This window comes from Misgurnus anguillicaudatus, chromosome 25 (assembly GCF_027580225.2).
Source record: "Misgurnus anguillicaudatus chromosome 25, ASM2758022v2, whole genome shotgun sequence".
NCBI classification, from domain to species: Eukaryota; Metazoa; Chordata; class Actinopteri; order Cypriniformes; family Cobitidae; genus Misgurnus; species Misgurnus anguillicaudatus.
In genome coordinates this window covers 8,324,602-8,468,780 of record NC_073361.2, presented here as the reverse complement: position 1 = coordinate 8,468,780, position 144,179 = coordinate 8,324,602, and the positions used below count along the sequence as shown (strand labels likewise).

The 144,179-nt window shown below is 36.0% G+C and overlaps 3 protein-coding genes and 1 long non-coding RNA gene across 7 annotated transcripts; 2 read left to right on the top strand and 2 right to left on the bottom strand.

Moving 5' to 3' along the window:
- Positions 1 to 15,776: 15,776 nt before the first annotated feature.
- LOC141362063 (uncharacterized) lies at positions 15,777 to 16,973 on the bottom strand. The gene is made up of 2 exons (XR_012368038.1): positions 16,440 to 16,973; positions 15,777 to 15,958 (listed from the first exon to the last, which is right to left on the bottom strand). It is a non-coding gene; the product is annotated as an uncharacterized lncRNA (long non-coding RNA).
- Positions 16,974 to 37,197: 20,224 nt separating this feature from the next.
- On the top strand, positions 37,198 to 111,295 carry ccny (cyclin Y). 4 transcript variants are annotated; one of them, XM_055181819.2, is made up of 12 exons: positions 37,198 to 37,781; positions 79,494 to 79,568; positions 79,993 to 80,013; positions 83,751 to 83,785; positions 85,812 to 85,835; positions 86,156 to 86,259; positions 86,482 to 86,517; positions 90,251 to 90,308; positions 90,399 to 90,518; positions 103,791 to 103,957; positions 105,953 to 106,115; positions 106,883 to 111,295. In XM_055181819.2, exons 1-12 carry the CDS (start codon positions 37,628 to 37,630, stop codon positions 106,997 to 106,999), a joined length of 1,074 nt encoding a protein of 357 aa, XP_055037794.1. In that variant the 5' UTR covers positions 37,198 to 37,627; the 3' UTR covers positions 107,000 to 111,295. The 4 variants fall into 4 exon arrangements, with proteins under 4 accessions (XP_055037794.1, XP_055037795.1, XP_055037796.1 ...); XM_055181820.2 differs by lacking the exon at positions 79,993 to 80,013; XM_055181821.2 differs by lacking the exon at positions 85,812 to 85,835 and having other exon boundaries at positions 37,200 to 37,781.
- Positions 111,296 to 118,014: 6,719 nt separating this feature from the next.
- gjd4 (gap junction protein delta 4) lies at positions 118,015 to 123,592 on the top strand. Its single transcript, XM_055182316.2, has 2 exons — positions 118,015 to 118,939; positions 121,024 to 123,592. Exons 1-2 carry the CDS (start codon positions 118,780 to 118,782, stop codon positions 122,217 to 122,219), a joined length of 1,356 nt encoding a protein of 451 aa, XP_055038291.2. The 5' UTR covers positions 118,015 to 118,779; the 3' UTR covers positions 122,220 to 123,592.
- Positions 123,593 to 126,683: 3,091 nt separating this feature from the next.
- fzd8a (frizzled class receptor 8a) lies at positions 126,684 to 129,309 on the bottom strand. Its single transcript, XM_055182314.2, has one exon. The coding sequence runs from the start codon at positions 128,943 to 128,945 to the stop codon at positions 127,206 to 127,208; it is 1,740 nt and encodes a 579-aa protein (XP_055038289.1). The 5' UTR covers positions 128,946 to 129,309; the 3' UTR covers positions 126,684 to 127,205.
- Between the last annotated feature and the right edge of the window lie 14,870 nt (positions 129,310 to 144,179).

The following is a 144,179-nucleotide window of genomic DNA, read 5'->3' as shown; positions in this document are numbered from 1 at the left end:
AATAAATGTCTTCTTACGCTTATGCTACTAGCATCGAGTGACATAGAGTTCTCAACGGGCCTGAAAATTACAACCCGACCTGACCCGGCCCGTGGCTTTTAAAGCCCGCACCCGATGTAACCCGACACATCAACATGAATTATCTGGCCGAACCCGGCCCGACGCCGTCATACACGTATTATCATAACCAGCAGACGGGAATTCAAATCAACCTTTAATGTTCACGCCTTTTAGAAATACAAACAACTGAAACAATACACTTTAAATATATAAATAGGCTATAGACGGTTGCATTGGACGCACGTGCGATGAAGCGATACACATCTGGATCCGAACTTTACTTCCGGATTCATTTTTTTAAATGGTCTGATCTATTAAACAAATGTCTTGTCAGAAATAACAAATGTTTTGGTTTCCTAGTTAATCTATGTGGTTTTTTTTGCTTGTTATATAAAAAAAAACTACGTTTAAAGAACTTTGTTGTCTTAGCGGAGTTTACCGGAAGTTGCGTGCGGACCACGACAGCCGCTTGTTTATGTTGTTACTGCTGAAACCGTCTTTATAAGTATGCCTTAAATAAAAAGAACTCAACATTTTTGCTGTCATATTTCATCAGCACCTTGCATTTTGAACATTGCACATAACCTGCAGAAATTCCATCAGAATCCAGCACCACTCCAAACACTTTCCAGACCTCTGATTTTCACAGTCCTGTAGTAGCGACGATGAAACAGTAATATTTTTTTTCATTGAGCGGAAAAGATTAAGCACGAGGTCCGACCCGAGTCATTTGCTTATATTTTTGACCCGAACCCATGGGTCTCGTTGGGCCGATCCGATCAGATCTCTTGAGTGCCATTATAAAAAAGTTGCATAAGCAGAAAGTCTTAAAAAACATTACCACACTGAGTATGAAATACTAATAGCGATAGTTGGCTAAGCAAGGACCAATAATTTGTTCTCATTTTGATATATTTTAACTTAATTAATTTAAAATCAGGCTTTTGATGTATTTTTAATGAGTTATGGAAATTTTGTTTTTAAAGTCAATTAGTGTTTTTAAAAATATTACATATTTTAACAAAAAAGTTTACAGTCTTTTTGTTGGAAAAGTGTGGTATGTATTTAGCTAAATTTGCTAAGCACATAGGCTGAAGGTCTCGCTCTGCTCCGCGCCAGTGGGTCTGCTGGGACTGATGCGTGTGCACTGACGTGAAGCGAATAACTATGAAAGGTATATCACGCTCGTGAGTGCGGGGCACCCATGAAATCTGAATACGTGACCGGGTTTTTACCGCTCATTTTGCACGACATGTCAATCGTTTTTGTCACCACGGGCTTAATTAATATGTCTACTCAGCCAACACAACACATCTCACTCAGAACCTCAAGAAGGCACAGGGTCATGAGACATTACAGATGAGAGATAGTGAGAAATAAGAATAGACATCATGTGCCCAGGTCAGACTTAAAGGGGACCTTTCACAAGACTTTTTTAAAATGTTAAATAAAGCAATAAACCCCAAGAAGCAGTGGGTTACCAGTGCATTTTATAACAGCTAAGGGGCGTTGTTAGGCACGACGCGAAGCGGAGTGCCTAAACCCCCTTAGCTGTTATAAAATGCACTGGTAAGCCAACGCTTCGAGGGGTTTATTGCGTTTATAAAACGGTTACTTCATATGCATAACGTTAGCGGGATTTTATCAAATAAAACACAAACACATAAGTTGTAATTACTAATTATATTAGTATAAATATTACTCTTCCGCCAAACAAAGTAGTTCCTCAGAATCAAGTGTGGCTGCAACAGAGCGCAGTTCACAAACAACAGAGACGCAGCAAAGACACAATGAAAATATGATTAAAGACTGTGGTGTTTATTTTATAAATCAGCATTCATCTAATTTATACATTAACATTTATATCGTGCAACTGTTGAAGTGATGATCAAATATGTTTGTAAGCATGCTTAACTTTTTCCCCGTCAGCGTTTTTTTTTAAGTTGCCACCCAGTTTTAGTTGAATGCCTTACAGAAAAATGATCTTCTTTAAATAAACATAAGATATCAAATGAAAGAACAGTCCATCCGCTTTCCAACAACATCAAAAAACGTTTCATCCTACCTTCATTTGTTGTCTTATCAGTTATCACCTCTCAAATTTTCAGCTAAATGCGGAGATAATTCCATTTTTGTGAGGAACTTAGAGATCAGATTCAGAGCCTGATCAAAACACACGTCCACCACAACGCTGTTGTGTCGAGTGAATGCCTCAGTGTTTAAGTTGGGTAAGATTGCCCTCTTGTGGATAATAGCGGAAATATCAATAAGACAAAAAAACTTCAGAGAACGTTTTCTCTTTATTGATGAAATGTTTTATTTATTGACATTTATCTGGATATCGCCATAATTGTGCAAAGGTAGAAAAATTAAAAAATGATTAAAGACTGTGGTGTTTATTTTCATAAATCAATACGCAGCAACAGTGGCGCAGTGATACTTGTGATGCGGTCTGAACCGTGAGGTTACCGGTGTATTTTATCACGGCTTAGAACGCGTTTCAACCAATCAGAATGAAGAACCAGAACGAGCCGTTTTATAATTAATCTTTTGAGTCCCAAGAATGTGTATGTGAAGTTTTAGCTCAAAATATCATATAGATAATTTATTATAGGATGTTAAAATTGCCACCTTGTAGGTGTGTGCAAAAATGTGCCGTTGTTGGGTGTGTCCTTAAAATGATAGTTTACCCAAAAATGAAAATTCTTTCATCGTTTACTCACTCTCATGTTGTTACAAACCTGTATAAATTTCCTTGTTCTATTGAACACAAAGGAAGATATTTTGAGAAATGTTTGTAACCAAACCGTTCATGGACCCCATTTACTTCCATAGTATTCTTTTTTCGGTTTGGTTACAAAATATCTTCCTTTGTGTTCATCAGAACAAAGAAATTCAATGAGTAAATGATGACAGAATTTTCATTTTTGGGTGAACTATCCCTTTATAAATGCAAAAAATCTCTACACTAAATGGTGTCGTGGTTGGATAGTGCAGATTAAGGGGCGGTATTATCCCAATCTGACATCACAAGGGGAGCAAAATTTCAATTACCTATTTTTTCCCATGCTTAGAGAGAATGGTTTACAAAAACTAAGTTACTGGGTTGTTTTTTTGTCACATTTTCTATGTTGATAGAAGCACTGGGGACCCAATTATAGCACTTAAACATGGAAAAAGTCAAAATTTCATGATATGTCCCATTTAGTAGAAGACTTGAAACGTGTAAAGGGATTAAAGTATAGCCATGTCACTCATATCCTTACAATATGCTATTTGAAAAACAATGAAAATAACTTATTGTATATACTTTAATTAAAAAAAAAATCTACAAATCAATTACAACTATAGTAGCCTAATTGTGTTTATTAGTTGGTATTATACCACGGGTCTGTTGAATGCTGCATTCTGATTGGCTGAGAAATGTTCTATGGGTGTTGATTATTTTTCTGTAAACCGCACACCTAACTTGTTAAATGTCTTAAAAATAGGCACCAGAGCAATGTTTGTGGTAACCGTGGTATAAGCGGAATAATTGACTCCGGTCCTTTGAATTATTTGAAAATAATGCACACCTGCGGTGTAACGGCACTCCGCTTCGCGTCGTGCCGCATTACCACCTTGGTGTGCATTATTTTCTTATAATTCAATGGCCCGTCGTCAATTATTCCTTACGTAAATTTGGAATCACTATTATAGATGGTTTCATCGGACGCACATGCGGTGATGTGATACGTGTCTGGTCCAAACTTTACTTCCGGTTTCAGTTTTTAATGGTCTGACTATTTGCTAAACTGAACTCTTGGACAAATACATTGTCGAAAATAACAAATGTTTTGGTTTCCTATATGTAATCTACGTTAGAGCTGAAGATCTTTGCCCGAACCCGACTCAGGGCTTCATTTCTAACATTTTACACGGGCTCGGGCCGGGCTCGGGCTTGAGCTCCGGCTTTGCGAGGTAAATGAGCAGTCAATGCTGTTGGATGCACTAACTTATCAAGCGCAGGACCGCGCTAAAGCCATACAGTGGATTTAATAATTTTCCTCAACAAAAACATGTAGCCTAATCTTGGTGAGTAGGTTTTTCAATGTATAACTAAATATTAATTGAGTCTTAAATACATAATTTAGACAGAGAATATAGTCTAATGTTGGCATTAATGGAGGGAAGTGCCGAAGCAAATCCCGCGGAGCCTTTATCTTAATTTCATTATTGCCAAATACCCATCTTAATTAAGAATGTGTTATCTTTATTTAATTCGTTAAGAAATAATAATTTTTATTAGCATGTTGGCCTATTTATAGTGCATTGCATAGGCCTATTTTGTGAGGAATTTATCCGAAAGGAGAGAGAAAGAGAACCCAGGCGCAGGCGTAGATGAACTCAAAAAACTTTTAATAAAAGACCTCCAAACAAAAGACCCACGAGGGGGTAAAACAAGACAATGACAAGGACTAAAACTTACAATGACAATAACTAACAGGACATGACTAAACAAAAACAGGAACAAGACTAGGATATGAACAATAGAACAATAAACTTGACAAAATACTCTTGACTATAATCACACAGGTAAGTACAGGTATTAACAAAACGAATCTGCACAAGACAACAAACACAAGGGAGCAAATCAAGAGGGGAACAGGTGACATGAATCCAACAATAATGGGATAATTAATGAGGAAACAGGGGGGCGGGGTCAAGAGACGAGACAGAAAGCACATGGCTAAAATAATCAATGCTAGTGCTTTCACACAAAACATGGGCCTGTCATGATTCTGCCTCATGACTAATACTAAAACAAGGACAAGAGGGCAGAATCATGACATATTTAGAGTGAGATGTTACGATGTTACAGATTACTTATTTTATTTCTTTGTTTTAACTTCCAAGTTGCGTAGCCTAGTTAGTCATAAATAAATAATGTTGAAACCTGTGTAAATTACTCATTCTTGACAAAAGCTGTGTACGTGCGCACATTTAAATAATGTCGGGCTGTAAACGGGTTCGGGCTTTTAAAAAGCTGTCAATCAAAATGTACTTTCGGGCTCCAGTCATTTCGGGCCTAACCTTTAAGGCCCGATTACAGCTATAATCTACGTGTTGTTTATTTTGCTTGTTATATAAATAAACTACGTTTAAAGTACTTCATTGTTATTTATTCTTAGCGGAGTTTACCGGAAGTTACGTGTTGACCACGAAAGCCGCTTGTTTATGTTATTTAGGGGTGTCCTCGACTAAGGATTTACATATTCGAATCAGAATTGTCGAATCTTTCCATAGTCGACCGATAGTCGAATCATATGTGTGCATGGGTTGGGAGGGGGTCAGACCAGGTACAAATGGGTAACTTTAATTTTCTTTCACAAGCAGCACACACAAACAACTTTCTGATAAAGTGACCAAAACTGTCTTTCAAGTGATGACCGAAGACAAAACTGATGATGCATTTATATATATATTTTTAAGGTTAAATGTAAGGCAACATTTGTTTAATTATTCCTCATAACATTTTAAAGCCACGATCTACAGAACATCACACGAAAAAACATTTTGAAAACTAAACCTAAAAAACCCAACAAAGGTGATCCTGCCTTGGAAACCTCGGCTACAATTCAGTGTTTTTATTTTATTTGGAGATTTAGCGCGTCAAAGCAGTCATGACATAAAAACGACAAATGAGAAATGAAAATAATTTGTGATTGTTTCTGTAAATGATAAAAACTAAGCTTTATATACAATTCGTTAAACGTTAATTTATAACAAGAAAAACACTGAAATTAATGATTTTATAGACACTACGCGTTATTATTTAGCACAGAAATACCTGCTTGCTTGCTTTGACTTTGATCATCTCTGTATTCACATTAGATACAGAAAGACCTGATGATTCTTATATTATTTATTTCAGTAATCTCTTTGCTATCATTTTAAAGTGAACAGCTACCATAATATTAAATCACAAGAAAGACAGACGTGTCAGGCATAAATATAGGTTCGGTGCAGATATTTTCCGTTTCATCACCGAAATTTAAAGAAATGGCTTACCTGTTTTGTAGTTTAACTTTTGACAAGATAATCATTCTGCTTTAAATACATTTTAAAACTTATACCCGTCGAAAAACATCCGTTTTTTAATGTTTAGTTTGATGAACTCCTAAATATGAGAGATCACCTAGCCCATTTGGCTAAATTGCATGCGGAAACATGGGTAGCACGCAATAGCGCAACATCGATACAACGAAAAGCAATCCAAAATGTACAGACTTAAATTAGATCAGAATTTACGTTTGTAATAAATACTTTTTTTTATATAAAATAAGGTCAGAAGTAACAAAGTGCAGAACAAATATGTGCAAAATGCCTGAAGAGCACGGAAACAAAACACAAGCCAAATAGATAAATCAGATAACCCTGAGTGATTTATAAATAAAATAAAATAAAGAAATTATTAAAAGAACGAAAGTATTGCCAGATTTGCCAGCTTTGTCTTTTAAATGTAGAAACAAAGAGGCAATGGCTTATTAACATAAAAACCTCTTATGGACGTGTAGCCCCGTCATAAAAAATATTTATTAAAAGCTGCTACTTTACATATTATTTGCAGCAATATAATTATATGCTGTATAATATTAATATATTGGTTGAAAGCTATTATATGTGAAATCAGATAATGTGTGCACCCATATACGGACAAAATTGAATGATCCTGATTTCATAACACATCTGCGACGATTCGACTGTGAGATTGGTAGTCAAATCAGGCTTCTCCTATCGATGCATCGAATCTTCGACCATTCGGGGTCACCCCTAATGTTATTACTGCTAAAACTGTCTATAAGACATGTTAATTGAGTCTTTTTTGCCTATAATTAGTCAAGGAGGTTTTATAACTTTTCTGAAAGTTTGATCAATTGTGCATTATGACATGTGCAACAAATGTATATAGTGTATCAGACTTATAGATTTGCAACATTTAAAGGAACAGTATGTAAGAAATTTATAGTAATTAATCATAAAATGGCCCTGATATGTCACTAGACATTTCAAATACTTATATCACTGACAACAGTGGTCTGGCCAGGATATTGTCATTTAAAAAGTGGAGCTGCAGCCCTCAACTGATGTTTATGTTGTCATTTTGTGTATTGACCACCAGTTGTGTGATTGCAGTACCGGTTTTAGCCACAAGGTTTGTGATTGCAATACCAGTTTTGGCCACAATCCTACATACTGTTCCTTTAATGCAAGTTCAGGTGCTATTTTGGGTCAACCTCTGGCACTGCCTTAAAGCTGAAACTTATCAAAACCTATCAGAGGTCCAGGATGTAAAACACACCAATTGCTTTTCTGTAATCATTATTAATGATGACAGTCCCCCCCCACACACACAGTTCACAATAATTTAACTAAACTTTGTAAGGTTACTTGAAATAAATAGTGGTAAGTAAATATAACTGAGTCAAAGCAAAAAAAAAGCAAAAAGTTGAGTTAAAAAAAGTTTTTACAGTGTACAGTGATGAAACATTTAGTGCTTATCAGGTTTAGTGTGTTCTTTTCTAATAAAATATATTTATAATTTGGTATATCTGTGATGCATGACATGCATGAGTGGCCAGACAAGATGTGCACTGAATGGATTTCATGAAAAAATATTAATAGGTAAAGTTCAGATTTGAGGTAGTCAGCAAACCTAACTCTTTCCTGGTCTTTCTCAATGATAAATAAGCAGGACATTTCTAATTCAAATGCCACGAGTTGGCATAACTGCTGGGTGTACGGTAAGGATCGAGAACTTGCAGATTTAAAGTACATTAAACAGGCACAGTAAGTGGATACAGTAACTACACTAAGAAGCATTTCCACATGATTCAGATTGCTTCCTGAAGATCGAAACGTCCCCCGTGTGATGGGTTCCATCGGAGCTAAAATGATCACGCTTCATTCTGTAATATTTCACCTCTGTGTGAGTGGCCCATGTAACGTGGCCTTGTTATATCTACGTCCATCTGAAAGCTTAACCTCCTAATAAAGTGTTAATCGTAAACTGTGCTTGCCTGTCAAAACGGAGTGATTAATCCTGGTTTCAAATTCCCAGTCGAGGCCAAATTAAAATCATAGTTATGCTTTAAACAGAAGGGAATTGGAAATACTGCTGCTTAAACGATTCCTTAAATAGACGGCAGTCACGCAGCAGGCGAATATACGTGCAGTGAGAACAATGGCTGGTAGACAGCGGCATATGTGTGCTTCAGATTTATGTAGTGATAGAGGAACTTGGCTCACTGCCTCTGGATTGTCAGCTCATTGTCTATGGCCAATGATATAGCATATGGGAATTGGGAAGCAATTCGGTACCAATGAGGCAAATTGCATGGGACAGATGTGTTTCCCTGTTGACAAATATAACACTCCTGCTAAATGCTTATCTGTATTTTTTTTTATTTTTTTTTAAGAAGAGGTCTGATGTTAAGGAGGTGCACTGTCACTATGAAATTTAGTTCTGGATTCAGGGAATGAGAGAGACTTCATGATGTTAAGCTCAGATTGTAAGGCTTTATGTCACATTTCAATAGATACTGAGCTAAGGCACAGCTCACTTTTTTTTCTGAGTAAAAAAGCTATGACCTGTGAATCAGTCATTTTAAGTGTTATCAAATACCAAACCAAAACTGGTTAAAAAAATATAAATAAAATTTAGATTAAAAAATAGGTAAAAAATAATAGATCAAAAATATAGATGGAAATTTATAAATAAAAAAATTAAAATTAAACATAAAATGTGACCATTAACTGCATAGATACAAATACAGCGGGGAAAATAAGTATTTGATCAGCATTTTTATCAGTAAAGGGATTTCTAAGTGGACTATTGACACAAAATTTCCACCAGATGTGGCCGTCGGGCCAAGTGTTGAATTCATACAAGGAAATCGGAACATTTAAGTATACAAGTTGAGTCATAATAAATAAAGTGAAATGACACGGGGAACAAGTATTGAACACACTTTATTTAATACTTTGTAGAAAAGCCTTGATGATTACAGCTTCTAGACGCCTCTTGTATAGAGAGACCAGTCGTCTGCATTGCTCAGGAGTGTTTCTGGCCCATTCTTTCACACAAATGGTATTTAAATCTTGAAGGTTCCTTGGGCCTTTTCTATGGGATTTAGGTCAGGTGATTGACTCTCCACTTAATTGTTTCCTTGGCCTTGTGTTTGCGATCACTGTCTTGCTGAAATGTTCACCCTCTTTTCATTTTCAGCTTTCTGGTAGATGGTAGCAGATTTGTATCCATAATGTCCCGGTACATTTCTCCATTCATCCTGCCTTCAATAATATGAAGTTTGCCAGTTCCCCTTGCTGAAAAGCAGCCCCAAGCCATGATGCCTCCACCCCCAAACTTAACTTTTGGTATGGTGTTCTTGGGGTGGTGGGCAGTGCCATTTCTTCTCCAAACATGGTGTGTAGAATGACTGCCAAAAAGTTCAATTTTGCTTTCATATGACTATATTCAGCAATGGAGTCTTGCGTGGTGAGCGTGCATGGACGCCATGGCGGTTCAGTGCATTGCTTATAATTTTCTTTGAAACAACAGTACCTGCTGATGCAAGGTCTTCTTTAAGTTCTGCCCGAGTGGTTCTTTGAGAACTCTCCTGATTATTCTTTGGACTCTTCAGACAGGGTCTTACGTGGAGCACCTGATCGTGGCCGGTTTATGGTGAAGTGATGATCTTTCTATTTCAGAATAATGGGCCCCACAGTGCTCACAGGAACATTCAGCATTCAACAACAAGATTATGAAGATCTTGAGAAAGTTCTTTGCTTTAACCCATCATGAAGTCTTTCCTGTGTGCCTCCTGGGTAATGAGAAGCCTTCATAGGCCATCAATAAGGAAAAAAGCAGCTGATATCAATTAGTACTGATAGGGGGCAGGGTTTCTCTCTTCTCAATACTGACAGATTTCAGGTGATCTTTTGGCTTTCTATGCCATTTTGCACCTTGTTCTCTTCGTGTGTTGAATACTTATTCCATGTGTCATTTCACTTTATTTATTATGACTCAACTTGTATACTTAAATGTTCCGATTTCTGAATTTAATATTTGGCTTAATGGCTACATCTGGTGGAAAGTTTGTGTCAATAGCCCACTTTGAAATCCCCTAACAGCTCTGTTTTATAAATAATCTTTGAGAAATTATGTAAAAATGTATGTAAAAAAATCATATTACACTAAACTAGATGATTATATTTTATTTAACGTTTTTTATGAATATATTTATATTTTCATTTAAAAAATACTAGTCACACCAATTGACACAGACCGGTTACACCACATTGACATTTTTGCAATTATCCCCCAAATATTCTTTCAAAATAAAAAATAAAACCAGAAATGTTAGACGTGGTGCTCAAAAAAGAGAATGTATGAATTTATTTTGAAATTTTACATTTAATTGAACCATACAGACATAAAATTATTAACATCACGTCATTGACCCTTTTGCAATTATGAATTAGCCAACTCATAAAATACATACGAATTGCCATGAGATAGCGTTGGAAAATGACCTGACCAGGGTCTGATTTATGATATTTTTCAGGCCGCACTTTCATTGAATGATAAAAGGTCAGCATAAATATTCCCCACAATGTTTGTATAACCAGCCATTGCAATTGAATAGACATGAAATGGCATGGGGATGAGTAAATCATTTTCATTTTTGGGAAAACCTGTCCTTTAAATCCCGCCCACTTTATCTCTGAACACTTTCTGGTAATAAAGGACATGCACTCTTGTTGTTTTCAAAGTGTCCCCCAGTGTATGTGACATGAGATACAAGCAGAAAGCAAAGCATTATAATTAGATTGGATTATTGTGTGAAACTCTGACTCGCCCTATTGTGGCATATTGACATTGACAGCTGCCAATACAATGAGCGATGTTACGATCATCTCTGAAATAGGAATATACAGCTCTGTCAGATTTCCCGGTGAGGTGAGGTCATCGAGGCCAGAGGAAAACTCGAGTGCGGCAGAAGAAAAATGGGGTTTGAAAATCAAATACGTACATTACTCTACACTATGATATTCATGAGATCACCATCTGGTGCGTTTAGAGATGACATGCAATAAACACAGGCAACGTCTCCCTCGAAGATAATGTAATTTTATTGACTGGTGACCTACAGCAAAGGTTTGACTCATATAGTTTAACCCCAGAGAAACAGATCAGGGGTCTAGTTTTACATAGCACATCTGTCCATCTGACTGGCTCTTATGCTCTCGGGAACGGGCCACGGAAAGAGGGCTTAGTCGAATTTCCCAGTGGTAGGTCTTGAGCGATAGCACGATGGCTTTTTCCAGGTAATGTGTTGAGATTTTTTCTCCCAGGTGAATTAGAGGGCTTAAACTGCTGTTTAAAATTCACCGGGGTGCCTGGATGAGGACAATCAGTGCTTCTTTCTGTGCTGATTATATAGAGGTGAGGTGCATTCATATTCATTTATGCAGGCAGAAATGTTGGGTCCCAGTTCTTTTCGATGCTGCTCTTTTCGAAGAGCTGGAAATCTCACATCTCAAGCTATTTATCAGTGAATCAATGTACGTAAATGACCTACATTTAACTATTAGGAGAAAAAGGCAACCCTTTCATATGGGTCATTGTAAAACCAGGCATTACATTAAATCATAAAATGTGATCCGAAGAGCTGGAGGGTGTTAAGATGACTTTTTTAAATGATAAGCAATTTGATTTGAATGGTAAAATACTGCCCAGTAACATTTTGTCATCAGGGTTGTTAGTGTAAAATCTCCCTTATATATAATGTCAAGTACAAATGCGAAATACGAAGAGATCTATTTGCGGGAAAAGCAAAAGCAGTGATTTTAGACCACACATATCAGACCGGGTGGCTGATTAAAAAAAGAATAACAACTTCTCTGAACCCGAAGGTCCATCTTATACCGGATTGTGGTGAAGACAATAAAATGGGTGCTTTGGAGGTCAAAAGTTAATGAAACAGTCAGTTCAGCGAAGCAGTAATATACCACAGCGATCCAAACCGGCCATTAATCATCCTAATTTAATAAATGTAAGAATAATGATGGGACATTAGTTGAGGACGTTTACTTTCAGACCTCATCACATTTTAATAGTTGTAGATTTAAACAGGAAATGTCAGCTCTCGTTCGGAAAGCAGCACATCAGTAAATGAAATAACAAGCTAGAGAAACATTGCAAGGATTCAGACCAACAACAATCAGAATTCATTTTAAAATCCGGACTGTATATAATATACATTGAAAAAAAAGTAATTCATTGAATTTGCTCAATTTCTTTAAGGTAAGTGGTTGCACGCAATTAAATTATTTAAATTTAGATATGTTTTTAGTTGAACTTATTTGTTTAAAACAATTGAGTTTGTCTAATCATGTTGCTGTTAGTTCTACTTAAATTACACATTAGGAAGCTAACCATAACTAACGCATAATTAAAACCGAAGCTGATTATGGCATAAACATGTCTAATAAATGCTTTCAAATCAATGCATTTACACTTACAATGTAATGCTTTCTGACCAAAACAACACTAAATAGTTCTCATCCTAAGCAAATGCTCTACTCATCTGCAAAACAGAAACTCTTTCGGATACTAACATACATAACAACATACTAAACATTAATAAGTTGTTAAAGGAATATTCCATTTTCTTAAAAGAAAAATCCAGATAATTTACTCACCACAATGTCATCCAAAATGTTGATGTCTTTCTTTGTTTAGTCGAGAAGAAATTATGTTTTTTGAGGAAAACATTCCAAGATTTTTCTCATTTTAATGGACTTTAATAGAGCCCAACATGTAATACTTAACTCAACACTTAACAGTTTTTTTTAACGGAGTTTCAAATGACTATAAACGATCCCAAACGAGGCATAAGGGTCTTATCTAGCGAAACGATTGTCATTTTTGACAAGAAAAATAAAAATGTGCTCTTTTAAACCACAACTTTTCATCTAGATCCGGTCCAACGCGAACTAACATAAATGCGTAGTGACGTAGGGAGGTCACGTGTTAGATATATAAAACGCACATTTGCGGACCATTTTAAACAATAAACTGCCACAAAGACATTAATTAGTATCAGTTGACATACAACAACGTAGGAACGGTCCTCTTTCTCAACACTTGTAAACACTGGGGCGGAGTTTCGCGTTCGTCCTCTGTGACCTCTTGACATCATGACGTATTGCGTGGGGTCACGCTGACACATCACGACTGGATTTAGACGAGAAGTTGTGCTTTAAAAGTGGATATTTTTTATTTTTCTTGTCAAAAATGACAATCGTTTCGCTAGATAAGACCCTTATGCCTCGTTTGGGATCGTTTATAGTGCTTTGAAACTTCGTTGAAAAAACTGTTAAGTGTTCAGTTAATGTTGGGCTCTATTAAAGTCCATTAAAATAAGAAAAATCCTGCAATGTTTTCCTCAAAAAACATCATTTCTTCTCGACTGAACAAAGAAAGACATCAACATTTTGAATGACATGGTGGTGAATAAATTATCTGGATTTTTCTTTTAAGAAAATGGAATATCCTTTAAAGGATAAGTCAATTTAAAAAAAAAAAATACAGATAATTTACTAACCAGCATGTCATCCAAAATTTGGATGTCTTTCTTTGTTCAGTCGAAAAGAAATTATGTTTTTTGAGAAAAACATTCCAGGATTTTTCTCATTTTAATGGACTTTACTGGAGACCAACACGTAACAGTTTTAATGCAGTTTAAAATTGCAGTTTCAAAGGACTCTAAACGATCTCAAACGAGTCATAAGGGTCTTATCTAGCGAAACGATTGTCATTTTTGACAATAAAAATATGCACTTTTAAACCTCAACTTCTTGTCTCCCTCCGGTCATATGATGCGCCAGCACGACCTCACGTAATATGTCATCACGTCAAGAGGTCACAGATGACGTATGCGAAAGAGAGAGGACCGTTCAGACGTTGTTGTATGTGGAATGATACTAATTAATGTCTTTGTGTTAGTTTATTGTTTAAAATGGTCCGCAAATGTGCGTTTCATATATGTAACACATGACCTTTCCACGTCATTACGCAACTACGTGAGGTCGCGCTGGTGCGTAACAGGACCGGAGATAGACGAGAAGTAGTGGTTTAAAAGTGCATATTTTTATTTTAATGGTCAAAAATTACAATTTTTTGCCAGATAAGACCCTTATGCCTCGTTTGAGATCGTTTAGAGTCCTTTGAAACTCCGTTGAAACTGCAATTTTAAACTGCATTAAAACTGTTAAAGGAACAGTAAGTAAGAAATTTATATCAATTAATTATAAAATGGCCCTGATATTTCACTAAACATTAAGAAATAATTTTCATTTCAAATACTTATATCACTGACAACAGTGGTCTTGCCAGGATTTTGTCATTTAAAAAGAGTGGAGTTGCAGCCCTCAACTGATGTTTATGTTGTCATTTTGTGTATTGGCCACCAGTTGTGTTATTGCAGTACCTGTTTTAGCCACAAGTTTTGTGATTGCAATACCAGTTTTGGCCACAATCCTACATACTGTTCCTTTAAGTGTTGGGGTCCATTAAAGTCCATTAAAATGAGAAAACTCCTGGAATGCTTTCCTCAAAAAACACAAAGAAAGACATCAACATTTTGGATGACACGGTGGTGAGTAAATTGTCTGAGAAAATGGACTATTCCTTTAATTAAAAATGGATATATAACCATTTATTTTGATATTTACTCTCATTATTCTCATGCAAAGCTTTAAAGTAATTGCTTTAATGCAACACAAATGAGTCAATTTTATATAGGTTGATTTAAAACACATGTGAAATGCCTAGAAACCACTTGTTTTTCATTAAAACCAAAATTTATATTGTAATAAATTAAATGAGCAAATGTTAAAGGGGACATTTCACAAGACTTTTTAAGATTTAAACTAAATCTTTGGTGTCCCCAGAGTTCATATGTAAAGTTTTAGTTAAAAATACTATATAGATCATTTATTATAGCATGTTAAAATTGCCACTTTGTAGGTGTGAACAAAATGTGTTGTTTTGGTGTCCTTTAAAATGCAAATGAGCTGATCTCTGCACTAAATAGCAGTGCCGTGGTTGGATAGTGCAGATTAAGGGGCGGTGTTATTCCCTTCTGACATCATAAGGGGAGCCAAATTTGAATTACCTATTTATTTTGTTTAAAGAGAATGGTTCTTGAAAACTTGAAAAGTTACTGGGTTGATCTTTTACACATTTTCTATGTTGATAGAAGCACTGGCGACCCAATTATAGCACTTAAGCATGCACTGTAAAAAATAAATTGTTGGCTCAATGAATTATTTTTTAGTAACTAGTTCCACAGAAATTTTACGTTCACTCAATTTCTGACTCCAAAGTGTTACCTGGATTGATGTTTTTTAGTTGGCCCAAACTTGACTCAAATATAAAAAAGTATGTTTGCTCAACTAGCTTTATAGTTCATTCAACTAAAATGTTTTAATCAGTTGAATCTTTAAAAACTTACAGCAAAGACTCTGTCAATTAAAATTTAAGTATTTACTCAATGTTGTATGTGTTATTTCAATTAATATTTATTATTTGGGAATTTTTAAGAAACTTTTTTAAATTATTTATCAAATAATTTATGCTGGTGTTGTTAACAAATAATTAACTTCAGTCACATAAAAACAAAAGCTTTATTCACTTATCATACAGACTGAACATACAGAATTAAGTCTTCTCTAAATAGAGGGCATAAAACAGTCCAAAAGGCACTCCAAAGTCCGTCAGAACATCTGCAGGGCCATTTAGGAGACTTTCTTCAGCCCTCTGGTCTGCCTCTTCCACATCATCACCGCTCTGGTTTAATAAACAGAGGAATATAAACACACACACATACATAAATAACATGTTTAATATAATAAAGCTTGACGGTGAAAGATTTTATACCCTAAAATTGCCAAATTTCCCTCAGACATCACACGTAATTGAATTAAACACTATTGGGCGTTTTTCTCGGACAGGACTTATCACTGACTAAAATACTGACATCTCTTAACATATGAGTGCTATTGTTTTGTCTCAAAATTCACGCCAGTATTGTATTTTATAAGGTTTGTTTGTAGAAATGTCCCAATTATAATTAAGACGGAGTCCTAAACCCTGTCCGGTATTATCTTAACTAAAATAGCTCCACTTTAACTCGGACACATAACATAACACACACTTTAACTCGGACACATAACATAACACACCTTTATATAACTTATATGTTTACAAAAACGTCGAGTATTTGCGTCTTAATATAGTCTAAAATTAGCATTTATTTACAAACACTTACCTGACGTGAACTTGAGGAAACGGCTGATGACTTGTGCCGTTGTGGGAAACAGTGAGTGATGCAGCTGTTACATGCGGAATGATCTCAAATGAAATGACCTGTAATTCAGATCCTTCCGAGTTAAGTTAAGACATTTTAAATTAAAAACTCACGCACATACTGTACATCCACACGCGCGCGCGAGCGGGTCGCGCGCACGTGCGCGCGCACACGGGTACACACACGGGTACATTTAGAAGTTTGATTTAAGATTGTTATGATATTGGGACTATTTCTCCACCCGCTCCTTCAGCTCTGAAGTTCAAATTCGCATGCAGTCCGGTTATAACAAATGTAAAAGATATGAAACATCACTCAACAGCGATATCAATTAAGTGCAATCCTAAAATATGATTTAAAACAACCCTTTCATTGTTAAGTATGAGAAATTAAAATGAATTAAATCACGTTTAAACGCCACAGAGATACCAGAGCCAGCAGTCGATTTCTGATGCGCTTGCCGAGGCGAGGCTGCGCTGGGCGGGGTGTGAGCGCTTAAGTGTCTGTAATTTTCTGGAGCTCCTCTACGTCCGAAAGTGTCCGAGCACATTTTTAAATAGACGCTATCCTTATTAACAGACCGCATATTTAAACTTAAAGCACATACATTCACGCCTGAACAACTCTTACAATTACATTTTGTGACCAAATAACAGTAATATTATGAGCATTTTGTTGTCAGAAAACATAGCTGTCATAAGTCCACATATTTACCTGATTTGTCTTAATTAGTTCAGTCAACACTAGCCATTCTGAATGTTGACTGGATTTGAAAATAACCATTCATTTAATATTTTAAACACAGATTTATCTAGACTTAAAATAATATGTCTTCTCAACTAGCTCAAACAAAAAAATTGGTTTAACTTATATATTTTTGCCCGTCCAACATTTCATTAGTTGGATTTTTTACAGTGTGGAAAAAGTCCGATTTTCATGATATGTCTCCTTTAACTTAAAATAGGGTCAGAATAATTTTTCAGTGTACGTTGAATTTGTGTATTTTAATTCTTGCCATGAATCTCTGGTACAAATTCTTGCTAGTCAGAATTTTTTATTGAAAGCTGTGTGTTTAATGATTTGTTTATAATTCAATGACATCAGCTTCTTCTATTTAGAGAAACACACGTGAGTTAACCTTCTGTAAGGTAAAAAAATATGATGTTTCTGAAGAGACATCAACAATGTTTCGAAAGACCAGAACTCTACAATTGTCTGAGCTATATAATACTGAACTATGCTATTATTGTATGTTAAAGGGAGCTTTAGACATGGATATTAAAGGGATAGATCATTCTCATGTTGTTACAAGCTTATATACATTTCTTTGTTCTGTTAAACACAAAAGAAGATATTGCAATGTTTGTAACAAAACCGTTTTGAGCACCATTGACTTCTATAGGATTTTTTTCTACTGTGGAAGTCAATGGTGCTTTTGTTTCCTGCTTGATTACAAACTTATTTCTTTGTCTTCATCAGAACAAATACATTTATACAGGTTTGTAACAACATGAGAGTGCGTAAATGATGACGGAATTTTCTTTCTTTTTTTTGTAAACTATCCCTTTAAATGAAAATGGTCCCAAGCTGTCACCTGGGCATGCAGTACCCTTTAAACTGTCTTAATATATTACATTTAGGTACAGTTATGTATACATTTGCTACTAATATGCACTCTTTAGGTCCAAATACTGTTTAAAAGAGTACTGTCCCAGTGACAGCAGACCATTTGACAATTATTTTTATACATTTAGCATGTGATATACACAACCGTAGGCATTGTGTGAGCAACTGACCTAGAGAAACACTCTCTTCTCATCAAAGAAATCGTTATGAAAAGATTTTATATAAAGGAGAATCTGAGCAATCAGTTTATTTTCTTGGACTGCATTTGCACCAATAAAACAAAATATTGCTTATTTTATGTGTATAAACAAATTTAAAGCGTATTATGTATTCGACAAATGGCAAAATGCACAGAAACAGCATTCAAATTTTACCTGCAATCCTTAAAGTGGTGAAGCTCCAAAGCCTGACGGAGTTGCGAGTCTGAACCCACAACCTCATACTGACCCTATGTGGCTAAAAATGAGAACTACATCTGTGCAGTATAGACAACAAGAGGCTTTAAGGTGCACACTATCAGTGTCAGAACTGGAAGAAGCAGAAAGCAATCAGCTGAAGGGTTCACCACCGCTGTCCTGAAGCACAACATGAAGAACAAAAACATGAAATATCAACCAAAAGCTGTGAACAATGAAGCAACGAGCCAACAAGACAGAAGAGCCAGTGAACTCAATCAGACTCTCCATTTCAAATGCCAAGGCTGAACAGTAACCATGACCTATCACAGCACGTGACATTTTCCTGCTATTCAGTGCAGTTCACTTAGATATGGAAATGCGAAACTGCTGATTTGATTTCAATGAATGTCATTCAAGATTTAAATGAGAAGAGAAAAGACGCCGTATGTCCTTTCCACGTCGACTCAAGGTGGAGGATTCAGTGTTGCTGGAGACAGGATAGGGACAGATTGTGTGGCTGACAGGAAAGGGACACAAATCACCATGTGACATATGCCTCTGTCCTGACATTTTGTGATTGTTATGAAAAATCGTTGCTACATGAGTTTGTTACATGGCCTTCTGTTTTTAACATTTGGCACTGTGTTATGAAATAATGTTTTTACACTCTTTAATACTTTTTGGGTAACAATTGCACATCGTGACATTCTTGATCCATCTAATTACTTTTCTCGTCAGTAGAGTAATAGTCCCCCATCCCCATAAAAAAAACTAAAGACATTAAAATATTCAAATTAATTTACTCATTCTCATGTGACTTTGAACAAGTAGGCCTATGACTAATTCCAGCATTATGGATGTGAAATTTTCAAAATTTAAATGTAATTTCTCAGAGAATATATTTATTACCAATATTTATCTGTGTAATACCAAGGAGGATTAGGGCAAAGCTAAAATAAAAAATAAAACCATCGTGAAATTAAAGTCATTAAAAGGCGAGAATAAAGTCATTATTTACCAAGAAAAAAGTTTGAATAAATATAATTTCGAGAATAAAGTCATTATTTAACGAGAATAAAGTCGTTATTTAACGAGAATAAAGTCATTATTTAACGAGAATAAAGTCATTATTTAACGAGAATAAAGTCAGAATAAATATAATTTCGAGAAAAAAAGGCATTATTTAACTTGAATCAAGTCGTTATTTAACTTGAATCAAGTCGTTATTTAACGAGAATACAGTCGTTATTTAACGAGAATAAAGTCGTTATTAAACGAGAATAAAGTCATTATTTAACGAGAATACAGTCGTTATTTAACGAGAATAAAGTCGTTATTAAACGAGAATAAAGTCATTATTTAACGAGAATAAAGTCATTATTTAACGAAAAAAAGTCAGAATAAATATGATTCCGAGAATAACCCAGATAGCAATGAGTCGGCGGACCACCGGCGGTGCTCTGGAGGCAGTAAGGGCGTAATCGCAAACAGGTCTGACGGCGGACCGCCGGCGGCAGCCGCTTTTTTAAAAGTTAAGCATAAATTAAGCAGTCGGTCCGCCGGCTGCATGCTGGCGGCATCTCGCAACAAATGGGAGTGACGTATTCGGCGGCAAAAGTTTCATCCCCGCCAGAGGGACGCACCTATAGCCGACAGCTTGGGGCTGGCGGTATAAAGAAGCCATGCGGATATTTTTTGCTGTGGTTATTTAACGAGAATAAAGTCATTATTTAACGAGAATAAAGTCAGAATAAATATAATTTCGAGAAAAAAAGGCATTATTTAACTTGAATCAAGTCGTTATTTAACTTGAATCAAGTCGTTATTTAACTAGAATAAAGTCGTTATTTAACGAGAATAAAGTCGTTATTTAACAAGAATAAAGTCATTATTTAACGAGAAAAAGTCCGAATAAATATAATTTAGAGAATAAAGTCGTTATTTAATGAGAATAAAGTCATTATTTAACGAAAATAAAGTGTTTATTTAACTAGAATAAAGTCGTTATTTAACGAGAAAAAAAGTCAGAATAATAAAATTTCGAGAATAAAGTCGTTATTTAACAAGAATAAAGTCATAATTTAACGAAAATAAAGTCGTTATTTAACGAGAATAAAGTCATTATTTAACAAGAATAAAGTCATTATTTAACGAGAAAAAAGTCAGAATAAATATAATTTCGAGCATAAAGTCGTTATTTAACGAGAATAAAGTCATTATTTAACAAGAATAAAGTCATTATTTAACGAGAAAAAGTCAGAATAAATATAATTTAGAGAATAAAGTCGTTATTTAATGAGAATAAAGTCATTATTTAACGAAAATAAAGTGTTTATTTAACGAGAATAAAGTCGTTATTTAACGAGAAAAAAAGTCAGAATAATAAAATTTCGAGAATAAAGTCGTTATTTAACAAGAATAAAGTCATAATTTAACGAAAATAAAGTCGTTATTTAACGAGAATAAAGTCATTATTTAACAAGAATAAAGTCATAATTTAACGAAAATAAAGTCGTTATTTAACGAGAATAAAGTCATTATTTAACAAGAATAAAGTCATTATTTAACGAGAAAAAAGTCAGAATAAATATAATTTCGAGAATAAAGTCGTTATTTAACGAGAATAAAGTCATTATTTAACGAAAACAAAGTTGTTATTTAACGAGCATAAAGTCGTTATTTAACGAGAATAAAGTCATTATTTAACGAGAAAAAAGTCAGAATAAATATAATTTCGAGAATAAAGTCGTTATTTAACGAGAATAAAGTAATTATTTAACAAAAATAAAGTCATTATTTAACAAGAATAAAGTCGAAATTGTTATGAATGTGACAATTCTAAAAGCTGCACTGACCAAACTATGAAAAATGTTTGAAAACCTGAACAAAGACCTCACATTGGTATTGAAGCTACCAAATATTGACGTCTGTCAGTCGAGACTGGACACTCGAAGAAACAAATTATAAACTTTATAATAACAAAAGCGCATAAAGCAGACAGACACACTAAATCAGGCTGAGACAAGACAACAACAGAGTGAGTTATTTATGTAGTGGAGATAATGATGGTAATGACTGGCTGGTGAGGACATAGGGGAGGGGAGCGTGGAGGATTATGGGAAATGGAGTCCAGAGAGAGCTTCTTATTTCTTTACGCCATTCCAGGCTATATTCATGGTGAGAACCAGTTAATCCATACACAAGTTTTATTTAGACAAGTTGATCCATACTCCAGAGAGAGCTAAACATTGAAAACAGGAAATGGGCATGGCAGCTAAGAACAACATTTTAGATATCAGTATTGTTAAAAACATCATGGTAAGGTTGACAGTGGCACGAAATTGCTCCTACACTGTAAATAATGCAGCATTTTTGTCAAATCAACATATGTTTTTATGTTACTTTAAAGGGACACTCCACTTTTATGAAAATATGCTAATTTTCCAGCTCCCCTATAGAGTTAAACATTTGATTTTTACCGTTTTAGGAATCCATTCAGCTGATCTGCAGGTCTGGCGGCACCACTTTTAGAATATCTTAACATAATCCATTGAATCTGATTAGACCATTAGCATTGTGCTAAAAAATAACCAAAGAGTTTTGATATTTTAAAACTTAACTCTTCTGTAGTTACATCGTGTACTAAAACGGACGGAAAATTAAAAGTTGTGATTTTCTAGGCCGATATGGCTAGGAACTATACTCTCATTCCGGTGTAATAATCAAGTACTTTGCGGCCGTAACATGGCTGTAGCATGGCTGTTTCAGGCGCAGTGCCTGAAAATAGTCCCCTGCTATTGAAAGTTAACACAGGGACTACTTTCAGGCCCTGCATAATATCATTGCGTGGAGTGTCCCTTTAGCTCAACAAATTAAGTTAAACAATTTCAAATAGTTTTTATAAGTTATGTCTTTTTTTAGGTAAAAAGGCGGCATTTTTTACAGTGTATATTTTTCAGGCTGCACTGTTAAAAAAATGCTGTAATTATGCAGCTGGTTGCCAGTAACTTACTGTAGAAGATAAAGACTGAAAATGTTTAGTGTTCATTTAACTTTGAACAAACTGTTGCCAGTAAATAGCATAAATGTAAAATCTACAGTAAGTTACTGGCAACCAGCTGCCAGTAATACTGTCATTTCCACAGAATTTTTTTTTACAGTGTGCCCTTGACATATAATGAAAGTGAAGGCTTGGACTTTTAATCTACATATGAGAATATTTTCAGTGATTTACGTATAAAGTCATAATGGGCAGCGAATTACATTGTCGCCGGTTCTCTTTTTAATTATAAATCAAGAATTGGTGACACAGCATTCATAAATTTTGTTCCAAAAATATGGCAAACATTACCATCCGACATTTGGGAAGATAGTATATCTGGCATTTAGTTAGTTACTTTATATTTATGGTTTGTTTCTATTAAATGTGCTGTGTTTCATTTTTTATTTTTATGTTTAATGTATTTTGTTTGATTGAATATAATGTTGTTGCTTATTTAATTGTGTCTTTTTTATTCTGACTATGTAAAGCACGTTGAGTTGAATTTGATAGTTGAAAGGTGCTATACAAATAAAGTTTATTATTATTTACAAATTACATGTTATATATTCCTGTTTTATATGGCTATAGAGGACATAAAATATGGCAAATAATTTCTTTATTAAGTTTTATTGTCCTATAGGCAGCTTGGCACAACCTGGTTACCATCATTACCAATTAAAAATCTACATTCCTAAATGACATAGTCCTTTGAATAATATAGTTATATCATTTTCATTTTGATATTCCCCATTTGACTGAGAAAGGAAATCTACAACATCAATATAATGATTTCATTCAGATTCTCATTATGAGCTATGTAACTGTATGCTTTTGTTGCAATCAGTACTGCTGATCAGTTTTCCTCTTTAGCTTTATTTCACTTCCTCCTTTAGTTAAAAACAACCAACTTCCTTAAACAATTTCACTTCCTGATGAACATTAGCACTGCCATCCTTTCGACAGATGTGTGATGTCTATGTTTGCTTTCTACTGCTATTAGAAAAGTCCTTTAGCAGACAGTGTATACAGAAAAGCATCTTTCCAGCACCATGCACATAATATACAAAGCAGTGTCATTTAAAAGTATAGAAAAACACATTCTGTGGCATATTTTGACCAGTATCATTGTGGTAAAGGCTAAAATATCACAAGCCTCCTTTAATAAAGAAAATGCAGGATGCTACATATACACACTAAGACACCAGTCTCAGTATAGAGATCATAACTAAAAACAAATAATTCACACAATGGAAACACACACACATATAAGATTTATTAATATCGCCATGCAGCTCTTTTCTATACAACAACAGTATACAAACCACGTTTGTCAAACTGCAAAAGGAAGACAAAAATGCAACAGAAAAGCGTACATGTTTTAAAGTTGAGGTAAATTGATAAGAGGTATATTTATATTTATCTATTTGCTGAGCTACAGTATTTTTTTTCTAAGCCTCAGCTTTTGTTCGCATGTTTATATTTTATGTCTGCTAACCATTGCCCCTCTCAGCATTGAGTTGAGTACTGTCTCCTTGTTGATATGCAAACACAGCAATAACCTCAGTGCAATATTGTATCATGCTGACATTTCTGCTGTCAGTAAACATTGTTCATAAACTATTGTAAATTGTGAAAACTGGCTTTGAATCAGCCACACACTGTGGTAAGTCAGGACTTCTTAAAGGAGTATTCCACTTTATAGATGGGGCCCATTGACTTACCATAGTATTTTCTTCCTACTATGAAAGTCAATGGACCCCATCTTTAAAGTGGAATACTCCTTTAAGGGATTTTTTTAAATTGTGCCGTTCCTTTTGCTATGCAGAAGAGTAAATACAATAAAATCAACCTGTTAAACTTAGATTACAAGAGCATTGTCTTTAAAGTGGACATATCATGAAAATCTGACTTTTTCCATGCCGGGTGCTTCTATCAACCTAAAATGTGAAAAAGATCAACCCAGTAACTTAGCTTTGGTAAACCATTCTCTGCAAGCATACGAAAAAATAAGTCATTGAAATCTGGCTCCCTTTGTGATGTCAGAAGGGGATCTTATTATAACAATACCGCCCCTTAATCTGCACTATCCAACCACAGTACTGCCATTTAGTGCAGAGAGAGTGCACCTTAATGTTTAATTTCAACAAACCACCATCATGACCATCAGTGTTTGCATTTCTTCAGCTCACTGGCATTTAAACACAGACAAAGTGGGAATTTTAACATACTATAATAAATTATCTATGTGGTATTTTGAGCTAAAACTTCACACACTCTGGGGACAATAAAGACTTATTTAACATTTTTAAAAAGTCTCATTATATGACCCCTTTAAATAATGTTATGATTATGGATATTGTCTGAAAATATTAATCTGGACAGCATGACCCTAAGAGAAAAGTAATGTCATTACTTGCCTCAAAATGCACACAAGTAATGTTTTTAGTAAGGCATGCTTGTTGACACTGGTTTTATTTCCTAATTAAACTAAGGCCTAGGCCTGGTTTAAGCTAATCCCTGTTCGGGAGACTGCCTCTTATATTTTAAACTTTATAAACTATGCTGTGCCCAATATAGCTCACTATACCCTAAGTTCATACGGCAAAAAATATATTTCCAAATAGGATTACAAAATATATTTCAAAACAAATAAATATATGTTTTGAAATATATTTTAAAATATGTTTACAAAAATATATTTTTCACCAATATATGTTTTGGACATTTGTTGTATATTTTTGAAATATATATAAAAAAATATATATATATATATATATATATATATATATATATATATATATATATATATATATATATATATATATATATATATATATATATATATATATATAATTCAAAGCATTTATATTCACTTTGCATTGGAAGATAAACTTTGTATGTTACAAACCTGTAAACATAGGTTATAAAATATACTTAAAAATAAAAGATTTTATACATATATTTCATACATTTTAACAAACTTTTATATTTTGACTAGACAAAAAATATGTTTGCCATATGGGTTGTAAAATTAGAAATGTATAGTTGCCCCTGAAATACATTTTGAAATATATGTTAATATATAGGCTAAACTTAAGGCTATTAATATATAGGCTAAAAACTAAATAATTGTTCTAATTCAATTTAATTAAGCTTTACATTCTACAAAATGTATTTAGCATATATTTAAAACATATTTTTGGCCAAACATACATTTCTTTTTTTTTGCCGTATGTAGTGGTGTCCATTTGCAGTGGTGTCTGAAATTATAGGGGACATTATCAATTGCACTTATTTAATTCCATAATGCACAGCAATAATGAGTGTACAACCAATAACTCAATGGCTAGCTGCTACTGTGTTGCCAAGTCTGTGGTTATCATTTTAAAACTGGTGAAACTATTTTTTGTGGGTTAAATGGATTTTGATTTTGTTTATTGGCTGTCAGTATTAAGGTAAGATGATTTATTTATGAAAAATATGTGTTGGTATTTGGGCGATGGTCAAGGTTGGTTTTGTTGCGCAAATCTGGCAATCCTGACTGCAACCCCTTCACTGTGAGGCGAGTGGCAAATGAACTCCCGCGTCTCGACACAAGATGACGCTCGCAGCGCTTCCTGCGATTCGCTCAATCGTTTTCATTCACTCATTCAAGTGGACTAGGCTATGTCAGTGAACTAAATCGCCCTTAATGTGGGGAATAGGGAATGAGCGTATATGGGGTTATTTGGCTGTACGTGTGTTCACGAGAGAGCTGAGGTAAGGTGGAAGGCCTCTCACCCAACGTTAAAACCTTTGCTTCACCTCAAAAGTCATTTATCAACTGTATGGATTGACTTGCTGGAAACGCTTTTTTGAGCTTTGATGAGTAAAATTAAAACATGCACAAATTATTAGAAAGCTTTTTGAACTTTAGGTTTAACACACGGCTACAACTGTAATCTATTTGTAAAATTATCACTTGTATGACATTGTATTTCGAAACGCGAATCTCATAGACTCAATCTTGCGCATTTCCCTTAAACATGACATAAACACCTACATACATTCAGGATGGTACTGTAACTGTAGTTACTATCGATACTCTCCACATTTAAGCTGTGTTATTAATCATCACTGTCCATTTATAAATAAATAAACAAATAAATAAATGGGAGAAAGATTTTACCCTAACAATCATTAAACTTTATCTAATAGAAATAATTCTCCAGGATTTTGCACAGGAAAATCATATTATCTCCCTCCTCTATTATTATTAAATATTATCTGTGTGGGTGGATCTTGGGCTTTGTTGTAAATAATTACAAATGTTTAATAATAAAAAAAACTTCAGCTATACAAAACTATTTTACGTTAGATTGAGCAAGTGCATAATAAGTATTCTACCACTAGAGGGCGATCATGCATAGTTGCCGATCTGCTCATAGCCTACGTCAGTATTTCTCAACTCCAGTCCCCCAGAATGTTTTATATATGTCTCCCTTAATAAAACCCAATACAACTCATTAGCTTGTTGGTGTGTTAATTAAGGAGACATTAAACATTCTGAAAGAGGTTGATGAGCTAAATCAGATGTTTTATAGACGCAGACATCCAAACCTTGGAGGGGGGGCCCTGAGGACTGGAGTTGAGAAAACCAACACATTTGGTGTTAATAAGGAGTATCTCAGCTTTACTGTTGCTGTTGGTATTGCAGAAAAGACAGAAAATGACTACAGAATTTGCAAAAATGCAGAAATCATCTGAACCTAATGTGTAGAAAGCTGTAATTGATATGTGTTAATTTTTACATCAATTAAATGACATCATTTAAGTTATTTATTATTTTTAAATTTAAAATACACATTGCAATTTTGTTAACAGGGAGATATCTTACACTATAATAATAACACCAATTCCATTATCAACTTTTTATAAATTAAATTTTACGAATTCGCATTAACATGTAATCAATAGGGAATGAGATAAAGCATATTTGACGTGATGTCCAAGGAGAGAGCTCAGAGCTCGGAATATTAGCCCGAACCCAAAGTACTTCCCCCTCTTTAACTGGGATAGATCGATGTACCAGCAGAGAGTGAGGTGATGGGGTGGAGGAGGGATGCTGCAAAAACTGTCATGGGATAGAGGTGAGGGATGGCCATATATAGAGACCCCTCACGCTGATTTAAAAATAAAGGTGTTTAAAATGTAAAGAATTGCGACAAAACATCTTTCCTCATATATATATATATATATATATATATATATATATTTTTTTTTTTATGGAGTGTCCCTTTAAACTACACTCCCAGAAAAAAGTACAGAAGGTACAAAAGTTGTCATTGGGGCATTACCTTTATCAAAAAGCAGACATTTGTACATATAAGGTACAGATTGGTACCTGAGAGGTTCATACTGGTTCCTCAAAGTTACATATCTTTACCAAAATGGTAGAAATTTTGACTTTTTTAGGTACTTTTTTTAGGAAATTGGGTAATGTGCCAGTGAAACCCTTTCTTTCTGAGAGTGTATAGTTATTGAAACTTCTCATATAATGACACATACAGTAGGCTACATGACGTCAATGCCATTCAACCAAGGAAGGCTCTGATAACATAAACATAATGCACTCCAATGCAAACATAGGGACATATTTTGTACCATGCTTATAACCCCTTTAGTTGCAGCTATAAATGCCATAAAACCTGAAATTTTAATTATATTTTACATTGTTCAACAGCATCTTGTTTGCACAGATATTATGTGTGTAGGTGAAATTCTATAGGTTAATATATAATAGTATATAAAACACGCACACACGCACGCATGCGCACACACAGTAGCCTATTTGAGAACCCACTGTATGGACATTGTGTAACATAAAAATAGCACTTTCATTTGCAAATACACCCACAAAATATGAAAATAGCCATTTAAATTATATTAAAATTACATTTAAATATATTATATTTACATTTATGCATTTGGTGTCATGGTCCTGTCAGACATCCGTGCTAGATGTAGGTCTGAGTGCATCTGACAGGACCGTGGCAGTATCATGTTCTGTGTGGGGACATGTGGGATCACATTCTGTGTGTGGCTGCCACATGTTCCCGGTGTCTTGTTGCTGTCATGATCTTGCCAGACCTTAGTGTAGATCAGGTCTATGTTCTGTGGGCAAGGTCAGGGCAGCAGTGTGTGTACGTGGGAACACGTGTGTTCACATTATATCTGTGTGACACGTGTTCCTAGTGTTTTGTGGCTGTCATGGTCTTGCCTGACCTTGGTTATCATCCAGAGGGCAGGACCAGGGCAGCATTGTTTTATGTGGGAATACGTGTGTATTCACATCATATCTGTGTAACACGTATTCCCAGTGTCTTGTCACTTTCACCCTACTCCCTTATGTAATCATGTCTTAAGTGATTAATTATGTTCACCTGTTCCCCATTGATGTGGTGTCTTTATATTGCCCTTTGCTGAGTCCCAATTCGCATACTATCCGTCCTAAATAGTATTCGAAACTAGAATTAGTACGTCCCAAAACGTAGTATGTTGAAATGAGTATCCCAAAGATACCCGGATGGTCTACTATTTCCGGTTAGATTTCGAAGTGCAGATCGATCCACACTCTAACGGCTAATATTGCCCACAAGCCATTGCGTGCGGGAGGGAGGAGCTTTGTGGTTATGTAAATATGGCAGCCAGACGCAGCAGCGGAGATGCGCCCTCAGCTTTTAAGTGTAAGAATTCAAATGTTTAACCCTAATTAAAGTTATCTTTCATTGTCTCGTAATATTCGGTTGATGTTGTGAAAATAAAGTACCATGGCTGTAGTACTGTGTCATGCATGTGTCTTTTTTATGTATTTCATTTTATGTTTCTGTCTTAGATTTATACCTTACTATAAACCCTTATGAAAATAAACACCTTTTACTACACTAATCATAGTTTAACCACACTGACTTATTTGTAGTAATACTGTGGCTGTACAAATGTTAACTTTATTAAGAAATGTGGTTACTAAACTTTTACTATAGTAAAAGCATGGTTCATTTTCATCGCGGTATTTTTGATTTGCATACATAAGTATAAAATAAGCATAAAATACGTTAAACAATAGTTATACTATAAACTTTAACTATTTTGACTTTAAAATAAGTAGCTTTCGTTACACACATTGTTGCACATGAACATCATAACCAGCCGCCTCACAAACGACCTGCGTTTGGTGTGCGTAACTAGGCAACCACGTTGTCCTTCACGTTGCATGACGTCATCGAAGTACGTCCCAGAACGTGCATACTCTTTTGATACACACTCAAAAGTACGTACATTTTCCTCACAAAAACAGTACATACTTTTAGGTCGTAGTATAAGTAGGCGAATTGGGACTCAGCACTTGTGTTCTCTGTGTGGTGTGCGTGCGTTGTTTGATGTTTGTGAAATCCAAGTATTATGGTTCCCGTTTATCTGTTCCAGTTATTTGTGTTTCATCACATTGTTTTGTTCCTTTCCGTTTTACCCCCTCGTGGGTGTTTTCAGTTTCAGTTTAATAAATAGTTATATTTTTGTACGTCTTGCGTTTGGGTTCCCCTTGTGAAAAAAAAGTGTGCTTAAGTGTACTTTTATAAAGTGTACTTATTACATAAATAATACACTTTAAGTATATACACTTAAGTGTGAATTAAATGCCATCTTTTCGGCACACTGAATGCACATTAAGTGTAATTAATTTCACATATATCATATATTAAGTTGAAATAAAATGTAATAAGTTGCCATTAAGAGTGATTTTTTGGAACAACTTAATTGGTACTTTATTACAACTTTATATCTACTTTCATAATTGCTTCTAGTGTTTTTAAAATATACTTAAAGTGCACTACACAATATAATAACATGCAATTAATATGATTTAAAATGCATTTTAATGTCTCTTTACAATACTCTTAAGTGTGAATTAAATGCAATCTTTTCAGCGCACTGAATGCACATTAAATGCAATTAATTTCAAATACATGATATATTAAGTTGAAATAAAATGTAATAAGTTGCCATTAAGAGTGATTTTTTGGAACAACTTAATTGGTACTTTATTACAACTTTATATCTACTTTCATAATTGCTTCTAGTGTTATTACAATATACTTAAAGTGCACTACACAATATAATAACATGCAATTAATATGATTTAAAATGCACTTTAATGTCTCTTTACAATACTCTTAAGTGTGAATTAAATGCAATCTTTTCGGCGCACTGAATGCACATTAAGTGTAATTAATTTCACATATATCATATATTAAGTTGAAATAAAATGTAATAAGTTGCCATTAAGAGTGATTTTTTGGAACAACTTAATTGGTACTTTATTACAACTTTATATCTACTTTCATAATTACTTCTAGTGTTTTTATAATATACTTAAAGTGCACTGTTCAATCTACTGTCAAGCAATTAATGTGAAATAAAAAATAAGTTAATGTATATTAACAGTACATTTAATTACTCATTAAATGTAATGTTTCAAATACAAGTTTGCCAAATAAATTCAAATATACAAAATTAAATTCAATCAGTTGAACTGTGATTTCAGTGCAGTGAAGTGATTTCAATGCATCTCTCTACAGTATGTACTTTAACTACTTCTATTGTATGTGAAATATGGTTATGTACTTCTCAAAATACTGAAAAACAAATCAAAACAAAAAATATGTATTCATTTCAGTTTAATGCATTGCAAACAAACAAAAACCACAATGCTTACACTGACAATAAAACAGTTTGGAAGTCAGATTCTTTGTTTTGCCAAAGTACATTTAATAAATTAATTATGAGTTGTATATGTCCAAACAAAAAAAACTCATTTTAATATTGTTAAATTGGAATCAAACAACTATCAATATTGAATAATTACATCCCTTAGAAAAAAATAAACTCAAAGTTATTATTTTTTAACATTTTAACAGACAACTAAAAAAGAACTGCATGAACTTTAAATTAACAAGTCTTTGGTAGGTCACATCAGTCTAATGATCATTTATTAAATGCGTTTAGAAATATTGCCATGAAAGTGTACTTTCTTTATGTAGCGGGTATTAACTCACTTACTTATGGACCAGGCATAATAATAAGATCAGAAGGGTGCACGGTACGAAGGAGGAGGTAGCAGTGATAGTGAGCAACAAGCAGAGACAGAAGGTAAGTTGATTAATAAACTAGATATGCAATTCCCAAGGAATTACCAGTGCATGAAAATGCAAAAAAAGTTGATTGACAGAAATGTAAAAGAAATTTAGTCTAGTAGTTTACCTGGCTGTTGACATGTTTTAGTGTGAAGCTACCATGATTTAAAAAAGTTATCATGATGAAATATGAAGCTAGCATGAGTTAACATGATTTAGCATGAAGCTAGCAGGATTTAGCATGAAGCTAGCAGGATTTACCATGACATTAGTATGATTTACCATGAAGTTAAACATGATTTATCATGAAGCTAGCATGATTTAGCATGACGTTAGCATAATTTATCATGAAGCTAGCATGATTTACCATGAAGCTAACATGATTTAACATGAAGCTAACATGATTTAACATGAAGCTAACAAGATGTTAGCATGATAAGCATGACTAGCATTGAAGCTAACATGATGCTAGCATGATTAGCATGACGCTAGCATGATGCTAACATGATTAGCATGATGCTAGCATGATTAGCATGAAGTTAGCATGATTAGCATGAAGCTAGCATGATGCTAGCATGATTAGCATGCAGCTAGCATGATGCTAGCATGATTAGCATGAAGCTAGCATGATGCTAGCATGATTAGCATGAAGCTAGCATGATGCTAGCATGATTAGCATAAAGCTAGCATGATGTTAGCATGATTAGCACGAAGCTAGCATGATTAGCATGAAGCTAGCATGATTAGCATGAAGCTAGCATGATGCTAGCATGATTAACATGAAGCTAGCATGATGCTAGCATTATTAGCATGATTAGCATGAAGCTAGCATGATGCTAACATGATTAGCATGAAGCTAACATGATGTTAGCATGACTAGCATTGAAGCTAGCATGATGCTAGCATGATTAGCATGACGTTAACATGATGCTAACATGATTAGCATGATGCTAACATGATTAGCATGATGCTTACATGATTAGCATGAAGCTAGCATGATTAGCATGATGCTAGCATGATGCTAGCATGATTAGCATGAAGCTAGCATGATGCTAGCATGATTAGCATGAAGCTAGCATGATAAGCATGAAGCTAGCATGATGTTAGCATGATTAGCATGAATCTAACATGATGCTAGCATGATTAGCATGAAGTTAGCATGATGCTAGCATGATTAGCATGAAGCTAGCATGATTAGCATGAAGGTAGCATGATGCTAGCATGATTAGCATGAAGCTAGCATGATGCTAGCATGATTAGCATGAAGCTAGCATGATGCTAGCATGATTAGCATGAAGCTAGCATGATGCTAGCATGATTAGCATGAAGCTAACATGATTAGCATGATGCTAACAAGATTTAACATGAAGCTAGCATGATTTAGCATTAAGTTACCAAGATTTATTATGAAATTAGCATAAAGCTAGCATGAAACTAGCACGACGCTAGTATGACTTAGCATGAAGCTAGCATGAAGCTAATATTACCCAAAGACCCAACCCCCATGTCTCTATGATGTTCGGATCCAGAGATATAAGGCTTTGTTTATTATGTTGCTAGGCTGCTCATATTTGGTTGCTAGGGGCGTGGCTTAATACCTCAATAAGGATGGTGAGAGACTGATTGGTTGCCTGAGTAAAATGAGCCCACCCCCATGTCTCTATGACACTGTGCTGCAAAGATATCCATTTGGGCATTTTATAATGGCAGTCTATGGGAAATGTTGCTAGGGTGCCCAAAATGGTTGCTAGGGGCGTGGCTTAATAGCTCAATAAGGATCCTAAGGGACTGATTGGATGCCTGAGTAAAATGAGCCCACCCCCATGTCTCTATGACACTGCGCTGCAAAGATATCCCATCTGGGACGTTTTTATTTCCTTATATGGGCATGATTCCTGCCCCATTATAAGTCTATGGGGAAATTTGGGGGCCTCTTACACCCCAGGGGTACAACTTACACCCCATTGTGAGGTATGTTCTTACAGAGCCTGCCAGCCTCTTCAAATGTGGCAAGTCACAAGTTTCTGTGAAATTCTAGGTCTGAGCTACGACTCGTCAAAGTTTGTCTCCATGTTAAGTCAATGGGATTTTTCGGCTGCTTTTTCGCCCCTGGGGCGAAGACTGTACCTCCGATCGCTTATAAAAGTCATAGCACAGTATTCCCGAATAGTCCGCACGTTTGAGAGTTTGAATGAAGTTTCTAAGTTAAGCGGTTCGAGCCGTATTAATTGCGGACATTTGGTTGGAAGAATAATAATAATAATAATAATAATAATAAAAAGCCCAGTAACAACAGTACAGCGCATTTTCAATGCACTGTAATTATTTTACTTTGAGTATTGAGAAACCTTTCTTTTTCTTTCCTTAATCACAAAAAAATAGTAAACAGCAATGAAAATACAATTAACTATATATACCAGGGTTCCTCAAATCTTACCCTGGAGGTCCAGAGCACCACAGAGTTTAGCTCCAACCCTAATCAAACTTACCCACCTGTGATTTCCTAGTGATCATGAAGACCTTGATTAGCTTGCTCAGGTGTGTTTGATCAGGGTTGGAGCCAAACTCTGCAGCGCTCCGGACCTCCAGGGCAAGACCCGAAGAAGGGGGATATATACTATGGGTGCACCCTCTAAATTACTTCTCATTTACAGAAATCACAGTCACAATCAATGTACAAAGATGGTACAAATTATATATGTAACACACTGAAATCCGTATTCAAGTTCAAAGTTCAAAGTTCAATTGGAGTATTGATCAGTCTTAAATTATCAGATTTGTGCTTCTGAAATGTTTCAGTTCAATGAAGTAAACAAACAAAATAAGGAAACAGTTTCTGAAATGTATCCTCTTACTTGTCTGAAGAAAAATATTTAAAATAGAAATTTGTCCTTTCCTCTAGATTCGTGATCCAATCAGGTCGAAATGGGAGGCTCGCCATCAATTAGGAAAATCCAGCTCAAGGAATGTTCATACGAAAGGAAAAAACATTCAATATTGTGTATCAATAATGATGAACAATTGTACACAATACAGGAAACAAATAAAATACATACATAAGTGCCATCATCATAATAAATGACAATTTAGACAAATACCTGTCCATTCACGTGTTTCTCTCTCTTTTTGTCTTTCACAGGCACGTGCAACCAAAATGGCGTCAGCGAACAGCAGTGAACACAACGCACCATGTGGTTTTACATAATCACACTGCAATGAACAATCCAACCCATATAACATCACAATATAACACCATTTTGTCTCGTATGGATTAAACAAATAAAATGATATGACATTTAAAGTGTTGACATTCGTTTTTATGGCTAATTATAACATTGGTAATTATAAATAACTCACCAGTTCAAAATGAAAGCTCAAAAAGTGCTCAATCCACACAATCGCGCTTTATTCAATGAATATATGCAAGTTAAATTCTGATTTCTTCAGTTTATATGAACTTAGGAGTCATATTTAATCAAATTAAACACTCTCGCGTTAGAAAGAGTGTCTCTGTCGCTCTGCATCTCTCCTCTGAACTGAGACGCGATCCGAAAGCAAAAAATGGGCGGAGCTTACAATTAAACACTCCGATTGGTTTACTCATTTCAGATTTATAATTCAGATTGAATTATTCACATGTATTTCCTCATTTATAAAATAAATGTAGATGTATGAATAGTCTCTATTATTTTTAAGCACACTTTTAAAATAATAATATTTAATTATTTAAGCAGGGTTACAAGATTAAAACTAAATTAGACAAAGTGCATTTTTAAAAAGTGTACTTAAGTATGTTAAGAAATATTGTGATGAAAGTGTACTTACTATAAGTTAAGCTTAATTAGACAGTATTAAAAAGTGCATTTTTAAAAGTGCACTTAAGTGTGTTTAATATTATGTTGAAAGTGTACTTTCTTTAAGTTAAGCTTAATTAGACATTAATACAAAGTGCATTTTTAAAAGTGCACTTAAGTGTGTTTATAAATATTATGATGAAAGTGTACTTACTATAATTTAAAATATTTAGATATTATTACAAAGTGCATTTTTAAAAAGTGTCCTTAAGTGTGTTAGTGAAATATTGTGATGAAAGTGTACTTACTATAAGTTCAAACTAATTAGATATTACAAAGTGCATTTTTAAAAAGTGTCCTTAAGTGTGTTAGTGAAATATTATGATGAAAGTGTACTTACTGTAAGTTCAAATTACATAGATATTAATAAAAAGTGCCTATTAAAAGTGCACTTAATTGTGTAGATAAATATTATAATGAAAGTGTACTTACTATAAGTTCAAATTAATTAGATATTATTACAAAGTGCATTTTTAAAAAGTGTCCTTAAGTGTGTTAGTGAAATATTATGATGAAAGTGTACTTACTATAAGTTCAAATTAATTAGATATTATTACAAAGTGCATTTTTAAAAAGTGTCATTAAGTGTGTTAGTGAAATATTAAGATCAAAGTGTACTTACTGTAAGTTCAAATTAATTAGATATTATTACAAAGTGCATTTTAAAAGTGCACTTAATTGTGTTTATAAATATTATAATGAAAGTGTACTTACTATAAGTTCAAATTAATTAGATATTATTAAAAAGTGCATTTTTAAAAAGTGTCCTTAAGTGTGTTAGTGAAATATTATGATGAAAGTGTACTTACTGTAAGTTCAAATTAATTAGATATTATTACAAAGTGCATTTTAAAAGTGCACTTAATTGTGTTTATAAATATTATAATGAAAGTGTACTTACTATAAGTTCAAATTAATTAGATATTATTAAAAAGTGCATTTTTAAAAAGTGTCCTTAAGTGTGTTAGTGAAATATTATGATGAAAGTGTACTTACTATAAGTTCAAATTAATTAGATATTATTATAAAGTGCATTTTTAAAAGTGCACTTAAGTGTGATTATAAATATTATGATGAAAGTGTACTTACTATAAGTTAAAATTAAATACCTATTATTACAAAGTGCAGTTGTAAAAAGTGCACTTAAGTGTGTTAATAAATAGTGTAATTAAAGTGTATTCCATTTAAGTACGCTTAAGTGGTCTTTAATTTGTATTATATTATATTATCAGCGAGTGCACTTTTCAAAAATTATACTTTTATTATTTTAAGCACACAAAAAGTATGCTTTCAATACACTTAAGTACGCTAATTTTTCACAAGGGTCGTCTTCTGTTATTTTTTCCATTATCCGGTTTAGACCAACCGTGACATTTGGCAGCAGACACTTTTATTTAAAGCGACGTACAGTGCATTTATTGTATACTATTTGTGTTTCCTGAATCAAACCCCTGACTTTTCAACTGAGTATAAGGTATTTGTTTTTTGGTAAATGCTAAATATTATCAACAACATAATAGTAAGTAGTTAACGTATTCATATTATACTTAATGAAAGCAGTGCTAGAATCTTTCTCGCGCTATTTTGATGTCATACGCTTATCGGTCTGGGCAGCGACGTCAGGCGCTGAACCGGAAGCTGTTCCGTGCTGATCGCAGTGGTGTGTGTGTGTGTGTATGTGTGTTGGGCTCGGCGATACACTGACAGCTGAATGACACAATGTAACGGCGACGCGCGGAAATGAAATAACCTATTGATGCACGCGCACACCCACAAACATCATACAGCGCAGTTATTGCAGAGTTTTTGTTGTTTTGACGAATGGGCGTGCAATCCTGATACAAATAACTCTTATCGGTGATTTTAACGCATTGCATTTAAATGGCTCTCCGCGAGCGTTTAAATCCGCTCGGCACACTGGAATGATCTTATAGCGGATCGCGAAGCCTGTGTTTGATCTCATCATCCGCGCCCGTTACGCCCCATCTTCTGTCGGGTGGGCTCCGTCGATCGGTGGGCGGATATTTATCAGCGCTAATATCTCCAGACATCAGGAACCATGGGGAACACCACGTCGTGTTGCGTGTCGTCCAGCCCGAAGCTCCGGAGGAACGCGCACTCGAGGCTGGAACCGTACCGGCCCGAAGCGGAGCTGAGCAGAGAGGACACGGGCTGCAACCTACAGCACATCAGCGACAGAGAGAACATAGACGGTGGGTGTGATGCTGGAAATAAAGGCTGAGGGCTATAGATTCTATAGAGTTCGTTATCGGGTCAGTGTTTGCAGTATAACGGGTCGGTTTGAGCCCAAAAAGTGCCAAGGATGATGATGTTATCATTTTGAAGTACACTTACAAAAAGTAACCATAGTTTTACTACGGTAACCACGTTATTTGTAGTGGAAGCATGGCAGGCACAAATGTACAATTGTCACTGTACAGTAATCATAGTTTTACCATGATATTTGTGGTAAAACTATAGTAATACAAATTGTAATCAATCCTCCAAAAACATAGTACATAGTTTTTGTAATAAATCCTATATTTAACTTTTCTTGCATGACAATTTAAATACCATTCACGTAAATGTTCCAATCATTTGGTACTGTTGCAAGCTAGTGTGTCATAATATAATCAAAGTACCATGGTATTACCATAGTTGTTTGTGTCATGATACAACCATGTTGGTATTTTGATATTGTTTAACCTGGTGACTACAGAGTCACATGTCATACGCATGCTATTGGACCTAAAATAGAAATAAACAAAGTTTCACTGTACTACCTTGATATTTTGGGCATGTGGCATGGTACCACCATGTGTTTCTGAACACGTGCCATGATAGTACCACAAAAATACTGTGGTACATTAATTGCTTTGTTGTGCACATCAAAGTACTATGGTTATACCATCTGATAATGTCACTTTACCACAGTACAATTACAGTACTTTAGGTGTTATAAATGCAATAGTGCACCAGTATATCACCATATTATAATACTACTACCATCATATACCGTAATACGTGCATGATCCACATCCCTACTGCTGAGGTTTACAATATTCTGTCCTGAGAATTAAGGAGGTCTGATCAATGGTGAGCTTACGTGCTGGACATCTGTTGAAGTGCAAAGTGGATCCAGATATGTTCTAATGTAATTTAACATCTGAAAGGAGAGATGAAGGTGTCATGGGACTGCAGGCAGACATACTATGCGCAGGCCTCAAACATATTAGGTATCTGTGAAGCCTTAGAAGCAGCACAAAATGCATTGAAATTGTATAAATGGTACTTTTAAGTTAAGCATGCCAAGCGATTGTTTTAAATTGACCTAAATTTAAAAATATCTCGGTTTAGAACCGATACCTTTAAGTGTGCTTAATGAAACGGCAAGTTTCAGCATTTTTTTACAAACTCCCATGATGCTTTGCACTGCAGGAAGTCTAGTGTTTCATCTTTGCTAGTCCGGCCTTCATAGTTAAGTTGGATAAAGATGCTTTCCCGAATGTTGGGAAGCTCTGTGCCAGTCTCTAGAGATGGCAAAGGAACTGTACTGTGATTAACACAGCCCATTGTGATTCAGACAGCTGCTGTGTGAATCAGCTTTATCCAAGTTTTTCATTCTCGCATTGTTAAGAAGCTGCTTTGTGGTTATTGTAGTGTTTTTACCTTTAATTATAATGTATCTTTGTATGGAGCGTAAGCGTATTGCTTTAGGGGATATTTTATAATATGTGTACAGTAAGATAATGTCATACCTAGCCAATAGTGTTGGGCGATATCGATATGCCCCATAGTGAGATCGTCCTATCATCAGCCTGTGAGATTGCCGATGCGCGATAGTATCGGGGGGCGGGGCAATAATTTGCTAATTTATTTATTTGTTCATTTTTACTCATTTATGACAAGTTACTTGATTGGTGGACAAAAAAGAAGTGTTCTGTCCAATATTTACCCATTATGGGTCAAAAATAACCCAGCCATTTTTAGAGTGTACTAGCCACTTCACGTAGTATCTTTTATTGAGGGTTTGTATTTGGTAAGATGAGCTGCTTAAGGGACTAGTCTCTTGTAGCTTTACTCTTAACCTCAGACAGCATGCTCATGGACCCGTCATCCATTGCCTGATTCACACTGCCCACAAAAAACTAAAGCATTCGTTGAAATGACCCATTACAATCTCCACAATTTACGTGCATGCATTTGGCAGACGTCCTAATCCAAAGAGTTTTACAGTGCCTTTACAGCTATACATTTTGTAATCACATGCATTCCCTTAGGGTTACATTTACAAGCCTTAAGCAAATTTATACAAAGCGACTTACAGAAATGAGGAAAACAGTAAAGCGATTCGTTTCATCTTATGGATGCAATGATACTAAAAGTGCTTTACAAAGATTTAACCATTGTTAGAGATGAGTTGCCATCTCCATTCTCTACAACAGGGGTTGGGAACCCTGGGTCCTGTAGGGCTACTGTCCTGCAGAGTTTAGTTCCAACCCTTATTAAACACACCTGGAAAATCTTATTCAAGTCTTCAGGATTACTTGAAAATGAAATTCAGGTGTGTTTGGTTTAGGGCTGCAACTAAACAAAACTAAACAGTGGCCCTCCAGGACCCCACTCCTGCTCTACAAGGTGAGCAATAGGAAAGCGGGGTTTTGCATTATGCACAAATTATTACTGGATTATTTTCAACCCAGTGTTGGGTCAAAAAAGGGGACAAACCTTTAGGTTAGGTTAGGTTAAAATAACCCCCAAAATGTTTATATTTAACCCAGAAATGGGTTAACACAACCCAGCATTTTGAGCTGAAACAACCCAGCATACATTAGGTTAAATTACAACTCAACATAATTTGGGACTGTCCCTTTTAGACCCAACATTAACCTTTAACCCAGCATTTTTTGAGTGTAGTGGTGATGTAATCGGCTACAGCCTTCAAAATCCCCCTCGACACTCGGCTGAGGTGAAATGCACTTATCTGTGAGATTAGCTTTGTTTTTTATCGTTCTACAGGATGTCATTGGCTCACATGTTTTTTTTTTATTTTCAACCACTTCTTCTCTGTGTAGACAACAGCAGTGCAGTGTGACTGTAGCATGATTAGAAGTGCACTACAGTAAGCTGTTTGTTATTATGGGTGTGTGCGGTTGCCCATGCGCATCGCCTCAGGGTTGTGTTTATAACTGTGGCTCCCTCATACAAATGTGTGACTTGTGTAAAGTAAGCCATTGTGTGACGTCAGACTTTAGATCTGCTGACTGTAAACCCTGAACGCTCTTTCTTCAAATTTCAGTTTCAGTTTTGACTCCTGTCACCTTCTTGATCTCATCGACTTCATGCCTGGATTCACTCTTTCCATATTGCTGAAGTTCTCCTTCACTCAACACCTCCTTACTGCTCTCAGTGTTTCCGTAATCCTACAATTGTCCTATATTAGTAACTTATAGAGTTATCTTGCCCTCACCATATCCACACTTGGCATGTTTAAACATCAACATTAGCACAGGTTTGATATTTGCTTTTTAAAAGAAAAAGTGAATAGCCTAGTGAAATAAATTCCTATCAGCAGTAGTCCATTACCAAGTTTCAGATTTGATTTGAGTCACACGCGTGAGCTAGTTTTACTCACAACATTCAGGCCTCATGTTTGCTCTGACAAAAATCATCAGCGAGATTTGGATTAACTCCTGCTTTTGTACCAGAGTTCAGGTCAATTAGTAGTATTTTTAAATCGTCCTGGATTGACACGGCCTGGGATTTACCGTACATACAGTAAATAAGACGGTGAACTGCTTTAGTAGCGTGAACTGCACTTTTATGTTGAAATTGCAGGATTTTTCTGATGCACGCCATCAGGAGCAGTTCCAGTAATGGGCAAACATTTATTTTACTACAATTTATACATTGGTTTAAGAGTGTGTTTAAGAGTTGTAACCCTCCTTTTTCCTACAAGTTTCGGAAAGTTTTTTTTTCAAACTGGGGTATCAGTTTCGACTCGTTGCCCCATATTCCTTTAATGGTCCTTTACCCCCAGAAAAGCACGCCTGCCCTGCACATCAAGTGAAAGTGAGAACTTGCATTAGCATTGCTCCGTCAAGTAGAAGGCACAAGTATTACTGCACAGCGCGCAACAAGTTGTTTTATCAAGATGGTTCGACAAAAGTGTTTTTGGATGTAAGGAGAAGAAAACCTTATTTAGCTTTCCCTGTCTTAAGACAACAGTGGATGCAGTTTTGTTTTCCCGGATAGCAACGTAATTGCAAATGGGTTTATGTTTGTTCCATGGCTGAATTTCGTAGAGGATTGCTCTCTGAACAAACAAGGTTCAGTTTGACGCCGGATTTGCCACTTGTTTACAACTGATGGGGCAGTCGCAACTACAGGCGTAAGTAAATCAAAATCTTGCGTGTTTTGCGCATACATTAGAGCTGCACGATTCTGTATAAAATGAGAATCACCATTCTTTTGCCTAAAATTAAGATCACGATTCTCAAGAACTTTGTTAATTTTAAAGATGTACAACCCCTGAACATTAGTTTTTACAGGTGCAAAGAATGATGCTTCTGAAAGTTTCAGATAAGTGTACATAATCTTTAAATTCAGTTAATGTTAATTGTAGAGTATTATGTATTCATTTTATTTAAAGAAAAAAATTTAAATTTACATTTTAAGTAGACATAGATTAACGTTACTTTATGGTAATGAGCTATGACGCGGTTCGGCGCCAACCAATCGCAAGGCGGAAACGTTCGGCGCCAACCAATCAGAAGGTGAAAACCTCCGCTTGAGAGATTTCCAGAGAATGCATTCAAGCGTTTTTTGATGCTCTCGCTGGCAGCGTGAATCCATCGGGTGAATAAATCTACATGCACGCTTAATCTTCACGCCCACTACACTTGGGCCAAATACAAGAAAACGTAATTTAAGCAGTCAAGTGCAAGGACAGCAAGTGTGGTTATTTGGACGGACGCAGCCAATGTTTCCCCCTGTGCTAAAAACCCTTTCGGAAGGGATAAGATCCTCTTTTTGGTACTAAAACAACGTCAAGGTTCTTGTCGGACGTACCTGCGCATTGCTGTGTCTCACTCATTCTCTTTAGTTTCCGTTTCTTTCTGTCTAACTTCTTGGCGAAAGCATCCGCTGTACCAGTGGAGCGAACACGAGCACATCTGGCTTGCGCAATAATAAATGAGACATCAAGACGTCATCGCAGCCGCTGTGATTGCGTGTTGTCGAGAGAATTGATGAAACTGCGTCTTTCCTCCTTAAAAATATAATTACCTGAATCGGGATGATTTAAAAGGATCGTTTTACTGAATGAACACAAGGATGTTTTTTATTAATGTGTACCAATGTGTGACACAAGTGCACATTTCTGTGCTCTGACAAATCAGTCTGGCTCAGTGTTTTGACAATATTAACAGAAAGTTTCAATAAAAGTATTCACTTTAATGTGTCAAACTTCTCAAACTTTTCTGCATTTTTGCTACAAGCTTTAAATCCAAAATGCCAAATATCTTAAAGGGCACTTTTATCATTACTGAAAAACAACGTTATTTTGTGTATTTGGTATAATACAATGTGTTTGCGTGGTTTATGGTTAAAAACACATTATTTTTCGCGCCATCGTTACCTTTGGGGTTTGCACTTTTGCATATCGTTAACATGTACTAATACACACTTACACAACAAAGGAAGTGTAAAATCGTAGAAGATCTTTAACTTACCACTCTCATACTCATAAGCTGTGACACAAGTAACAACCATCTTTAAGAAGCCTTATAGGCAAATAAAAAGCATCATACTTTATATCCTTAAAATAAAGAGTCAGTATTCCTAATATTAACCCAGTGTCAAATTCTGTTTTATAAATGTTTGACAAGCTGTAATGTTATGGACATCTTATACTGATAAACACTTCTGACTTATTTAGTTGGCAACAGATCTCAGTGGATATTAAAGAGCATCATTTTTATGAGTCAGCTTTACATGCTGTTTAAACATCAAATCACTGTCAGTCTTAGTCATGAATGAACTGGCGTTTGGGCTTGACATTTGGCTGAGATTCTGTCTGTAATATTCTCATTGTGATTTTAGTGCCGTGAAGGAAATGACATACAGGAAGTGCATTGGTTTCCCTTCCTCCTCTGCATCCGTGTGTTGAGATTGTTTCATGTAGACTGTAGTAGCTTCAGAAATGCGTAGTTTTGTTTGGGTTTAAAAGCTAATCTCCCATGGATCTGTGCAGTAAAGCTAAAACATTTTTACTTAAAATTATTATTTTTATGTTTGCTTTAAAATGGCTTTATTCTTTAGTCAGACAAAACAACAAATACTTTTTACCAAACGAAGCGTTAAAAATTTCCTATTTATGCAAATGAGCAAATTTAGATGCATGATTTTCATTGAAAACTACATAGTTCATAGTTCAATTAAAACCATTATGTGGCAGTTTCCCGGACAGGGTTTAGATTAATCCAGGACTAGGCCTTAGTTATATTAGGACATATAAGTTGTTTTTACTAATACCTTACAAAAACCGTTATTGGTGTTCATCTTGAGACAAAACAATGGCACTGATATGTTAGGATAAGTCAGTGCAAGTTGTTTTTAAATTAAGGCAGCTCAAACATGCATGTTAGTCTAGGACTAGGATAAGTCCTGTCGGGGAAACGGCCCCAATAAGAAATATTTGTAATGTTTACCAAAATGGCACCCTAAAAATAATAGGTTGGATTTTACACATGCCTGGTAAATTGGTGTAACAATACATCAATAGGGATTAGGGATGGGCGATATGGCCTAAAAAAATTATTGCGGTAATTTCAGTTGTTTGTTGCAGTGACTAAAAAAAATGACGATAAATTATTTTCTTCTGTAAAATATCAGATTAGGTTATGTTTAAGTTGTGTTCCAGTGACTTTGCTGAAAAACATCACACAACAACAATTACACAATAATAATTCATCAATTACAAGTTTAAAATGTAAACACAGATTCTGTATTTATTTATACTCTCATGGTGCAAAAAATAGTGCAAACAGGAAAAGTAACAGTGTCTTTAGATGCGTTTCAAAATTACAACAGAGTACAACTGCAAATAAACCCTGATAAAGTAACAAACATGTTAAAGTAACCTGATACAGTAAAGAAGTTTAGTGTGGAACAGTCAATATTCCCTTTCACACATACAGTCTTCACTGGTAATTTACTGGTAAATTGCAGTTAACAGGTAATGTGTGAACAGAACCTTTCCGGTAAATCTGTACTCCCAATTTACCAGTAAGACAGGTTGTAAGATTACAAGTTATTTACCAGTAAGTGCTATTTGTGAACGAAAAATATAGGATTACCGGCATTTAGAACAGACGATGTCAGACCGTGCTGACAGCTTCGGCTTAGGACCAATCAGAACGTTTTTTGTTTTTTTTATATATATAGATGACGCGTTTACCCCCGCATGTTTCCACACACGTGCTGCTTAAAAGTCGAGCACACCTGAAGTTAACATCCACATTTCTTCACCAAAGTTGTTTCAAACAGCTTAACTTGCCAAATTGCCGACGTCCTTAGCAAACCCTCTGTGATTTGCAGACGGCCCCTAAAGCAGCCTAGGCGGATATGCAGGGAATATCAAACCTAAAACTAAACTTTACCTCGCTCCTCTGTGAAGTCTAATGTGCAAACTCAGGTTCCGTTGACGCCGCCTAACACAATGTTGTTTGGTCACGAGCAACTTTGCGACCGTCATCATTTGCCACAGACAAAATATGGACCGTGGACATTAAGTCATAACCCGCCATTGTTACAAATACAACACGAGCTCACCGGCCGCGCGCCACAGGTAACTTCTGCTTTTTCTCTGAGTTTACTGGTATTTTGATGTGTGTGAATGATGTCTTACTGGTATAAAGACGGAACGTCACTGCATGTGTGAACAGCACGTTTTTGTATTTACTGGTAAATGCATTCTGGTAAATTCATGGTCATAACAACAAGTACCTCCTCACATTTCTAAAGAATGTTTTCAGCACCTTGTTGAATCAATGCCATGTATAATTAAGGTAGTACTGAAGGGTAAAGGGGGTCGAACACAATATTAGTGTTGTGTTCCTAATAATCCTTTAGGTGAGTGTATTGTGATCATTCTTTAATGTATAACTTACTAGTTATTGAATGTAAACATTCAGTTTTCATCCAGCCCAAGGTTTGAATTGTATTTTTAATGTTTTCTCACCTTTGATGTTTGGCTATGCTTGATATGTAGTCCTCTTAAAAGCACCATCATTTCAGTAGGTTTGCCATGACTACGTTCACTGCAGAAAAGCATCCAAAACTGATTTAGTACCACTTATAAAACATCAAAGATGAGCTTGACCATTTTCTCAATGAAGGTGTCTTGAAGAAGGCCTTGGTAGATTGTTGTTGTATGAATATATTTAGGGCTTAAGTATTGTAGCCCTGGGAACCTCTCATAATTCCAGCAAGGTGCTCTCGACGCTTTAATGAAGTGGGGAATATATATTAGCCTGTCAGAATAATCCTTCCCCGCTGATGCCGATTTGTGTTCTTAAAACGAGTGGAAAATGCATAATCAGTTTAATACCAAGAGGAAGTCGGTGGAATTATTATGTCATTGACGTTCATAGATGTTAATTCCCTCCGTGTCCTCAGACACTTTCATGCATGTTATTTGGAAACTGCTTTTATTTTGTTTGCTCAGAGTAGATAAGCCTTGTACTGGACATGTTTTAACTGTTAGCAGTATATATCGTTTAGCCTAAATCCATAGTTTTTTGTCGTTTTACACCCCTTATTATGTTGTTGTTGTTGTATAAATGAATGACCTAAAAAAAAGTTTTTCGTTTTTAGATGAAAACAATGGTTTGTAAACGGCCCCTAAGTAAATTGTTTCTTAACTTCTCTTACACTTGTTTAATCATCAATATGTTACAAACACATACAAGTTTTAAATTGAAAGTGTTTTGAGGTCAGAAAGAAAAAGGCTATTTCAATAAAGCAATCAATTTTCCATTTACCTAAACAGTAACTGGACTTTAGTGGGACAGGTAGTAGAATTTGCTGTAGAATATTGCCTGCAAGAATATTGTCATTTATTTACAGACAGCATTTACAGTACATATGTTACATAATCATTAGCATATATAAACAGACCTTACATTGTACATATGCATGTATATATATAGAACTGGGATCATTTACAATTTACAGCTCTGTAGTACGTGTCTGCAAACAGTACATAGTATTGTTTTAAATACCACAGTAATAGTGTTTTCAGTACAACAGTATATTAGAAATGAAATAAGCACATGACTTGTTCTATAATGTTTTTATTAGAGGCATGACTGATAAATCAAATTACGTAGCTTGTTAAGGACAGGAGTGCCTTTATTTTTCCTTAAGAGATTGGATTTATGATTTTCACTTGGCAGACCATATAGGGGTGAACAAAATCCTGTAGACTTGCACTGAAGCTGGGATCCGAGTGATGTCTAGAGACCAGAATATCATTGAAACTTGGGGGTATATCTAAAAATTCTTAAATCAAGATGCATTATCTAGATGAGCAACATGACCTAAGAAAACAAGTCTAGTTTTTAGACAACAAAAAAAAATTTGGGCTTAAAACAAGCAAAATAATAAATAAATATCTGCCAATGGGTTAGGAACATTTTTCTTGATTTTTTTTTCTTGTGTTTAAGAAAAAGGTTAACTTATTTAAAGTTTTTTTCTTACCCCATTGGCAGATTTAATTTTTTTTTGCTTGTTTTGAGCACAAATTTACTTAAATTTATTTAGAAAATTATATTTTTGTCTAAAACTAGTCTTGTTTTCTTAGTTCAGGTTGCTTTTCAAGAAAATGCATATTAAATCAAGAATTTTTAAATATTTGTACCGGAAACGAGACAAAACTACTAAGAAAGTCTTTTTTTGCAGTGCACAGAATAAGACCAGAATATCATTGAAACTTGGGGGTATATCTAAAAATTCTTAAATCAAGATGCATTATCTAGATGAGCAACATGACCTAAGAAAACAAGTCTAGTTTTTAGACAACAAAAAAAATCAAGTGAATTTGGGCTTAAAACAAGCAAAATAATAAATAAATATCTGCTAATGGGTTAGGAACATTTTTCTTGATTTTTTTTTCTTGTGTTTAAGAAAAAGGTTAACTTATTTAAAGTTTTTTTTCTTACCCCATTGTCAGATTTTTTTTTTTTTGCTTGTTTTGAGCACAAATTTACTTACATTTATTTACAAAATTATATTTTTGTCTAAAAACTAGTCTTGTTTTCTTAGTTCATGTTGCTTTTCAAGAAAATGCATATTAAATCAAGAATTTTTAAATATTTGTACCGGAAACGAGACAAAACTACTAAGACATTTTTTTGCAGTGCACACTGCAAAAAATTATTTTCAAGAAAAAAATTCTTAGTATTTTTGCAAAAAAAGCAAAAATAAATCTGCCACTGGGGTAAGAAAAAAAATCTTGAACATTTTTCTTAAACACTTAATTCAAGAAAAATTCGAGAAAAAATTGCTTACCCCATTGGCAGATTTTTTTGCTTGTTTTATGCACAAAATCACTTAAATTTGATATTTTTGGTCTAAAAACTAGACTTTTTCTCTTGGGTCTTTTTGCTCATCAAGAAAAAGCATCTTAATTTAAGAATTTTTAGATATTTTTCCTAAAAACAAGACAAAAATACTAAGAAAATGTTTACTTTAAAAAAAAAAATTTTGCAGTGCGGAATGTCATATCAAACTCATTGCAATGAGCACAAAAAACACAGAATTGTAGTTCATTATTTACGTGTACACTAGGGTCTGGGTACAGTGTGCGCTGTGCAATTTTCGTCATCAGAGTGTACTGTACGTACACTGCCAGATTTTTAAAACCCTGCATACATTGTATGGGTAGATTGCTCATGCACCTACAGGAGAATATAATATGTAGCCCAGAAGATGTTTTGAATTTTGTTGTAATGCACATGAATCAGTATGAATCAGATAAACTTTACCTTGCAAGGCTGTGCATTCGACTGTGTGCTTATATTCGCGTACATGTAAAAAAAACTATACTATACTCTTGGCCTCAGCTGTCATGTAACAACACCCTAACAATCATCCAGAACAGCTTAAAAAAAGCTATGAGCAAACAAAGCTCACATTTTATACTCGTTTATGTTTAATATGATGTCAAACATTTCTTTGTTTAATACGTCAAACCAAAGAAATCCAGATTCAAAGATTAAAAGGAAACTAACAGGAAATACATAAAACTCCAGTAGTTGAAACTGATCGGGGGAACATATGTGGTGCGTAAAATCAACAGTCACTGTAGGAGGGAAGCCTGAGGCACAGGACGGCTCTGTTTGAACACTCGTCATCCCATAACAGTTTAAAAGGATGGCTTTCGAAAGAGTCTCCTGTAAACCAAATGTAGGTAGATCAGTGAGGATGGCATTGGTTTTAGTTTGTGCATGTGTATTTACAGCAGGGACGACTCGAGGATTTCAGTCTTGCCTGATGTGCTGATGTGGGCCTAACCGAGAGGTTTGTACGAGAGGTTGTGGGTTCAAACCAGGTTGCTTAACCGACAACTGTCATTAACTGTGGTATATTTAAGCAGTTACGTAAACTGATACATTACTGGTCAAAAGTTTAACTTAATTGAAATATTTCTCATGATCTTAAAAACTGTTGAATTGAATGTGTATGTTCAAATGTTTAAATCAGTTGTACAGACTGTTGAAAATATATAATTGCATCAATATTTGTAATCCTGGACCACAAAACCAGTCTTTATTTTTTGAGAAAAAAAAGTGATTTATACCTAAGCTGAAAGCTTTCCAATGATATATGATTTGTAAGAATAAGACAATATTTTGTGTGAAATAAAACTATTTGAAAATCTGAAATCTGAGGTTGCAAAAAATCTACATATTGAGAAAATCGCCTTTAAAGTTGTGCAGATGAAGTCCTTAGCAACACATATTAATAATGATAAATACATTTTTATATATATTTATGGCAGGACATTTTCAAAATATCTTCATCTTTGCTTAAACCTAATGATTTTTAGCATACATTTTTGACCCATACAATGTATTGTTGGATATTGCTACAAATATACCTACTTATGACTGGCTTTGTGGTCCAGGGTCACATATTACTTTAGCTAGAAAACTTACATTTTAGTAAAAAAAACTTTGTTAAATGGAAAACTTGGACTTAATAATGAAGAAAAAGCAGCTTATAAATGCCCAAACCAGGACATTTTTCAATACTGTTTAAAAATATCATTGTGAGACATCAAGGAGCTGAGTAATAAAATGACAAGAGTACATTTTTGCAAATTCTATGCTAAGAATTCTATTCTAAGTTTTAATTTATTTTGGATTTTTTTAGACACAATTTCCACAGTTTCATTACTGTTACAGTATGTTGTGAGAAGTTTATAACTACTTTAAAATGAAGCGGAAAAATATGTATAAATAATCAGTTACCATAACCTTTTCTCCGCTATATGTTGAACTTTTCTTCTGATATTTTTAGTGAAGTAATTTCCCATAGTTCACTGCCGCTACTGTTTTCAGCAAGTGTGAAGAAAAATCACACAATCATATATTTTTAGGGTGCTGACAGCTGAGTTAAACTCAGGTTTTAGCAGGGCTAAGATAAAAGACAGACTGCAGGCCCCCTAAACAGGGTCGTGCAACACCTGTGATGAACAGCAGTTTTCAAACACAGTGAAAATGAGCACAAGATATGGCCTGCAGGCTATCCTAGGCCTTTTTTGTAAGTGTGCTAACTAATCAAACATTTGTAATTTGATCCCAAGTGTTTTATCCTTTGTGTGAAATGGTGAAAGCAAATGAGAAACCTAGATCATATCAGATGGGCTACAAAATGTATGTTTCAATGTAAAGATTTTTAGCAGCATTGCAGCGAGACACTGAATTGAAACCAACGACTCAGTCCGCAGCTCGCTCCTCCTTTTCGAAACGCATAGAGAAGCTACGATAGCTGCCACAAGACAAACACGACATTGTCTGAGACAACGCAGTGACAAAACACACTCTTTATAGCAGTTTGTCCATTTAGGGCTACTGTAGAAACATTGTGGCGCTAAATGGTAGCTTATTTTAAAGTAATAATGTAAGATCTTTATACACCACTGAAAATATAGCTGTGCATACAATATTGCATTTCCGAAATCCTTCTAAAAGTTACACAATGCACATTTTAGGGTAGAATAGAATGCTCTCTTAGGGGGCGTACACACCAAAGCGTTTACGCTGGTGGCGTATGTTTTCAATTGTATCCAATGAAAGCGCTGTTTTTTTTAAAAAGCCAGCAGCTGTTTTTTTTCGTGCTGAAAGAAAGACGCCGCTCTGTGTTTTTTCTACACTTAGTGCTGAGCGCCGAGGGTTGAATATTCAACTTTGAGTGAAAAGCTCAGCTCGTCAAGGTCAGTATCAGCTGGCAGTCGGCTGAAAAAGCTGGCATTCGGCGTCCGCGTTGCATGATTTAAATGAGAATGAAATGCCATGGTTTTAATTTTCTGTATTTTTACCATTTCTTTTAAAACAGGAAGTACAGGCATATTGAAAGAATATACCAGAATTAAAATAAATTGTCATATAGAAGGTATATATTTTACACTTACATTTTAACTTGATCTCGCAGGCATGGTTGCGATGCAAGGATGGGCAACGATTAATCGTGATTAATAATGATTAATCGCATACGAAATTAAATTAATTACGAGTTTTTGCATAATATATGAGTGTTTGCTGTGTGTAATTATTATGCATATATAAATACACACACATTCATGTATGTAATTAGGAAACAATTACATATGCGAATATATTTATTTATATTTTTTAAGGGTGTAACGGTACGTGTACCGGACCGTATCGGTACAAGGCTTTCGGCACGGTGCACATGTGCACCGAATGCAGTCTTTTGTGTGCGGAACATAGGTCAATTTTCGTGTTTCCACTCGAACATATTAAGTGGCGGAAGTCTCCTGTCAAACATATAACATATACAAGGTTTGTATTTACTTAGTTGTATATTCGTTTGATTTTTGATGTAAATGTTTACACTTATGTGTCGCTTCTAAAAGCATGTGTTAAACGTGTGTCAACACGCTGTTTCGTTCTTTCAAAAGTGCGTGAGAGGTTGCGCGTCTTTCGTTGCTATGCAATCATGAGACGCGCTTTCTGTGACAGTGAGAATAACGGAATGCTTGATCAGATTTTTCATCTGCACCTCACATCAATCATATCATTGTCACAATGAGACCAGTTAATCTGGTGGGGACAGAGAAGAGCTGTAACCCGGGCTTACTCAGCTGTTACTCAGCTGCGGAGGGGTTTGTTAGTTTAAATCACAGCTTACATTGGCGACACAAGCAAAGATGAGGAAAAACGTACTGTCAGATCAAACAGAGTATCCAACAGATTAAATAGCTAATCAAAAAAAAAGAACACTACATTAATAATAAAAAAATAATCGTTAGAGTAGTCGACTAATCGGAAAAATAATCGCTAGATTAATCGACAGAAGAAATAGTTGTTAGTCGCAGCTCTAAAACAAATTGTTAAAGTTTATAGTAATAAACAACCTGCTGTTTAATGTGGACTCAAAACCGAGGTACGCACCGAACTGCATTTTTTTTTGTGTGTACCGTTACACCCCTAATATTTTTATATATTCTATATTATATATAAATAAAAAAGGATATATAATTAAAACATTTCTGAAATGTAGACGTGTGTGTTTACATAATAGGTATACATAATAATTACACACAAAATACACTCAAATGTTATGCAAAACTCACTTTTATTTTGTATGCAATTAATCGCGATTAATCGTTGACCATCCCCACAAACAGAACGGTGCCAGCATCATGTTTTACCAGTTGAGCTTCATAAAATTAATATAACTTGCTTCACACCCTTTATGAAATTCACTGATTAGTCATAAATATCAGCTTTACTGTTTGACATTATCTTTTTCTCTAGAGAGACTGATTCAGTGATTCAAGGCAAATGGCTAAATGAATCGGAATCAAGTATGCAAAATCATTATTCTGTTTGAGTCCACTTCACAAGACTCCATGTCAAGCCTAGCGAAATGTGTCCTCTTGTGGCAAGTTTAAATACGTGTTAGCAAATGACATTTAAGCTCTTAGCAAAAGACAGAATTTATAATGACATGAATTTATTCCTCACTGAAATCTATTGCATTGCTTTGGAAGTATATTAAGCAAAAGCCATGGACACCACAAACATTTTTTGATGCGTTTTAATTTATTTCAGCCCCTGGTTACTGTGTACTTTTTATTTTATTGAAAAAGCTGTCCTCCTCCTAACCTCTTTTGTGTCTCATGAAAGAAAGCCACACAGGTGTTGAGTGACATTATGGTGTGTAGATGATGACAGAATTTTTCTCCTAACAGAGTTTATGTGTGATTGTGAGAGTCTGGGTTTTGTTTGGAGGATTGAAAAGCCGGGCGGCTGCATCAAATGCTCGGCGGGGCAAGTGTTTGGGGGCCATTGTTCGACGGGTGTAGGAGTCATAGCCCAGCCTCAGAGACATGCATAAATATCACACAGCCCTTTCATTAAACCACACAGACAACAGCCAGCTGGTGAACCCCCCCCCCATTTCTGAACCGAGCTCTTTTCTGTCTAGATTCTCTTCGAGTATTTTCTCTGTCTCTCTCTCTCTCTCTCTCTCTCTTTCTCTCTCGCTCTCTCTCTCTCTCTCTCGCATCGCTACAGTAATGTGTCTGCCATCCTCTTTCAGAAACTCTGTGGAAACACATCCCAGCCATTTTAGCATCTCAGGGGGCGGAGCTTGCGTTCTTGTAATTATGCATGCAACTTTAGGCTGATGCTAATCGCTGCATGAAGCGCGCCCAGGTTTTTCTTCCTCAAAATGGTTTTGAATCAATATTTGCTCTTGTGTTTGAATGTGTTAAAGGACATGCTGGAGACGTGCGTTCACAAAGGTTAGCTGTCAAGTGTTTATGTCATTCAAGTACAGACACGTTCAGAATAAACCACGGTGTGAAGGCTCTTTTGTAGTTACAAATTACTTTTATTTGGATTCTGTGCCACTGCTGCCACATGTAAAAAATATTTATGGATTCTGGATCTTTGATGTCACATGATAAAGGGGACTTATGAATATGCATTAAGAGGGCGTGGCTTGCGAACATGTTTACTGCACCTCCATTGATCTGTTTTGAAAATTTGAAGAATGGCATAAAAAGGTCGCAGTTGATCCCGGATCCATACGGATCATGACCCACGGTTCGGCTGTCATGTGATTCGTGGATTAATACGCAAACTTAAATAGGGAAAGTTTATCATGTGCACGTGTTTTAAAGGGTTGCAAACACTCAAGTGATTTTAAACAATTAAGCCGCAAAAAGGGAGCAGTTTTCTGTACGCACATGCGGTTAAATGTGTCCGGTCTTAGATGTGATCATTCCTACACTCTTCAAAGCAGATCTCTTGATGTGTAAACTTTAGAGAAAGATGTGCTACTGTGTCTCATACTGTAGTCCATTAAAACACATTTGCTGAATGGAGCACTGAAAAGCAACGTCATTTTCTTTTAATGTGTAGTGACTGTTTATTAGGGCTGTAACCATTTCTCAATGAATAAATTTGAATGAATTACGGTGTAATGCCGCCACATCCAAAAGCCAGGGGGCGCACTCCACTTGTGCCACAGAAGAAGTAGCGTTACAAACCCTATTCCAGGAAATGTCTACAGGAATATTTATATCACTGTTCTTCAAATTGTTTAAGGTATTTTCATGATAATAAAGAATATTTAGAATGACTTTGTTTAACGAGTGTTGCTTTTTTAAATGCACGTTATAAACGACTCTGACTCATGATTTTAGATTTACAACGGACTTCTTACTGACCAAAACGCCATAGTACACGCACAAGTTGCGCATGAAACACAGAATTGCAATGCAGAATCGATTTTAGACAGGCCTTTTTAATGGGAAACGCGATATATCATAACAGCCCTACTGTTTATGAGGCATCTTCTTCCTGAAGCGCCGTTTGGAATTGGCCCTCCGCCTGTGTGTGTGTGCACGTTTAAGTGCACTCAAAAGTGCACACACGGAGAGATGCGTTTCAAAAAGCAAGCAAACATAAAATCTTTCTGTTCTTGACAGGGCACATGCAAACAAAATGATCTCACAGTATTTTTTTTCTAATAAAAACGTTTGTTTATGTCTTAAGTGTGTGTATAGATTCGAGGAAGAAACCAGTCCCGTGCTTATCTTAAAGAGACAGTAACCTCAATTAACCTACTTAAGTCTGTGTCATTAATGTCAATCAAACAACCCAAGACAAAGAGAAAGTCACTTCTGTAGCTCTAAAAAAATAATAATTATATTTAATTCATACAACGAAGACGATCTTATTCATTTGATTCAATTTCAGTACCTAATGCTGATTTTACACCTTACTTAATGTGCATCTTTTCTTTATATGTTGTTCTTATATTTTTCCCACCCCTTATTTGCTGATCCGAAAAATGATCCGATCCGTGCCTCAAAAACTGTACTGTGAGTTTTGTGATCTGGTATACCCCTAGTTAGGGGTAGACATGTGCTTTGATCAGTCGTTTGTAACTATCTAATCACACATACATTTGTTGTTGTAGTCCTAAGTGTGCTTTTTGGTCTGTGGTATTCTGCATCAGACTGCATCATTATAAATGTGAGTTTAAATGTCAGGAAGGGAGTGTGGTGCTGACACAGATGGCATCACAGTCAGACCTGCTTCCTTCACAGCATGAAACACTGTACACACACTGCAGTGGAAAACCATTCCTTAAGTTACTTGACTAACTGTCTAAAAGAATCACTCGATATGGTCACTGTTAGCAAACACTTCACTAAAAGCACTTTGTAACTTGGCCAGGGCAAAGTTTGATTTGAACAACGATGTTGTTGTACAGATGTTGTTGCACTTGTTATTGTCCAGAATTTGGTCTACTTGGAAGGAAAACTGCTGGCATGTTGGCACATTTTTACATTTCATAACTCATTTTTTACAGGAATAAGATAGTAAAACATTTTGTAAGAAAGTGTAAAGAATGTTGTGTTGCATTGTGTGGTGCTTTTGAGATATTGTTTAGTTTCATTGATCACTTGTTTAAACCAATAAGCCACACAAGCTTTTGGCTGCGTCCGAAAGCTTAAACAGCTGACTTGTTGCCTCACTGCCTAATGAGGCAATGACTTTGGCGCCCAAGAAGAAGGAAAACGCAGTGGTCACATTTTTAAGCACAAAATGTGAAGCAAAATGTGTGTCTTCCTGAAGCGCCGTTTGGAATTGGCCCTCCGCCTGTGTGTGCACACGGAGAGATGCGTTTCAAAAAGCAACCAAACATAAAATCTTTCTGTTCTTGACAGGGCACATACAAACAAAATGATCTCACAGTATTCTTTTTCTAATAAAAACATTTGTTTATGTCTTAAGTGTGTGTATAGATTCGAGGAAGAAACCAGTCCCGTGCTTATCTTAAAGAGACAGTAACCTCAATTAACCTACTTAAGTCTGTGTCATTAATGTCAATCAAACAACCCAAGACAAAGAGAAACTCACTTCTGTAGCTCTAAAGATTCTTTTTTTAATCGATTAATCTAGCACTAAATCAATCGATTAATCAAGTAATCGGATAAAAATTTTGTATGTGTTTTTAAACAACCAAAACAAATAATGCATAATGAAAATGACGTGGCTGTAAACGTTTGTGTGCACGCGTTCTGTGCTTGAGGAAGAGTGACATCCCAGTCAGACGTTCAGTTGCTTCATTGGATTTTGGTACCATTCCTTAAGTTCTTGACTAACTGTCTAAAAGAATCACTCGATATGGTCACTGTTAGCAAACACTTCACTAAAAGCACTTTGTAACTTGGCCAGGGCAAAGTTTGATTTGAACAACGATGTTGTTGTACAGATGTTGTTGCACTTGTTATTGTCCAGAATTTGGTCTACTTGGAAGGAAAACTGCTGGGATGTGGCACATTTTTACATTTCATAACTCATATTTTACAGGAATAAGATAGTAAAACATTTTGTAAGAAAGTGTAAAGACTGTTGTGTTGCATTGTGTGGTGCTTTTGAGATATTGTTTAGTTTCATCAATCACTTGTTTAAACCAATAAGCCACACAAGCTTTTGGCTGCGTCCGAAAGCTTAAACAGCTGACTTGTTGCCTCACTGCCTAATGAGGCAATGACTTTGGCGCCCAAGAAGAAGGAAAACGCAGTGGTCACATTTTAAGCACAAAATGTGAAGCAAAATGTGTGTCTTCCTGAAGCGCCGTTTGGAATTGGCCCTCCGCCTGTGTGTGCACACGGAGAGACGCGTTTCAAAAAGCAAACGAACATAAAATCGTTCTGTTCTTGACAGGGCGCATACAAACAAAATGATCTCACAGTATTCTTTTTCTAATAAAAACATTTGTTGATGTCTTAAGTGTATGCATAGATTCGAGGAAGAAACCAGTCCCGTGCTTATCTTAAAGAGACAGTAACCTCAATTAACCTACTTAAGTCTGTGTCATTAATGTCAATCAAACAACCCAAGACAAAGAGAAACTCACTTCTGTAGCTCTAAAGATTCTTTTTTTAATCGATTAATCTAGCACTAAATCAATCGATTAATCAAGTAATCGGATAAAAATTTTGTATGTGTTTTTAAACAACCAAAACAAATAATGCATAATGAAAATGACGTGGCTGTAAACGTTTGTGTGCACGCGTTCTGTGCTTGAGGAAGAGTGACATCCCAGTCAGACGTTCAGTTGCTTCATTGGATTTTGGTACCATTCCTTAAGTTCTTGACTAACTGTCTAAAAGAATCACTCGATATGGTCACTGTTAGCAAACACTTCACTAAAAGCACTTTGTAACTTGGCAGGGTTTGATTTGAACAACGATGTTGTTGTACAGATGTTGTTGCACTTGTTATTGTCCAGAATTTGGTGAGGCAATGACTTTGGTGCCCAAGAAGGAGGAAAACGCAGTGGTCACATTTTTAAGCACAAAATGTGAAGCTTGCGAGATCCACTAATCAGAAAGGCTCCTGTATTTTTTTCTTTCTTTCTTTATTCTTTACGCCATTCCAGCATCTATTGCTATATTCATGCTGAGAACTGGTTAATCCATACACAAGTTTATTCAGACAAGTTAATCCAGGCTCAGGTGTTGGAGGGTCAATTTGGCATCTCCAATTTGCCTAACTTGCATGTTTTTGGCCTGTGGGAGGAAACCAGAGTACCCGGAGTAAACCCACGCTGACACAAGAAGAACATGCAAACTCCACACAGAAAGGCCACCTGACCTAGCCGGGTCTTAAAACGGGGACCTTCTTGCTGTGAGGTACCCACTGAGCCTCTGTGCCGCCCGCTCCTGTATTTCAAAAGAGTTTTTGATTCAAATAATTTGAGCATATCTGGCATTTTTTCATGGGTGCTCGGCCATTTGGGTGGGTGCTTGTGCCCCTGATCACCCATGGGATCGGCGCCTATGTGCATACTTCAGTCATTCCTTAGAAATTGTCCAGATAAATCATATAAATGTAAAAGTCTTGCAGTAAACTACAGCATTACAGATTTTTGCTCACACTTTATTATAGCAAGTGCTAAAAAAGTATACTTTTCATCTTTGAAAGTGTTGTTTTCTTTGGAAAGTTTTTTGCTTTTTTGTTAAAGCAATTACCGTAACAAAACTAGCAGTGCATTGTTAAACTTTTCGCTATTTTTAAGACAAAAAGGCCTCCAATTAAAGTTAGCAAAATGTGTGTCATTGCAAATGTATCTCATACACACACAAACACTCGCATATGTGACGCTTCATTGAGTTTGTGTTGTGATCAGCGGCACCTGTTAACACCTCAGCACTGCACAGATTCGGATGTGAGCTCTGATGACCTCAGCAGGTGCTGCTGGCCTGTTTACTGCCCACACATTACCACAACTCACAGCTGCCACACTACAATGACAGACACGGGCACTATTTGGACAGCTCTCTTTCTATTGTGCGGCCCTCAGACACTAAGGGGAAATCCTCTAATATGAGCTGGCCAGATTTATGTGTGCAGATTAAGATTGTATTGATTTCTGTTGTTTGATTGCTGAGCTACCTTGTTCCCAAATTAAACTTAACTGTTAAACAATCTGCATGTACAATAACTGTCTGTGATTTGCGTAATCTGGTAATTTAGGACTTTTATCCAAAAAAGCAGAATTGTTTGAAGTATCACCTGTGTCTCTACACATGAACTTGATCATTGAGAATTTGTTTACACAGAGTTTACTAAAAAGAAGGTTTTGAACAACTGATTTTGGTTGTTTTGGTGTCCACTCGCCGCCATCTTGCCAGTCAAGATGTATCGATCTCCGAATATGCGACGTAATGAGGGAGGAGAGTAAAGATGGAAAGCTCCTATATGGTTAGTTCATAGTTCCATATAAATGCACAGATAATTTGTTGTTTTGTCGCAAGTGAAAAACAATATTGACCTTCTAGTTGAAAAAGGATCCTCATATAAGATTAATTCATTCGCATTCGGAAATCGATTTTTTATGTCTAGCAAAGATGGCGATCAGACACCATAACAGCCAAAGTCAGTTGTTCAAAACCTTTCTTTTTAGTAAACTCTGTGTACACAAACAATGTTCTCAATGCTCACGTTCATGTGTAGAGATCCAGGTGATACTTTGAGCAAAGTTTCATGTTGTGTCGCGCCGTCTTGGTGTTGTAAAAATAGTGGTAGTTCGGTAGCAGCGGACAGCGGCTGGAAGAAGGCATCAGGGATCGAGTAGGCATCACACAAGTAGCATTTCTTTTTATGACAGTCGAGGTACGAAATGTTGTCTTTCGTAGTCCTTTCCTGTATCCGTAAGAATCATAGACAGTAAAAGATAAGAAATCCGTAAATCGTACTGTAGCAAGCTAGCCAATGCTTGTCAGTAGCCTACTGATACTCAGTGGGTACTCAAGATGGCAGCATAACGTAAAAGGTCACCAGACTGACTTTCATCTGTAGACATTTAATTTAAATGCTAAACTGCAAGTGAACAAAATTTCAATGAATTTGAACGAGGCGCACAGGAGTTTTACTACCCGCAAAATGAAAAACAATGGGACCAAATAAAGTGATGACTTTCGAGTTTCAAATGCGCAGTATTTTGTTATTCTTAAACCCATAGACATGGTCTTCGTGTTATTTTAAAGGATTTTTCAAGCTCTTTCCATCTGAACAACAAATTTTAGCATTTAACCATGTTGAAAATTTTACGCACATACCTACACACTGTTAAAACAGGACTGTACTAGATTTGGTAAATGTAGCATGCACTGTTAACCCAGCATAAACTGTGGTTTATGGCATTTTAGGCTTTTATGATTCAAGAAACACACTGTCAAGTGTAGTAGTGCAACAGTATTTTTAAATAAATGAACATTTCGTTGTAAACCAGCAATGCTGTGTAGAGTAAGCCAACATTAGAAACAATCCTTCACACAATATAACAATACAATAAAACAATATAATTTAAGAAGTAATTATTGATTATTTAATCAGTAATTATGATTTCCATAAATTAATTTGATGGATTTGTTATATTTATTTCAAAAAATATCCAGAAGTGGCAAAATACATACTTAAAGCCGTTCTATGTAGTTTCGGCGTTTTTGTCAAACAGCGACCCCTAGAGTCGCTGGAGAATACTTGCAACTGTCGTAATTTCCCACTCTAGTACTCCGAAGATAATGACCAGGTAATGTTTCACAATTTCATACAAATATTAGGCTACTGCATAGTCTATTAAACTACAGATGATGGTAATAGGATTTTTATAGAAGTTTATTCCAAGTGTAGAGTGCAATAAAGTACCGCGTTTGCTGGCTTATAACGTTTTTACATGATTGCAGCTAAATCACAAGTAAACATTACAAAATGCCATGACAAAGTTAATTGTGTACGTTGCATTATTTCATAACGTTGTTCGTTATAATGTCACTATACACGATTATTGCTATTTATCATAATAGTTTGCAAATTGTGCATGTTTACACTATTTACAACCTCTATGCTTATTTATGTCCTGATAATTTTGTGAGATATTGACAACTGTTGTCATGATAATCGCATGACATACTACAAGCAAGCGCAACAACATACAACATAGACCGCAAACAAGTTTACAAATGAGAGATTTACTTACTAGTCCATCAACAAGATTGCCAGATCAGCATCCCATCCAGTGCTGTCTTTTAGCTCACGCCAACGAGTAAAAACCTGACCGAGTGGGACTCTTGTCCGGTTCCTAACGCGGTCAGATTCTCTTTTCCTTTTCCTACTCTCTTCCGAACGCGCTTTCTTAACTTTTAAATCGTTTAGCTTCACGTCTCACGCGTGCAGTTGTTGTTATAGGCTTGATTGACTTCATGCAGCACTGCATGAAACGACAGCCGGATGACGTCAAAGTGCCGTCTCTGATCATTCTTGTGGTACTTTGACGTCATCCGGCGGTCGGTTCTTGCAGCGCCACACGAAGTTGAACAAGCCTAACGTGTGTGACGTCGTTGCCGTAAAGCAAGTCGTGATTCTCGCGATATTTGTCAGGGGCGGTTCTCTCAAGCTTGCATTGGCGGTTTTGCTAGCGGCGTCCTCCCCAATGCTTCAACAGGAGGATGATTCACCATACGATGACTTTGTTTACCACTGAAATAACTTTGAAGCTGCTATATTAAGGTAAAATAACTGCATATATTTATAGCTGTGAATGATCAGAAATGTATATTTCTCAGTAAATAGTACATTCTGACTTCAGAAATGGATGATCTGAAAACATTAGCTTAGCTTTTCTATATTTACTTTAAAGTGAGTTTGGTTGAATACGTTTTTGAAAAATTATTAAAAACATACAAAAGTTTTTTCATGGCACAAAGTAACATCATTTTGTAAAGTTTGGGCTCTTACAGTGTAATATTTAAAAAAAATATGCTTTCAAGGCAAAATTTCAACAAGAACAGTTCACATGGCAGAAGTGATTTCTTTTTCTCTGACATCCATCTAAGAAGAAGTGCTGTTGATTTACACACTGACATCAAGTGGATTTTTTTGGCATAACATAACTCAACCAAATAATATATGGCTGAATCAGCTTGAGTTAAGTTAGGTACTGAGTTCAGTCAAAAAACTAAATTATGTCAACATTAATTCTGTATCTGACTCTTTCCTCTGTTGATCACAAAAGAAATGTCTCAGTGGTTTGATGTCCATTCATTTGAAGTCAAACAGAGCCAATCTTGTTTGGTTACCAACGTTTCTCAAAATATCTTTTGTATTCTGCTGAAGAACGAAATTCATACAACTTTGGGATGACATGAAGGTGAAATGCTGAATGTATTTTCATCTCTTTACGAGAGCTTTTCTTTAAAAAAGAATTGTGTATAATTTTTTTGGAGGCATATTTTTTGGAAGCAGTCTTTCTCATAGCCTCTGATAAGATACAAGCTACACATGGTGCTGTTTTAGTAGTGACTTTATATGCAGCGTATATAAGTGTATGGAGATTATACCGATCTCATATTAAGGGTAAATCATGTCAGTTCATGTTATCTGTGTTCATGAAGTGTCTGATCCCGGCTGAACCATTAAGTGAGAGAAACGGTGCTGTCCTTTATCTGGTGTTACCATGGGGCTGCTGCCTGGGTGATAGTCGAGGACACGATGACAAGACAGAACAAAGTATTAACACAGCTAATTACTGCTTATTTCAACCCCACCTCCTCTCTCTTTCTTTCTCTCTCTCTCTCTCTCTCTCTTTCTCTTTCTCTTTCTCTTTCTCTCTCTGCTGTTTCATCACCCATATCTACATACATACACTCAGGATGTGCTACACGTTATTGCGCATTTTATCTCAATATACTGTCATTTTAGAAGAGCGATAGCTATATTGGTTTCGTGAGATGTTTCAGAAGACTATTAGTTGGTGAATGCTGTCTTAGAGACTGAAGTTTATGCGTGCAAATCTGTTATTTGTTTCCATCTCTGTCTTTCTGTCAGGCTTTGTAGTGTTGGAAACACAATTGACTTTCTTCTTGGCTAATGGCTGCAGCACGTCAGCGCAGTCAGAATGCAATGCTTTGATTTATTTAACCCTTGTTTCGGAAAGCACTACAGGACATGAGAAGGGTGTTGGCCATTCAAGAGGGAACTGAGAACAAATGACCATCCACTTTTGTGTGTGCGCGTGTTATTTACGCTCCTGTTTCATCAGCAGAACCATGTTACTGTCACTTTTTTGTAAAAATTAAAACAATTTAATGCATCTGATAAAGCCATGAAACAACCATAAAAATTTGTTTTTTAGTGACTGATGACTTAAATTTGTATCTTTTCTTTACAAGAGCTATTGTTTACCTTTTTGTATCACTTGGTGCCCAAAAAAGCACCAACCTGGTCTCTGGAATTTGTACATGGGGGATTCTCACGAAAACTTGGTTTTAAAAATGTCAAGCATGAAAATGTAAAAATTGCTTAAATTTACTTTTTTTCCCAGCAGACATTGAAAAACAAAGTCTGGAGCAAATGGGAACATTAATTTAAAAACTTTTACTTATCATTTAACACTTTTTGTAACATAATTTAAAAAATTAGTCCTAAAAAATCTCATTACCGCAACAGTCAGAAAACATCAACACTGACATATTTTCAAAATGACATGACAAACCTGAAAGAACATAATTTGGAGATTCTGCACATGCATTTAAAATCAAAGTATTATGCTTCTATTAATTAAATTAACATTTAATAAGCATCTGTTGCGGTAATGATAATCAAAATGTCGTGTAAGCGTTCTGACAAGATAATATTTCAAATTAATTGTAAAAAAAAAGGATCTTACCTGGTAGCCATCTTGAAGTAACTGGTCCATGTGCTTGGTCACTCAAAATCAAACTTTATTAAAATTCTGTATGTGTGCTTAAACTGTTCTCAAAAAGTGTTGCGGAGGATGAGAACATCAGGCATGGACACATCATTTTCCTAATTTTTCTTCATTATTATTATACATGAATATTCAGTAAATATTTTTCTGTCATCTAAAGTAGTCTAGCAAAACATCCATTCATTTTTTTTCTTAATATTTTTGTGTTAATTTGATTAAATTACAACATAACGCATGTTCAAACACAGCCGGACACATTGCGGTAATGAGAATTTCAGCAGAAAATGAGATAAAATGTACAATTATAAATTCTTATGTTGAAATCACACATTGTGCAAGGTAGAACACAGTATTGTGTTAATTCTGATGCTTTTTAATGTTACTATATTACACATTTTAAAGCTAAAATCATTAGTGCCGTGGTGTTTCAATGGTTTCGTGAGAATCACCCACATATTTGACGAGGTAGCTAATTTATATGAAATCATACAAAGTGAATAATACTAAAAGCCCCGCCCCTAAACCCAACGTCATTGGGGTTCACACAAAAACATACAAGTGAGATCCAAATGATAAAATATGGATGAATTGCCATGACATTGGAAAATCACCTTTTTTATTTTAAATATAAGTTCTCTTTTTGTGCCTAAATCCTTCAATCTATGTTTTTGATGCAAATAAAGATTGTTTGCACAGCAGTTTTCAGTGACTGACATAACTTGTGTCTGAGAGGATATGATGTCGTCTCCTGACAGGAACCGAGCTCTCGGGAAGTGTGATTGGGGCACAGAGTCATGTGTCAGGTCACAGATGGCTCATTTGCACCCGCTAATGACTCTCATTGAAATGCCATTACTGTCCAAATGTCAGTCTGTTAAATGTTGGGGGCAAAAGGATCAATTTAGAATGTTAACATTATTTAAAACATAAATATTTCAAAATCACTTTTGTTTTCTTGTTAGTTTATTGATTGGTATCTGTGAAGATTACAGAGCAAACAACAGTCAATTTGTAATCATGCATTACTTCCTGTTGTTCGGTCTGATTTGTTAAGTGACCGTCTTATGTCTTTGTAAGGGCACATTTATGCCTGTTTAGTATACAAGGAAGTTAGGGTGTATTGCAAGATAAATTGGTCAGCAGGGTTTTACATTTACATTACATGCATGCATTTGACAAATGCTGTTTATCTATAGTGACCTACAGTATTCATTTCACCATTTTGTCTCCTTGATATTTCTGAACATTCAATTTTGCTGCTTTAGTTTAATATGCTCAGTCGGTAGATGGAAATTGGGACCTATTGCTTTTAAAACTGTCCTGATCCAGAAATATTGCCTTGAAAATCGAAAGATTTAGAAACGTAATAACAGATCTTTTTTTCTACAAGTGATGTGTTTTTAAGTTATTGTTAATGTCTGTAGGAGAAACAGTGCTGGACAAGTTACAGTATAACATTTTTAGTCAATGGGTTTAAAAAAAAAACATAATCTTAGTATAAACAGCACAGTGGCTGGATACAGTACAAGTCATAAATGCCCTTTCCATGCAAAAAAAAATCCAAAACAAAAACGAACAAGATTTGGGTCAAAATAAAAAATAAATTACACTTCCAATAAAATTATCTGAGTAATGGTTTTGGTCCTTTAAAGGGACAATAAGTAGGATTTACCCTATCTAGTGGTGAATTTGTATTTTGCATTCGAACAAATAGTGCTCTCTAGCGCCTCGCTTTTCCAAATGCGTGTCGCAACTATGGTAGCCGTTATGTAATCACTGATCTCCGTGTCCGTTTCAGCTGGTTTGCGTGTTCTGAATGAAAAACACTTTGTGGAAACGCGTTGGTAGGCTAGTGCTTTTTGTCCCTCTCTGCTATTTTAGGTTATCAATACGGCGGAACGATATGCAAGCCTCTTTGGACTTACCCGTTCAATGTTAGTAAAGAGAAGAAATTCTAAGCTTACAAAGAAAAGTCAGATCACTGGCAGAGGTCATTTGACACCAACAAGGACATATTTATGAATAAAGACATTGATTTTGCTTAATAAAACACTTAAAACCGTACTTACTGTCCATTTAAGGTAGTTGTTATCACGCTGATATATGTTAAATTGTTGTTTTCTTATGAAAAGTGTCATTTTAGTTAGTAATTTGTTACTAAAAAGACGGGGCATGTCGTTATGATTGACATTTGTGATTGACAGCTTCTCTGAGCGAACTCTCAGAGCTTTGAGGGAAGATATAACTAACTATTAATTTTTGATTTCTGTGTTATTTCACTCCAACAAAAAGAGTTGTATTTAACATACTTTATTTTAGGAAGCCAGTCAAATGAGACGATCAAGGGGCCTGGTTAAATTGTTGAAAGTTTAATACTACGGCTCCGGCTCCACGGACGATTCCTTCTGCATATGCCCTGGCTCCAAACTGACATTTTGTCAGCACCCCTCATTATACATTTTACGTTCAGTTCATTACAATGGAAGGAAGCGCTGTTGCGTCGATAAATTCCGATATACACTATTAATAGACCGACAACTATTCTGATTCTCACAGCCGATATTATTCACGTACTATGTATATTTATTTAGTATATTTCATGTACTACGGCAGGCTTTTGATCAGTAAGTCCTTATCGATCTGAAATCACTGTTAGTTTGAGTCGGTTATAACGTGCATTTGAAAAAGCACCACTCGTCAAACATAATCATTATATATATTCTTTATTATCATGAAAATACCTGAAAAGGTTTGAAGAACAGCAATGTAAATATATCTTTAAGCCATTTCCTGGAGCTGCGTGTCATAGCTGCGTTTGTCTGGTTCTTCGTCTGCAGCCCATATTGAGTTTCTGCATGAGAGCGCCCTCTGGATTTTGGATGTAGCGACATTTCGCCGTGTTTTATTGAGAAGCATAGCAAACATCATCGGACGATATATCGGAGCACACCTGACTAATATAAAACTTAGAATGTTGTTTTAAATAGAGAAAATGCTTTAAATTTAGCTGAAACCACTCAGAAACTTATAATCAGACTAAAGTAAAGTTATAGGTCTCTAAGTGGCAGTTTCCCAGACAGGGTTTATCCCTGTCCGGGACTTATTTAAAAACACTTTGTACTGACATATCTTAACATATATCTGTGCTATTGTTTTGTCTCAAGATGCAGACCAGAATTGTTTCTTTGTCAGGTTTGTTTGTAAAAGACTTCTTAAATGTCCTAATATAACTAAGACCTAGTCCTGGAATAATCTAAACCCTGTCCTGGAAACTGCCCCTAAATGTATAATAGAAAAAGGGATGTGAAAGATGAGTATGTCTTCATACGAAGGAAGGAAATATTTAAACATTTCTTTGAGTAAGTCATATGACACACAGACTTCTTTTTATCTTATCACGTGGCTTTGCATCAGTGTTTGATAATTATGAATGATGGCCAGGTGGCGCTTTGCACATTTGTGTTTATTTTTTGTGTATGCTGAGAGCATGATGCCCAGAAACGGTCCTATTATCTCGCCTCTGACACCAGCTGTCTTCACACAGACACGACGGATGATTTATTGCACCACTGTGTTGATGTTTTAACAGGGCATTTGGCTCTTGTCGTTTTATAGATTGTGAATGTCTATTTACATTTTCAAAATGCGTTTTAATTGGGTTACGAATTAGTTTGTCTTAATTTAAGTCTGTTTAAAACTTTGCATCACCTAAAGCTATAGCAAAAAAAATTCCCTAAAGGTTTCCTAGCCCCCCTTCCGTCAGTAACTACTAATTAAATAGACAAGCCTCACCTTATTGGTTGAGCTAGAAACTGACAGGTCAGGCCTCAAAATCAGTGCCAGTGTTTATAGAAAGTCAAGTCAGCCTTTTAGTTGACTACGCACATTAAACTGGGATATGTGAAAACATTTGAATGCCCGGAGTGAGAAAGTAGCACACTCCTGAATGACCTTCATGAAAAAGTTTCCCAATTTATCAGTAGAAAGGACAGAGACTAAATATTTTTTATCCCTGCACTCCACAAGGACAAAAGACAGTCAGTTGACTTGGCAAAGATCAGAAAGGATTTGTTAAGTTGATCCGTTGTTTTGTCCTATTATGCACTGCAGTCTAAATCTGGATTAAGTCTTTTTCAGTGATTCATATATGTGCATATGTAACAAAGAACAGCACCAAGAGCATATCAGACTTATACTTTAAGCTTTTAGTTAGAAATGTTGCCATGAGATAGAAAGTCCTTTAGTACTGGAGCTAAATTCCATCAGGGACATTTTGGACTGGAGTGCGAGTTTTAAATGTTACGATGGTTTTCATATAATGTTGAAGTACAAAAGAAAAAAAAAGGTGTAATAATGCCTATTTTTCAATACCCCATTGAATTCTGAGTCATTTGAAAATAGCTGATGTGCATGCACCTACTGTATGAAGGTCTCGATCTATACCGAAAGCACATGGCGTGGCACGATGTGTCAACAAAGCTGTCTACCCCGCATGTGCCTGTTTTCGACAGTTGCTCATAACTATCTGCTTTGTGGTGATTTCCCACTGATATATAGCATCAATTATACACTCACCTGAAGGATTATTAGGAACACCTGTTCAATTTCTCATTTATGCAATTATCTAATCAACCAATCACATGGCAGTTGCTTCAATGCATTTAGGGGTGTGTTCCTGGTCAAGACAATTTCCTGAACTCCAAACTGAATGTCAGAATGGGAAAGAAAGGTGATTTAAGCAATTTTGAGCGTGAGATGGTTGTTGGTGCCAGACGGGCCGGTCTGAGTATTTCACAATCTGCTCAGTTACTGGGATTTTCACGCACAACCATTTCTATTGTTTACAAAGAATGGTGTGAAAAGAGAAAAACTTCCAGTATGCGGCAGTCCTGTGGGCGAAAATGCCTTGTTGATGCTAGAGGTCAGAGGAGAATGGGCCGACTGATTCAAGCTGATAGAAGAGCAACTTTGACTAAAATAACCACTCGTTACAACCGAGGTATGCAGCAAAGCATTTGTGAAGCCACAACAGGCACAACCTTGAGACGGATGGGCTACAACAGCAGAAGACCCCACTGGGTACCACTCATCTCTATTACAAATAGGAAAAAGGGGCTACAATTTGCACAAGCTCACCAAAATTGGACAGTTGAAGACTGGAAAAATGTTGCCTGGTCTGATGAGTCTCGATTTCTGTTGAGACATTGAGATGGTAGAGTCAGAATTTGGTGTGAACAGAATGAGAACATGGATCCATCATGCCTTGTTACCACTGTGCAGGCTGGTGGTGGTGGTGGTGTAATGGTGTGGGGGATGTTTTCTTGGCACACTTTAGGCCCCTTAGTGCCAATTGGGCATCGGCCTACCTGAGCATTGTTTCTAACCATGTCCATCCCTTTATGACCACAATGTTCCCATCTTCTGATGGCTACTTTCAGCAGGATAATGCACCATGTCACAAAGCTGAATCATTTCAAATTAGTTTCTTGAACATGACAATGAGTTCACTGTACTAAAAGGCCCCCACAGTCGCCAGATCTCAACCCAATAGAGCATCTTTGCGATGTGGTGGAACGGGAGCTTCGTGTCCTGGATGTGCATCCCACAAATCTCCATCAACTGCAAGATGCTATCCTATTAATATGGGCCAGCATTTCTAAAGAATGCTTTCAGCACCTTGTTGAATCAATGCCACGTAGAATTAACGCAGTTCTGAAGGCGAAAGGGGGTCAAACACAGTATTCGTATGGCGTCCCTTATAATCCTTTAGGTGATTGTACGCTGCAAAATGTTTTACATTGAACTGAATCTCTATTGATTGACACTTTTAATGCTATCTTATAGTGCGTCAAACTCTTATTTTAAAAGATTAAAATGAAGGCAAATGCAGTTTTTTATTATATGACCCATTTCAGAATAACAGATTGTTTTTATGATTTCATTGTAATACAGGACTGGAAACGCAATACACACTGCAGCTTTATTGCACCCACTGAGCAGAACAAATTTGGCTTCTACATGCTCTGCAGAGCAGCTGAATGATTTTTGGAAATGCTGTATCTCTTGAGCTTTGCCCCAGTCATGAAACCCGTTTCTTTCATCCTGGGATTTAAAGAAACCAGTCTTTCTGCTTTCGATCTTTCTGGTTGAGAGAAATGATCCAGTTGAGGCTGCAATAACTGTAAGATTGAGAGCTGACAGAGCAAAACACTTGAAAGGTTATTACAAAGAGAGTAAAAATAGCTTTGTTTCATCCACATTTCCCTTATCCACAGGGTTTAGTGCAGGCCAATGTAGATCTAGTGTTTCCAACATATACAGAGTTTCAAAACATTTTGGCAAATTTCAATGCCATTGATCACAGTTAACCAGGAGCCAAAATATGACCATCAGTTCTCTTGCTGTCTGGAGTTGCAGGTTCTCCAAAAGAAAACCAAAACCGTCTCAAACCAAAGCATTTGATTAATGCTAGATTATATTATTTTAGATGAAAAGCATGTGGGAAACATTTAAAATAATGGGCTTGTAATGACAATAATGCAATACATACGTAAATGGCTATCGGCCATCTATCTGGTCAAATCCTGGGTGTCTTTATGTGGCTGTGTTCTTCTCTGCTGTGTGCATGCACACATTTATCACTCACTACAGGAGATATGTTGACAGCTGTGGGCACTGGTGCCAGGCAGAGCAGACCATACCCGCAGGCAGATACTGTTTGACTGGGCAATGAGGTGTTCCCATGTCAGGCAGGCCACAGCTGGTGTGGGTTTTCAGGTCAGACACATTTATTGACCCAATTGATAAGTATGGACTTTTAAGTTTGAATTTTAAATTAGTGTTCTATTAAAATGTATTTTTGGTGGCACAGTGGTCTAGTGGGTAGCGCTGTTGCCTCACAGTAAGAAGGTCCCCAGTTTGCCCTGGTCAAAGATCACCTGCATGTTTTCCCTGTGTCAGCTAGGCTTGGGCCGGTTACCGGTTTCAATGTATACCAAGGTTTTAAACAGTCAATAGTCCCTTTCACACATACAGTCTTTACTGGTAATTTACTGGTAAATTGATGTTAACATGTCATGTGTGAACAGAACCTTTCCGGTAAATCAGTGCTCCCAATTTACCAGTAAGACAGGTTGTAAGATTAACAGTAATTTACCGGTAAGCGCTGTGTGTGAACGAAAAATATAGCATTACCGGCATTTAGAACGGATGATGTCAGACCGCGCTGACAGATCAGAAAGTTTTTTATACAGGTGACGCGGTTTCCCCCAGACTGTTTACGGACGTTTCCACACACATGTTGCTTAAAAGTCGAGCACACCTGAATTTAACATCCACATTTCTTCACCAAAGTTGTTTAAAACAGCTTACCATCTAATTGCCAAATTGCCGACGTCCTTAGCACACAATCTGTGAAGCCTAATGTGCAAAAGCGCAGGTTCCGTTTGACGCCGCCTAACGCTAGGGCTGCACGATTAATCGTTTTTAAACCGAAATCGCGATGTGAATGGATGCGATTTGCGAATCGCAAGAAATGCGATTATTTCGATTCAAAACTATTAAATATAACAATCATCTAGTACGCAGTTTTTGACAGTTCGCTTCATGCGCATTTTACGTTTGATGCAGTTTAGACCAATAGAGTGCATGAACACTGAGGTGCTGACTACACGTCATAACACCATTTGGAAAACATGAGCGCGAGCAGCAGTTCAACTCCTCAACAAAGTGTACGGCCATATGATTTCCGCGATGCGGAAAACACGGACAGAATCGCGAAATGCATACAAATGGAATTAACTGCACAACGCGGAATGTCATGAAGTTGGCAGATTTTGGATTCAGTCATTTTAAAAACGCATTATAACTCATTAACCGGCAAATGAAAGGACAGAAATGCGCGAAAACATTTCCCTTTTGTGTAATGTTGGACTTAAAGAAAGGTGTATATACGTCCGTTTCTCGTCATGCATCGCAAACAATGACAAGCGCCTCATCAGACTATAAGCAGGTTTCATTAAAGCCCGGAACACAGCAGACGAAACAGGTACATTATACTTTCTTGCACGCGCACATCTGCACCGCTTTGAATATTTACAGGCATAAGGGTTCATGAAGCGCGCACACAGAGAGCAGTCAGCACACGCGTGATCACTAAATTTAAGTTTTCTTTCTTGTCTAAGTGAATATAAACAGCTGGATGTTTATCAGTATATTGAAGCAGAGCAGTTTTAAAGCTGTCTTGTGTCTTAAAGTGACAGTAACCTGGTGCTTTCTGTGTCAGAAATGTTTATTACACACCAAAAATTAAAATCACTCCTTACTCTTAACTGAACAAGCTTCTTCAGCTCCACATTTAAAATCCTACAGTGAGGACTGTGCAGTCTTTTATTTGTATTTTTTGCTTATGTTAAATCATAGATTCTAATAACTAATATATTTACATTTATTACACATGCCTGAAAAGTAAAACAAGATGAGTATAGTCTTATGATTAAAAGAAAAACTAAACATTTGCTTGTCAGATGCATTGTTGTAGTGACAGCCAAAATACATTGGCCTATATGTTATTTTAAATAAAACTTTAAAAAAAAAAAAAAAATTTAAATTGTATTTTTTTTAATGTTGTTTGATTAAAAAAAAGTTTGTATGGAGAATAGCAAAGTCCTGCAGACAACTTGGTACAATGTTTAAGAGGTTTTAAATAAACAGTAGCACAGCATCTTTCTTTGGTGCTATTAAAACCACCACAACAAACCTGGATGTACCTCTTTTATTATATACTAATGAATCGCACTTTAAATCGTGAATCGCAATTTTGATCAGAAAAATCGCAATTAGATTTTTTCTCCGAATCGTGCAGCCCTACCTAACGCAATGTTGTTTGGTCACGAGCAACTTCGCGACCGTTTGCCACAGATGTGAAAACAACATTATACGGACCGTGGATATTAAGTCATAACCCGCCGTTTACAAATACAACACGGACGGAGCTCGCCGGCCGCGCGCCACAGGTAACTTCCGCTTTCTCTCAGAGTTTACCGGTATTTTGATACTGAAGTGTGAATGATGTCTTACTGGTAAAAAGACGGAATGTCACTGCATGTGTGAACAGCACATTTTTGTATTTACTGGTAAATTCATTCTGGTAAATTCATGGTAATTTACCAGAATTACTGTGTGAAAGAGGCAAATGTTTCAAAACCACTAAAATTTTATGTGATACCATTTTCAAGGTATAATCTGTGTTTACACAAAATTAAGTTAAATAATTAAGTCAAGTAATTGATTTGATGTTTACATTTAATATTATTAATATTAATACATTTTAATTTTATAATTTTTTGAAAAAATATTATAAATTAAGGTTTTATTTTTGCCTGGCATACATGTTGTATGTTGCTTAAACATAAAATGAATTGTGTCCAGTTGAAAAGTTGTATATGTGGTATTTGAAAATGAGACATTTTAGTGTTGCAAAGGCAATGAATCTGTGGTATTTTTGCTTAGGGTTACCATACCGCCAAAATCTCATACCGCCCATTCCTAGTTCAACTACATGGACGTTGGGTGAATGGGATCCTTCACCAACCTTTGTGTAGATTAACCATAAATATACTGCCCTACAAAGCCAATATGCTTTTTTGTCGCTGGGGTGGTACCCTATGGTTCCGTTTTATACCTTTAGGGACGTGCACACCAAAGCTTTTTTACACGGCTGAAAACGCCCGGCGGACAGCTTTCTTCAGATAAGTGCTTTGGTTGCTGTGTTTTGTTTATCAGTCGTTGTACGACACGCCGGTTGGTTGTTGTGATATTTGTCCCACCCCTCCTTCACTGTGATTGGACGGCCGTGTGAGAGCTGACATTGACGAGCTGAGCTTTTCATCCAAATTGAATATTTTTTAACTGTTGGCGCTGGTGTTAACTGGTGTTGAGCACGGAAAAACGCAGAGCATCGACTTTCATAGCGGAAAAAAACTTTTTTGAAACACGCCACGCTTTCATTGGAAACAATTGAAAACATACGCCGGCGTTACAGCTTTGGTGAGCACACCTCCTTAGGGGGCATACACATCAAAACTTTTAAACACGGCTAAAACGCAGAGAGGACGGCGAATCCCAGTTGTTTTCTCATCTGAGCGCCAGCTTTCTTCAGCTAAGCGCTTTGGTAGCTGTGATACTTGAGCTGTGAGCCGGTTGGTTGTTGTGATACTTGTCCCGCCCCTCCTCCACTGTGATTGGACAGGCGTGTGAGAACTTTCACCCAAAGTTGAATCTCTTTCAATTTTTGAATAAATAAATAAAAATATAAAATGTCTTTTTAGGAGTAGCCCTAACTGGCACAGTCTCAATGTAATGGTAAAATGAAACGCATGTTATGGCAATTTTCACAATGTTGGTAATTGTATATAGCCAACAAAAGAACATGTTATGCATTATTAATATAATAAATGTATTCACCTATCCCTTGTGGAAATAATGCAAGGCGCGAGACTTGATAGTTTCACAAAAAGTAGTAACGGGATTAACTGTGTTAGTCTGTAAAGTTATTGATTCATATTTTTAATATTTCATATTTTAAATGAATAAATGCTATGAGATGTGCTGTGAACTGTGTTAGCATACATGGAGGTTGGGAGCGGATTTTTCCTGTGTTGTGAGGAAGTGATGTGTGAGGGGTGAATCTGAGCTCTATAGTCTTTCTTCACAATACACAGAGGGTGGGGTCACAGGCAAAAGGAAATAACTTGCGTCATAGAAAAATGTTCTCATTCCAGGCAATCTGTGTACACTTTTTATTTTTAATTTACGGAATATTTCATTTATTCTGCACAAGTGAACCATAGCAGTTTATCTCACATAAACAATTAATAGTATTTCTTGCTAGAAATTTTAACAAAATGGTCAAATGAGCAAAATATATACATGATGAAAGTCTGGCATTAAAAAATTCTATGTCACTTCATGTAACATTTGACTCATTCAGACTTTGAATTCTGATTGGATGAGACACATTTCATGTCACTATAAAAGAGCTAACTTAAAGGTGCAGTGTGAAATTTTCAGAAGGATCTCTTAACAGAAATGCAAAATAATATACAAAACTAAATTATCAGGGGTGTATAAAGACTTTTCATAAAGAATCGTTATGTTTTTATTACCTTAGAATGAGACGTTTTATCTACATACACCGAGGGTCCCCTTACATGGAAGCCACCATTTTGGGCAACCATGTTTCTACAGAAGCCCTTAACGGACAAACTTTTTTACTAAGTTGTCTCCAACGATGACATGTTTGTCTGGTGGTGGCTACCGTAGCTTCTCTGTGTGTTTCAAAAGCAAGAGGTGAACAGTGGACTGAGCCGTTCCTTGCAATTCGCAACCTCACCACTAGATGCCGCTAAAATTTACACACTGCACCTTTAAGCATGTGTCAAATTACACATTCATTTGAAATATTAATTGACTTTTTTTAAAGGATGTGACCCACTTGTGTCAACCATACAACACAACACATGTGCATTATATAAAGCTTTACTGCCCAGTGCCCAGCTTTGACTATTAGCCATAAACCTTTGCAAGACCCGTTTTTCTTTATCCCCCCTTTTCTCCATCTTCCACCTCTCTCTACCGCAGAGCACTAAACTGCATCTTTTATTTATCAGGTTTTTCCTCACATTGGTGCTCCATACATTTCACGTCAGACACTCCTTTCAGATTCGAGTGGCTCTCCCACACAAAAGATGCCACTTCAAAAGACTTTCAACACAATGTGCTTGAGCCGCCGTGCGCCAATCGATGGTTTATTTCTTTTTGATGTTTTTTTAATTCTCAGCACGTGTGCCATAACTGTCACATAAACACTACGAATACAGTCAGAAAACAATGCGTTTAGCATCGACTGGTTCGTGTTTAAAAGCTCTGAACTCTTGGATTTCCTCTTTCTGGGGCGTGCCGATCTGATGACATCATCTGTGTGCGTGTGTTAGTAGCTGCTGACCAGCATGAGGTCAGTGTGTGTGTGTGTGTGTGTCTGAAAGGGTGGGGATCTATGAAGAGAAGTAAGTCTCAGTTACAGACTGTATTGGTGAAGATTTGATTTGACAGTGGGCTTTAGATGGGCAGTGGCCGTTTGTTAATGTTTGTGTTTAAATTATTCTTTAATTTCCTTTACGGCTGTCTCCAGTTATAAGCAATGCTATTATCAGGTGGTGACTAAAGAAAATGTTGTCTCTGATCCTGTGAAGTGTACTGTATAGGAACTTATGTCAAATATTATCATCTTGTGAATTTAAGCAATGATGGATGCACGTGAATAGTTGTTGGCACTGTGGTGCTTATGTGGGGTGCAGGTTTAAGTCTATATTTCCTACACTTGGGCTTTATGTTTATTTAGTTTACTTTTTATATATTTATGTGTAATGTATATTTTAATACACTTTAATGTAATTTAATGCATCAAAGGAAAAACATATTCTAGTAGTCCATGGTTCAGTCACTGCACTGCCCCCTAGTGTTAACAAAATTGCATAGCCATGTTAAAGCCTGATAGTAATAGATATACAGTGAGGAAACTAAGTATATGAACACCCTGCTATTTTGCAAGTTCTCCCACTTAGAAATCATAAAGGGGTCTGAAATTGTCATCGTAGGTGCATGTCCACTGTGAGAGACATAATATAAAAAAAATCCAGAAATCAAAATATATGATTTTTTTTAACTGTTTATTTGTATGGTACAACTGCAAATAAGTATATGAACACCTGTCTATCAGCTAGAATTATGACCCTCAAAGATCTGCCTTTAAAATGTCCACCTTCACCTTTATTTATTATCCTAAATTAGATGCACCTGTTTGAGGTCTTTAGCTGCATAAAGACACCTGTCCACCCCATACAATCAAAGTATGAATCCAACTACTAACATGGCCAAGACCAAAGAGCTGTCCAAAGACACTACACTGTAAAAAACAACCTATAGAATTTACTCAAAAAAAATGTTGTAACAATTTGCACTCACTTTGTTTGAGTAAATTATATCCTATATATTTGATTAAAGAGTACCTATATTTAATTACTATGATAAAGTAAAAAAAAGTTTTTTCATAACTAATTACTTATAAAAAAAATGAATAACATTAACCCTATTGGTATTAAGGCACAGATCTATTAAATTATTATTAATAATGATAAGCCATTAAGAAACATTACATATTACTTATTCAGAGAGGGTTGAATAAGAAAATAGTCATACACAAGATTGCATAATTGCTTGCTTTATTGACCAAATAACATTCTGTAAACATTTAAAACTAATTATTGGAAGTACAAAATAACCCCAATACATTTCAAGTGAAATACAACATATCTACATAAAGCTTCTTGAACATATTATTTCATAAAAAAATAAACCAGTCTTCATGAGATGTTAAAAAACCATTAAAAGCAAGATTCCTAAATACTGTTCTTCACGTTATCATTAGAAAATTAAAGAAGATAATAATATGAGAGGAAAAACTGATCTCATTTACCTCAGTAGCATGCTATATCGATACAAACAAACATTTCAACTTCATTTAAAACTTCATATTATGCTATAACTCACAGTACACGTGCATAAAACATTGAACACTAACAAGAAGTACTTACATTCAATTTTAAGTGATTCAACTTCATATACAAGTCACATAACATATGAACTCCGAAATACTTTTTTGAACAGACATTAAAAAGCGAAAGGCAACGTTAAGTATATATCTGTAAATGATAATAATAATAATAAAATGGCTTCATAAATGGATCCCTTCTAAAACAAAACTTAATATATTAACAGATAAATGCAAGAAAACCTTTACAGTAATTATCTAGCATCGACAGCTTTACCGTTGTTTGTTTGTCTGCTCGACGCCCTCCCGTCTGTATCATACATCAACCGTCCGCTGCTCTCTCTCGTCACGTGGCTTGCTCAAGTTCAACCACTCATATTGAGCAGCTCCGCTGTTCACGAGATTCAGACATGTAAATAATAACAATGGAAGTTAATATTTTAATCATAAATATGGATTTTTATTTGTATTCGCAGGTGCAAGAACTGGGCGATGTTTCATTCAAAGCTAACCTGACTGACATATTCTAACCTAGCAATCTGTCGACAACAGAGACAGAGAAGCACGCAAATGACTAAACTTCTGGTAGATTTTACAGTTAACCAACTTAACATTTCCATTCATGATCAACAAGTTAAATAAAAACTTACCTGTCAACAAACCGCAGTTCTCGCGCCGATATGAAATGAAAAAATGGTGACTCGAGTCCCGCCTGGATGTTGATTCATGCGCACTTTGCGGTGCTAAGGCCAATATTTTGGGGTATATGTTACTTATTTTTTTAATATTGCAGTTATTACTGTTAAAAAATTGGATAGTGAAGGTAGAATATACCCATTATTTTTTATTTTACTTGCTAGCTTATATGCTTAATTAAATTATAACTAATTTTCATGGGTTAAATTTAACACCCTCCAGAGTAATTTTTTACAGTGTAGAGACAAAATTGTACACCTCCACAAGGTTGGAAAGGGCTACGGGGGAAATTGCCAAGCAGCTTGGTGAAAAAAGGTCCACTGTTGGAGCAATCATTAGAAAATGGCTCCTCGGACTGGGGCTCCATGCAAGATCTCACCTCGTTTTGTCTTAATGATCCTAAGAAATCAGACCAGAACTACACGGGAGGAGCTGGTCAATGACCTGAAAAGAGCTGGGACCACCGTTTCCAAGGTAACTGTTGGTAATACACTAAGACGTCATGGATTTAAATCATGCATGGCATGGAAGGTTGACATGACAATGACCTGAAGCACAGAGCCAGGATAACCAAGGAGTGGCTCTGTAAGAAGCATATCAAGGTTCTGGCGTGGCCTTTGCCAGTCTCCAGACCTAAACCCAATAGAGAATCTTTGGAGGGAGCTCAAACTCTGTGTTTCTCAGCGACAGGCCAGAAACCTGACTGATCTAGAGAAGATCTGTGTGGAGGAGTGGGCCAAAATCCCTCCTGCAGCGTGTGCAAGCAATCCTGGTGGAAAACTACAGGAAATGTTTGACCTCTGTAATTGCAAACAAAGGCTACTGTACCAAATATTAACATTGACTTTCTCAGGTGTTCAAATACCTATTTGCAGCTGTATCATACAAATAAATAGTAAAAAAATCATACATTGTGATTTCTGGATTTTAGATTATGTCTCTCACAGTGGACATGCACCTACGAAGACAATTTCAGACCCCTCCATGATTTCTAAGTGTAGCAGAGTGTTCAAATACTTATTTTTCTCACTGTAATTGCAATACAGTAATATTTTTGCAATATACATATCGAGCAGAATATGCTGATTTTATTTCTTTTCTTTTGAAAACACAAACTGTTAAATACTTTTTCTGTATAATAGTGGTTTTGAAATTTTTTTATTCTTTTTCAACAAAATTAGACTAAAATGCATGTTCTTAGCTTTTAAAAGCACATGCATGGTCCAAACTACTCAAGAAATATGTCAGATATTCTGAAATCATAGTCCATGATTTTCACAGAAATTGTATCAAATGCAACTTTTTCAAATGTTTATTGTTGCCTACTGTGTCACATGCTATTAAAAATATATATATATTTATCTAGAGTCAGTGCATATTAACACATAGACAAAATGTGTGTGTTACTTTACCTCAAGGCTGTGTGTACACTACAGCTACACTTGAAATGTTTTGGCTCGCCTGACTGAATGGTTGCCATCTCTTCAGAAACAATGTTTTATTATTCTAGTACAGTATTACAAACACAGGTCTTAATGAATTAAATCTTCTTTCTCTCTTTCCTCAGAACTCAACATGGAGTACAACCCTTCGGACCACCCGCGTGCCAGCACCATCTTTCTCAGCAAGTCCCAAACAGACGGTGAGAGAGGCTTCACTTGTCCAAACTCCCTTTAGCACTGTGATAATTCAAATAAAAACACGGCTTTAATTTGATCCAAGGGCAACAGCACAGATGGGCAAGACTTAGTCAAACCAAATATTTCCTCCTTAGAGATGATTTTTGTTTTACTTAATTTGATGCCTCCGAGCGACAATGCTTTGTTTAAAATGTTTTTCCTGCCCAGCGGGCCACATTTCTAAACAGGCTAATGTAATATTTGCCTTGTTTCTTAGGGAGTTATTAGTGTGATGCAATGTGACTATCAGACGGCCGGTGGTTTCACTGATATTAAAGGGATTATTCATGGGAACTGGCATATAAATCAAGTCATTGAACTAAATAGCAACTTTGTTATTCATTTTTACCAATTTAATTTAGAAACCAATGCCCTCTTGTTTTGCAGTTCTTTTACCCAACAAGAAAGGTACGTTTGGTACGCTTGTCTGTTGGTCTGCTGCTATGTGCTTTGTTAAAGCTTTATAGATGGGGAATGTTTGTAGTTTTAATATTACGCCTTTAACTGTTATCTGTTTGTATTGTACACCAGTGTACAGGAAGATTATTTGAAACTAGCGCACTCACATTTCCAAATGTAGTTTGCTACGCCAGTTTCAAACATTTTTTTTTGCAAAATGCATAAAAATGCACAAAAGCTGTCTCTGGGACAGGTCCCCACGCTTCTAATATGCACTTTTTAGGTACAAATGTGTACCTAAACTTTTTTGTAAAGGTATCCGCCTCAATGACAGCTTCTGTATCTTCCTTATCTGAGATTGTAGGGACAGAGTAGTTTAAATATCAAAACAGTAATTGGGTCAGTGACAAAACGGTTTGGCAAGATGAGAAATTCACAAATCTTTTAAAAACTTTTTTAAAGGCATGCATCAGGTTTATTTCAATGCACATAGTGTATTTATGTTGATTTTATGCAATAAAAATTACAGTTGCACCATTTTTATGAAAGTTAAGACTGAATGGACCTGAAAATGTCAACTGGTGTAACCGCCAATTGCGCCAAAGAAGGAGAAATATTAAATATTTTATTTACCTTAATGGCATGTAAACTTAATCATCAAAAAAATAATAATTTTAAAATATAATTTTTAGGGCCGGGACTCGATTAAAAAAATTAATCTAATTAATTGTAGGCTTTGTAATTAATTAATCGAAATTAATCACATTTTAATCACATATAAATATTTGACCTGAGAACATTGAGAAGTTATTTTTTCACATGGATTTTTAGTATACCATGAATAATGACTGAATACATAAGCTTAAGCAGCAAAATATTGTTTATTTTTGTTCAACCAAGTCGTTGTAATGTCCACGCTAGCTGCTATATGTTTTGCATTGAGATGATTTTTGTTTAATTAATTAATCTTAATTAAAGTCCCGGCCCTAATATTTTATTAGTTATTTCTAAATTTAAATTTTAATGCGTTTTTTATATTAATATTTTTATATTAATATAATATTTGTCCTGACATATGCTGAAAACAGCTCTGGTTTCTAAATAATCTTTAAGAAATTATGTAAAAATGTATGTAAAAATCATATTACACTAAACTCGAGGATTATATTTATTCCACCTTTTTTATGAATATATTTATATTTTCATAAAAAAAAATACTAGTTACACCAATTGACATTTTTGCAATTATGCCCCAAATATTCTTTCAAAACTAAATAAAACCAGAAATTTTAGACTTTAGAAAAAGGAGAATGCATGCAAGTAATCTGCAACTTTATTTTGAAATTTGAACCCTTTTACATTTAATTAAACCATACGGACACAAAATAATTAACGTCACGTCATTGACCCATTTATGGCAGAAAAACGATAATTAATCACTTCAGAAATCAATGATAAGCAGGAGTTTCAAGTTCATGTTAAATACAGCACGAGCAAATAAGTCAAACGAAACACACATTCTCAGGATAAAAGGTACAAATGCTGTTCCCCTTAAAAAAAGTACACCTTTAAAGTTGCATACCTCCGTAATAGCTTAAATAGTACTTAAATTGCACATATTAGGACCTTTTTAAAGGTACCATCCCAGGTTTTGTACCTTTTTTCTGACTTATCTCGTTTAATAGCTGAAACAAATCTGCAAGTATATTTTTACCAGTTCAATCTGGACATAGCGCTTTACTTAAATAAGTTGTCCAGTGCATGTTGGCAATGCTTTACTCAACACCTCTATTTGTCTGGCTACGCAGCTGTTGTGTTGCTTTGTGTGTACGTTCTGATGTCTGTGTAGGTCTTTAGTACTATTGCTTGGATCAACAGAGCTGATATTTAATGTGAGATTTGTATGCTATACCAAGAACTGCCTCTTTATTTTCACAACTCTCATTCAAGAGCCATAAAAAATAATGGGTCAGTCTGTCAAGATATCACGTCAATGAAGTTAAAGGGATAGTTCACCCAAAAATAAAAATGCTGTCATCATTTACTCACCATTGTTGTTTTACACGGGTATGAGTTTCTTTATTCTGTTGAACACAAAAGAAGATACACAGTTGACGGTACCCATTGACTTCTATAGTAGGATAAACAAATACTATGGGAGTCAATTAGTAGCATCAACTGTGTGCTTACTATCACTTATAAGAAAAACATGAGGGTGAGTAAATCATGGCATTTTTGGGTGAATTGTCCCTTTTAATGGGCTGTTATTGTCCCTTTAAGAATTCTGTATGTAAATGACCTCTGTTATGATTGGTTAACCTTTGTGTATCATACTAAGGTTACTTTCGTTCATACAGGTGAGCCAGATTGTTGCATACAGAATAGGTGTTGATGTATAAATGTGGGTGGCCGTATCTTATAATGGCCGATTGTGATGTTAATACTGTAGTTTTTTGTTTTTTTATTAACAGAGCCATTGGGCTAGACTTTTATAGTCTGTCTACATAGTACATCAAATCCTGTTTTAAGAGCAATAAAAATCCTGTTTTCCATGATATATGGCACTTTTACAAAACACTGCACTGGAATAAGACATACAGGGCTCCATAAAGATCTGGGATGACACAGAAATGAAGAGGTTTATGAAGCTTTGCAGCTTAGTCTGTGTACAGCAGTAGTTCATAGATATCACACAAACTGTTTAATAAATTGTAATACGCCTCCATACTGAGCTATACTTAACTCGGCGAGTACCAACAACACTCCCAAATATCCTAAAGAGTTATCATTGTTTCCACACACAGCATGTTTACAGGAAAAAGATTGATAAGCTGGAGTTGTTTACTTGTACTGCCATGTCTTATGCTGTGACGAAACTAGGTAAATACTCTGCAAGCTTAGTATGTTTTTATGTCGATTAACATTTATTCTTTTAGAAGACGCTTTTATTAACAACGACTTGTAAATGATGGCGCATTTAACATTTAATGTTCTTTACACATTGAAATACTCGTCTGAAATTTTCGCACGTTAAAAAGTAAATACGACCTCATGTTGTGTTAATCACGCCTCCGAAATTTTCGTCCATCATTAATATATTCAGATTAGGTTCGATTTTCGTATTTCGAAGAGTATTGTTTTGAAAAAAAATCCTACGGGTGAATTTATATGAATCGGATACAGTGTGCAAGTTATGTGCGAAATAACGAATACAAAAAAAAACCACACATGAAAATTATGGAATAGAGTGTGCAAAGATCTTAAGACTCCGCAATATAGTATACAAAACCGCTTCCGCAAACACTTGCAAAATTAATTTCTTCGTTCGGTTTGGGTTAGCTGTCGGTTCTGCCACTTTTTTTTAAGTTCATATATCTGAATGAATGGGACTCACGAAATACAATATACGCACATTAGTAAGACCTTACGGCAGATCACGTTGGCCAAAACACGAAATGAACCGCGTTTTCAAAAGATATTGCGGGCAAACACAGACATTTGCATTCGGACGGGATTACATTTCTCAGAGGACCTCTGAGTTCGGTGAAAAACAGTAGGTAAATTGCTCTGGAATTCTTACGGAGGTCGTCAGAGAAAAACACAGACCTGGCCTATTCGGACGGGATTAAAAACAGAGAGGACCTCTGAGAGGTCCCCCTGTAAAACTAATCCCGTCAGAATAGGGCTTTATTAACTGTTTAAAATGTGTTTTTAGTGCTAATCACCATTTTGTTTTGTTTTTTCAGTTCGGGAAAAAAGGAAAAGTCTGTACGTCAACCATGTAAGTACTATCAGTGATGACATTGGTTCTGTTTCATCTGATAGAAAGCTCATTGTACCCCTTGTGCCTGCAGTAAAAGCATCTCCCTCGAGTGTCACAACACCCACAGAACTAATAAAATCGAGAACAAAAACATGAATGCAGAAATTCATATTGCATGACTTGCATAGCTTGTGTGTTGCATCTAACATGCCTTATACTTATTTTAAAGTCTTCGAACTAGGGGTGGGCAATATGACCGACATTTTATTTCAGAGATTTTGTATCTTTTAATAAGGTTTTTATGTTATTAAACTATTTAAAGGTGCAGTGTGTAGATTTTAGCGCCATCTAGCAGTGAGATTGTGAATTGCAACCAACGGCTCAGTCCATCATTCACCGAAATGCATAGAAAAGCTATAGTAGCCGTAAATGGACAAACATGTTGTTGTCTAAGACAAAATACAGTAGTGACAAAACACGGTCTGTAGAGCAGTTTGTCTGTTTAGGGCTACTGTAGAAACACGGCAGCACAAAATGGCGACTTCCATGTAAGGGGACCCGCTGTGTATGGAGATAAAAACGGCTCATACTAAGGTAATAAAAACAATACAGTTCATTATGTAAGGTCTTTATACACCACTGATAATATAGTTATGTAGATTATATTGCATTTCTGTCAAGAGATCCTTCTAAAAGTTACACACTGCTTTTTTAATGCCATAGAATTTTCATAGTAAAAAAATTAAAACATACAAAAAAATACAAAATTCAAGCTCACTGAAATATAAACAGTCATTGATGAAAGAATGATGTACATTATATATCTAAATATATCTAATGGTGAGGTTGCAAATTGCAACCAATGGCTCAGTTAACTGCTCACCCCTCGCTTTTAAAACACACAGAGAAGCTCAGTAGCCGCTACCAGACAAACATGTCATCATCAGAGACAACTTAGTAAAAAGATTTGTCCGTTAAGGGCAATACTAGATCCTTCTAAATATTACACACTCCAATCTACTGTTACACATGCACTTCCTTCTTCAGCTGTTTACTTTCTCTTAAGCCCTAAAGTGTCGTGAGGATAATTGCAAAAATGGGAAATTTGACATATATGTATTTAATGTGGTGTTCACACCAGACGCGGAAGAGGCGCCAAGCGCAAGCGATTTACATGTTAAGTCAATGTGAAGATGTGAATAGGCAACCTGCGGTGCGTTCCGCGCAATTGAGCATTGCCGCGGCTAACGCACAAGTTGAAAAATCTGAGCTTTGGCAGATATTCGCGCCGTGTTAACCTATAAGGAGCTTGCTCTAGTACTGACGTGATTACAGGGAGCGAGCAGAGTGGCAGAAGACGCATTTCGTGCAAATTGAGCGTTGCCAAGGGAAACGCACAAGTTGAAAAATCTGAACTTTGGCGGATATTTGTGATTACAGGGAGCAAGCAGAGTCGCAGAAGCCCCTCCCATAACGCAAATTTCCATGTGAATGTCTTGAATGACTAGACTTTCACTCGCGAATGAAGCGAGTAAACTAAAAATGTTCAAGCGTCAAACTACGTGCAAATTTTTTGCTGCCTTTACCTTGTCTGGTGTGAACACAAATAAAGGCATGAGGCAAATAAAGCAGCAAAAATGCTCACAAGCTTAATTTATGCGCGATGAAGTGCGAATTGCGCGCTCCTCACACGAAACAGGGCGCGCATTTAGCACAGTTGTTTGTTTTTCAATAGCTTAAAATCTCTTGTTTAAAACTGCTGTGCTTAAATACGTGTACAAACGTTAAGCTTTCGTGACAACAGGCACAGCAACGTGACGTGGACGCATAACCTTGATAGAGATGATAGTCAAAAATCTCTACCGGTTGACAAATTTCTACCGGTTTATCATATCTACCGGTTTATCGCCCACCCCTACTTCAAACCATGAATTAATATGCATTGCTTATTTTTTTCTTACATAATTGCATGCTATTCCTATGAAAACTTAAATGAATAGCTTACGCTTTGTTCCTAATTTAACTTATTTTATTATTTTGAAAGTTAACACACATTGCGGAGTCGAAGGTAAAGTATAATAAGCCCATTTTGCTCTTTATTTTCTTTAAACAGTGATATTGTGTCTGTTTTGACATTGTCATGATTTATTTGCATTAGTGTTGCTTGCTTAATACCTTGCAGTAAAGAAAATTTGGCAACTAACATATGTAAATAAATCGAGGTGTGTGCTTTTTGTATAGTATTGGGACGCCTAAACACACACACAGTCACACATAAACACATTTAGTGAGAATCAGGTGGCCTCATTTCTAGGTTGTTTGCTGAAAGTTTGCATGCGTGTGTGTGTGCTTAAGAAGTGATGTTTAAGTTTGCATTGTTCCTTTTAGCAACATCCGTCTGGTCCAATGAGACGCAAGTACAGCTCCTGTTCGACCATCTTTCTGGACGACAGCACTGTCAGCCAACCCAACCTCAAATACACCATCAAATGGTACCATTCACAAAACACTGATAGAGCTTTAATTAAACTCAAATGACACTTAAAGTTTCCAATGACTAAATGTCATAAGGAGATGAAAATTGTTTCTCGTCATTAAATCTGGGGTTTTACATTTTTATGCATCATGTTTCAACTGAATAAGGTTTGGAGAAGATGAAAGGAAGATTATTACTGGATAATGATTTTGCTTTGATCATTTTTTCTTGTTTACAGTGTTTCCCTCGCAATATATTACCACATAAAGAACAGGTATGATTGCAGTTTCTCTCATCAGATGTTATTGCTGTGAGGTCTCTCTAAACGTGAATGTCACAGTGTGAAAACTCTGTTTTTCATTTGTCCTGCTAAATGGTGTTGTGAAGTCTAGCAGTGTGGCTTATATTTTATAAAGACAACCTGTAGTTTCTGAAATGGATCTGGACACGAGGGTTGCAATAGCACTGTCTTTAGTACTGGACCGCATGTGTTGCAGTGCGCTGTGGGTGAGAGGGAAGATCAATCGTCCTGCTGTCCACAGGTTGAAAGATGTGACGTGTGCGAGTCTGAGACGTACTGTATGTCTCTAATGACAGTAAAGGACCAGCTAAGCTTTAAGTGCCGCAAAAAAGCCAAGAAAGCAATATTTAAACAATGCAGTTATACAGATGGAATTTCATCTGAGACCACACTGACAATGTAGGTTACAAAGTCTAATTTAAGTCTAAAACAAACAAAATATTAGCTTTTTAAGACACTAATAGGCTGTTTACACTTGGCATTAACATGCGTTTTCGTCGATCAGATCACATGTGGACGACATTAATGCCAGTGGTAAACGGTGTTCAAAACGTTTTGAACGCATCCACTTTCGACCACTTTCAACCACATTCAGAGGTAGTTGAAACCCCTTTCGATCGGATTGCTTTTGTAGTGTAAACGCACACGTGGTTGAATGTGTTCGAACAGCCACATGCGACCACCTTCTCTCCGCCCATTTATCTAATCTGAGGTACTAAACTCAAGTTTTACGTATTTTTCTGACTTCTGCGGTCAACACAGGCTGTACAGCGCTATTTTTAGCCTTTCATTGATAAAACTAAAGCAGAGTTGATCTCCGTAGTTTCGTTTTGAAAGTGTGAAAGTTGCACGATCATATTTCATCAATTGCGCTAAGATTTCAGAGAAAGCTCTAACATATGCATGTACAAAACACTGTGCAGCATGTTTACTTAATACACAAGCAGCGGACTCCAACATAATATTAGTTTGCGTCCATATAAACTCGTAATTACTCCCGCTCGCGTTTAAATGACAGCAGAGAGACTTGCCCACCGTCTCGACAGACCGCCCCCTCACAGTATTCAGGACAAAAGCGGTCGAAAGTGGACAAAAGAGACAGATTTAAATACCAGGTGTAAACGTGATGTGTCTCTCTCGTCCACTTTTCCAAATACGGGAGCCGTAATGTACTCACTGATCTCCTTGTCCATTTCAGCTGGTTCATGTGTTCTGAATGAAAACGCGTTTCGGTAGGCTAGTGCTTTTTGTCCCTCTCTGCTATTATAGTTTTGCAATATGGCGAAACGACATAGAAGCCTTCTAGGAATTACCCGTTCAATGTAAATAAAGAGAAAAAATTCTAAGCCTACAAAGAAAAGTCAGATCATCGACAGAGGTCATTTGACACCAAAGAAGACATTGATTTTGACTTATAAAACTACACATTGTCCCTTTAAACAGTGTTAATAAGTCAGAATGCATGAAATAAAGCTAAACCCCTCTTTTTTTTCACATTGATTTCTGTCTTTCACATGACCTTACTCAATATTATAGAAAAGGCTAATATTAAATCAATATTAAATATATTAAGTTTATATTTTCACAAAATGTTCTAGTGCGATATTGAAGAAAATGCTACACGATAGCATGCCAAATACTGATAATGTATATTTGACACAGGGCTCGAAATTGCGACCATTTTGGTCGCATATGCGACCGAAATTTAATCTGTGCGACCTTAAAATATATTTGGGAGCATTTGTGCGACTGCCCATTTTGTTGTGACGCGAGTTGATTGTAATCCTGCGTGCTGGCGCTGTCCCAGGTTCAGTGTTCTCTCCAACGATACATAACCAATCAAATTTCACCATTTAAGTCTTGCGTTTAAGGAAGACCGCAGATTGGCTAATATGAGCGTCAGTCATTCCTTGTTGCCGTGAAGCGCGGAAATGTGAAAAGACGAACGCGTCGCGAGCATGACGAGAGCGAGCCGATTACAGCCAAGGTTATAACTGTATTTTTTGACGACGATCCGGATTCAAATGTAACTCCACCACGTTGACGTTAAACCTTTCAGAGAGAGTGGCTTAAAGATTTCGAGTGTCTCCGCTATGAAAATGTAACTTACTGTGTTTACTGTAAATCCTGTAAAACGGCGTTAATGGCGGAATCAAAACATTTTAAGCGCCAGACGTACCTTGCTTAAACATGGCGAAAGTGCCAAAAATACAAGACGTGTCATGACAAATGTGTTTATTATTGATGGAGACACCGACCTGTCTGTCAAAGTGTGTTTGGTGTATGTGCGCATGCGCTGGTGAATGGACATTCGACAAACATCCTTGTGGTCCATGTTGCTGTGGAATACGACAATGCTGATGGTATGTTTTTTAAAACATTGCCTATTTAGTAGTAAAAGCATCCTGGTAATGCAGTTATCAATACCAATATATATTAGCCTTCTATATTAGGGTCACTTTTGTAATGTCACAATTAATCAGTGTTTTACGTGTTTGCTAGATTTTCTATGTAATCTTAATCATGTTACCTGTAATTGTTAAATTATTATTGCTGCTATACTATTTCAACAGCATTTGGGTATTAATTTAGGAATTTATGCAGCAAAAAATAAAATAAAATAAAATAGAAGACCAACTTTTAAATGCTGGCCATAGGACGTGTAAAGCCCGGTGGTGGTGTTTTATTTTTAATAAAATAAATCTATTAATATTTACATTGTAGCTTTGGTGCTTTTAAATTTTTTGATGGATGCGCCTAAATTTTTGCTGGTGCTCCTAACTCTTTAAAGTTGGGAGCACCAGTGCTACCAAATAAAAAAGTTAATTTTGAGCCCTGTTTGACATGCGATGCAATTTTTCTAAAATCTATTTAAATTGTATTAAAATATATATTTTCAAACATTATATTACCAACATATATATTTCATATTTCAGGGAAAGAAAGCATTTACAACAACTTCTGAAAGTAAACAGCCATGTTTGAAACAATTCAAACAAAATGAAGTAAAATAAAATAAATATTACTACGATCATGTGCAAGCACACGCACGAATATCCCCACTTACATCCACATGTCAGATACTGTACTACTATCCGCATCAACCTAAAACTTTACCATACGTTACTTTTTGAAGTATTCAAATTAAATCTCATTTATTGCAAACAATATGCCAAAACAAATCTTATTTATTGCCACACATACGAAATCCACAATCCCCACCGCTGCTGATTTCAGAATGTTGCACAGCACAATTTAGTTTATGTTGGATGATTTATGTAGAAAACAGTAATGGGGTTTACATAATGGGTTACAAACAAGCAATTTTATCCCAAAGACGATGTTAAAGGGTAATTAAACCCTAAACCAACTTTTTTTATTTAATTATCTGTAAGAATGGGGCTTTATTAGTGCTGTTTATCGATTTGAGTAACTTTTTTGACATTTGGGTATAAAGTGTTTCAATGCTACAATATACGGTGTAAAACGTCTGAGTGCTGCCCTCTTCAGTTTGAACGGTAGCTACTGCAGTTGAATTTTCCTGTTGGATGTTGCGGTACCGCGTGATTTAAGCGATGCGATCCTACGTAAGCAGGTTCAAGCTCACCACGCCCTTGTTACGATCTCACCACACTCTTGGTATGAGCTCAGTTCGTCCCCTCTATCTCCGTCTCACCTAATCAAATCTTCACTCCCCTCTCTACAGAAATGTGGACGGACGAATGCTGTTAGACATTTTTGATGAAAAACTTCATCCACTTTCAGTAAGTGTTTCTGCAGTTAATTTGTGATATAAACATATTTCATATACGTTCTCTAACCTCCCTACTGATTCTTTACGTCTCTTTCTACAGAAATCTGAGGTGCCGTCCGACTATGACAAACACGACCCAGAACAGAAACATATTTACAGATTTGTCCGTACGCTCTTCAGTGCCGCCCAGCTCACAGCTGAGTGTGCCATAGTTACTCTGGTAAGTTACGCGTCATGTGACTTGGTGGTGGTCCAATTAGATTGTGCACAACTGTGTTATTTTCGACTGGCTGTTGTAAGCCTTGAATAAATCAGGACCAGGTAGCACAAGTTAAAATAGGGTTTACTATCACTCAGCTGAAAATGGTTGTCATATTTATCACTTTATTAGGAGGCACTAATCCTATCAGCTGTCTTTGTGGTACATCTTTGATCATTCTTAAGAGGACCATCCCTACTTATTTTTCCAACTAGATGCTTTTATGAGGTGTCATAAAGGGAGCTGTATGCATATATGTATGCTTAGAATTATTGAGATTAGTTTAATGCACGGGTTTTCAAATGTTTTGAATGGGGATGCACCGATACAGACAACTTCTGGCCGATACCGATACAGATATTAAACACTTGTATACAATACTATACAGTTGGTCTTTTAGCTAGTTTATTTATGCATTAAATAATTTTTTCTGAACATGTATTGGATCTAATTAACATTCAACTGACCAACATAATAAGAGAGGCACAAATTAAGCTAAAACAAATATAATAAGACAGCATGACAACCTTCAAAGGTGGTTTTAGCTATTCAGCATTTATTTTATTAACAACATTAACATTAATTTTTCACATATAATGGATTTCTTTATGCAGTTAATTAATAAACAATCGGTATCGACCTTTCTCGTGCTATTGCCGATATGCCGATGGTTTCAAATTCATCAAAAATCGGCCGATAAATATCATGCGATAAATGCATCACTAGTTTTGAAGGCAGTATATACATATTTTTATAAAGAACAGACATTTAAACTGTGTTAGAAAAATATAAGATTGTGATATTATAAAGACAGCAAAATGTTTGTAAACATAAATTATTGGCCACACATAGACTTTTCTTAATTTCTTTGAGAAAACCCCTGGTTTAAGGGAAGGTAGGGAGACCACCGTATACACTGTAAAAAACTTTCAAAGAAAGAAAGAAACTTTTAAAAACTAGTTTAGTTGGTAACACCTAAAAAATTAAGCCTTATCAACTTTTTTTTATCAAAAAAGTAATTTTTTTAAGTTAATCCAACTTAAACTTTTTACAGCATTTTTCTGCGATCCTGCATAATTTCTCGTTAAATTATTTTAATATCTCATAAAAATAAATAATCTAATATATGATGTAATATTCTTTCATGATATGATGTAGACAACTTTGTGAACATTTTTGGCTTAATTTTACTAACGCGTATGCAACTCCTCCTAGCACATACCTCGCTATATACGCTTGCAACCCTGCACCCCATAGTTAATCTTATGAACACACAATTCTTGCACTGGACAAACCCATAATTAACAGAACAACCTGTTATACGACAGCAGCATTCATTTAATTGCGTAACCTACCCGACCCGTTTGAACCCGCAAATCCCCTTTATTAGAAACCTTCAGAAAGACCCTGAACACAAATAAGCACCGGACTGTTTAAAAAACGCTGCCTATCAGCGTGTATTGAATCGAGTTGAACTGGTCAGGTTTTAGATCTGCAATCCACCCGTGCCTATTAATTCCCATCCCGCCCTGCATCCACACAGCTAAAATGACACGTTAATATTATTCCACTTATTACATCAAACTGTGTACCCGCCCCCATGCAGGACTCTGGCACACGTACGCATGCCACCTGTCACAGGTCAAAATGTCCATTGGTGAAAATAGGTACGCAAAGACGGTTATATAACACACAGTTTAGGGGAAAGGTAGTTTTGGACGTGTGGTTATTGGATCCATGCCTTATCCATGTTATTTGTTCATCAAAAAACATGGATGTTGAAATTGTCATTTTGATTGCAAAAATCATCAAAAAAAGTCGCAAAATCCCGCAGGGACTCTATGCCAGGGTGGCAACTGGTGGCCCGCGGGCCAAATGTAGCCCTCCAATCATCTTTATCCGGCCTGCCGGTCATCTTTGTCTTATTTAAAATTAGCATGGTTACTTTAAAGCAGCATTTCCACTGTACATGACAAATGACGCTCAATAAACTGGAAGCAGTGTTGGGGGTAACGAGTTACAAAGTAACGGATTACAGTAACTATATTACTTTTTTGGGTAACGAAGTAAAGTAACGCATTACACTAATAATATTGGTAACTACACTACTTTACTAGACTATAGGAACGCGCTTTCCTGCGTTACCCAAGCAGTGTTTGCCTGGGTGTAAAGTTCTGTCTGTTTAAGTGGTGCGTGCATGCGTGTCCCTATACGTGTGCCGTTGCCATAGAGATTGATTTGACGTAGCTGCTGGTGCAAAGGGGAGCGGGAAATAAAGACGGAGGGTTTCAGCCACTGGGGCGATATTCACATTACTTTTAGCGTATTGCTCGAAAGTACAAAAATATTCGTGTGAAATGCACACTATGCCCACACGACAAGTGTCTTTCAACTGCTGACAACATGAGCAACCTGTCTGAGCATTTTGTAAGCCCAGCATGGCAATACAACACTTGTGGCGAAAGATCCTGCTTAATTTACCGGTCAGGGATCGAGAGGTCCGAACCCGAAGATGGAATTAGGTAAGTTAATGAACCTCAATCAAGTCAGACCCAGAGCATAATTCTTTTAAAGAAAATTATTTGAACGTAACCCGAACAGCAATGTCGCGTGCGCCCAATTTATAGAAAAAGCCAGGAGTCAGGACCGCTGTTTTCTTCATAATCTTACTTCCAAATCTAATCCTATAAACTTTTCGGTGTTTGATGAATCGCTGTTACCGCCCTGCCAGACTGTCTTAAATAGAGAAATAAGTTAATTCCTTGATTTGCGTTGTTGATTCATTTATAAATAATTCCCCCAAGGGTTTAGTTTATGCGCAAAAAGCATTAAAATGAATAGAACGTGATGATTAAGTCTTTCTTTGGTGAAAAAATAATAAAATAAATAAGCCTATATTAAATGTGTTTCACTTAAATAATTAGCAAATTAACAAAACGAATTCAAAAGTAGCCTATATGAGTTTATTTTTTGTGTGACGTGCTCCCAAACCGATGCAGCACAAAACACTTTTTACCTATTTAAAATAGCACAATGTTTTGTTATTATTGCGAGTGTTACTTTACATAAATAAATGTAAACATTACAGTTTTGAATGTTGTTTTACTTTTATTTGTATGACCATAATTTAAGGTAATTTAAGGTAATGCAAAATGCAAGCTCCTCACGGGTTTCATGCCATCACCCGCATGGGTTTACACAGGGCAGCGAGAAAGAGACATTAAACTTTAAACATTTAACATTCTACTTGAGTTTGGACATCCCTTTGGAATCACTGCAATCATATCATCAATTTATAAGGTAATAATAAATATAAGCGCAGCGCTTATGAGTGTTCAAACACTGCTGTCCGCTCAGCTGTCAATCTGCCGACCCTCACAAAGTTTCACATTAAATGATAATATATTTGAACAGTCATGATCCTGTGCTTATTTCTGTCAATGTTCTGCATGAAGAACTTTAAAGGTTTCTACTTACATCACGATTTGCGGTGCGGCCAGTCGCAAACTTTATGTAAAACGGTATGAAATAAATTGATGCTGATGTCGGATAACGGGTCAACTGTTATTTTAATCGCGCGGATGCGGGTTATCAAACAGGACTGTGCATGACTCGTATAAGGAAAATGGAATGACAACATGAAAATTATAAAATAGCCTAACTTGCGGTGTTAAAGGGACAGTTCACCCAAAAATAAAAAATTCTGTCATCATTAACTCTCCCTCATTTTGTTACAAACCTGTATACATTTCTTTGTTCTGATAAACACGAAGCAACATATTTTGAGAAATGTTAATAACCAACCCAAGCATGAGCCCCATTCACTTCTATAGTAGGAAAAAATAATACTATTGAAGTGAATGGGGCTCATGAATGGTTTGGTTACAAACATTCCTCAAAATATTTTCATTCATGTTCACCAGAACAAGGACATTTGTGCAGGTTTGTAACAACATGAGGGTGAGTAAATTGTACAGAATTTTAGTTTTTGGGCGAACTATAAATCCGATGGGGTCAAAAATTAGGGTGGACCTAACTTTTGTGCTGGTGCGCCTAAGAAAAAATGTTAGGCGCACCAGTGCAACCAGTGCAAAAAGTTATTGTAGAGCCCTGGCCGGTCATTTAAAGTAGTCACTCATCATCAGCCGACCCCCCCTAAACCATGTCCTTGTATCTATGTGGTAAATTAAGAAAAAGGAAAGTAAAGTAATAAGTAGTGAAGTTACTTTTCAAATGCAGTAACTAGTAAAGTAATCTCATTACAATTTAAAGAAGTAACTAGTAACTAGTAACTAATTACATTTTTTGAGTAACTACCCCAACACTGACTGGAAGGAGAGTCGAAAAGGGTCTGTGTGGGACGCCAACCATCTGCGAGTGCATAATTATCAGATCCGATTTGAGCTTTGGATGCATCAAATAAAATAACCTTGTTCGACTACACTGCGCTACACCGTTTGCATGTGACACACCAACAGGAAGTGATATATTTCAGTGTGTTCAAGTCAAATCAGTGTTCAAGGTGAAAATTATTAATCCTTTTTTTCTTTATCAGTAACACTTGAATCCTTTAAAAACTCTTGATTACTGGTCAGCTTTTTTTCTATGTTAACACGAATTTATGATTAAACTGAAATTTCAATACAACTGCCACTACTCCGAATGTAATGTAATTTATGAAAGCTAAACAGTACAAAAATATAGGTGTTGATTATTTACACTTGCACTTATTTTGTGCAAGGTTCATAGATGAAATATTAACATTTGACTCTTGCAATGTTAAACTGCAATTGTTTTTAAAATATTAAAAAGGAGAATATGAGTTTTCAATAATTAAAAGGCAAATACTGGATACAAGATGTGTGAAAATACGTTTTTAATATATTATCTATAACAAAAATGAACAAAAACAACATAGGTTATAACATATATATATATATAATAATAATAATAATATTCTTTTATAATGGGTAAAAGTAAAAAATATATAAAAGGTAAAAATAGGGGTAAAAGTTTGGCCAGCATCATATTTACATTTTTAAAATCTGTCCCTCGAAGAAAAGTAGTTTAAGACCCCTGTTCTATGCTGATAGTCCAATTCAAGTAAGAGACTCAGCCTGTATGGATGTTTAAAGGATTAGTCCATTTTCTAAAAAAGGTCCAGATGGTTTGCTCACCACCATGTCATCCAGGGTGTTGATGTCTTTCTTTGTTCAGTTGAGAAGAAATTATGTTTAACATTCCAGGATTTTTCTCATTTTAATGGACCCCAACACTTAACAGTTTAAATGCAGTTTAAAATTGCAGTTTCAAAGGACTCTAAACGATCCCAACGAGGTATAAGGGTCTTATCTAGCGAAACAAATGTCATTTTTGGCAAGAAAAATAAAAAATATGCACCTTTAAACCACAACTTCTCGTCTTCCTCCGGTCCTGTGACACGCCAGCGCAACCTCACGTAATACGTCATCACGTCAAGAGGTCACATGAAAGAGGACCGTTCCGACGTTGTTGTATGTGGAATGATACTAATTAATTTCTTTGTGTCAGTTTATTGTTTAAAATGGTCTGCAAATGTGCGTTTCATATATGTAACACGTGACCTTTCCACGTCATTACACAATTATGTGAGGTCGTGCTGGCGCGTCACACAGCCGGAGGAAGATGAGAAGTTTTGGTTTAAAAGCGCTAGGTAAAAGACCCTTATGCCTTGTTTGGGATCATTTAGAGTCCTTTGAAACTGTTGGGGTCCATTAAATTCTATTAAAATGTGAAAAATCCTGGAATGTTTTCCTCAAAAAACATATTTTCTTCTCGACTGAACAAAGAAAGACATCAACATTTGGTGGTGAGTAAATTATCTGGATTTTTTTCGAATGGACTAATCCTTTAATAAGCGCTCTAATCTGGGTTACATACAAAACTGGCAAGACCTTTCTCAAAATCTCAAACTCCAACCTGATTGGTGTGTTTGGTTGGTTTACATGTCATTTAGACGCCCCCTTCCTGTCTAAGTGAGCATTGCTTGGGTTCTTTGAAAGTCTCAGATGACACACATGCGAGACTTGGCACTCTGTTCACTGTCTGGTGTATATTGTACACACAAATGGCAAGAGCTGAAAGAAATCAATAGCTTTAATCTGTTGCATGGTTTTACACAGCTTATAGAAGTAAGGGTTCACCACCTGGACTGCCTGACATGCAGTTAAGCTGCTTTTTGATCATAGGTGTCATTTACATTTATACTGGGGACGCTGGGGACATGTCCCCACCACTTTTTGAAAGCATTTGGTTAAAATCAAGCGATACCTGTGCGACTTACACTGCAAAAATGACTTTCTTACTTAGTATTTTTTTCTTGTTTTCAGTAGAAATATCTAAAAATTATTAAATTAAGATGCTTTTTCTTGATGAAAATAAGTCTAGTTTTTAGACAAAAAAAAATATACAATTTAAGTGAATTTGTGATTAAAACAAGCAAAAATATCTGCCAATGCTTTGGCACTGTTCGGTTGAGCTGGTGTTACAGGGACTGTTACATGTGTGCAGTCGACATTGTTGAGGGTTTTATGCTGAGTATTTTTGTGTTGTTGACTGGCCTACGCTATGCCAATTTTTGATGCGCAGTTATTCAATATTTTCCCATCCTGCTGTAATGTTTTTCATCTGACCTTTTGTCCCCACCACTTTTCAACACAAACTGACGCCCCTGTTTTTGATAAATAGGTTTCGTGCCCTATGTTCTGTTGTTATGGTATCAGCAATTTCAGATAAACCACCGCTACAGCAAATTGCACATAAAAAGAAACAAAATGATCTGTTGCTTTTCATGTCTATCATACAGATTTTCCTGTCTTAAAAGGGATGGTTCTTGGCCAGAATAAAATCTAAAAACTGCACCAACCTTAATGCTGATAGTCCAAAATCTGGTTTTACAAGAAAAATGAAAGTGCTTATTTTATGAGTGTAGCGTCTAGGGGTGTGACGAGATCTCGTGCGATGAGAAAACTGTATCGCGAAATTAACTTGTATGTAATGTAATGCTCAGCCTGAATATGCGACCTCCGGAGGATGCAGCTTTTTGTTTGCGAAACAGCCACTGTCAGCATAAAGTTAACTTTTTCCAGTGCAATGTGCATGCATTATATTCAGTCTTTTACTGCATGTGCTTTTTGGTTTGGGCTTCCAATAATATTCATCTAAGACGTGTTGCGATTGTCTGTTGATCAGTGTCAGAAGGGTCTCAGCAGTTTAAACCCTCACTCTGAGTTTATCTTTGCATGTTCTTGCTTAAGAATAACAGTTGCTATATAATTTCTATTATAAAAAAATTGGACAAATATTAAACATTTAAATGGATTTAAACATTGTTTGGTTAAAATTAAGCGTCTAAAGTTTAGATTCTAAAGTGAAAGTAACAGAAGCAGGTCCGTTAACGCACCTGCAGGCATTTGTTATAGTACATACACATGCTGCTTTTTATTTCAAAGTCTACGTTTTGATACTTTATTTGAACAAATTATTATTGCATCGTCATTATTATGTAATTTTAAAGGTTAGTGCTAACTTAGGTCTATTTTTATTGTCAAAAATATCAAAATACTTCATTATCAGTTAGCAAAATGATTGTTAGGGACAGTCCTAGATTAGTTAAAACATTTCAAAATAATGTGATTTCAGTTTCCCAATCATTTATTTTTATCATTGACGATTTCTTAAAATTTTTTAAAAAACTTGTCTCGTCTCGTGAACCCAATCTTGTGTCTCGTCTCGTCTCGTAGCGTCTCGTCACACCACTCGTAGCGTCATAAGTCAGATCTGGTATGTTGACTTCAGATTGGTGACTGTGCCTGTGAAAACCCAGCTAGCAATTTTTTACCTTTTCTGAATAAAATGATGTAAAGAACATTTTAGTGAAAAAATAACTTTGATATCTTTCATATTAACTGAATAAGATCACGTCAAAGAACGAATCAGTAATTGAAATGAATTTTTTATGCTCCTGATATCATAATTAGATTGTGAGTCTGGATTTCACAGACAGGGTCACAATTATATTTGTCTTTTGTTCTGTGGTTTGATGAAGGGAGAGATGATGTGTGTGCTGTTGCTAAATTTAGTTTGAGTCATCAGACAGATTGATTTTGTTTCTTGACCAATAAGTGGCAACAGGTGGAGAGATGTTGGTTAAATCTGCCCGGCTTTCACGGCTCCTTGTGGTATCGAAGGGAATAATGTTCATGATTTCCTTTGGGAATCTACTAGCAAGCTTTCTGCCTCCAAAATTGACCAATTGGTAGTTTATCCTTAAGAAATTGTTAAACTTTATCTTTTTAAGTCAATGCAAGATTTGTGGTAATGCTGACTGCAGAACTGCTTGTACTTTAAATGAATTAGCACTGTTGTCATGAAACGATTGGCTGAAACTGTCTATAGTACAGTAATTAAAGTATCATGGTATACAGTACCATCGCATAGAGTATCATGTTACTATTCTTATCTTTTCAGCACCATAATATTATGAGACTGTTAAGAAATGCACAACCATACCCACATGTTTATTGTACAACTGCCCACGGGCGAATCCGAGACCCCTGTGCAGTGAAACCAATTAAACGTGTGATTTCTATGTGATACACGCCACTAGTACAAACAAATAAAGCGGCTCTGGCCTCTTATTGGATTTCTTCGTAGTGTGAAACTGGTATAATTTGGCATTCTCATGAATATGTGTTTTTGTACTGCATGCTCTTTATCATGGCATACATCCATTCATTTCATAAGGATGTGTTTGTTCGCCTACATCCATCAGCTGGATTTACGAATGCTAAAGACGCCACAGATCACAGGCTTGCAATTCAGCCACAGAATAAGCAATGTTTCTTTACAACCATACGGTTACATTATTAATGGTGTTTGCTGGGTCAAGCAACACTATTAATATTGCTCATGTTTAGTGGTCAATCGCTGACCTGAGGTATTAACCTCATAAACTTGTCTGGCACAGCTACAATATTTCAAATCATTTGTCTTGTTATTGCTAGTGATTTTTCACCACTCATCATTGTTTTCCATGGACAACACTGCTAACATTTTGCACATACAAAAATAATGAGCAGGTTCATTTTTTTGCCTTCACAGTTTATAGAGTCAAACTTAGGCTTATGCAATCTCAGCGCTGAGAAACTTTAGACAAACAATGAGAAAATATGAGCACCTCAGGAATGACTTTCATCGGAATATATTTTCCCTGTGTTCATATTATAAATTTGACACACCTGAAAGTTCAGGGAAATAATCTGATGGATTTAGGAGTCAGTGGAGCCGGGTGATATTTTCATCATGAAGTCGATGTTTTAACCTCTTCCCTACGGTACTGTGAATATCTCTGAGCAAAAATGCAGATCTTTTCAGGTTCACTGAAGCAGATTAATCATTTTTATTACAGACCCCTGTGTGTCGTAAATATGATAGTGTACACCTTATATTGACTTCTTTAAAGAAACACATTGGACACGTGGTATCAGGTGGAAAATTCCATGTTCCTTTCATCATGGATATGCAAAAGTACAAACTTTTATATTAGTTGGTGGAAGACTGAATGACTGGTTAGATTAGACAGACATCAGAGTCTCAAGCTGCGTTTCCATTAAAGATTCGTGCAAAACTTGAGCGTTCTTTTCTAAATGTCGACAAAAAATGGCGTTGCCATTAATCGATGTTATGCGACTACAACTTCATTTTGTTGTTTTGCGAGAAGTCATTCTAAAAACCATGCGTCGGGTGTGTTTGACGTCATGCGACGCTGCGCAGACCGACATGCGGATGACATCAAAATACCACGAGTCCAGTCGACTTCCAAATCGCTAAGGATGTGCATGTATGTCATTTTTTTCATTTCGAATAATCCATAGATCTGAAACACAAGTACTCGATTATCTGGGGATGGGGCAACTAAAGGGGCGGGGCATATGCGCCATGGTGAACATAAAATATTGAAATAAAACTTAATTTTGAAGAAACAGGGAACACATACTAGATTATTAATGAATTAAATGTTTTTTTTAACTGTATAGCTGCATGATGAAGGGAAACTAAAGGTTTAATAAAAAGATTTTGAAGCACTGTTTATATGACGCACTTTTGAAACAACATAAATGTAATATACAACCTGCAAATATCTGCACAAAATAAAAAATCCTGGACAGAAAGTTTAACTTCCTTTGTGGATGTGCACAATAACAGTGTGTTTTAAACACATCCAGTCAAAGCACAAACTTCATAACATTAAGCAGATTTAAGTCTTTTGCTATCATTTTAGCCATTAGCTGTCGTGTCGTCCTCTCACCTGTTTTCAGTCAAGATGTTATGCTCGTATGGCTCTCTGGTATCTCTTGACATTTGATGTTTAAATATAGGGCTGTGCAAATATATCGATACAGCTAACTATCGTGATATTTTTGCCACGATAGTGTATCGATATTCTAGTATCTGCTATCGGTATTTAAAAAGCACATCAAATACATCTGTGTGCTTCAAACGACCTCCTCCGCCGCTGTAGTTGTCGCTGTCCAGTTGTCTGTCATATACGGCCATTCGGCCAATGTCTCAGAAGTGAGAAAATGGCAGAAAATTTAAAAATGCCTGCAGCTTTCAAAGCCGACGTGTGGAAGCACTTTGGCTTTAATAAAAAAAGTCAGCTTTATGTTCTTAATGTATCAAAACATGCAACGTATTGTATCGTATCGTGATGCATTGTATCATGGCCCATGTAAGGCCCTTGCCAATACCCAGCTCTATTTAAATATGAGATTATATTAGGGAACTTGTGACGGCGCTGTACATTTGGCACCTGACTGGCTATATTTTTGTCTTACCGAAGTAAATCCGAAAATTACTGCATACTTTAGTGCCTCAGTGATGTGAGTTCGGCTTCACAGCGTTGTGCGGATCAGCAGGGTTGCTGCGGCGCGAGTGCACATATGAAGCTTTTGAATCATGCATGGTACTGATGTCATACGCCGGTCTGCGCAGCTTACGTCAACGTCAAACACGCACCCAGTCTTTACTACCACAGGCGCTTGTAAGGCTAACCAGATATCCAAATGCCGCCATAACCACAAAAAGTAAATAAATAAATAAACCCACATGGTCATCATTTTCGTGATCGATCGTCGATGCCACAGTCAAGTACTCGAGCAATTGATTACTCGTACCCATCCCTACGAATCGCTGTCATGATATTTTTATGCACAAGATTGTGCTTGTAAAGTTGACCACACCTCTTCTATTTGTCCTCCAACCAAACATACCGTGTTATATTTAATAAATGATCACAGGGTTTCCCGCAGAAAATTTGTTAGTTAAGGTGGTAGGGTTGGGCGGGACTGGGGGGTGTGTAATCAAAGGGGCGGGGCATACTCGTCATGATAAAAAATATTATTTTTTTATTTAAAACACTCAAATAAAACTTAATTTTGAAGAAACTATGACAGAAAGTGAACACATACTAGATTACTAATGAATTAAATGTTTTACCTCTAACAGGAAAAGCTGCGTGATGAAGTGAAACTAAAGGGTTAATAAACACAAAATAAAGCAGATGTTGTAGTGAGCGATGATGGATGTAAAAATTGTAAAAACTGATTATTTTCCACTATTAATTACATTATCTTAAAGGAGTGTTACTACTGTAGCATGTAAATAATGCACATAAATAACGTGAGCAAGAGCGCTCAACAATTGTATCTTAATCAACAGGCACGTGAACCCCAACTAGCAGGTTCCTCAAACAACAAAAATTACCAGCTAACTTACTTTAAATTTGTAAGAACTATAGACTAATACAATGAGGCTTAAATAAACCCAAAACATAAGTCCACTTACAGTTCTCACAGATACGCGTTTTATCAACTGGCAGACATGACGGACCACGTCTTTCTCATTTCTGCCGTGTGGCGCGCTCGCACGCTCGTGGTGTGAAGCGGGTCCACGCTATTCTCCAAGATGTTTTATTAATTGGCTAGTTATCCTCCAGACAGTGACGGTCCGGACCACATCTTTCTTATTTCGGCCGTTTGACGCGCATGCCGGCTCGCGGTGTGAAGAGCGTCCACGCTATTCTTGGAGATGCATTTGACGGCCTTTTTGGCGAATTTATATATTTTTTTGAACGACCTAGTTAAAGGAATAGTCTACTCATTTTCAATATTAAAATATGTTATTATCTTAACTAAGAATTGTTGATACATCCCTCTATCATCTGTGTGCGCGCACGCAAGCGCCGGGCGCGACGCCCCGACAGCATTTAGCCCAGCCCCATTCACCCAACGGCACCACCCAGAGACAAAGCCAGAAGTGACCAAACACATCAACGTTTTTCCTATTTAAGACGAGTAGTTATACGAGCAAGTTTGGTGGTACAAAATAAAACGTAGCGCTTTTCTAAGCGGATTTAAAAGAGGAACTATATTTTATGGCGTAATAGCACTTTTGGGAGTACTTGGACTCGCCTGAAAAGTCCGCTCCCCTTCTCACTCTCATAATGGGAGAGGGAGGGTGTTACTGCGCCGAGTCAAAGTACTCCCAAAAGTGCCATCACGCCATAAAATATAGTTACTCTTTTAAATCCGCTTAGAAAAGCGCTACGTTTTATTTTGTACCACCAAACTTGCTCGTATAACTACTCGTCTTAAATAGGAAAAACGTTGATGTGTTTGGTCACTTCTAACTTTATCTCTAAATGGTACCATTGAATGAATGGGGCTAAGCTAAATGCTATCGAAGCGTCGCGGCGCGCTCCAGCGCTTGCGTGCGCGCGCACAGATGATAGAGGGATGTATCAACAATTCTTAGTTAAGGTAATAACATATTTTAATATTGAAAATGAGTAGACTATTCCTTTAACGTGTTACCCTGGATCATGTGACTTTTACGCTTAGAGGTGACTCGAAATAGCAGTTTTACAATATTTATTTTCGAATTGCCTGAAAAACTCCTTCACCTAAGTGTGAAAACTTTGGCAGTTTATGTTTCCATTGGGTGCATTTTCAATTCGCTATTTCGATTAGTGCAATTTGGCGGGTAATGTAAACTCAGCTTTAGTTGAATATATAATGACAGATCTTCTATCAAGGACAACTTTTTCTTTCATTTCTTGTCAAATGAATGTGTGTGGAAACTGTGGGAGTGTTAAATCTTGGTTTTTTTTGTAAAATCTTCTCTCTCGCCCAGGTGTATCTGGAGAGATTATTAACATACGCTGAGATTGACATCTGTCCTGCTAACTGGAAGAGGATTGTTTTGGGTGCCATCCTGTTGGCATCTAAAGTGTGGGATGATCAGGCTGTATGGAATGTTGACTACTGTCAGATTCTCAAAGACATCACAGTGGAAGACATGTGAGTATCTGTGTGTGCGTGCGTGCGTGCGTGTGTGCGTGCGTGTGTGTGTGTGTGTGTGTGTGTGTGTGTGTGTGTGTGTGTGTGTGTGTGTGTGTGTGTACAGTATTTGTGCTTTGTCTTCACAGATCTTCAGTGTTTGAACAATCAAGAACAAGTAGACATTAAGGGTGTTTTCAGACCTGTAGATCGATTGCTTTGTTCTGAAACATGGGGTTAATGAGCTACAATGTTGCAATTTCATCTTGGTTCAGTTCACACTCACAAGGCAATATTACCCAACAGACCAGACATATTTAATACTTAATACTTTTTTAAGTCACGTGCGAGTAAACTTTCATTTAATTGTGCAGAGTGCATCTGTTTATTTTCTGTAACTTTGCTCGAAGTTGTCTGTCACAGGAGGGACATCCAGCAGCTTTGCGAGATTTTTGTGTGGCTTTTTGGTAACTATGGTTATATTACTTCATTATTGTAAGCAGGAATCAAAAATTACGGTAGTAATAAAAGACTATAGTAATAAAAAAAACGGACAGACTATAGTAATAAAATCATCTGAAAATCTTTTAATAATTAGAAAAGAAAATAATTAGAGAAGATGTCTGGTGTGCTGTCGAAGTCTGTTCCCTCTATGTGTTTTTTATAGCATTTGCATCACGTTACGTTCATCATTTATTTAGAAAAAATTGAATGGGTTATACTGAAAAAGCAGTAATATCACAATTTATTAAATATTTCATATTTTTCTGTTTTCTATCATTTCTTTTTGCCTTATATCTTAGCTTATGTCATCTTCCTCTTTGTTCTAAAATTATTATGTTTACATACTTAATAAATATATAAATATTACACACATGATGCAAAGTGTTATTATATAAACAGGCCTATACATATTAATTTGTACGTTAACATAATAGTTTTACAAAATTTTAGTTTAGAACAAACAAGTAGGCTATAAATATAAGGAAGAAATAATAGAAAACAGCAAAATACTTATATATTGAATAATTGTATTATATAGAATACATCATATTATTGCTCTTATATGTACTTTAGCGATTCACACTGTACATTTTTTTTTATTTACCAATAAAGAACAATACATATACATTACATACACGCACACATATCAGTAGCCAAGCCATTTAAACTTTTAATTTATCTAAAAAATAAACGTAACGTGATATAAACGCTGTAAGAAACATTACACTAAAGGGAAAACAGAAACAACGCTAAAACACTTCACAACGCTACTGCTGTCACTTTCTGCCACCAATTGGGCTCCGCCCACAAAAAAACATCATCTCTGTTTGCAAACATGCAAAGGGTCTATGGGTCAAATGTATCGATTTTTCTTTTATGCCAAAAATAATTTGTATGTAAAGTGGGTGCAGTTCATTTGGACAACTTTAAAGGTGATTTTACAAAAAAAAAAAAAAAGAATTTTCTTTATTCAAAACAAGCCTGGCTATCTTTTGAACTAGCAAAGCTTATTTGTTTTTCTAAACTGTGTTCTATCTGTGGCCCATTGAACTGTTGTATAAAAGCAAAAAACTACATCACACTTGTTGTGATATTATATAAGGCAACATCAAAACACAGGACATATATCATATTCCCAAAAGCAAGTACACGGACTTGTGAAACTGGAAGAAGATATTTAAAGGTTGATACTTGACACTTTTTTTTAGCATGTTGTCACATCTGCCCTTTCAACCCCAGCTGAACACACAGTTTTTTAAAGGCTGTGTTATGATAGTAAGATCCGGTGATAGACAATTCTGGTGTTGTGTGAAAAACATCTTGGATAAACAGGACATTTTCTGGTTTATCAAATAAATTGTATTTTTTACACTGTCTTCAGCTCCTTTAAACAAAGCTAAATCAGAATTTCCATGAATAGCAAACCGTCAAGATTTTTTCCATATTTCCACCCACTGACAAGCATTAAAATGAACATGTGGAAAGCTAATTATCTTTGCTTTCTCCCACCAGGAACGAGCTGGAGCGTCAGTTTCTGGAGCTGCTGCAGTTTAATATTAATGTTCCATCCAGTGTCTACGCCAAGTACTACTTTGACCTGCGTTCGCTCTCTGAGGCGAACAATCTCAACTTTCCTTTGGAGCCTCTTAGCAGAGACAAGGCTCAAAAACTGGAGGTTAGGAATTAATCTCTCCAAATGAATAATTTGGGTTTTATAGCTTAAAATATTTATCTACGATTGTCATATGAGATATGGTTTGTGTCCCAGTGGCCTGTAGTTTTAGGGTTTTCAAGAAATGTCAGTAAGTTCACTGTTTAGCCTGTTTTGTAAGCCTGTCAGCCCAGGAGCCGGTAAGTAACTAACCTCTGACAAAATGCCATCTGCGTCTTTTATCAACATTCAGCATTGATGGTGTCCAGTTATAGCTCTGACAGGCTATAATGAATTTATAGCCCCACTAGCCTGTTAAGGGTCAGTGGTTCATCTAGCACTGTACCTCTGTATGAACTTACACTCACAATCAGCTGTCATCTCAAAATAACAAACACAAGTTGTCTCTTGACTCAACATTGATGCTTTCTTTCACTTATTATTAGAGTCACAGACACTTTACCTGGTTTGTACAAGGTGGTTTGGTCATTATTCTTGCATCAAAAAGTTGCCCCACAATACTATCAGATGGATCTAGCTAGTTCTATGTGTAGTCAGTAACACCTGACATATAACGCAGTTTATGAGATTAATAGATTATGTAATAGATTATAATAGATTAAAAGAGGACCTAGAACAGAGCCCTGAGGGACACCTTGATAGAGGTGGAAACGTGAAGTGTTTTTTCTTTCAGATGGCCAGTTTTTTATTTCCACATTGGATGAACTATTGACAGGAACTTGGGGTTGACTGTATTCTTTCTGAATAGCTGTTTTCTTTTCATGTTTCAGGCGATTTACAGGTATTGTGATGACAAATATAAAGACTTGAGAAAATCAGCAAAGAAGCGCTCGGTGAGTGCTGATAACCTGACAGTGGTCAGATGGTCCCCAGCTATCATATCCTAATAATGGTAGACTTTTGGAACTCTCAGTATAGACGGAGAGAAAGAGACAGTCGAAAGAAGCGTTCTCTAAGAGGACACATATGTGCTTAGTACCTCAGCAAGACACTTAAGCCAGAGGCTTTTCTTCTGAAGAGTGTCCTTGCTGGTTGTACGGCTGCTGTATATACAAAAACACCCACACAAAGATCACTTTCAAACCTGTGGCTTAGAGGACAAGGGGAGAGGATGACGCTTCTGTTGAAGATCCAGAGGACATAAATATGAAAACGACCCCACTGTCAGGAACAACATTTCAACAGCTCTGTGTCATATGCGTTTTCACAACGTATTTCATCATCTCCCCAAAAGCTTGAAATGTTTTCATCTGGAGCTTAAGGTTGTGTCATAACAGCCATGAAACGAAATGGCCAAAATCAACTTCTCAAGATGTTCACTCGATATGATTCCTTAAAGTATTTGTCTCCAAATTGTGTGAGATAAAAACTTCAACATTACCATTTTAGTTACACTTATTGTTTTTTGACATTTTGTCATAAAGATTTAATCTAAAGTCAAGACATCCTAAATTACAGGTTATTCCTTTATAATTAGACTTATTTAATGGGAAAATATACAATTTGGACCTCATTCAGACATTCCTTTATACTGTACATCACAAGTCTGATTATATTTATATTTTATGCATTTTTTACCTTTTTATTTTTAGTACCTTATCATGATGGTTTGAAACGTTTAATGTCATAAATAAAAGTAATGGAAGTTGAAAGGTGATGAGTATTAACGAAGGAAATGTGAAAGGTGCTCTGGGGGTCTCAATGTGAAATTCTTAAAACGATTCTCTTTTCGAAAATTCAGATTAATGCCATTAAAATTCCAACAGAGAGAAATTAAAATGCAGAAATGATCTGAAAAGTTTGTAGACGTACTAAAACTTGTTTTATGAGAGCTCATAATACTGAATCGTTTTCCAACCAAGCCAATAATGACATTTCATTCTCGATGACCATAACGGTGTTTAACCCTTTCATTGTTGTTACTGATATATTGATACCCCTTGTTTCATTAAAGGTGCAGTGTGTAAATTTTAGTACAGCTAGTGGTGAGGTTGCAAATTGCAACCAACGTTTCAGTCCACCGTTCACCGAAATGCATAGAGAAGCTACGGTAGCCGCCACCGGACAACCATGTCATCATTGGAGACAACTTAGTCAAAAAAGGTTGTCCGTTAAGGGCTTCTATAGAAACAAAATGGCGACTTCCATGTAAGGGGACCCTCTGTGTATGTAGATAAAAACGTCTCATTCTAAGGTAATATAAACATAACACTTCATTATGAAAGGTCTTTATACACCACTGATAATATAGTTATGTATTTTATATTGTATTTCTGTCAAGAGATTGTTATAAAAGTTACACACTGCACCTTTAAATGACAGACATACGCATGCTGTCTCACTTTCATCCCAAATTCTCAAAGCAATACATGCACTGTGCTCTGTTCCAGAGGTGGACAGTACTTAAGTATTTTACTCTACTCAACTGATTAAGTATCTATACTTAATCATAGTGGTTTTCTTAGCGGAAAACTTTTCTAATCGTGGGTTCACACCAGCCGCGTTTGAGGCGTCAAAATCGCACGTACCTCTTCTAGTTTGCCGCTTAAACATTTTGAGTTTACTCGCTTCACGTTCGTGAAATTTTAGTCATCGAGACATTCACGCAGAAATTCGCGTCATGGGAGGGGCTTCTGCGACTCCGCTCGCTTCCTGTAATCACGTGACTACTACACGTCACGTACATGTCCTGTAAACACGTCACTGAATGGCTAACGCGGTGCGTTTTTCCGCCAAAGTTCAATTTTTTCAACTCGCGCGTTTGCCACCGCAACGCTCAATTAGCCCACTTTGCGCGTCTAGTTCGCGAATGAGGTGGAATTGCGTCTACCGCGCTAAACGACGCAACCAACGAGTCAGCTGTCTTTTCAATCAGATACTGAAGCGTGAGCGCTCTTTTGTTGTTAACTGTCATATTAGCAAAAACTTAAAAAAGAGGGCGCTTGCTCCTACCTTGTTTGAGGATGAGAGGTGCACAAACACACAGGAAAGAGCGAGCGAGTCCGGTTCTTCAAAGCAACTGTAAATTTCCCTCACCACAATGTAAGGCCCGCCTCTCCCCTCATTCGATTGGACAATGGAAAGATGCGAATGACGGTGCCTGTTTTTGCAATCTCAGTGCTCCTTCAAAAACGCGTGCTGTGATCGGCGGTAAAAACCGCAAGGCGGTCGGCGCGCATAAGCAGCGCGCATACGCTCACTGCCCATAGAATATCATTCAAAAAACGTGCCTGCAACTGCCATAAACGCGTTTGGTAAATTTAATACCTAATTGCATTAAAAATCTACTCAAGTAAAAGTAATTAGAAGTTTTACTTTGCTAAGTCAAAGTTAACTACTAGAATTTTGATGTACTTGGGTATTAAATGTAAAACAACAACATGCATTTATGAAATTTAGTGGAGTGAAAAGTATGATCGTAAAGTACAGATACTTGAAAAATCTACTTAAGTAGCAAGTAAAAATTACTTTATTACTGTCCACCTCTGCTTTGTTCACTATTGGCCTGTTAGCAAGATTGACACTTTAAAGGTCTTTAGAATATATCATTTTAAATGACACAATAAGTCAATGTTTTGAATTTATTACAATTGGTGATAAATGTGTCATTAGTAAAAAAAAATAATGTGTCATTTATAGTGACGCCACTATGATATTAGTTGGACAGACTGCAGCATTTTTATTTTTTGCTGATTATGTGTCAAACTATTTAATTTGTGAGGGTGTCCTGCTGTATCCACTGCCACGCGCTTCACCCGCAGTGCCTGTGTTTTGCGGGAATAGGGCCTTAAACTCAATTTAAAGCTAACAACTTAATTTATCAACAAAGTTTGTCTTTAGTTGAAAAATATTTTTAAATCAGTTCTTCCCATTTCAAATTTTCAGCAAGTATTGCATTATGGCGCCTGATGTACAGTTGTGGACATAAATATTGGCCCCCTTGGTAAATATGAGCAAAGAAAGCTGTGAAAATAAATCTTCGATGTTTCTCATTTTGAACTTTAATTAAAAATAAAAAACACAAAATTTTTATGTTTTATTAAAGTAAAATAATTGAAAGTGTGGGGTGGGAATTATATGAAATAAATGTTTTTTTTTTAATATACAAACTAGAAACAATTGTTGGCCTCCAAGAAATTTTAATGAGTAAAATATCTGAAGTATATTCCCATTAATATAAAAAATAAAGCACACCAAGGTGACTAGAAACATGATGTTGTCCAGTCAAGACTTCCTCTTTCACAGGGGAATAAATATTAACACAAAGCCCAAATCTCCTTATTCATTCATCACATTGGATAAAGCCCAAATCTATAGTCTTGATGTGCAGCAAAAGATTGTTTAGCTTCACAAAATAAAAACTGGCTTTATAGAAATAGTTAAACCATAGAAACATCTATATCCACAATTGGGGCAATAATGAAGATGTTTAACCCTGGAGAACCCACGTTACAAATTTGGCCAATGTTAATGCTAAGAGAATGGTTCTTGGGTTTTCCGGGGGTTAAATCGACTGGAGATGTTGCGAATCTGCATGAAAGAGGATGTGTGTCTATATCATCTTAATGCTCAGCAAGGAGAATAATTTGAGACTCTACAAGGATCACAGATGGAGAACTTCAGAAATCAATTGAATCTTGGGATCAGAAAGCTTGAAAAAATAAAGGAAAACATAATCACAAGTTGTTTGGGACACAGATTAAGAAGCAAATCCTCTGCTTTCATGCAAAACAAACTCCTATTCAGAATATTCAACTTTAATCATGACTGGGTTTGGTGACCATAAGAAAAATAAAAGTTTTTTTATTTTGCAGCAAGAACACAAGATAGCTTTGGTGCACACGGGGATTAAAAAGTGCCTCATGTCTAAAGTTAAAAATACCTCTGAATCTTATTGTGAACCTACTTTTATAACAGAGGTGCCCAGAAACATGCCTTCATGGATTATATCAAATACCAACAGAGGAAAAAGTCAAAACCTGACTTGCTCTGCTAGAAATCTTATAATGGGTCATGATTAAATCTATAATCAAGACATTGGTTCAAAACAAACATCAAATCAACAACAAAAAAAATCAAGTTTCTGCCATAGTCATCCCAGTTCCCTGACCTGAACCATACAAAAAATGATTGAAGAGTAGAAAGCAGCAACATATGAAGGGTCTGGAGAAATTCTGTATGGAGGAATAATCTAAAATCACTCGGCATTAATTCTTCAACCTCATCAGATATTATAATACAAGAGACTGACCTGTTATCCTTGAAAATGGAGGTAGCAAAGAATATTAAATGAACGTCTATTTAAGAAAAACATTGTTATGATGTGCCCCCCCCCCCAGACACACACACACAAACACACTTTCAAATATTTTTCATTAATGAAACATTGGATTTGTGTAAAATAAAAAGGAGAAACATTGCTTTATTTTCCTAGCTTTCTTTGGTCATATTTCCCAAGGGGGCTAATAATTTTGTCTTGAACTGTAATGTTTGATTTCTATTATATTTGTTGTATTGCGTGATTCTTCTGCTATGTAAGACTGAGATTTCCATCAAGTACATTGAGAATATAGAATTAGAACTTCCAAAAATATTTTTTGTATATTGTACATACAAACATGCCTAAAGAAATTTAATTATGATCATGAGATATTTATACGTGACCAGTGTTTAATTTTGTTCATTCCTACTTTTTGGACCGTGATGGATTTAAATCTGAAAATACGTGTTGGTAAAAAGGAATTTTAAGTGATGTTAAATTTTGTTTTATTAGAAGTTTTAGGATTATTGGCATTTGTCTTTAAGCATTGTCATTGTGAGCTGTTTTTTTACAGTCTGTATTTAGTTATATTTACGTTTTTTTTTCTTCAACACAAAAGTGACACAAGCAATTTGTTTAAGGTTGTGCGGACATGAATCTAACTGCAATAGATTTTCTTTCTGTTCCTTTTGAAGTTTGAGAAGCAATGGAGAGCGATTGATATCAAAACACCCATTATGGTCAGGCAGTATGTATGTGCATTTTCAATTTGTTTTTGTATTTTATCCTTTTTTTTGTACAATATCCAGTATAGCCTAAGAGATATAAAGTGATGTTAACATGTCAGCTTGGACATGCAAAGGTCATACATTCCTCCCAAAATGCTTTTTTTTTTTTTTACATAAAATGGAGCGGTTTCCCGGACAGGGATTGGATTAGTCCCAGACTAAAATAAATAAGAGCTTTCCAAACTGAAAACAACTTACACTGATATATCTTAAAATACATCAGTGCCCTTTGTTTTGCCTCAAAATGCACACAAGTAATGTTTTTAGTAAGGCATGTTTGTTAAAACTAGTTATATTTCCTAATTAAACTAAGGCCTAGTCCTGGTTTAAGATAATTTCTGTCCTGGAAACCACGCCAATATGTTTTGGGACTATTAACATTTTAATTGGTTTTATAATAATCAAGCATACAATAATTTATGTAACACTTTACAATTAGGTTGTATTAGTAAGCATACGTTAAATGCATTAACTAACATAAACAAAAAATGCACAACATAGTTTTTCAGCATGTCATTTATCAATTATTGTTAATGTTAGTTCATGGTGCATGATTTAATGTTACAATTCCAATGCTTGATTTTATAAATGTATTAGTAAATGCCGAAATTACCATAAACTAAGATACACATTGTTTATTGTAAACCTTATTGTAAAGTGTTACCATATTCTCTTGTCTGTAATGTAGCATTTTAAGTTTTTTTATTATTTTATTCATTATAATTTCCATTACCATAATACAGTAATTTTTGTATTTATTAATTTAGTTATTATAATATCACTGCAGAACTTTAAAGGTGCAATGTGTAACTTTTAGAAGGATCTTTTGACAGAAATGCAATATAATATATAGATATTATCAGTGATGTATAAAGACCTTACATAAAAAATTGTATTGTTTTTATTATCTTAGAATAAGACGTTTTTATCTACATAAATCGCAGGTCTCCTTACATGGAAGTCGCCGTCATGTTTCTACAATAGCACTAAACGGTCAAACTGTTCTATAGATCGTGTTTTGTCACTATACGTTGTCTCAGACGATGATGTGTTTGTCCTGTGGCAGCTACCGTAGCTTCACTATGCGTTTTGAAAAAAGCGGCGAGCTGTGGACATTGGTTGCAATTCACAACCTCACCACTAGATGCCGCTAAAAGTCCCACATTGCACCTTTAATGATCAATAAACACGTTGAATATCAGTGCAACATCTTAATGTTTCAAAAAATTGGTTTTGTCATATTTGTTAACTTTTTTTATTTTGGGATGAAATATGGCCGAGGCATATTTTTGACATTCTTTAAGAATTTCCTCTTATCGCAGACAAACATGATACTGGAAAATGCGTGAATATAAACAGTGTTGGTTTATTTTAAATATGGAGTTACCAAAGTTACTCTCAGTGAAGATCTGGTTAATGGAAATGGCATCCCTGTTAAACTCCCTTTGCACATTGCAAGACTCTTTAAAATCAGGGAGACAGTTCAAGAACGGCATAAAAACAGAACGAGAAATCATTTTGGAAAAAAACATATGAAGATTGTATTATTCTATTTATTTAATGTGAGCATGTGAGGGTCAAGCCCACTGTGGGGTCTTAAGAAAGTGTTGTAAAGTCCTAGTAATGGAAGGCAGTAGACAGACGTGTGGTGTGTTTTAAAGCCCGTCTGGACTGAACTCTACCTCTGCATAGAGTTTTTGTTTCTATCGAATACCTCTTTCTGTCTCTTGATCTTTCTATCTCTCTAAACTTTCTCATTTTCATTGCAATTTCTAGGAAATTACAAATTCAAGTCTTTCAGAACAATTGTACTATAAGTGGTTTCCTGTGAAAAAGAAAGCGAACTGCTGTAGTCGTGACTTTATCATTTTACGTTCAGTCACTGGTTGTATGCCTGTATTATGAATAATTACATTGTTGTTGTCATTTGTTTCGTTTTCTTTCCTCAGTATCTGTTTTCAGTGTGCCAAAGGCTGAATCCTATCTCCTACTTATATATTAGTTCATTCTACTTTCTGTTGAACTAAGTGAACCCAGCTTCCCTGTGGTCATGAAGGCCGGGAGCTGGAGGCTACGATGGTCGCATGCAGTCTTCTGTTCTCAATCTATGATTTTATCTGATGCTCCCGGTTCAGAAGCAATGTTTAGAAAACATCACATGAATAAACTTTTAAAGTTGCAATAAAACTGTGTATTTTGAATTGGTCTGATCACACATTTGGGTAGGATTGAGAAACAGAGTGCAGACAAATAAGCACAGAGTAACCGCTATACGTAAAATCATAATGTAAAGATCTTTGTGAAAATATAACCTTAATATATTTAATATTGACTGAGATCATGTCAAAAATTACAATCAATGTGAAACATAAAATGACTGTAATCAAACTTTGATGTTTGTGTACAAAAATTCAGCCCAGTGTTGGGTCAAAAAGGGACGAACCCAACCTGTTGGGTAGTAATTTAACAGGTGTTTTTTAGTTATTTTACAAAGATAAACTATTTTAAAATAATATTACTGTATGAATACAGAGCAATTTAATAAAATAACTAATAAAAGCCGTATATTTACAGGGATTGACCTAAAAAGTAGTTGTATTTCATGTATTTTCACATAATTTATCTGTTTTTCTACAGTTTTGTAACAATTATTAACAGTTATATTCTGTAATTTAATGACTGTATTAGGACTGTAAAATTTAATTCTGTATTAGGACTGTAAAAAGATTCTCTGTATTTTTACGGTTTTTGTATGTAATTTTGAAAAACATTTTTTTACCGTAATTTGACGGAATTTCTCTGGCGACTTTGCTGCCAGAGATTTACCGTTTTTACGGATTTTTTTTTACAGTGTGTTTGGTCAAAGATTTTGTGGGTTAATTTAACCCAAATAGGTTTTGTCCCCTTTGACCCAACGCTGGATAAAAAAATAACCCAACATTTTTTTTAGAGTTTAATCTCATAATTAGACAAACATTAACCTGTTTTTACAGGCAGGGTCACAAGTATATACCAATACAGTGTATTTAAAGGGGACATTTTACTTTTTTAAGATGTCAAATAAATCTTAAATCATATAAATCAAATAAATTATATTTTAAAAATATCAATAGATAATTTATTCTAACATGTTAAAATTGCCACTTTGTAGGTGTGAGCAAAAATGTGGTGTTTTGGGTGTGTCATTTAACATGCAAATGAGCTGATCTTTGCACTAAATGGCCGTGCCATGGTTGGATAGTGCAGATTAAGGAGCGGTATTATCCCCTTCTGACATCACAGGGGGAGCCAAATTTCAATTACCTATTTGTTTACATGCTTGCAGAGAATGGTTTACAAAAACTAAGTTACTGGGTTGATCTTTTTCACATTTTCTAGGTTGATAGAAGCACTGGGGACCCAATTATAGCACTTAAACATGAAAAGAGTAAGATTTTCGTTATATGTCCTCTTTAAATTAAGTTAAAATGTTTTATCTGTAATAACGTGCTGTGTAGAATTAAATTCACTAGAAAAATGCAAAAAACAGAGAGAGAGAGAGACAGCAGAAAGGAGGGAAAGGGAGGAAGAGAGAGACTCATGCACGTTGCTTTTAATGTAAAGTGTTTGCACTTGCATTGCAAATATATGCAGTAGTGGGGAAAATGTGAACAAGTTGGCAATATTTCGGTACCACTTTACAATAGCCCAATGTTGAATTTGTTAACAATGAGTTAATGCATTAGCTAACATGTCAACAAACAATACTTCTGCAGCATTTATAATCTTAATTCATGTTAATTTTAGCATTTACTAATATATTATTAAAATCAAACATTTAAACTGTTAACGCACCAACATGAGTAACTGTATTGACATTAACATGAACAAGAATGAATAAATAATGAAAACATATTGTTTGTTCATGTTAGTTCATGCATTTACAAATGTTTACTAATGCAACCTTATTGTAAAGTGTTACCAATATTTCTATATTATTTTATCGTAAGTATTTCTGTATAATTTTTCTAGTCTTATCAGGAACTAAACAAAAGCAAAACTGAAGTGCTTATTTACTGGATTTATTTTCTTCTTTTTGTAATTATTTTATTCATTCTTTTCTATTTATTTATTTATTTACCACAAAAACAGGCCTAGTTATGCTTTATTTGTTGAAATTAAATAAATATGTTACTTCAGTTAAACCTGGCAGTAACTGTGATGCAGCCAACAAACCTGAAACTCACTGTAAAAAAATCTGTAGAAATTACAGTATTACTTACTTTAGATATCATATTTGGGTGATTCTCACGAAAACTTGGTTTTAAAAATGTCAAGCATGAAAATGTAAAAATTGCTTAAATTAACTTTTTTTCCCACCAGACATTAAAAAACAAAGTCTGGAGTAAATGGGAACATTAATTTAAAAACTTTTACTTATCATTTAACACTTTTTGTAACATAATTTAAAAAATAAGTCCTAAAAAATCTCATTACCGCAACAGTCAGAAAACATCAACACTGACATATTTTCAAAATGACATGACAAACCTGAAAGAACATAATTTGGAGATTCTGCACATGCATTTAAAATCAAAGTATTATGCTTTTATTAATTAAATTAATATTTAATAAGCATCTGTTGCGGTAATGATAATCAAAATGTCGTGTAAGCGTTCTGACAAGACAATATTTCAAATTAACTGTAAAAAAATGATCTTACCTGGTAGCCATCTTGAAGTAACTGGTCCATGTGCTTGGTCACTCAAAATCAAACTTTATTAAAATTCTGTATGTGTGCTTAAACTGTTCTCAAAAAGTGTTGCGGAGGATGAGAACATCAGGCATGGACACATCATTTTCCTAATTTTTCCTCATTATTATTATACATGAATATTCAGTAAATATTTTTTCTGTCATCTAAAGTAGTCTAGCAAAACATCCATTTATTTTTTTTTCTTAATATTTTTGTGTTAATTTGATTAAATTACAACATAACGCATGTTCAAACACAGCCGGACACATTGCGGTAATGAGAATTTCAGCAGAAAATGAGATAAAATTTACAATTATAAATTCTTATGTTGAAATCACACATTGTGCAAGGTAGAACACAGTATTGTGTTAATTCTGATGCTTTTTAATGTTACTATATTACACATTTTAAAGCTAAAATTATTAGTGCCGTGGTGTTTCAATGGTTTCGTGAGAATCGCCCATTTATGTTATTTACTGGAAACAGTTTGTTCAAAGTTATATGAACATGAAACATTTTCAGTCTTTATCTTCTACAGTAAGTTACTGGCAACCAGTTGCATAATTACAGCTATATTTTTACAGTGTAGGTGTGCATTGACTGAAAAATACTGCACATTTGTTTCTCAGCCAATGAGAATGAAGCATTAAACAGCCCTGTGGTATAGCAGAAGTCAGCAGCATTTAGTCTGAGCGCAAGTCTTTACACCTCTAAATGTGTCCCAGTAGTAGTAACGTACTGTCTAGTTATCTAGCAACTAGATGCTGCACTGCTTGAATTATAGAAATATAATTGCAGGAAAAATATTTTGAGGCTATAAAAATGTTTTTAAATCTGACATAACATCAATCAAAAATGTTTTGGGTTTGTAAAGATGGCAAGTTGGGCTGGACTTGCAAAAGCTCATATATGTCCGTTGTCTCTTTAATGTAGACAATCAAAGTTCAGTGACATTTTTAAAACAGGATTCAATTTGCTGTGATGAACTCATTGAAACCATAACCTTTGAATTAGTGCCAACCATGTGCCATGTCTTTAATACAACACGTTTATGTAATAGCTTTGTGACTTTTGAAGTCTTGATCATTCTGAATCTTTACAAATTCATATTTCCTTGTACTCGATATATGCTAAAGGTTTACAGTTAAGCAGCTGCCAATATACAATTTGTATACCCACAAGTTGTCATTCATTAGAGGACAAGTCCTTCAAACCCTCTGCTTATTCAGAGGATATTTAAAAAGGGTTAAAAGCTTCCAGAGATTCCACAATAATCTGCGCTGATCCCATGGCATTCATTCACGTCAAACCATTCAAGGACAGAGCTAAAAAGGGGATTCTTTTAAATAATGACACCGTATTAGAATAACCTTGCCCATCGTTTCCAGTAACCAATGTAAAGGAGACTTATGAAGACCAGAGCAAAAGTTCTTCAACAAAATGTTAACAATTATGCTTTAAGGGTCCAAATCTAAATTTGAAAAAAGGGAACATTCACATAAAGTACTTAATATTTTGACTCCATGACCTTTCGCCCTACCATTGAAATGCTTTCCATCATAAAAAGAGATTTATCACGGGTTATTTGATGCTCGGTCCAGAGGTCGGTTATTCTCCTGTAAGGACAAACAACCCAAATATCACAGCAATGTTTGCGTGCCGACATGCCTTTGGTGGGTAAGAATAGACTCACAATGAAGCCTCACATCTCTCGTCTTCTGTTGTCTGAGAACAGTTGTTGTTGTCAGGACACTAGCAGAGGTAAGACAGGAGACAGGGATGGTAACTACAAGCTAATTTGGATCATCCCAGGTCGGCCCAAGAAGACCACCTATCTGGATTTTGACAGGGGTTACGTTTTAATGCCCAGCAGGACTAAGTTTAATGCAGACTGTAAACTCTTTTTCTTATGTGGAATTAAGTGGACTGTGTGATATCCAGTGTGGTTTTGTATGGGTTTGGAGGCCTCAATCTGCTGACATGGGGAAACAGACTGCATCACAAATGATCTTCATGACACTGAACAACAACATCACCCTCATAGGTACGTGCACACTTTGTGAATTTAATATTATAGTATGAATGTTGTTGCAATGTACACTGTCAAAAATGAAAAGTTGGTCCAATTTAAAAAGTTCCTTCAATTGGTAACACCTAAAATAAATAAGCTTATTCAAGCACTTTCTGGCTGTCACACAGAGCATCCGAAAAAAAAAATATAATCATATGTATATGCAGGTGCATTTTAGTTTGATATTTTATAGACACTGAGCCATTTTTAAGTAGTGTCCAAATAATTTTGGGGGCCACTGTATATGTTATATATAAACAAAGGTGATTCTGGAACTGATTCTGGTTTTATGCAACCTTACAATGCAGTGTGATTTACTGTAAAAAAATTATTTGTTGCACTTAAATTTTTATGTTTAATCAACTTGAATTTACATTTTATTTGAACTTTCTTGACTAGTTAAGAGTTGATATGAATTATAAAAATAAAGTTGGATTATTTTAACTTATTTGTTATATTTTATAGAAACTCCTCACTAGTCACATAATTTGAATTTAATTGGTATTTTTAAATTGATTAAACTTAAAACATGCATCAGGTTTATTTCAATGCACAGTGTAGTTATGTTAATTTTATGCAACAAAATATTACATTTGCACCATTTTTATGAAAGTTAAGACTGAATGGACCTGAAAATGTTAAATGGTGTAACTGCCAATTGTGCCAAAGAATGAGAAATTTTACATATTTTATCCACCTTGATGGCATGTAAGTGTAATCATCAAAACAAAATCTTTGTAAAATATCATATGTTTTTCGAAATGTAAATTTTAAAGAGTTTTTGTAATATTTGTCCTGACAGCTTTGTTTTCTAAATAATCTTTGACAAATGATGTAAAAATGTATGTAAAAAAAATCATATTACACTAAACTATATGATTATATTTTATTCCACATTTTTAATTAATATATTTATACTTTAATAAAAAAAATACTAGTTACACCAATTGACGCAGACTGGTTACACCACACTGACATTTTTGCAATTATCCCCCTTTCAAAATGAAATAAAACCAGAAATTTTAGACTTGGTCCTCAAAGAAGAGAATGCATGCAAATTTATTTTGAAACTTTACATTTAATTTATCCATACGGACACAAAATAATTAATGTCACTTCATTGACCCATAAAGTAACACTGTTAAACACAAAATGATCTATGTATGTACGCCATATAAATAACTATTATATGAAATAGTACGTGAACTAATCATTTGAAATATACACTCCAAAAAATCCTACACTGTAAAAAAATGCATCATTTTTGTCCAATCAACATATGTTTTATGTTACTTTAACTTAACAACTTAAGTTAAACGATTTCAATTTATTTTTATATAACTTAAAACTCAAAACTTAAAATAGTAATTGACTTGCAAAACCAAGTTGTTTTAACTTCATGCTGCATTTTTCCAGGTTGTTTCAACACATAAATCCAACCATTGGTTTAAAATAACCCCTAATATGTAACTATTTGACCCAACAATTGGCTGAAACAACCCACCATAAGTTAATTTAAACGTAACAATTGCGTTTGTCAAACAACAGTGTTCGTATTGAAGGGGGGGGGGGTCCTCCCATATGCATTGAAGGATATTTTTCTATATTACATGACTTTAAAATTCTAATGCTGCGCTGCCACAAAGCGATAATGTTCATTATTTTCACAATTTTGCTATAAACTAATAACTGAAATAAATGTAAACTCGCAAGTGCGCCTCGCACTGTTATCTGGAGGAATTGCCAGATTGTTAGATTTAGATTTAGAGTTGGGTTAGTTTTTTTTAATGCTCCACAAACTTTCACACTAATTTGAGGGGTAAAATGTTTAGGAGGGTGTTAGTTAAGAGTAATTCGGGGTTACTTTAATTAAAACTTTAATCCAGGATCACATCTTACCCTTTGTGAAACTCATCGACCCTATAATGACCCTATACTTAATTCAAACACTGCCCAACAACCCAGCGCTTTTTAAAGTATAATATTCCGCTTTAAAAAGTTTTGAAGATCATGACATGAAACCAATCCACTTAACATTATTTTACTCCACCCATTAGGGAAAGCCTGGCTGATCCTGGTGGTGTTCCTGAGGATCGTGATCTTGTTGTTTGCTGGATATCCCCTTTACCAAGATGAGCAAGAGAGATTTGTGTGTAACACCATTCAACCCGGTTGTGCCAATGTGTGCTATGACATGTTTGCTCCTATTTCCCTTTTCCGCTTTTGGCTGGTAGAGCTAACCACCCTGTGTCTTCCCTATGTGATGTTTGTCGTCTACGTAATCCACAAAGTCAATTCCGGGCTGGCTGTTGATAGCGGGACCTCCGAATCCATAAAAGCAGATTCGCTCTACAAGATCCACCAAGAATCGTTCAGGAAAGCATCACTTTGCAAGACCGTCGTAAAGGCCGAAAAGGGTCACGTTGAGCATTTCACAGGAGCTTACATCCTGCAGCTCTTGATTCGGATGTTTGTAGAAGCTGGATTCGGAGCTGCCCACTACTACCTGTTTGGCTTTCACGTCCCCAAACGCTTCATGTGCCAGCAGACGCCCTGCACAATCATGGTGGACTGTTACATCTCCAGACCAACTGAGAAGACCATCATGCTGAACTTCATGTTGGGGGCGGCCGCTCTGTCTCTACTGCTAAACGCGTGCGACCTGATCTGTGCCTGCAAGCGCTCTGTAAGGCAAAAAAGCAAAAGAAAGAAAATGCTGGTGGAGAAGATGTACGCGGAGGAACAGTATTACCTGGGGAGTGGGAGTCAAGCAGTGGACACCAACATCTCACCGGCCAAAGACACAGGAAAGTTCAAAAAAAGAGGGACCAGAGACTCAAGTGAGGATGAAGCTGCTTCCATCCTTCTGGATGATGATCCTCCACCAGCATCACCTTTTGGAGGAATACCGACGATTAAGGAAATGCCCGCCATCACCAACAATGACGATAGTAGCATTTACCAACCCAACCAAGAAGAAGGGATGATGCGAGGGACAAGTGAAGTGGCGCTTTGTCCTACTGAGCCTTTGGGGACTCCAAGATCCATTCGAGTTAGCAAACGTGGTCGTCTCAAGCCTCCTCCACCACCACGAAGGGACAAACCAGCCTCTCAAGGAGCGATTGATGTCTCGGGAACTACGGCAGTATGTGCTAGGAGACTGGGGCAATATACGCTTGTAGAGATGACCACCGGTAATGAAATACCAACTTGCGTTGGAGACGGCCAAGAGAAACGGTCAGAGTGGGTGTGACTGTCTCACCAGAATATCGCCAATATGAAATAATCTACATCATAAGCTTTAAAGTGCATGTAAGTTGGAGTGGTCAAATGAGAGACAACATACGGCCTTCAACATCCACCTGTCGCTCATGTTTGTGTAAGCTCATGCACATTCTTTCACCGGGCAGACAGTCCTTGACCAACCTTGCCTTCAACAAGCACGAAAGATGGAGAGCCAATCTAAAAACAAGTCTGTTGTAACCACACAAGATCCTTGATGTTGAATAGATAAGACAAACATTTTGCCTAATCTTGGGCAGGCACCAAACCGAAATGGGAATCTGGTTAAACAGGCCCACTCCCTGAGGGTACGATGGTAATTACTGCCTTAAAGGGCCTCCAAATCCTCTAGCTGTAGAGCTGGTTAAGTTTCAGACAATCGTGCAGCGCATTATGAAGCAATTACTGCTCGGGCTGTTTTGTATTTATGGTGGCGGCTTGTAACACTATTTCAAGGACCCACTGGGCTTTGGTTTGGAGGTTTACAGCAAAGACTTAAAATAGAGCCCCGAGTGTAACACGAGAGCGAGGCCACACTCGCCTTTTAGACTCTCAAAAGCTAGCCGCGGTATGTAAACGTTCGGACGTGTTAGCTTTGGACAGTCACCTGGACTGCAGTCCTCCTGTCTTCACAATGTCAGTCATGTGTCATATTAGACACACACCACCACCAGAGACTGTCTTTTTATGTCACTACCATATAGATGAATTAACTTTGGTCTTCTCTTTTGCCACGAGATGTGTACTTAAATTGATTTAAATTATTTTATGTCAGTGTTTCCTAGTTGTTTTGAATGCCCTGAACAAATGGCACTCCTTCTGAAATTGGTGGGGGGAAGGTTAGACACATTGTCTTTCAAATTATTAGCACAGTTTAACTTCTGTCAGTCATGCTGTGACTGTTATTGTAGTGGATTCTTTTGGACAGACCGGCAACAAAGACAATTTTGCCAGGAAATGTTTAGGAGCCACACGAGAGATTTATTTGCTGAATTGTTCCCTTCTCTTGTTTTATTAACATGACTATAAAACTGTTTAGATTATTAAAGTAAATGTGACATAATATTTGGCCGTTCTTTAAATAGATATATACTAATATAATATATACCAACATAAAACAGAACGTGATGTTCAGTCACATCCATGTAAAACTCAATCAATGTCACTGATATATCACACTGCCCTCTAGTGGATTGAAATGCATACAATTCAAATGCTCCAGAATACATTGTAAAAAAGGACAGCATTTTTGTCAAATCAACATGTTACTTTAATTTATAAAAAACAAGTTGAAAATGTTAATCTTAATTTGTTAAGATATGTCAACTTATCACAGGTCAAAACTTAAAAATAGTAGGTTGAACTGACTTCATGCTTATTTACAGTGTACTTGAATACTGCAGATGTTTGCACACCAGTGTTTTGTCACATTTACATTATTGCCTTTTGTCATCTTTGTTAGAAATGAATACAAATAACCTGTTATAATATACTGTATCAAATTCTACTTTTTGCTTTGCATGAATTTTATTGTACTGGTTTTGTGCAATTTTTTTTTATTGTGTATATTGCACATCATGTGTTTTATTGTATTGTTTTTGTGCGATATATATTGTGTATTGTGTATATTGCACATCATGTGTTTTATTGTATTGGTTTTGTGCAGTATTTTTTATTGTGTATATTGCACATCATGTGTTTTATTGTATTGGTTTTGTGCAATATTTTTGTATTGTGTATATTGCACATCACGTGTAAGTAATATTCAGAAGTATTTAATTTGTTATGGTTAGAAGTTTATTTTTGCCTTCGTGTTACATCAATTATTTACATGTTCACTGTATAAATATTTAAATGGATTTGCTAAACAATACTTTCAGTTTATCCTAAAATACCCCTGATGAAAACCAGTTTAGATTCTTCTCTTTAGACCTGTAGTTTTTTTTTTATGACAAATGATATATGTCGAGGATAGAGACTTTAAGTTTATGAACTTACTACTTTCAATATAACTGGCGTGAATGCTCTCAGTGAGATTTAATGACACCTGGCGGCGAAAGCTGTAACTGCATATATCTGAATGTTAGTAAAACAAAAAGAGGTCTAAGCAGGCATTGCCAATTTGCTTATTCTAACGAATTCCCAGCTTTTGGTGATCCGTATAGTCAGTATTCAGATGTTAATTGTTGTCCGAAGCTGTAAGAAGCTGTCACGTAACACCTGTTTTACTTTTTTTCAGCGCTGATAATGTTGGACCAATCACAATGGTTTATGATAACTGGATTGGGGATTTCAACGAATAAAAACACAGTATGTGTGCATAATTAATAATATATGGTGTTTGCATTTATTAAATGTAAAAGTTTACACTGTTTTGTGAATGAATTGCCACAATTAGCAATAAATAAATAATGTAAATGCGATTCGGCAATTTGGCTTTTTGCGCCCCCTCGTGTCAAACACGATTTAAAATCACAGTTGATGAGCTAGAATTTAGAAACATTATAAAGTCTGTCTGCACAGCACAGCGAATTGTTGGTAAAACTTTACAATAAGGTTCATTAGTTAAGATTCGTTAACTACATTAGTAATGAACTAATAATGAGCTGCACTTATACAGCATTTATTAATCTTTGTTCATGTTAATTTCAACAATTACTACTTTATTAAAATCTTGTTATGCACTGTGAACTAACATAAACAAACAAGTAAAAGCTTTATTTCTATTAGGCTAATAACATTAACAAAGATTCATAAATACTGTAACAAATGTATTGCTAATGGTTTGTTCGTGTTAATACATTATAATGTTAACTAATGAACCTTATTGTAAAGTGTTACCGAATTGTTTTACATTTAATGCATTTTACTATAGTTATGCACGTGGACGTCCCTTAATATAGGCCTAAACATCATTGCTGGATTTATGAAAGTAGCCAACATCTATAAAACAGTTATTTATACCTAAAACCCAATAAATAATTAATGACATGACATTTTTAATAAAAAAATAAGCTATGTATAATTTGAAAAACACGCATTGCACTCTGTAAATAAAAAATAGGCTAAAAACCGAACAGCCAAACTCCATAATATTTAATAAAGATGTAGGCCTATTGGTATAGTCTATACATACTTCCTTGTTGCTATAAGATGTGAAGAAATCTACATATTATATTGTACACAAAAAAAGTGTAGGTGAGACATTATACGTGGTTAATAAGTTAGTACAGTAAGTTTAACAGTAAATGCATAGATTTTAAATGTTTTCTTCAGATTGACCACTAGATGGGGATACATCATAATGTATCAGAAGACGTTTTTAGACAATTTTGTACATTGTGATCTGAGATGTTAAATACATGTATATGTACATGTTGAATCATGCACAAGCATTATTTTTGAGGGGCAAATTAAAATGTATAGAAGTATAATGAATTTTTGAGTTGTGTGTGAGCGCAAGTGAATAAAGTATACATTGTAAAATGTATGTGTTCACAAAACAATGGAAATTTATTAAAACACTAAAACCCATTTAAATGCAATATGCTTATGCAGTGAACTATAACCTTAATATACACTTCAAAATATAAACACAGTGATAGTAATTATATCATAAACTGTCCGAGTTGAAATTGTTTAATTTCTTGCTAATTTGTTAGGTAGATTATGGCCTCGGGTTTAGCTGTGCAAAGACTATTATGCACCAAATGGGCTTAAAACCGAACAAAAACTACAAAAACTTTCCCACAACAAAAAAACTGACAGAAACAAAACTGTTACCTATTTCATTGTAGCAATGTCATTCTTTGTCTAAGAAACTCCTTCAGTGTTTCACAAATAAAGATCTGTGGATTACATAAGGGACCACCTGTAGGTTTCCATTCAATGTCTCGGTGATTGTAACTACACTATTAATACCACAGCTGAAATTTAGGACCGACGTTTAGATAGTGTTAAAAAAAAATCGAACTGTCACAGGTTCTCTCTAACAAAACATGTCTGGGGCCCTCAGCTTGAAAACATTTCTATAACGTCGATCAAAGCACAACGGCTTCAAATTAGACATTATAAAAACTTGGCGCATCAGTCTAAAGGTTCTATCTACATGGCACCTTTATTCCAGACCTTAAAAGAAAGATCAAAGTTTTCCCAGATGAAAAGGGTCGGTTTCCTGCATTTAAACCTCATTCCCCAGCCCTCTTTTAGTAAATTAAGGAGCAAGCACGTGAAGAGTTCAACAATTACGGAGATTCTCCATCACAAGGCCCTTGTCTCTAATTAGGCCTCAGATAGCTAAAAAGAGCTTCTCCGCTCAACAGAACCCACAAAAGCATCTTTTGCAAAAGCATCTTCAATGGGAATGACCACAAAGAGCCCGGCACTCATTACCAAAACTCTCCCTTACCATTTAAAGCAGTTAGAAAAATTCAGATTCTTCAAAAAGTTTTTATTGTCAAAATAAAAGTCATATGTGGCATCTACACTATGTACAAATTTACAATAATTTTATAAATCTTCTTTTATACACAATTTACAAGTTTGTACATATCCATTGTATAAATACATTTTGCAATTAAAAAACAACAACCCGTATATAATAATATTAATAATAGTAATTGGGCACTAAGACGTTAAGGCTGATTTAAACCATCTTTGATTGTTTAGACAATTCAAAACTTGTCTCACAACAACGTTGCAAAAGTAAATGACATAAAATGCTGCAAGTTGGGGACATTTGTCTTACTCCACTAGGAACAATGTAATGCCCAAATTCTCCTTAAGAATTACTGATTGCATGTCATGTCCATATCAATAGAATGGAATTAGCAAAACGTAATTGTTTCTGCATTGCTGCATTGTTTCAACGAGTTCTCCAGCTAATAGAAACCATCAACAAGTTCATTTGTATGCAAATGGGTGAAAGACCAAGAGATCCGAGACAATTAGCAGGGATTCAAACCTGTGACAAAGGCATCTGCTTGGGGCATGAGACTGAGCTGGCGGTACCGGACCTCCACGTTAATCCCGTGCTCACGTCACTATACATGGACCCACCGGAGCCTTTACTGCCCCAGCAGCAGCGTGTACAAAAACTCCTCCACGACTCGAGGGTCTTTCCGGACCACGTCCACACACCAGACGTGATGCCCACCAGAAGGCACATAAAGTATTTGAGCATAAAGACGGCATAGTCCGGCCTCTTGATCTCTTGCTCCAATAAACACGAGCAGTTATGGGTGACTTCCCAACTTTGTCTATTATGCTGCTCGTAAAAGTAACACGCCACGATGATGGTGGCGGGAACCGTGTAGAGCACCGTGAAGATCCCGATTCGGATCATCAACTTTTCCAGCTTATCAGTCTTGGTGCCACCCTGTTTAATGACGCTCCTGATCCTAAACAGAGACACAAATCCAGCCAGGAGAAACATGGTGCCAATGAATAAATAGATCACCAACGGTGCCAACACGAAACCGCGCAAGTTGTCCAAATTCTGGTTACCCACGTAGCAGATCCCGGCCACCGGATCGCCGTCCACGGAGCTCAATGCCAACACGGCGATGGACTTCATGGACGGGATAAGCCAGGCTGCCAGGTGGAAGTATTGGGAATACCCGGCGATGGCCTCGTTGCCCCATTTCATGCCCGCTGCCAGGAACCAGGTCAGAGAGAGAATGACCCACCATATCGAGCTGGCCATCCCGAAAAAATAAATCAACAAAAACACGACGGTGCAAAGTGCGGGGCCGGTGGTCTCGTAGTGAATGTGCTCCACGTCGTACTCCCGATTGCACGCCACTTTCTCGTGACCGGCTATTAACCGTACGATATAACCGACGGACACAAACATGTAACACGCCGACAGAAAAATAATCGGGCGTTCGGGGTATTTAAATCGCTCCATGTCGATTAAAAACGTCGCGACGGTGGCGAATGTGGATATGAAACACAACACCGACCAAAGTCCGATCCAGAAGGCCGTGAAGGTCCGCTCGTCCTGGGTGAAATACGGGTTATGACACGGCATGGCGCAGTTCGGGATCTGACCCGTCTTTACGCGGTTATACAGCGGGTGTCTGTCGCTGTTCACGGCCACCATCGGCGCGCGGCACTGGCAGCCAGGTTCGCACGGCTTATTCACTTTAGGTCCGACACCCGTTCGCCCGTTTTTCTTTTTATGCGGGTTAAGGGGTTTGCTGGGGTGGTTCGTGGGTTTGGAGAGCACTGGTGATAGCGTAGTGGCGTCCGTTCGGTTGTCGTCCATGCACAGGATGTCCGTTGCGCCTTGCACGGGCAGCAAATCGCACCTCATCCGGTCGGGCCACGGAAAGCCGTACTGGCGCATAAGCGGAGCGCAGCCCGCCTTGGCTCGCTCGCAAACACTCCGGCACGGCGGCAGGGGTTTCTTATAGTCCTCCAGGCATATGGGGGTGTACATGCTGCATAAGAAAAACTTCAAATCCGGGGAGCACTGGATCTCCACCAGAGGCCAGAACTGATGCACCTCCAAGCCCGCTTCATCCTGCGTGTCGTGGTTAAACTGGTTGGGCATGTAGGTGTAGTTGTAGCCGATGCCCTTGCACAGGGGCACGGCGATCTCCTGACAGGTGATCTCCTTGGCCGTGGTGCCGCTGGACCTGGGCAGCAGGGCAAGCGCAAGGAACAGGTATATCCCCAACAGGTAGCACTCCATCCTTTAGGTCCTGTCTTTTTGTCCTGTCGATAAAACAGCGCGGGGTTGGAAAGAGCTCGGTTCAGATCTTGAAGGGCCGACCCATCTCCGCTTCACTTGTTTGGCACGGAGTTGTGGTGGGTTTGCATACCGTGCGGTCGGAGAATAAATAGCCCTCGGAGGCAAAATGGCTGAGGGTGTATATTTAATCTCCAGTTTGCTCTCCTTATGCGCGATCCGGCGAGTCTCTTCTCAGCAGGTTTACGCTTCAAAATATCGCAAACTTCTCCGTTGAAGGGAAACTCCTGGTTTAAATGCGATTTCTACATTCGCCGTGTTGACGAGAGCCTTTCTCATACAAATCAGTGCTGGGGATTACAACGCGCGAGTATAAAAGACAGCGGGACAGCCACGCCTCCCGGCGCGCCACCGACCAATCATAACGCGACGGGGGAGGACCGCTGTGATGTGTCAATCAAGTTTCCTCAAGGTGTACACTTGCAGCAACAATTATTTCTTGTGCTTGTACATAAATTTCATTAAAAGAGACAAATGTATGCCGGAAGGAGGCGATCAAATCAAAAACAAAATTATTATAAATAACATTATAGCAAAACATATTTTATTTTTATTTTTCATAATAACATTTTTGTTATTTAAAACTTCTGTTTGGAAATATATTGTCACATGTCTTGTGCAATCTGTGTAGCAAGCTTTTAAGAGGTTAGACAAGGAAATATTATTAAAAAAAATATTTAAAAGGTTTTAAAAATACAAACATTAAAACGGCATTGAAAATAATTATAAATTAAATATATTTAAATAAATTTTTTCACATACACAGTTATATGCAAATACAACCTTTAGTGAAATGTAAGGCTGGTAAGCTCTTTTAGACTGTTCAGTATTTATATATTCAATGCATTAAATGAAACACCCTTTAAATGTGTGTTTTTGTGAATTTATGCAATATTATCATGATTAAAGCTTATTATTTTTTTTGCTTATCAAGTTTATAAAAAAAGTGTCACATGCATAAAAAATAAAATGCAGCAACAGTCCATTTAGACCCCCTAATGTATTGGGGTTAATTTGTGAATGACAGGGCCTAGCAGGGGGTTGTCCTGCTGGTGGAGCGGGAGTTGATGTTTTAATGGAGGTGTGGATGCACAGAGCTCCTGCAGAGGATGTAATTACTGCAAACTCAAGAACAAGCAAAGCAGTTTGTTAAACAGTGGCGATGGACAAGCAACCCCTTCCCCCAACTCATTATCAAGAGCTGTCTTAAAGGAAATGCAATTTAATAGTAAAATTAAAGAGCGCAACCGATTGATTAAAGAGCTCCTTCACAAAAACATTCACACTCAATAGCTACAAAAAAGTTTTTTTAACAGATTTTTTTGTGTGATCTCTTTGAACTCAATGCTTCAAAAGGCCCATACGTCCATCAAGAGTAATTACATTACCTAAATGTAACATGTATAAAGCCGTTTCCTATTCTACAACTGTAATGATTTCCATTACAAAGCAGCGATGACGTTAAAGGGGACATCGTGAAGCTAAAACCTGTTTTTTTTGTATATCTCAATAATTATTTTACTCCTTTCTTTTGCATGGATTTAGGAACAGGTGTGCCCTCTGTGGCAAATGCGGGCAGATGAAAAGTAGAATCACTTTCACTGATTACGTCCATTATTCCCAAAGCTGTATTGATTAACAGGAAGATAGAGCGCGCTCTAGTCTCCGGCAGTTGGAGCGTAACCTTTTACCCTGGATCTAGCCCAGCTCCGGCCTGGCTTGGGTTACATAGTGCCCGGGCATTCCAGAGTACAAATGGAATTAGTGCATCTGTTCGAAAGTTAATTTTCAAATCACCATTGAATGAGTCTTTAGAAACTGGTGGCAAGTGGCCATCAGCCAGAATAACACGCCTTCTCATGTATCACTAAAGCCTATGGATTCTCTCAGCGGTTTTATTATTCTAAAGTTTGGATTAGAAAGATTAAGATAGGATTTAGGTCTCTATATGAAGACTTTTGTTTTGGGGTCATTCTACAGAAACGTCCACTTTTGGTATTGCAAGATGTCTTAAAATTGATTTTTTTTTTCTAACATTTAAACTTAGACCACATTATTAGATTACTCTTTGACTTTATGAGTACACATAAATGTCAATGATTTTTTATTTTTGTGTGCATGTACTTGCATACACAATGTTTTTTGTTACTGGTGTTACCTTACTTTTTTAGCAATATTGAAGGTGTTTATATAAATATTTTTTTCCAGCTTTAAAGCTTAATTCTTAAGTGTAGCAGAATTTAATGTATTTAAAATTATCATCATGTCACATGTGAAAGATTTTATTTAATGTGAAAGAAAAAAACACAATAACACCAGTGACACAACAAATCACCTGATCTTTACTAGTGTTACCCATAAGGAAGGTAACCAGTGACAGTAACACCAGTCATGAAAACTGCATTTTATAAAATTACTGCTGCAAAGTATCAAACCACATGTTATCAATCATTGTATACTCACTAAATTAAGTAGTTTAATCCATTTGTATTCTAGTTTTTTGCAATTCCCAAACAATAAAGGAGGTCATACCAGTGACTTGAACTAAAAGCTTCATAAGAAATCATGATGAGACAAATTAGAAGATTTCTGATAACTGAAAAGAGACAGTGATGGGCTTCTCTTCATATATCTCCAAAGAAGTGAAAAAAGGAAGTCAAGTGATGTCATCATCAGTGTGATTTTTAATTAAAAATAAGAGTTTTTTTGTTAAATGGTAACACCAGTCCACAACTCCAGGGGACTACTACTTTCATATAAATGGTAACACCAGTCCACAACTCCAGGGGACTACTACTTTCATTATATATTTTATAATATTTATTTAGCATTTTGTTTTTTATTGTAATTTACATCATATATTTGATAGTTATGCACACATTATTATATTTTAAATGGAACAAAAAAACACTGTTTTTGATCTCAAAATGAAGCATTTTCGCTCTGTACATGACTGTGGGGACGAGCATTTCTGTAGTGCTTTAAATTCTAATTAATTAATAAAAATCAAATATTGCTACATTGATGGCTCAATAAGATGTAATTGTTCAAATAACATATTGTTTCATTTTAAAAAATAAAAAGTGTTTTTCAAGTGTAATATTTCTGTAAAGGCTAGGGACAGAAAAATTGACATTTCCGTAGAATTACCCTTTTGTCGTTCATTGACATAATCCATGTTCTAGAATTCCTGCAAAAAGTCTTGTTGTTATTGTGAAAAGTTTCCTTGTTCACTGACTTGGAAATGATATCCCAACAAGCAATTTTGCGTTTAAAAGTCATATAATAGCTGTCTGAACACAACCCAGACGTCTAGGCTAAAACAAGATAAAATTTTGCCTGTCAGTGAAATTAAATAGACGACTAACCATGGGGTTACTCATAGTCAGACTATATGTGGTGGTCTGTAGTTAACCTATGGTGAACTGGCGGTTATTGCTTGCTGGGATAAGATAAAATATAGGATTTTAACTGAAATTTGTCATTTGGTGCAGCATTCATGTTTTCCTTTGTAAATGTGGAGACTACACTTTAAAAATTATGTTTCTTTGTTTTGTTTTGTATAAGAAAAATGAAGGTTGTGATTTTATATGTATATGTCTTTTTCATGCATCACTGAAAAATTATTCATTCAATTTACTAAATTGTTTTAAGTTAAGTGGTTGCAATCAATTTATTTAAGCTACATTTAAACAAACATTTTTTGTTTTGTTTTGTATTTCAATTTTTTTGTTTAAATGTAGCTTAAAATAATTGATTGCGACCACTTGCCTTAAAAAAATTGAATAAACAACAAATTGAGTAAATTGAATAAATATTTTTTTCAGTGTAAATTAAAATAAAAAAATGCTGGGTTATTTTAAAGAAAAAAAATATGTATTATAAAAGGTAGAGCCCAGTCGTTGGGTTAAATTAACCCAGAAAATTATATTTGACCCAATAATGGAAAAAACAGTTGAAACAATTAAAACAACCCATAGATTATTAAAATACAACCCAAGGGGATGGGCTCATCCATTTTTGAATCAATGCTGGGTTAAAAATATCCCAGCATTTTTTTAGAGTATAATTGAAATTATTTTCTGTGATGATCAACATTATGCCACAAGTGCTGTCAATAAAGTTTCTTATTTAACCCATTACATTTCTTTAAAGTGTAATTATTACATTAACAATAACAGTTCAATTAAGTAAGCTTGTTTTGTCTTATCACTTCTCCAAATAGCACACCTAGTAATGGCATTGCACATGTTAATGAAACACAGTCTGTGTGTGTAATCCATTAGCATAGTATGTATTGATTGGGTACACAGCGTGATTACATCTGCAGGAATCTTATCAGGAATGTTTACGTTTCATTAGGGCTTTAAGCCACAGTAACACATAGTAGAATGTGTATTTGCCTAAAGCTCAAACACGAGTCAACACGGCATGCATTTTACTACACCTTATAATCGGGAGAAAATACAGGCCTGCTTGGTTATAAAGATCTATCTTGGTCTATAAAGAGTGTGAAACAATAAGATATGGTAGGGAGAAAGTGTGCGTGAGCCATTAATGATTGCCGCTTAGCGGACCTGGTAATCATTCACCGTGAACTGTGACTAAACTCAGATTTATGGCTTCATGACGCAGTTATTGAGTGACAGAGAGCATGTGAAAATTGTTCCTCGGTGCTAGTCGTCTTATACCCGATTTACCTGAGGTCAAGAGGAGACACTATAGTGGCAATTAAGCTGTCTGTAGCTGTCTGTCAATAATTGAAAAGCACTAGACAGCATGCATTTTGCTTCAGATAGAGATAAAGTAGTTCTCCTTTGATAGTGAATCTGGACAGGATTTTATGGCCTCATAGGCATTGCGAAAACGTATGCTTTATGAGCAATCTCATAATGCATTTACAACACTGCAAAAAAAATCTTACTTAGTATCTTCATAGTTTTCCATTAGATCTAAAAATTCTTAAAGGATAAGTCTATTTTCTTAAAAAAGATCCAGATACTTTACTCACCACCATGTCATCCAAAATGTTGATGTCTTTCTTTGTTCAGTCGAGAAGAAATTACGTTTTTTGTGGAAACATTCCAGGATTTTTCTCATTTTAATGGACTTTAATGGACCCCAACACTTAACAGTTTTAATGCAGTTTAAAATTGCAGTTTCAAAGGACTCTAAACAATCTCAAACAAGGCATAAGGGTCTTATCTAGTGAAAAGATTGTCATTTTTAACAAGAAAAATTAAAAATTTGCACTTTTAAACCACAACTTCTCGTCTTCCTCCGGTCCTGTGACGTGCCAGCCCGACCTAACGTAATACGTCATCACGTCAAGAGGTCCCGGATGACGTATCGAAACTACGCCCCAGTGTTTACAAGTGTGGAAAAGGAGGACCGCTCTGACATTGTTGTAAGTGGAATGATACCAATTAATGTCTTTGTGTCAGTTTATTGTTTGCAATAATCTGCAAATGTGCGCTTCATATATGTAACACGTGACCTTTCCACATCATTACTTAATTACGTGAGGTCGCGCTGGCGTGTCACACAGCCGGAGGAAGACGATTTTTCTTGTCAAAAATGACAATCGTTTCGCTGGATGGGACCCTTATGCCTCATTTGGGGATTGTTTGGAGTCCTTTGAAACTGCAATTTTGAACTGCATTGGAGCTGTTAAGTGTTGGGGTCCATTGAAGTCCATTAAAATGGGAAGGATCCTGGAGTTTTTTCCTCAGGAGACGTGGTTTCTTCTCGACTGAACAAGGGGGGACATCGGCATTTTGGATGACATGGTGGTGAGTAAATTATCTGGATTTTTTTTTCAAGAAAATGGACTAATCCTTTAAATCAAGATGGTATTACTTGAGAAGTGATTATAAGGATATTATAGGGAAAGTTCACCCAAAAATAAAAAATTCTGTCATTATTATTTACTAACCCTCATGTTGTTGAGTTTCTTGCTTCTGTTGAATGCAAAAGAAGATATTTTGATAAATAATGGTAACCACACAGTTGATGGTACCCATTGACTTACATAGTAGGATAAACAAACACTATGGAAGTCAATTGGTACCGTCAACTGTAATTAGAATGACAGAAATTTCAGTTTTGGGTGAATTATCCCTATAATATCCCTAAAATCACTTCTCAAGTAATAGCATCTTGATTTAAAGGATTAGTCCATTTTCTAAAAAAAAATCCAGATAATTTACTCACCACCATGTCATTAAGTGTTGATATCTTTCTTTGTTCAGTCGAGAAGAAATTATGTTTTTTGAGGAAAACATTCCAGGATTTTTCTCATTTTAATAGACTTTAGTGGACCCCAACACTTAAAATTGCAGTTTCGACGCAGCTTCAAAGGACTCTAAACAATCCCAAATGAAGTCTTTAGTACAAATATCTAAAAACTCTTAAATCAAGATGCATTGCTTGAGAAACAAAACAATCTATGATATTAAGTCTTGTTTTCTGGAATAAATAAATAAATAAAATTATAAGTGAGTTTGTACTAAAGACAAAATATCTGCCATCAGAGTATGACAAATCAACTTTGAGTTTATTGAATTAAGTTGAAAGTTTATGCACCACTCTTTTGTCTTGTTTAAAGCATAAACTCACATGATTTAGATTTTTGTTTTTTTCTGAAAACAAAACTTGCATTTGCTTCTAAAGTAATGCATCTTGATTCTTTTGTTTTGTTTTTTTATACCCAAATATTTATCCCCAAAACAAGTAAAAAATGAACTTCTTTCAGTGAAGAAGTCAAAAGTAGGCTATACATATACAATCCATGTAAATGATAAATATACCTAACTAAATGCCAAATTCAATAAAGTATTTATAAAACCATTTTTAACACATATTGTTCCCAACAGAGTGCCGCAGGGATGACATATTTTTGTAAGCCAACCCAGAAGTTACCCAGACACCGGTTTACTTATTTTATATTTATTTTTCCCATTGACTTGGGATTATAGCAAAAAATAAGAATTGTGTTTAACAAAAGTTTATGACACTTACATGCTTTGTCCAAGAAGGTAATCTTCACAGATGAACACAACTTTTAAAGTCTAAATTCAACTTTTTATATGTCTAGTAAATGCATTTACACTTCAAAATTAATAAAATTTGCATTCGTCTGTGAAGATTAGGCCTACATTGTTGGACAAAACGTGTAAATGTCATAAACATTTGTCAAACACAGAGCTTTTTCCCAAGTCGATTGGAAAAATGAATGGCCATTTTTGCGAGAGAACCAGTTTCCTGCTAACTTCCGGGTTGGCCTACAAAAATACGTTATCCCTGATTTGAAGAATAATATTTGTACTATGTATGCCTATTCAATGTTATTAGCTTAGCAACATGCTAACGCCAAACTTCATTTAAACCAATCTTAGGCTACAACTATAAAGCTGCTTTGCAGTAGACACCAAGACAGCTTGCTTGGATTTTAAAAACAGAGCCGGTGTGTTGTTCACTGCCCCTAAATCAATTAACATCCTCGTTTTAAGAAACGTAAAGATTTGTTTGTCTACGTTTGTTCTTTGAATTTCCACAGGCCCCTATCTTTCTCCACTGTGAGAAAGAGATGGGGGCAGGGCTGCCCAGCCCCCCGTCTTCATCAGCACGTGTTTTCTTTGGGTTTGGCAGCTAATCATTTGCAGGTGGGGCCGGAGCCCCTCTTCGGTCCCCTGAGGTGGTGAAGCGTGCTCCCTAGGTGTCCCTTCACCTTCACCTCATTACCTTGACAAACAGGGCCGGCCCTGCTAATCAATCCACTGCTGAGAGCACGCAAGACGTGACATCCTTCCCCAGGATCCACTCGCTGTGTCTGTGTACCTCAAAACAGCAGGTTATTACATACTGTAACGTATGCATCAGTAAAAATGAACTGTGTGTTGTAACATCCAGTCAAGTGTATTCTGAATTTAATGCATTTAATGTAATTTATTATTTAGTAGTAGTAGTAGTTTACATGGCGTTGCACCAAAGTGCCATACAACCATACATCAATAAATACATAAAAAAGTACAAAACACATCATAAAACAGCACATCATAAAAGAACACCACAATACAATAAAGACAGACAAATATTAGATTTAATAGCCTATAATATTCTGTTTTGTAACATTGACATCACATTATTGCATTCGGCACACACTTATATCCAAATGATTCTCATAAAATCCACATCCTCAAAGCTTTTGCATTGACTATACTACTAGTTAAGCTTCAGGAACATGGGACTATTGAAGAAAACAACACTAATTTAACACACGACGGACCTGCGTGTTCTCAGGAAAATAATTATTGCAGCTGATTGTAAAAGTCTTGTGTCTGTACACAGTGTCTGTTTATCTGGACTATACGCATTTATTGGAGTTTGGGTTCAAAGGGTGACTTTCTCCCACCATTTCGAGAAATATACTTGTGTACATAAAATGCGAAACACTGTGGATGTCAAACATGATTTGGCTCACTATTCTTTTAAGTTTGAACAAACAAAAACATAGCGTATATAAATATATTAGTTTGATTCAACTTTTTTGTCATTGCACATGTAAACAAGACAACGTAATGCAGTTAGGATCTCAACAGAAGTGCAAATAATAGTAGTGCAGAATTAATTTATCTGCAGAAACAAGAATAAATAGATAGTCTATTTAGAATATACACTCACCTAAAGGATTATTAGGAACACCATACTAATACTGTGTTTGACCCCCTTTTGCCTTCAGCACCTTGTTGAGTCAATGCCACGTAATTAAGGCAGTTCTGAAGACATTCTTTAGAAATGTTGGCCCATATTGATAAGATAGCATCTTGCAGTTGATGGAGATTTGTGGGATGCACATCCAGGGCACGAGACTCTCGTTCCACCACATCCCAAAGATGCTCTATTGGGTTGAGATCTGGTGACTGTTTAGTACAGTGAACTCATTGTCATGTTCAAGAAACCAATTTGAAACAATGCTCAGGTAGGCCGTGGCGTTTAAACGATGCCCAATTGGCACTAAGGGGCCTAAAGTGTGCTAAGAAAACATCAGTGGTGGTAACAAGGCATGATGGATCCATGTTCTCATTCTGTTTACGCCAAATTCTGACTCTACCATCTGAATGTCTCAACAGAAATCGAGACTCATCAGACCAGGCAACTTTTTTCCAGTCTTCAACTGTCCAATTTTGGTGAGCTCGTTCAAATTGTAGCCTCTTTTTCCTATTTGTAGTGGAGATGAGTGGTACGCGGTGGGGTCTTCTGCTGTTGTAGCCCATCCGCCTCAATGTTGTGCATGTTGTGGCTTCACAAATGCTTTGCTGCATACCTCGGTTGTAACGAGTGGTTATTTCAGTCAAAGTTGCTCTTCTATCAGCTTGAATCCGTCGGCACATTCTCCTCTGACCTCTAGATTGTCTTGACCAGGACCACACCCCTAAATGCATTGGTGCACTGCCATGTGATTGGTTGATTAGATAATTGCATTAATAAGAAATTTAACAGGTGTTCCTAATAATCATTTAGGTGAGTGTATATTCAGGATAACCATTATTTAAACTTTTTGTTTGCTATTTAACTAAACATTTTGCATTTTATCACACATGCTGAAATGGTTAACTTTAGTCATTTAGTTATGGCACAAATCCAATATTTGTGTAACATCCTGTCCTCTAAAATGCCTTCTTTTGGTCAATATTTGAATATAGCATTCAATAGCATACCAAATTGGTAGGGGGAGGTCATATAAGGAAAGAGTTGATTTAAATTATGTACATCTGCTAAAAGATTAAAAACCTGTATGGATACATTGCCATGAAGATGTTCTCAGAGATTTTAATGAACTAAATGCCAAACATCCTACACTTTCATTTCACAGGCACCTAAAACGGCATACATCTAGAAATTTAACCCCTCTCTCTCAGAGTCCAACAGTTAGTGTCAGTCTCTGAGAAGTTATGTCACCATATGCACTTTAAAGCACCACTGCTAAAAATATTATAGCTACAAAAAGAAACGTAAATCGAAAATCTAGTCAACTGTCCCTGCTTTCTTCTCAATGATTGAGGACAGATGGTGAAATGCTGCAAAATGGTGAAACAGATTGGGAGCAAAAATATAACAAGCAATATCATAAGACAACCAAGAAAGAGCCAGTGTATGCATGTATTGTTTCTGTTGTCAAACCTTTCTTGCTCCATGGGCAAGAACCTCCAGAAAATCCACCCTGGGCCCCCACTAATGCTCATTAGCAAAAAGATTAAGACATGTTTATTTAAACGCTAAAAGCGTGAGTGGGTAAACAGGGGGCTTATTTATTAACTTCCCCTTAACATTAAGTGCACTTGACAGGCTGGATAAGAGGGAATTGACGCGACTGTGCAGGTTGTGTTTGATGTCTGCGTAGGGATATCTGCTGAGGGTTGAGATGGCATGCAACCGTGGGGTGATGGAAGCGAAGTAACGTTCCCAACGACGCAAAGGCAGGGGGGGTCAAGAAATGCACATCCCTGGGAGACCCATAATCGCCCACAATCCCGTACCGTTTCACTCGGGAGATGAAGACACCTCTGGATTTTGGTTTCGCTTTTTCCGCCCACATCCTCTCAAAGTGCAAGTTTGCTGATAGATCTGGCATCTTTTGAATAATAGATGCCCTGGATAATGACTGGCACAAAGAGTTATTGTTGATACGACTGTCGTTCTGCTAATTGCCAGGAGTTACGACTTATTGTTAGGACAGAGATGAAACAAGAAAAGAGAGGTTGTAGATTTTACTTTATCAGCAAGAGTGAATGTGTAAAGAAAGGAAGAAAAAAGTTGCCGGGTGAGGAAAGTTTATGACTTCAGGTGTATATTTCTTGATCTTTGAACGATATGGATAATAAACCTTGACCTTCAGGTTTAGTAAGCATGACAGTCATGCACCAGCAAACGTTTGTTGCTTGGTTCAAAACTGAAGCGTCAAGCAGAACACAGCGGTTGACATTGACTTAATCCCGGAGTACAGTCTGTTATTTTACGTGTACGTGAACGTACGTGCACGGTCAAGTGCACAGCCTTGCAAATTATAGTTTATTTGACTCATACGTGTACCCAGGTGTTCGACGCAGGTGCATTGCGACAAAATGCAATGCATCTCCTGGGCTAAATACTAAATTTTTCTATACGCGTATCTGGTGGTGAGCGTATAGTATGCGCGCACTCTGACAACGAAAAATCACTTGTTTTGTATGCGAACCATCCCGTACGTGGTAAGAAGTGGACTATACTTTGACCTTTAGTTTTGCATTTCATCCAGGGGTGCGTTTCCCAAAAGCATCGTTAGCCAACTACTGTCGTAAGTTACGCCATTACCGATGAAGGTCAACCATAGTTCGAACGAACATTCGCACTCTGGGGTGTGTTTCCCGAACAACAAAGCAACTCGCTGCTGAACCAACATAGTACGATGCATAGTTGGAGAAACAAACTACATTGTCTCGACAAGCAACTTTCCCGAAAGCATAGTAACTTTGTCGCACATTTGTCGTTTGAACCATGTTGGTTTAACAACATAGTTGATGGTGTCACGTGGAAGTAGGAGTACTAGTTAATCTGTGCAAATCGATTTAATGTCAGATTATTGCTGTAAATAATGTATAATGCATCGGAAGACTGATTTTTTTATCGTGATTTAGTTATCTGTTGTTTATTTTAAAGATATTTAATTCATGCGCAAGTTCCCTCTTACGTCCCTCCTCCCAGGGATTCCCCAGGGTCTTAAAGTTCATAGGGTTGCGCAGATGCACAGTTTCAAATGCAGTGCTTTAATTCTGTTTAAAAACCTAAAGACGTAAAATAAAATTTTAATATATTTAAAATGATGGATATACATTGTGCTACATGTTTTTTGCTTATTTTTGTCCAAGAGCATGATTAATATAAGTCTACATATGATAATAACAAGAAACTATGCTTCTAATGACAGGTCAAGAGCTGTCGTTCAAACCACACAAGTTTGCGATGCAACTTGTGAAAGTTCATTTGAAATATGGTTTTGGGAAACACCAAATCGTTGAACTTTGTCAGTAACGATGAAACTTACGACAGTAGTTGGCTAACGATGCTTTTGGGAAACGCACCCCTGCATCGCAAACTTGTGTGGTTTGAATGACAGCTCTTCACCTGTCGTTAGAAGCATCGTTCCTTGTTAATCATAATATGTAGACTTATGTTGATCATGCTCCTGGACAAAATAAGCAATGTAGTACATTCTATATCCATCATTCTAAAAATATAAAAATTAAATTTTACGTCTTTAAGGTTTGTAAACAGAATTAAAGCGCTGCATTTGAAAACTGCGCATGTGCGCAATCCTACGAGCTTTAAGACCGTGGGGAATCCCTGGGAGGAGGGATGTAAAGGGCTCTTTATAGTTGTGCGTAGGTTCTACGGCGTAGCCGCGACGGCGTAGGTTCCGCGTCGGTTTTCATTTATATTTTTGCGTCGTCGTCCGCGTTGACGTGCAAACACACGCGCAGACCGATGGTAGGCAGTAACCACGCGTGTAACCACAGTAGCAGTGCGAACGTCAAAATTGAAGAAGCTTTGCAAGTTAACCCAAAAACGAAGAAGAAACAGCAACTTGTTGTGTATAATTTGAGAAGACCAGCAATGATGGAAGTAAATAAACAACGACTTTTAATGCAGTTTGAGTTAAATCACTCCTCAACTAGGCTCATCTTTGTTTTCACCGTCACAAATGGAAATACCAATGACGTATTTTTTTTACCTGACGGGAGGGGTTCTGGTGGGCCAATCACAGTGCTTGCGGTCCGCGTAGAGCCGACGCGCTGTTAAAATTTTTGCGAGGTGCACGTCAGGCTACGCAGAGCTACGCACAGGCTACGGATAGCCTACACCGTAGCTACAGCGTAGAACTTACGCACGACTATAAATTGGGCTTACGAGGGAACTTGCACATTAATTAAATATCTTGAAAATGAACAGATAACTAAATCACGATAACAAAATCAGTCTTCCAATGCAATATATGTTATTTACAGCAGTAATCTGACATTAAATCGATTTGCACAGATTAATTAGTACTTCACCTCCCACGTGACATCATCAACTATGTTGCTAAACCAACATGGTTCAAACGAAGAATGCATCGTTCTATGTTGGTTCAGCAGCGAGTTACCTCGTTGTTCGAGAAATGATTCACTGTACTAGTGAAAAATACCACAATGGATGTTTAATCGTTTACTACATTTTTATGTGTTTAGTTTGTATAGCAAATAAAATTTGCATCCTTATTATTCAATTGTGCTATTGCTGCAAACAATCGTCAACTTGATGATCTGTCTGTAAATATTTAATAGCAGTCTATTTGTCTCATAAGCCATTCGTCATTATGTCTTTTAACACACCTCTTTCTCAGGAAACACATTTCCGCTAGCGCACCCTTTGTACCACACCTATAGCAACTACTACATTCATACCATAATACTTGTCCAGATGTGATGCATTTACTGTGCATGATGTCATTTAATAATTGCTTTAACTGCATATAGGAAAGAAGACGCTATAATGGAAGGGACCTCATTTGAATACTAATACAGCCGAGGAACAGCTTGATTTTAAAGTTTTTAATAAGCCTAAATGCAGCGTTTCAATATTAGCATGATCATGCAAGATTAATGAAACACACTCACTCCGATCTGCCTTCATCAGAAAGCACAAAACACACACAGACAGACAAGAACACAGCAGATTAAAGGAGACTGCTTCTATTGCACACCATTGTAACTTGGCAGATGATAATTAGGCCATTTGAATTTGCATTCGACAGGAGGTGTTTATGTTTCGTGTGGTGTTAGTTAAATTAGGTTAGTCAATGACAGTGGACTCCTTTGAGTGTTTTAATATGGTGTGATTTCATCAGATGAGGAGAGAAAGTGCTAAATGAGTAATTTAAGATAGCAAATCTTATCTTTTTAGAGATACATATGTGTCCTGAGGAGTTAAGGGTCATATGTTTGTTTATTGACTTTAAAGATTGTTTGTATAGAGTTTAGCTAACAAAGACAGTGGGTACGTCTGTATCATAAAAATCTGTATCTGTGATTTGTAGTGAGGAACACATTTAAATATAAAATTATAATATTTTTTTCTTCATCTTTAATAAAAAAAAAAAAATGAAATGAAATAAATAAATAAATAAATAAATAAAAATCTGGGTATATAGTTTAGCTAACAAAGACTGTGGTTACATATGTATCATAAAATTCTGTATCTGTGATTTGTAGTGAAGAACACATTTAAATATAAAATTATAATATTTTTTTTCTTTTTCTTTTTCTTCTTCTTCTTCTTCTTCTTCTTTTTCTTCATCTTCATAAAATAAAGATAAAATAAAGTCTGGGGATACATTAATGTAGATTAATCTCATACAAAATAAAATTATTATTTTTTGCATAACATATGAGTTTGAGCTGTGTGTAAATATTATGTATATTTATATATACTATATATAAATACACACACATTCATTTACATGTGTATATATATTTAATTATATTTTTATATATTCTATTTTATATATAAATAAAAAAGATATATAAATAAAACATTGGTTCAATATATGCAAAAAAGTACTTTTATTTGTATCAGATTAATCCAGATTAATCTATGCCCAGCCCAAAATAAAATAAAATAAAATAAAATAAAATAAAATAAAATAAAATAAAATAAAATAAAATAAAATAAAATAAAATAAAATAAAATAAAATAAAATAATTCTAAACCTATAGCAGTGTAATATTACCATAATACATTTCTCTTACAGTTTGCGAGAAAAAACATGTCTAAATCCAAATTCAGACTATATGCAAGACACTCTCAGAAAAAAGGAACAAGAAGGTGCAAAAGTTTTCAATGGGGCGGTTCCCTTTTTTAAAAGTTCACTTTGTAGACATACATTGGCACCTTAGAGGTACATAGTGGTACATCAAAGGTACATATTTGCACTTAAATGGTCCATATCATGATCAAATCTCCATGTATATATCCAGCACACACCAAAAGTATCCCTACAGTAGTTACACAATCCACTTGTTTCATTTACGTGCCGCACTTATAATTAAATGGTATATAAATACAAAAACAACATTTTACTTTGCCATGATCAACATAAGG

Bases quoted from the DNA above. Each gene is read 5' to 3' on its own strand.
- fzd8a (XM_055182314.2), bottom strand. From the start codon at position 128,945: ATGGAGTGCTACCTGTTGGGGATATACCTGTTCCTTGCGCTTGCCCTG.
- gjd4 (XM_055182316.2), top strand. From the start codon at position 118,780: ATGCAGACTGTAAACTCTTTTTCTTATGTGGAATTAAGTGGACTGTGT. The intron at 118,940-121,023 runs GTACGTGCACAC...TCCACCCATTAG, and splicing joins CAACAACATCACCCTCATAG to GGAAAGCCTGGCTGATCCTG.
- ccny (XM_055181819.2), top strand. From the start codon at position 37,628: ATGGGGAACACCACGTCGTGTTGCGTGTCGTCCAGCCCGAAGCTCCGG. The intron at 85,836-86,155 runs GTAAAGTATAAT...TGTTCCTTTTAG, and splicing joins CACACATTGCGGAGTCGAAG to CAACATCCGTCTGGTCCAAT. The intron at 86,518-90,250 runs GTATGATTGCAG...CCCTCTCTACAG, and splicing joins TATTACCACATAAAGAACAG to AAATGTGGACGGACGAATGC.